Here is a 144,179-nt window from a genome sequence, read left to right on the forward strand (position 1 = left end):
CTGAGGTCGCTGTCGCTGGAGAGCAACTGTGTGACTGTCTCCAATATCTGCAGCCACCTTGATCTCACAATGTTTCATTGCCTACGACATTGTGATATCAGATCAAGTCAGAATCACATCAGACGAAAATCTAAACAGCACGCATGGTGGAGTGATCACCCGTGATCAAATTTGTGCAAGTTTGGCTCATTTTGAACAGTCATTGACAGTGGCCACACCTTTAATAATGCATAACATAAAGCCCTACTACTAATTAAAGAGGTGAGGTACTGTAAACACATTTGCTTACAGTTTGTAATTTTTTTCCGGGTCGATGGTGATTCACTCAGATAAGGAGCCAGACTTAAGTGGTCATTTAAGGAACTTCTGTTTTTGCACTTTGATGTTAGCTGCATTTTAAAGCCCCAGAGATTCCTGCTTAATGTTTGCCAGCTTCCATTCTTTTTCTTTCTTACTTCTACTGGCATATAATCACTTTTCATACTCTGTGTGTTACTGCAGCCAACTGACAAGCAACAGAACAGTGTAAATCATTGGTGGGACCATGCATGAAACAAACAAAACCTATAATTTCGCTAAGTTTGCAAGCCATTTTTTTTGTCCTGAAATGCACATTCAAATTTGGCTGTCATTCACAGTGGGTTTTGTTTGTGAGTAAAAAGTACAGGAGAAGACTGATTAAAATCTGATAAAGTGATGATGCCAGTGATAAGTGGATCATCCTACTTCTTCTTCAGCTGTGAAATTGTTATTTTTCTTTAGATACTTTATTCATGCATCTAAACAATAACACTGAGTTGAGTGTATTTCTGCTTGTATGGGATAAACTGAGCTAGGCAAAGACATAGACAGGAAATAGACTTGATTAAGAGGGCAAATGTTTTAATTAACTGCAGTAAAAAAAATTAAAAAAAAAAAAAAACGAAGCAGTGAAAGTTAACAAGTCATACTGTAATGTTCCACAGTCTCATTTCTGTTTTATGTTTATGTTTCATAACTGATCATGTGCATTGATCCAGATGAGGAGTTGGTATCGGGTAGAGTTGAAAGGTCAGCTGGGGACAGGTGTTAACGCAGGAGTCAATCCAGGGCTACTAGATACAGATATCATCACGGTTGGAGGGGACCTTCATGTGACCCCATCCTGCCATTAGGGACTACACAGATAGATGTCCTTATCTTTCCCTGCAGCTCCCCCGCAGCTAACTGACAGAACTGGGAACTGTCAATCACCGCTGACATGTGATGTCTTACTCAGCCAGGAGATGGGACAGCACCAGACGAATCACTTCTAAATGACAAATCACTGTCATGGCGGTGGTTTATCACCGTTTTGTCTTGGTTCTGAGATATGTCTATCACTGATTGAGGATAAATATGTTTGGTTAAGAGCGATACGTGTGATTCTTGGTTGGGGTTCAAATTTCTCCACAGGAGGAGAATTAAAAAGTTGGCTGACAGGAAGCAAAGAAAAGGTATTAGGCTACTGTATGATGTGCTAAAATACTGATTTCACAAACAGGTGGCATAATAGGAAGGAAGATTCGCGTCTGCTAAGTGGTGATAATTTAGTGCTGATCGCTGGTCGCCTCCCCTCTGAAAGTGACAGCCACGGTGACCTCCTCTTTCTTTGCCTTTCTCATCCTGGCGGCTTCCTTATAAGGCAGGCTATAATGATACACGTTGTAAAGTCTGTGTAAGCACTGCCTTCACACACTAAAAGTGACCCTCAAGAGTGTAATGGGGCTATATTCCTTCTGGCATTGTGAAAAGGTGAGAAAAAAACAATTTATAACTCTTTGTACTGCCACTTAAGGACCTCCATCGCCAGTTTATTTGCGGTGAATGAGGAAGCGTGTAATTTTCAGTGTTTCTTTAGGAAAATAGGTATGTTTAGGGAAGGTGAATAACAGGTTAAGCTGCAAGTTCAGTGTCAGTGCCTTTATGGCTCTTTAGTATGTGTTTGTGTGGTTGTTTAGAGCAGGGATTAAAGCTGAGCCCGATAAAAACATGTAGTGACAACATAGATACATGTGACCTACAATTGTCCACATGGCTACATTGCCATTTTCAATTAAGAACTAAATCCTGAGGCATTTTATATTTTTCTTAATGTCAAGAAGTCTGATGAAAAGACTGAAACCAACAGCTGACGGATGGTGATACAGGATATCTGCACAATGTCTGAATTTAGGATCTTTTAGAATTAAAAATAAGACTTTCTAAGGTGTTTTATGACCTTAATAGTTTTATAATATCTCCATTGTCATCCACAGTCATTAAACACGTCGTGAGGAACTTTGGTCTCTGCCTTCCTGCAGTCACAGTAATTACACAAACACTATCCATGCGTACCCATGACGTTGTGTTGGTCCTCGGCATTGATCGCTTTCTTTATTTAGACAGTAATCCTTCCTACTTTGTCTGCGTCTCTATAGGTGCATCCCCCTTGAGCTCTGGCAAACCAATCCTTGCTGGTTGATATAAAATGCATCAGTACTGGTGCACCAGAGTGGGAACATCACCACAGACAGCAGATTTTAAAAATTCTAGAGTAGAAAAGGCGTAATTCACAGTCTTTCTCTGGATTGTCATCTTTGATAGATGTGTGTTCTGGTACTTCTATCAATGGAGATTGGTTGACACTGAATATATCTGTTCTGCCTCAGTGACTGTGATTCAGACACAGACACAATAGTGTTTAAAAGTTAGTCTATTTCCACTTTATAACACTGTGAATCAAGCAATGTGCTCCAGCCACCTTCGGTACTCTGGAAATGTGTTGTCTTCGAGCTGAAAAGTACTAGTTTTAGCTGCATTATTGTATATTTTCCTGCCACTGATAGGCTTTACTAGCATTGTGCAAACTCATTTGGGAAAGGTTTAAACATAATGTTCAATTTAATGTTAAAGTCCAGATTTAAATGCACATTTCTTCATTCAAGAGACACGGCCAGTGTAGTTATTTTTGGGTCAATCATACACCATCCTGCTATCAAATGTGCACTATTAAGATTAAAAGAGTTCCCAACAAATGAATAATTTACTCCCGTTTGAGTAACATTTTCTCTAACCTACAGTGCCCAGCTGTTTTGGCAAGTTATTTACTCCCTTTTTAAAAGACAATGTATTGTTGTGACACATTTTAACAGTTTACATCTTCAGTAGGAACCGATGGAGGGAAATTGAAAGTTGAAATATCACATTGCTACAGTCAAGAAACCTTATGAAAAAACAAAACTAACAAATATTTACAATATTATCAGTTTAGAAAATATGTTTGCTCCCTAACCAAAGGAGCAAATGCAACAATTCCAAGTCCAAAACAAGTTCAGTCAGTCAGTTGCTTCTGCTCAGCTTCTCTACAGAGCTCAATATGGGCACGAGTCAACTGCTGTAACTTTTTAGTTTGCCTACTCACTTTTTAAACTTATAGTGGTGTTTTACTCATGGCCATTTTTTTATACCCAAAAGGCTTTTTCATCTCCAAAGCAGGTTTAATTCTCGATAAAGCCATCATATTTCCCTCCTGTGCCCATAAAGATTACATTGGAAGTAAGAAACCCAGGAGCTGTTGGTATTAGCAAGGCTGGGAAATTACATCTTCTCTGTTCAATAAGTGCTTGGGACCGTTAATCGGCCTGAGTGTAAGACTATGGTCCACAAGTGAAGTGAAAGCCTCTGAAAAGCCGAGTCCACATGTTCGCCTGCGAGAGACTAAGAGAGGGGAAAAGAGAGACGAGAACACAAGCAAGTTGGAGAGAGAAAAGCTCCTCGCTATCAGCCGAGGTTCCCATGTATTTATATGAAAGATATTTATTCAATTTCTGAACTCGGGGGACGGCGGATGATAATCCGTTAAATGTCTGCACACACCTTCCCCGCTACTGGCACCTTATTAAAATATGTAGATTAATTTGCGACTGGTTCTGCATATGATTAGAGCAGGAGGACTGGGTGCTCGAGATTCAGCTCATATTTGTAATCTTCTAAATTTAACAGCGAGTGAGAGCTTGTCAATTAAATGGGATGAAATGATGGGGAAGAGTAAGATTCATCTTCATCTCCTTGTTTTATGCTTGAGTGGCCACAGAGTTATCATTTACAGGGCTTCAGATAATTGGCAGCAGTTTTGTTGAGCACCTCCGATTTCAGGATGAATTTGTATTCTTCACCCAGACAGCGACTCAATACTCTTTGGCAAAGTGTAGCCAGGCTTTGTCAATTATAGCATGTGTCACAGGGAGAGAAAAAAAAATCATGTCACTCCAGATGAGAGAAAGGCATTAAGAGCAGAGTGAGGTGAAATAAGATCTTATGGAATTTAATGGTATTTATGTCATTTTGTTTGAAGGTGATTGATTTGCACTTTTCATTCTTTGCGTGTCAGACTTCTTCCTATTAATTTGACTTGCATCAGAAACTTGATTTAAAATACAGGACAGTTTGCGAGAAGCCGGTTAAAACCACTTAACTGCTTCATATACTGTCCTGCAGCATCACTAGCAGTAGTGATGTGAGGCAAAAAGAGACAAATCTTATTTTAACTTTACACCAATTTTAATTTAGTCTTATTTGTCAGATAAATTCATCAAAAAGAGCTCTCTTAACTCCAGCCCACTTTTTCATATTGCTAAATGCACAGCTTCTCCATTCAGGTATAGCTCCCACCTTCCATTAACAATAATGTAAGACCTTTGTTTCCCCTCCGAGGTCCATATTGGCAGCTGCTTCTTTGTCAACCTTTTGACTGATCTGAATGAGACACCAGAACAATGATCTGACAATGAGGTTCCCACATAGAAATCTCTTTGTCATCAAACACAATAACATGATTTGGGTTAATTAAATCTAAGCTAATAGGCAGTGATTGAGCCCCACATTTGACTCAAATCAAATTAGCTGAGACTTCAGACAATACCGGAGCTCCATGGCTGTGGTATGGAGAGGTCGCGTCACTCGCTGGAACAGGTTTGAATTGATCTGCCCAGAGGAAATCATATGGGAAATCAATGTAGGAAACGGTACATCACAGGAGCAACTTGCACAACATTCTACTAGTAGTATTCCTGGCTAACTATATTCTTTGTAATTCTAGATTATCGCACTTTTTTTCTTTAACTTTATCCAGATAACGCTAAACTCGGCTGCACTGAGCCAACTTTTCAGGGGAAGTTAAAGCTGACCTGTTGTGCTCTGTGCTCAGGTATAGCCACGGGGCTCTCAGTGTCTTTGACCAGACCTCAGTAAAGACCCCAGGGCTCAGGAAAGACAGACGTGAAACACACACACTCACACACTCACACACACACACACACACACACACACACACACACACACACACACACACACACACACACACACACACACACACACACACACACACACACACGCATGCAGACTGAGCTGTCTTGACAGTGTTTAGTTTCACCTTCCCTCAGCACTTTTCCATCCCTCCGGCAGGATTTTGCTATGCCAGTTTTCACCCACTTGGATGGTCAAAAGTTTTAGCCAAGAACGAAAACTCTTCTGCTGCATCATTTTGTTTAAAAAAAAAAAAAAAAAAAAAAAAAAAAAACTCCAGTTGGTCGACTGAGTATTCAGGTGGAGTAAGTAGTAGCTGGTTTTCTCTCCCGGCACAGCAGAGTCGAGCTGAGGTTGGTATATAGGTAGATTGGTCTGGACAGGGAAGGTAGCCTGGTGCTGAGTGGCCGACCAGACAGATAGACAGGATTAGAGGCCTCTCCTGACATTTGGCACAACACCCAACTGGGGGCAGAATTAATTTAACTGTGAGGAGTCGGCAGGTCATGGTCTGACCCAACCACCACTGGCAGGGTGAGGGGAACATAAGACATGCGTAAGTGAAAAAATAAACAATTATAAAGAATAAAATCCAAAAACGGCAAAGACCGTATCAGGAATTTGCCACAGATGGCAACACAAAACTGTCAGATGTACAGTAGATGAGTAATTTTTAGGCTGCGTCTAGAGGGCAGAAAACTTGTGTGTACTGTGCTTGTGTGTCTGCATTAGTGTGTCTCACAGTTGGGTGTGTGATAGGTTCAGGGCAGAAGCGGCAGGGCCTCCTTGGTCCCTCAGTCCTTCAGTCAGTCACTTCCTCTTGCTTGACTGCTTTGCTCAGCCAGGCTGAAAGCTGCTCCGTTGTCAGGTTGGAGTGTGCTAATTAGGCTCCAGTTTAATTTTCCAGGATGCTCTACTGCCCTTTAAATGGCCATTTCAAATTCAAAGTGATGGTAATTGTACCGTGGCATGCTGATCTTGTAATCACCCTGGGATTTTTTTTTTTTTTTTGCTTTGTATTTTTTTTCTGGCACGTTCTTCCTCTGTTTGTTTCATATTGCTTGTATTTTCACCTGGTCCTTTGTTGCTTTCTGCAGAGATCTTAAGCATGGTGTACAAACAGTGCTCTTTTGTCTTGCGTGCCATGCAGGCTGCAGGTCACAGCTACCAGTGAGTTTTAATTAAATGTCAATTAAACATCCTCGAGTGAAAAGGAAGGACTTTGGTTAAAATCGTGGCTGCGTTCAGCAAACTAAAAGAGCAAAAAAAAAAAAAAGAAGTGACAGTTCTCCTTGTCTCTGTGTTATTGGCACAGTGGATGTAATTCCCAGAAGTCACTGGGTCACAAACTTCCCTCATCCATGACAAAGAAAGCAATGTCTAACTTTTAATGATGCATTCAGAAGGGTGGGAATATGTGCAAAAATAAGAGAAAAGGCAGAAAATGGACAAATTACATTACTTGGAGACTGTACTTGGGGTGATTAACCTCATGTTACATTTTTTCATTTGGCTTACATCCCAGTCTAACTCACCCAGATTAAACTGGTTGATGAAGGGACCAGCTGGAGTTATTAGAACACTGGAAAGAGAAGAGTAATTTTGATAGCCTCCTGCAAGAGTAATTGGGGTTAATGAGTGGTGCTGTATTAGAGGAAATTATTACATTTGGTCAAACTATGAAAAATCTAAGTGGCAGACATTGCTCCAAGAAACCCAAGGCGACTTTGCCTAATGTTATGAGATTTGAAAAATGCACCAACATGCATTAGTGCGTGTACAAAATGCCTTTCATTTCCATAATGAGGCTGTTTGCCATTGAAATCACCTCAACTTTCCAGTGTGAGCGCCTGCTTTCGGCTTTTCTTTGAACCCGAGCCGAATTCTTTTTGTCTTCATTTTTTGTCTATTTTTGTTTGTTAAAAGAAACACATGCACAGTAGACCACATGCAGCTTCATCAAGATTGCTTTAGCAAAACAGAACCTTTAAGAACATAATCAATTTCATTTCCTGAATCTTAATTGATTCCAGCGGGTGCATTTCCTTTTGTTAAAAGTGGAAATACCCTTGCTGTTTGATGCTATTTACTCTTGTCCTGGACTAGCTTTGCTTTGTCAGGTGAGGTTTTATTTCTTCTTGAAAGGGATTCCTTGAAGTGACTCGGGTGTCAGGTCTGTGACGCTTCCTCTTTTCAATTGTCTTTGCACTCTGAGGAGATGTGAGGACGGGTGGCTCCTCAGCCGTCACAATATTGATACTGTACGATGGCTGTCGAGGCACAAGCCCCTGCTTCTAATCTGCCCTGACAGACCATGCAGCACATGAATGATAGCAGGTGTGACATCACAAATAAGAGAGAAATCAAATGAAGTGAATAAAGAGAAAGCGGAATAAAAATGAGAAAAAGTTTTTGGAGGAGTTTTTTTTCTTCTTTCTTTTCCAGTTTAATTTATTCTTTCATAGCAAAGATGGGTTAGATGGAAAAGAGATGCTCCGTCCTCTGATCCAACATCTATTATCCTTTTTTTCTTTTTCTACTTCTTCTGTTTCCGAGCTGGGAGAGATGGTTGATGGGACGGTGGCCCGGACCATTCATTGTGGCAGTGTCAGCATGTGGATTTATTTTCTCTTTAGTGTGCAGAGGGAGACACAGGACAGGATGCTTAAGACTGTAGAACAAAGGCATACAATAGACTTCTTCAAAGACACCTTGAAGACACTGATTCATCAGTCAGACAAGAAGCCTGTGGGCAGGTGTCTGGCCACAATGGGTCACTCACAGATATACACCCGCACAGGCACATGCACACACAAGAACACAAACAAAAGGCATAGAGAGAAAACATACATGTCAGCTAAATCAACTCTTGGCTTTCACTGTGTGATGCTTTAAGATAGATGGGTCCTGATGGCACCTTTGTCCCAGAATGCAATAGGCCCAGCAGCTCTTTGTTAAGTTGTGGATCTTAGTTAGAACACAGCCGATACCGTCACTGTCTTTGGAGTCAGACAGAAGCGATTAAACACCATCCTGGCAAATGCTGATGGATTTCTTTACTCTATAATTAGTCATTTGCTCAGTTTCAGATCTCTTGCATAGTATAAAATGAATAATATAACTTTCCTGTGCCCAAGGTGTCATTAGTAAATTGGTTGTTTTGTCCAGTCGAGAGTCAAAATGGAAAAGATATGAATTTTTTAACAAGAGACAATCATAACTCGCTCAAAAGAAAATTAATTGGCAACTGTTCTAATAGTCTATTAAATGTCTGAATAATTTTTCAAACAAAAAATCTCTGGAATTTCAACACCTGAAATGTGAAGATTTAGTGCTTTTCTCCATTTCTGTCTCAATTAAAAATCTGAAGTCATATTGAGAAATTTGTTAGAAGCATTTTTGTCACATTTCAAAGTGATTAATCAAGAAATCACCCTCAGATTAATCAATAACAAAAAAGCTGTTAGTTGAAACCCTAATTTATAAAAATCATTGCTGCTTAATCGACTGTGGTTTAACAGAAAATCAGTTTGAGACTGAATTTCATGAACATTACGTTTGCGGTTGTTAGTTGCTATGTCTTTGTAAAAACAGATTATTCTCATAAAATGTTTTCACCTGATGAGACCAAACATCAGCACTAAATTGTATATTTCACTTTGATGCCATTTCTTTGCTGTTTGAAATGGTGAAGGCCTAAAAATGACATGTGGTGAGTAAAGGTGAGTAAATACAGAGCCGAAACGTATCCAAGTGCTGTCACAGTTTGATGTGACAATAAGAGGTTTGCTTGGTCATATTCTGTGTGTCCAAAGCTACTGTGGGGCTACGTAGAACCACATGCAATTGACAAGGTGAGAAGAGGGAACCAAATATCTGATCATTTCAATTTCAGTCCACCATGAATTGGATGACAGTTCTATTCTGACTGTGTTCACTCAGCAGCTATAGGTCAGTACAAACCAAAAATCAAATAAAAACAAGCTTATTGGTATTCATAGCTTCACAAGTAGTGAGAAAATGTGAAATTCTGTTCTGATGCAAAGGCTGAGGATACTTTTCATATATTTCTAGTTAAAGTTATTTTGAAAGTGTGCTATAATTACATATTAATCACTTACATTTGCACCTGAAGTGAAGACATAAATTAAAACCTATATGGCTTCAATCATAGCCAGACATTCTCCTGAGAAAATTGTTGTTTTTCCTCTTACTTTTTTGTCTCGTTGCCAGCTTGAGTCTTTTTCCCCCCTTGTCCCACAGGAAAGACTCTTGAAATTGTTCATTTACCGAGAGGAAGAAGTTGAAGGCCAGGACATTCTTTTTTTTTCTGTCAGATTTGTAAAGATTATTCCCATCATGATCCTATTAGCTGCAGGGAGAATGTGACTACTTAAGATGGATTTATGGAAAAATAGTTATCCCCAAAAAAACATTGGTCGGTGGATGAATCCAACCTCCCCTACGCCCGCCCTCTCCAGAACTTATTCCCTCTGCAAATTCAATTCAAGAGGCTACATTTGTGTTCTCAAGGCCAACAAGTCTGAAAGTCATAATCCCAGACCACAAGTACCACTTCACGTTCCCAGCAGGCTCTTTTCCTGGAACTTTGAGATTGCTGAGGCGGAGCTGATTTGGCAAGGGATTAATCTGCCCCAGCACCTGCAGTCTCAACCAGCCATTGCCTGGCCCATAGAGACCCCAAAACAGTGGGTTACCAGATGTAAAGAGATAGAAAGGACGACTTCTGAAATCTAGGGGAAATGCCATTTACTGCCGTCAGTTGTGTTTTCATAAAATTTGACTGTCTGATAAAAGCACACATGATTTATTGGTCAATAACACGACCTTTTATGTATCAAAGTCTAATCCCTTAAAGGTTCATACTTTGGTTTGTTAATGAATGGATTCATTCTCTTGCACTAATGAGTGAGGCGTACCTTCCCCTGCCCTTCCACAGTTTATTTTCCTCAGGTCAGAACCTCAGCTCAAGGACCCTTCGGCTGGCGCCATATGTGAGCGAGGCAGGGGGTGGTGCAGGGGAAGCCTGCTGGTCATGCCACTGAGCTCAGGTAGGTTCCCCAAGCCGGATCCCCCCCACCCGGGCACCCAGGGGAGAGGAGGTGTTAAAACCTGAAGGGCCTTTGCCTGGTCCCCCTGAGCATGCAACCATCTGCTCGCCACCCCCGCCCAGCTGGCCACCTTTGATCCCACCAAATTTGAGCTAAAATGAGGATGATGACTGAGGTCTTCCAGTTTGCTGTGGAGAAGGGGGGGACGAGAAAAAGGGAGGAGAGGAAGAGCAGAGGTTCAGGGACTCGAGATGGAGAGAAACTTGGCGATGACATGGCTACAAATCCCATTTTAGAGAGAATACATGCGGATGTGTTTCCGCCGAAAAACTACACATTGCTGTGAATATGCAAGCGCATGTGTCTGGCAGATCACATGCATGTCTCTTCAGCTTATCTGTAAAAGAGGCACGAAGCGAAAATATGAAAAAAAGTGGAGCTGTCAGTAACACCGCCTGCTGAACAATGACAAAATTGCAGGTAGATTGTCCGTTTATGTATGAAACTATATGGAATCCGACCATTTCTCTCCCTTAATGGCGAGGAACACACTGCGACCACGGCAATATAATTGCAACATCTCATATCTCTAATTAAAACATGTCTCTCAAACAGATGTAAAATGTGACCGGGGTCAATTAAAATTGATATCAAAATGATCAGAATTACTCTCTCACATGAAAACATGTGGATCTGAGCCAAATGGCTTATTCTCCCCATGATTAAAAGAGGATTTTGAACTGAATGACCAATTCAGTGATGAATCAGTGAGGGAGCACACAATCAGCATTTTGCTCCAGCGACCCAGGACAAAATTGATTCCACAGAAAATATCATGTGAATAATTAAACGCATTGATTAAACAGTGAGATAATATTTAATTAAGGTGGCTCATTAGAATTCCTCGTGCACCACCATTAATGGGTCATTAACGCAATTAATTAATTAAGCACCCTCTAACTACCAAAAGGAATTCAATGTATAATGAGTACACGTTTTTGAGGAAGTTAATTAGGTAATCCGGGCTCACGCAAAGTCTTGTGTACAGAATCTAATGTGAACTACAATTACTGCAAAAACTTACTTTAGTCTTTGTTATGGGTGCAGCTGCAGAAGTTGGGGAAATAATGTGTCTTTTACAGTAGTAGCTTATATAATTTTGGAGTTTTTCCTACTTGTGTTGAGCTGCTTCTGAACTTTGCAACCTGGATATTACTGGATTTCAATCTGGAACTGATAAATGTGATGATGAACCAAAAATGAAAGAAAGCTGGAAAGAGTCAATTGAATTGAGGATGTTCTCTGAAGGTCCTTTAGGGTAAAGTGCTTTTTTTGTTCACTAATCAGTTAGGTATTTGGTCAACTGCATAATAATCAGCTATTTTTGATCTAAAAAAAAAAAATCAATAAAATACCAATGTGTTTTCTTATTTAAGTTTCTCCAATGTGAAAATTTGCTGTTTTCCTTTTCCTTTCCTTTGGTAATGTTAATTTTTTTAGTGTTTTTTACCGTTGGTCAGACTAAAAAAAAGACACAATGGCATTATCATGAACTCAAAGAATTTTTATAGGCTATTTTCATTGTCTTCTGATGTTAAAATAACCAAATAATTAAGAATATAACCTACATATTATTAATAGAGAGAATAATTGTTAGTTGCTACCCTATGAATAAAAATTATTGTATTAACAACAAGAATTCCACTCTACAAAAAAATGCAAAGTTAATAATTGGAGCGATTCTTTGTGGCATAAATAATCTTTAACATGATTTCCTTGCAACAGAAAAATACAAATCAAATGGAAGTCTGTAACAGTGCACATTTCTGGCTGGAAATCCTTGACATGAAATATTTTGGGAATGCTTGATCTATATTCTACAGAGGGAAGGAGGCAAGGTGGAGAAGTGACAGCTAAAGCAGCCCTGTGTGTGATCAGGGGTGAGCTCCCCTGGTGAGATTCCTCACCCCTGTAGCGTGAACAATCCTCAGACGTGATCTGCCAGGCTAACCGGCTTGCATAAATAAAATCGGTTATCTCCCCATCCCTTTGCCTCCCTGTCCGCACGCGGGCTGTATTTAATCACGCGGGGGCCGATGGGATAGGGCCGTTTTTCTGCTGGAATAATCAGAGGGCCTCCACGTGTCCTGGTCATATGTATTAATCCTGCCTTCCTATGGCTGGCCTTATCAGCTCCCAAAGCCCACCTCTCATGGGATCTGGGCTGCTGTCTTAGCGTCCTCTAATCTGCCCTGAGAAATTGTTAACAGGATGTAAATGCGTCCAGGGATGATATATGGCTTCTTGTATAACATACATGTTATTGTTAAGCGTTTTGCATGCAGGCTCTGAGATTATGCACACAGAGAATGGGAGAGATGGTATTGATTGATGGAATAACAAATGTCGAATATCGTTTTAGATGCAAATGATCACACAGGGTTATGGGAAGAATCTTTTTTTGCTGCTTATGGATACAGACAAGGATGAAATAGTGGAGCGACTGGAGAACTTATCTTAGGTGACTATTTAAGTTTAATGGAATGTACTGCACATAGTGGAATGAAGAAAGCGTATTTTATTACAGATAGGTGTATATCACCATGGCCAAATGAAAATTCAGATTGCTTTGAACTGACCGCGCTTCAAAAATCTCACAGGTATCATGTGAATCATGTTTCGTTGTTAAAAACATCTTAAGATGTCTCCTGAAATTAGTGTTTGAGACACTGATGGGGTGCACGCTTTGTTTTTATGTCACCGATCCAGGAATGTATTCTCTGCTTCTTCACTGTATTTGAGATTTTTTTGACAAGAATCCCATCCTGTCAATTTCAGTCAGAACCTGGTTTGAGTCAAAGTCAACTTCAGCTCACATTCTGATGCATTTCTATTTTGATGTACACTGTTTCATCTTTATCCTGTCAGCAGGAGGAGCGTATCGCTGATGAGCATTGCAAATGCTCGCACAAACCTGTCAAGAATTACATTTTTAAAACATCAATAAAGTATATGTACAGTATATGCTGTCAGCTGTAAGCAGTATACTGTGTCTTATCAGCATCCATGGATATCTCTGTTTCTAAAGAAAATAAATGAGCCTCCACTCGGAACAGAAAAATATTCATTAATCTACATCCTGCAATCATGAATTTCTTCAGTTTTGTTGTCTTTTACTTTTCTTTGTTTTGCAGTGCTCAGAACAGAGAAAGTCTTTGTTGTCACTTCCTGTCAAGGTTGGTTAGGACTCAGCATCAGTTCCGATGGACAGAAAGCCATGTGATTTTTCTGTAGTACAGTAATTAGACCCCCCCCTCCTCTTTCTATCCTGCAAATGCGATGCAAAGCATCTCAAAGTACTGTCTCCCATGATTAAAGACAGCTCATTATCTGTGGCTAGTCTCCGTCTGATTCAAGCCCCCACAGAGGAATGCGTGCAACCCAAAGAAAAGGCACAATTGTCCTTGTCACCCAATAGAGAATCTGCCTTTTTCATATTTCAGGTCCCACGCACTGCAGAACTGAATGCTGAATTCCACTGCTTAGCTCAACTTTTCTGAACCTCAATCATTCACAGTGAAAGGTTTTGTTTCTAAACAAAAAACACAACAAATAAAATACTCAAATAATTACTTTTTACTCAGTTAGGTCTGCAATTTTCTGTCATTTTCAGTATTGATTAACCTGACGTTTTTTCATGTCTTTTTTAAATTAACTGATGATTATTTAGTCGTCACTGAAAACGTAGTTAAAAATAAATATGACAACTTTACAGTGCAAGGTGACATGTTAGGATGTCTTGTTTCTGCAGTTAATATCTTCATAACATCAAACCAAACATAATGCCTCAAAAAAATGAGATGACATTATTCCCAGCATGCTATGCTCCACTGGGAGACCCTGACAGCATTCAAGGACAACATATCTGAAGAAACAGACAGAAAGTGGCAGGACTCCGAAAAAAGATGTCACACCTAAAGGAGCTCCACAGAGAGGGCGAAAAAGCTGAATGATACATCTGTCCAGCAACTGTAATTATCAAAAATCAAATGTTGAGCTTGTCTGCATGGTGGCAACCTTTAATGGAAATGTTACAAATGAGGCCCTCAAATAATGAATAATTTCTGACCACTCTCAGCAGTGTCTCCCAGCACGAGGGTGCCAAAATGTGGACATTTTTCAAGCTGGGGACTGATTAAGCTGAGGATGGGACTCGGCTGGAGGACGGACATCGCAGCGCTTCCCCAGAGAATAAATTTGCACCTGCCCCATCCGGAACAATGGTCCTCTGCCTTCGCGCCATACACTGGGCTTAATTAAAAAACATGGCTAATTTGCACACTCTACTTTGCTTCAAAATTGGAATCTAGTTCACCACTGAGCCTGTTAATTTACACAGGAAGCTACCGGCTGAGAGGGGATGGCACGGTGATGGGTTTGACAGCAGACTGGACAAAGAGCGGACACAGTGAAAACATCCACACTAGCGTCTAGCTCATTCTCCCTATCTCTGTTAACACGCTGTGTTCAGGGAGGGAAAAACTAACTTTGATTCAGCATACCACAGGAATAATCCTAACTGCTTCATAGTGTGGGATAATCTCCATAAAGTGAAATCACAGAAGGGCGGACGGCAGAATGGGAATCCCAACACGTCTTTTCTGACAGGTGACCGGATTGATGATTCCACGAGAAAATGTATATTGCTGAAAAGGCGGATGAATTATGACAGTTTTCATATTAAGCAGACTTATCTGAAGCAAAGAGCATTAAGAGTGCCAAGTACATCGACCGATACTATCACAAATTGACCTGCCAATCACCTCACTCTGGCTTCAAAGGTGCAGATAAGGTATTTAAGGTCATTGAAAGCAGATTCCACTGTCTGTTGGCCTTCCTCTTTACTATTATCACAGCCATGTTTAGCTCCCAACGAGCAAGCGCCTTGTGTCTCTCATGCGACATGAAAAAGATCTAATAATAATTCACTCGGGCTCAAAAAATGGAGGCTATTTCACAGCTAGGATTTTGCACGCTAACTGAAATAGCCCTTTAATACTTCCTCCATGTCGGTAGTGAAGGGGTCGTGGGGTGGAACTTCCCAAAGGCTTACGAGGTAATCTCATTGATATTTATTCATCTAATGATGACGAAGAATGTAAACTAATGGCTACATTCATTCCACGATGACCCCAATGAGTCTCTCATATTAAAGTAATGAATTGTACATAAAAGGAGGCTCCAAATCTTCCGAGTCTGGCACAGAATAAGCTCTAATGCAGCGCAATCCCGGCAAGGTATTAAAGTAAGCAAATGGTAGATAATACCACAAGATTCAGAAATGTATGTCCAACAGTGATCCTGTGAGGGTGAATTAAAGCTTCTGGCAAATTGGATGTAAGTAAGACTTAAATAAAGACTCTGATTTTGTGGACTGAAATTTAAACTGATATCTCCCCATGTTCTGTATTTGAAAACTCTCACAAGGAATTTGGATACAGACTGAAAACAAATATCTTCAAATAGCTTAGTGTACATGCGGTAATTACACATCACTACGACATAGCGGAAGGAGAAGAAAGGAGAAAAAAGTGGGGTTTGAGTTGCTCTGGAGAGACAGAGGAGACGGAGGGAGGAGAGACGGAGGGCTGGAGACAGAAAGTCGAGGACAGGGAGAGTGTTACTTTTTGGGGAGAAGATCACTCCTCACGTTGAGCTGGAGCTGTCGTACCTGTCGCTGTGGTGCTGACAGGCTTTTTGTTTGAATGGGGGGTCAAGCAAGGAGCAGGGGAAGTGAAAGAATGCTAAGGACACTCAAAGTTACTGATAGCAAGAAGGGATCAGGCAGCAAAGGTGACACTGTGATTTATTGGCTCCTCAGGGGGTCATCTTGACCTAAGTTTGAGGTCACTGTAACAACCACAGGTAATGGGGATTTTCGTGCCCTTATCTCCACTTTACACAGACTGTGCTGCACACATTATGCAAAAAAAAACATACCAAAAAGACTCCTTCCGAATTTAGTTATTTTACAGCTGTTATAAAATACTAGTTTCGCATGAGAAAACAACAGGCTTAACTGGCAATCTTATGCGTAAAAGGCTCTATGTATAAAAGCACTCCCTCCCACTTGAACTAAAGTCTGCTCCCCGTCAGCTGTTGTTTTGGTCTTGTTTACTCAACATTCACCGGCGTCCACGTTGTCATCACCTGTGAAATGACTAATCTCAGAGTATAAAGCTCTAATGAGAAAGCACACAAAGGTGCTCATTTGGGTATTGCAGCATTACATAGAGATACAGTATGAAGCAAATCCCCCCAGCTATCCAAACACGTAGGTTTTCATATAGCCTGTTGTTGCCAGCCGTTTGGCTTGCGTGGCCATGGGGGCAGCTGTTGACACTGTTACCACTGCATTTCCTGTTAAGCCTACCAGCTGCCTCTCCTCTATTCTCCACAGCCCCCTGGAAGGGTGGGTGAAACAAGTGTTACCAGCCGTCTCGACGACAGACAGCTCCTTTCTGCCTCTGGCTGTTACTGTATCGCCGGGCTTCTATGGCACAAAGAAAAGCAGCGAGCGTGGAGACCACAATGGCCTCAGAGCGCACCTCACCAAGCCCTCTCTTACTAACATTATCGTGCCGCAGGTTCAACGCTACAACTGGAGAGGGGCGTACGGAGGGTGGACTGTATGCCACAAGCACAATGATGACATGGACGCAGACGAGTGTGTGTCAGCATTGGAGTCGAACACAACTGAGATGCAGCTGAACACACACAGGTTCATTTAAACTAAGATGTTAATCAAAAAGCAGGGAATCGGTTGATAATGAATCTATGGCTGCATGGTTGTAGCAGGGATTGACCAATATGGGTTTCCCAGGGCTGAGACCAAAGATGATTATTGGTAATCAAGATAGGCCAGTAACAGATATTTTGCACCAAGTTGCATTTGATGTTATGTTTTACCAGCATGTGATAGCAGAGAACCTGTCATTCATAACTAGGTTTCCTCATTAATGAGGGTGATTATAACTGAATATGTAAAATAGAAATAGAAGTGATTACATTATTACGTTCTACTCTGTATATGTGGGATTGGCTGGGATTGATTAGTTTGTCTTCTGCAGTTACATCTGCTGTTCTCTGTTTTCTTAATATTTCACTGTTCTATCATTTTTACTGCCAACGAAGGTCTTAAAGCATTATTAAATACTGTGTCAGGGTAATCTGTGGCTGCCTTTGAGTTAGCCGCTAGCCGTTAGCATAGCCTTAGCTACTGTGACAGTAGCAAATTTCCCAGCTTGTGTTTCTTGTTCAGTTTTTTTAGTCACTGGCCTATCTGCACTATCAGACCTCAAGTAGCACATTTAATTCATCAATAATTAGCCAATTAAAAAAAAATAACAATACCAATAATCGGGAAATTGTCAAATATCAGCCACAATAATTGGTCAGGCCAATAATCGGTCGATTCCTAGTTTGTAGGAACCTTAGCTTGACTACACAAAGAACATGCAATACCAGACTTCCAAAAATGGAAGAAAAAACATCTTATCAAGAAGCAATAAAGATTATTCTCCAACACTTGTAGTAGTACTGCAAAGTATCCACATATGCAAAGCGTAGCACAAAGAATATGTGTGTGTTTATAAATGTGTATAAGGGCCACTCCATCCCCCTTAAACTTCAAATATTGACTGTCAGAAAGAGTGAAGAGTATTCAAGTAATTAGTTTACATGCACAAGAAAGATAGTGGAGGACTTGAGATGTAAATGCACTATCGCCATGTTATGGATGTATGCATAGCTTCTCACGAGCAGCCAAAACAATGATTGCCTAACGTGTCTTTTTGCAGTGCGCCATCGATAATGAAATCTGACCATTTTGATGGGACGGGGGCTTTTAAGAGCAGACTCTGAAAAAGTTCTCACTGTTATTGATGGCGGCAGTTTTCTCTTGTGGATGCACGAAGCGGAGAGGAGGGGGGGAGGTTGTTGAGAAGGTGCCACATGATTAAAGCAGCGATTGGAGATAGTGAGATCGGTAGGGTATGGGAAGAGATAAGAGGAGAGTAACCATGTTTAAAGTGTGCTGTGATCAGCCATTGCATGAGGGAAAGCAATGACAGGTGTACTGTAGATAGGCTTGCTGCGAGGAAAACAGCAATGGGTGACTCCTCCAAAGCTGTGCTGCTAAAATTAGAATATTTTAGAAGATGTGAACAATGGACTGTTAGATCGGGGGAATAAGGATTAAAAAAAGTATTTTTATTCCAACTGATAATGACCCTCCCCTGCTTGTGCATATTTTTAATTCAACAACAGTGGAATATATAGCTTTACCAAGATGAAAGGCCTGTTCTGTCTTGCTTAGGAATGACAAAAGTAAGGCCGGGCAACACTGGAGGACAAGGCCAGCCGTGAGCTAGACAAAGTGTGGGAGAGGGTGTTTATTTCCTACTTTACAGACTTGCCTTGTCAGCAGATCACATTCCAAGCCAATGTCTCAAACATGAAGCCGCAGCACCAAGAGACACCTCAAGCCGCTACAACATTCAATAAATATAATAAACATCTCGGTGAAACAAATTGTTCATAAGCTACCCGTTTAATTTTTCAGATCTCCTTGAACCATATATTTCCTTATTAGTTTGGAGACATTCGCTTGGCTTGAGTGGATGGATGATGCTGTCAGGGGCCTGGGCATTATGGCGGCTCTGTGTGAGTGATTTCTACCAAGGAAAGCCTATTAGGCCTGACAGGGGGATGATGATATTAGGCCATCATCATTCAGGAGACACCGCCCCCACCAACCCCACTACACCCTCATCCATCAGACAGCCCAAAACACCCAGCCATGCTCACTCCTTTCCTTGCTCCCCCTTACTTCCTTTACCCGCTTCCTCTCTTCTTCACTCCTTCCCTTGCCTTTTCTTTCCTTGCCTCCCATTTCCTTCGACACTCTTTTTTGCCTTTATAGTATTCCCATCACATTCTGTTGTTTCTCATTTTACATCCTATTCCCTCTCTTCAATATTCCTCTTCCCTCTCTCTCTCTCTGATGGCAAACACAAAGACAAATTCTGCCCTTTTCTTAGCCCATGAAACATTTAACATTTCATTCCAGATCTTGGCAGACGCAAGTAAAAAATGACCTAATGAATCTTACTTATTGTCTACCCTGAGTGCAATCACGAGCTAAATATGAGATCCCTGTCCCCTGGCCTGTATCCATTGTCTTCTTGGCCTTCCCTGTTCTTACTCATCCTCTGAGGATTGAGATCTTTACCTTGAAGCTACAAAAATTGTGCAAGCCAGATTAGCAAATCAGTATATTCAAAACCTCTTGGGTGGCTCTGTTACTATGAAGAGAAAACGCTCGACTTTTTTCACTCCTAAAATATGTAACCTTTTCCTCCAGAAACACAGCCTGCAAAATCAGATGATGTAAACAGGGATTTATAATAGTGTGTTAAGGGGTTGGCTTGTAAAACTGTGCATATAAGGGTTATGGCAGCCTCAGAGATGCTATGTGTAAATCACAAAAACTAGCTCGGGGCTACTCAAGTTCTCTCCCATAAGTTTCTGATGTAGACTGTTGATTTTGAGGACATAATTAAGAGAGTTGAGGAAAGGTCTCCACTGAGAACATTCTGCTTGTTGCAATGGAAAGAACTTTACTGGCACAGCAGCATTGCATTCGGTTATGAGAAAAAACAAAGCATACTTGAATGCAGTAAAGTATGTGTGCAACCCAGTGTTTTCAATGCTTAAAATCCAACTATGAGCTTCAACTGATATTACTGCCTAACAACAAGCTGAAGTTTGACACCTATATAAATCATTTCTAACTCAGCTGCATGCATGTTTTACTTGTTTCTTCCCTGTATAGAGTTCAACACTGACCATTTTCTGTTCCCGGAGGATTAAACAACAAACAGCAAATGGAGGGAGCTCTCTTTCGTAATCCATCTGACCCCCAAGTCTCATTCTATGCACCCTCAACCTTTTGTTGGAGCATAAACCTGAAAGAGCCCCTGCTGACCTTAGCTTTGGTCCAGGGTGCCCACAGTTGTGACCCCTGAGACCCCGAGTCCCACAGCGACCGGAGGAGTTCCATTGATGAGAAAGTTTGGCTGGACTTCGGCTCTAAGCTTGTTTCACATGGTGATCAGTGCAGCCGATGGCCGTCTGTTGGCCTTGACAATGGACGGTTTATGTGGCAACAGTCAAACGGTGTCAACAAGCCATTGCTGTCACAATGTCTATTGTCAGCCTTTTCTCGTGGGGTTTTGTTAAAGGCCTTGATCAAACATGCCTTTGTCCTGGGCCTAAAAGTTAACTTCTAAATTCAGTAAACATGAGTATATGTGCCTGGTGGTATATGAGCTCAGTATACAAACACTTGAGTATAAAAATACTAACAAAATTACATAAAATTAAAAATATACGTGTATATATGTAGATATGTACATGTATGCATAGTGAGAAAAACAGCCACTTTCAGATTACCTAATTCATCCTACCATGATACAAGAGGAACAGCTTCTATACTAAGCAAAGAAAGATGCATTAATTGGAGCTCATTATGCACCAGATACGCATACATTTAAAAATCTGATTCCAAAACATTCAGACCAATTTAAGTCCCTCTGAATGATGTTAGTAAAGAAAGGTTCGTCACCAAGACAGCCTTACTCCCAGGAGAGCGCTACACATCTTCAAACAGCATTCGTGGTTTACTGCTTTCCATCATGTCTTCTTTGAATATTGTCAAAACTTTCATTATGACATGACAGGGTTTACTATGCAGATACGGGTCAGGTGCTTTTCAAGAAGCTCCGCCCACAGATTCTTTGTTTTTGTCAGTCATCCTGTGAAAAATGACTGCTCAGTAAACATACTACTCCAGGCATTAGTCAATTGGATTCCTGATGTCTTCATGTATCCTCATTGTCCCTCAGGCCATCACAAGGGGGCTGCAAATGACTGACAGCTTTCTATAGGCATTGTTTTAAAACCATATTGGAACATTGAGGATACAGATGGTTTTTTTTTCCCTGTTCTGTAACCCTTGACCATGTGTGCTGTGTAGTCACAAAAATCCCATCTATGTATTTACAACACTAGTTCTGACTTGATCTGTGACAAAAATGCTATATTGTTAAGCAGGACATAGAGTAAAACTTAAAAAAAAAAAAAAAAAACATTTCAACACAATTCTATCAAAATGTGTGTCGATTTACACTTGAACACACAGTTACGGGTTGTTTGTGAGGGACTTATTGTTCCTTGGTCGCCCCAATCCAACAAAAGTGGCACTTTTATAAACATGATGTAATTGTAATTGTACTTTTGTACCGCAACATGCACTAGACTTCTCAGAGAGGCTGATCATTTTCAGCCCTCGCCCCGAAATAGATGGGGGATTACCTCGGATGTGAATATGTCAGTGTGATCAAAATGACAGAGGCAGACCATGGTGTGAAGCAGTGGCTTTAAAGGTTTTATGCAAAACATGGTGTCTCCTCCTGCCTTTCCATTAACTGGCTGTATTGAATTACTTAATATGGTATAGACATTAATTAAAGGATTACTCTAATATGAATCGCACTGGCTGTTTGCTGTTGTGCACACAGATTCTGGTTCAGAGCTCCAGCTGAGATCGTCTGCAATGGCTGAGACACACAAGAAGAGAGAAAAAAAAAACTCTCATTCTGAGGGTGGTTAGTAAATGTAACAAAGAAATGTACATCCATCTATCAGTAAATGAATGTTGTACCGTTTCCAGACAAAGTGACGACAGAATTTGGCCACTGCAAACAACTTAATTTGATCAGCTTTATGTAAAACAGTCATTTGAGGACGGGGGGAGCCGGTGAGAAGATTAATTGCAAATGTTTACAGTGGAATTTGGACTGTGTGTTCAACATGATAATCCAGCCAGGAACCAAACAGAAGAGAAATAACAAATTAATAACAATGGAAGCCTTTGCTTATCACACACTGCTGTCTGTTTAGTGTGTGAGAAATCCAGACGTCTCCCAGTCCTCAACGCTGGCACGTACAGTGTAACATGTTTATTTAAGAGCCAACCACAGTTTCGAGCTCCATCCAAGGAAATGTTTGCTTTTTTAAAAGCAACATCTGCCACAAGTTATTGACTGCTGCATTTTTGTTATTCATCCACTCCTGTTTGTCCCACTGGCATTATTAATTTGCTAGGGATGCTGCTTCTGTGCCACAAGACACTATTATCCCTGGCAAAAGTCAGACAAAGGCAAGTGCATCCACATGTTTACAGCCATCACATTGATGCTAATGACAGCCCAGGCAATGTAAGCCTGGATGTCATGTGGTAATCAGCTCTGCCCCAACTCGGACAAAATAATTAGGTAATCTTGTATGGAAAGTAAACACAGCTCACCGAGCATTAAACCAGCCATCACCATCACCAGCCTCTGCCCTGACCTCTTCACTCATGATCCATCAGTACAAAGAGGAAAAAAGGGGTGTGCTCTTCAGCTGTTATTCAACTGTGAAGTGTTTTTTTTTTTTTTTTTTTTTTTACATGTTTAATTTTCTTTCTCACGTTTTAATTTTTTTTTCCGGTAAGTACAACAAAATGTGTGTGTAACCAGTGGCGAAAACAGCTTTGCGTTTTTAGTGTTGCAGATCTTTTCAGTTGCTGAAACAAGGAGTAAAAAGGGTTTCTTTTGCACATTACATGCATATGCACGCACGCACAGGCACACACACCACAGATGTATTCAAATTATTGTACCTTGACCCTTTATTGAATGTTTGAGTAAGTGTGTGGGTGTTTGTGTGCTTGTGTCACAAGCAGAAGATGGTGTCAGTCCTTGGCCAACCCCCACCTCTTTAGCTAGTCCTAATGCCCCTTTTACCTCCCCATTTTCTCTGGCCTATTCAAAACCTGTCACTCACTACTATGAATTCCATTAAACCTAAAGGGTGCCATGCATTCACCTGAAAGAAAGGAAAAATATACACCAGCGCTTTGTGCAGATCTGCGAAACACTTAACTTTAAATGTGGAGTTTGTCTTTTCATAAGAAGTGAACAATTTCTTTGAGCTTGTTTTCTATCGCAAATCTCAAACTAGTCCTCGCGCTGTTCTACTGTCAGCCATCTTCACTTTTCCTTCACCTGAACAGTGAAGCTAAAATCCTAGCATAAGGTCACATATTAAAAACGGGAGCAGAAATGAGGAGTCAGCAGAGCCGGCTGGGAGAGAAATGCGTGTCTGGGTCTGAATGTGCTGAATGAATGAATGCAGGTCATGATTTATCAGGCCCAGAGAGCCACTCTCCGCCTGTCCTGCTGAGTCCTGATGGCTGCAGCCTTTATGTAAAACAAACCCAGCCTTTTCATTCTGCTGCTCCCATCACACCACTTTGCTGTGGCTAGAAAGCCAGACTCTCAATTCCCCAAAGTAGCCCAACAGCCACAAAATGACCATGGGTTTCTGTTTTATTGAGGTATGAGCTAAAAATCCGCTCCGCATGAGAGACAGTTATTATGCAGTGAAGAACAGTTTGGATAATGGAGAAGGCAAGGAGTCATGATTAAAAACAAAGCGATGGTTCATTCGGAGCTCCGTATAACTGGAGGGGGTTGGCGGATTTGGCTGACTGCACTAATATTCAGCAGGTATCCGTCATTGATCATGATTCTGGCAACATATTAATACTTTCCCTACAGCTTTAACATTTGTAAAGTTGAGTTTATGTGCAATATAACTGGTAGCTGCTGAAATCTTAATGCGCCGATCACCATTTTTGCACCACTAATCAAAAGTTCTAATCTAAAGAGATAACCCGTCTTCTGTAGTGAGGATTATGTATTGTATTCTGCGCCGATCAATCTCTTCTTTCAGAAACTTGAGCAAGTGCTCCCACTCAGGCTGATCAAGCAGAGGCCAGCACCTTCCAACCTACCACTTAAACCTACAGGGATCCAGAGTTTGAACTGAAAATGACCCCTTTCAGTTTAATTACCGAGAATCTCATTGACCCGGCATGTCCTTTTTTTTTTTTTTTTGTTCTGCAAGGGTGAGGGAGGGGTGTCCATGACCACTTCAGCCTACAGTTTAACAGACTCTTGGAGCTGGAGGTGTCAGTGTTAGTAGTAGAGTGTGTCCCTCCACTGGCCAGCAGTGTTTAAGGGATTGACAAGTGACCAGGACAAAAGCACTCAGTCAACAAGCTGTTTAATATCCATTATTATGGAGTGAACATTGCACCCCCAGACAGGTAAACACATCTCCATTGATCCATTGATGGCAAGATAGAAATATTTTCTCTCGCCGCTCACCACCATAAAGTGCCCCCTTTCACAAAGACAGGGAGCAAACAATACAGAGGGGGGTAAGAAAAAAACCCCAAAGAGGTGTATAGGAGAGCTGACATTCTGCTCCATTGGTAAATAATAGCGTCAGCAAGCTGGTCTATCTATAACCTCTGAAACCGCTGTCTGCCAAGATAAAATGTTGGGCCTGTTTCTCCAGAGCCTTCGAAAAAGACGGCTGATGGAGTTTTATTTGTCTTTAATGTCACACTCAGTCTGGGTTCTCTAAAAAAAAAAAAAAAAAAAAAAAACAGTCTTGAGTAAACACTAATGACAAGAATGCTCTTAGACACTTCAAATTGGACGTAAAGCGCGGCGCTGAAAAGCCATCGCACCCCAGTGGATAGCTAATCTGTTGAACCTCTGAAGTGGATAAGACCGTGATGAAAAAAAAAAAAAAACCTCAGGAGCTCCTCACTCCTCACAATACAGATTGATAATGTGCAACCTCGTGCCTGCTCACAGTCAAAATAGAAACATATTTCTTTTTCTTTTTTACAATCTCATTTCATAACTGAATTAAAAATCTCACAAGCATGCCGTTTCCCAGTTGAAAAATATCAAATTGCATGTTTTTACCATTGTAATTGCGCATGTTTATGTACTGTTGACACCCTTTCCTCCTCTGCTATCTTTTTTAACAGCGCGCTATTATGACTTCTCCCTTGTAAGCCGTGAATTAGATGCCTGCTTTTAAGTTTAAATGGAGGCGTATCCTTTTCCGCGGGCTCTTCATATGAGCCCTCTTGTCAAAGAGAGGGAGACAGACACTTGGTATGTTGTTATTTTGTGAACTACTCCGCTTAGTGTGAAAGCAGAGGGCATCTCTTCCCAGCAGGAAGTGGACAGCTCTTCCCCCCCGTAATGATGCATAACTAGTACACTTCCATTCTCTCTTGCGAGCCTCAATGAGGATGGCCTCTCAAACCTAACTATTATAGTCTAGCTAATGTCAGAGAGTCAGCTGCATTCAATATTATATTTTGGTCTTTTCTGCCGTTTGATTACTCTCCTTTACAAACACTCACCCCCCCGTCAACCACACCCACAATCTCATCCATTTCCCTCTATCTGGCTGTCTGTCTGTCTCCAACCAGACCTCACCGTCTGCCTCTCTCACTTTAATGTTTAATTTCAACCAGATTTGATTTTCCGTCCTGTTCAGGTGGTATAAACAATCACAGTGGGTAAATCACACTATATTAAAAACTGTTGGTGCAACAAAGAACTCTACACTGTGGAGGCCTGCATAAGCAAATTATCACTGCTAAATTAAAACTCTAAGCACAGGCTGGATGGTAATAATACTGTAGATCTCTAGAGCAATCACAACCAGGGTGCTTTATTCATTTTTCACCAGGCGGCCTATCAGACTGTTTTAGGGGCTCTAACAGCCTCATGAAAATGTCTTTATTACAGTATACATCATAAAGGTAACGTAGATTAGTATCTGTTGAACCATATGGATGAGCACAAGTGTGTACTAGTGTTACGGCTTTTGATTTTTGTTGCAACACCCATATTATTTGGCAGAGAGCAAAACAACACGCGAATTTCCTGGATTATTATATGTAGAGGTTTCTGTGTCGAAGTCACTTCCTCAGTTGTTTGTCAGGAAAAGTCTCTGCTTTGCGGTGCAACATTAAAAGCCCATTACTAGGGGTCTCATTTTAGTGCATAATAGGGTTCATATTTCAAAACACTTTCTTTGTTCCCTTCAACTGTTGATTGTTATTCATGCAATGCAAAATATAATCTCCACATTCCTTGCCAACCCTACATTGATGCGTATCACGAACTCTTTTTTCCTCCCACCTTGCAAATCACAGCTTAATGTGATAGCATCAGGATTATTTCGTGTTTAAACTTAGAGTATCGCAAACGTGCAGAAATTTGCATAAGCATCAAAAAAACTCCATTTGAGAATCATCTCACGGGTCCATGGGATTTAAACGATATGAAATATTCTCTTTTCTATATTATACTTCATCCCGTTGCAAACTATGAAAACAACATTTACAAAATCTAACAGTGTTTTTGCGAATGCATGTTTTGAAGGGCTCAGTCAATAGGGGTGTTTAGTTCTGGTCACAGTGGACGAGGGTGGCGTTTTTTTTTTTTTTTTAATGGGAAGACACTCACATTTAAATGTGCCACAAGAACATGCTACCACTGTACCTCTTTTTCAGCCGCGGCCCTCCTGAATTCAAGCCGATTATGGATAACAACCACATTACAGCACGATACATCAAAGACCTAGCTTACTGCTCAGTAGGGAGCCACTCCGCCACATTTCAAAAATCTACCCATTCAAGAGCTCTCACTGGAAGCATGTTATGCATTAAATGTGTCACACAGGAAAGTGTCGTCTGATTCATCTGATTCTGGGCCTCACTGCTGGTGCTTGCTATGTAGCTGTAGTTGGTTTCATTAAAAAAACGAGGAAAAGAACAAACGGGAGCATAAACAAAGATGCACAATGGGGAAAAAATGATAACAAAGAATATGAAGAGAAAATCCAATGCATTAACTATTCACTGCTTTCTGTGTTAATTGCTGGGATGATTACAGCTTCAACTTACTTTGAAAATCTGTAACTGCAACAAATTACTCACCAAAACTGAAACAAATCCGGTGATGCTTCATTTTTAGTTTACATTTCACTTTCTTTGGAAGCAGAAATTTAGGTTCACTTCTAGTCTGAGTACAGCGATAATAATTTCTGCGTTTTTACTATTTATCCTATTTTTATTGCAATTTTGGCAACTTTATCCATTTTCCCCAATATCCTTCCATGTGCATGTGCATCTAGACATTTACACATAGGTTGTCAGTCCATTTTAATTGAATCCGATTCTTCTAAACTAATTGCAGGGTTGTTGTGTTAATAAGCAGCTGTTTTTCGCACGCAGGTGTGAGGACGGTGGGCTACCGGGGTGTGTTTATGTATTTGCATAGCTTCACACCTGTTAATGAGAAGCGCTTGTTTTTCCAATGAATTTCCATGCTCCTCTAATAAGACTCAGTGTCCTCCCACGGCTACCCTAATGACTGTTATCACACCACCTTCACAGAGCTGAGCGCAGGAGTTATAATAACCTGCGTACTATAGCACCTCTGTGTGTGTGTGTCTGTGTGTGTGTGTGTGTGTGTGTGTGTGTGTGTGTGCACTTACACAGCTGCACAGGTGATACATGATCCATGCAAGGAGGGAAAACCAGCAGATCTGGGTGCTGAAACAGAGAAAGAGCGATGAAAAATGCATGTCAGATTCAGATTGGTTAAACAGGTGTCTCAGACTATCCATACATCAAGAACACATATTATTGTTTCTCTACTTTAATTTTTCACATCAATCTACAACAGCTACAACAATTTCGCTTAGATAAATATACAATATTCTATAGTACATTATAGATCCATAACTTTGTTTTTCCCCTTTCCTTAGACCTTAGTTCTGCTCTATAAAAATCCAGCACTCAGCCTGACACTGATACATTTTGCAGGCGAGAACAGGTGAGAGCCTGCCAAACCTTTGCCTACACCCATCAACTTTCTTGAGAGCTGAAAACATGCCAAGGCTGCCTCCGATAACAAGCAGAAGATGTGGAGATCCTCCTCTGGGCAGTAACACAAGTCTGTGAATAGCTTAAGAATTTTCATCTTTCCCTCAAAAATGCCCCTCAGCCTCCTGCGACTTTCCATCCCTGGAACTGTAGATATTTCCTACGAGCGGGCTTCTCCATTACCGGGAGCTAAATTAACAGCATTTAAGTGTCTATTAAAACACCAATGCTTTGCTGCTTCTGGCTGACCTCGCCTTGCCCTTTTTCCATCCGCTGCTGCTCATTAAAATGGCATAATTGCAGGTAAGCATCGTGCAGTATCAACACGCTTAATTACCAAAGTGAGAGAGGTTCATGGTGCCACATTGGCCCAAATAAACCTGGGTGGCAGTGGAATAAATAACAGTTATCATTAACAGTCCAAGCCTGTTTCATTACTGAGGGCAGGCCCCGAGCTGATGCGTCCTTATTAGCAAAAGAGAAATTAAGTGATGATAGTATTTTTGACAACACTAATAACATTCTGTCTTTCATATTTGTTTTTTTAATTTAACAATTACCTAACCACGCAACCATTTCAAACCAGGGAACAATTTCTTCAATCATGGCATGACAAAAGATGTGAAACTGTGAAAAAAAGTTAATTAAAATAGAAGTCGGGCTGATAAGCTACGGTGTATTTACTCTGGAAAGCGTCAGCCTGTAAAGCATGTTTATTTGGGTTCGCTTTGTGTGTTGCACTTATCACCCTCGATTTATTTTCACACTTCTTTCTTTCCAGCACTGCACGCTGTTTGGTGGTTTAGCTAAGAATCTGGGACACACAAATCTTTGCTTTTCTCCCAGTCTTATTCCAATTTAAATCTGCAAAATGCTTTAATTTTTTAGAACTTTAATTCATAAATATGCCTCCATCTTTCCCTTGAAGGACTGAAAAGTACAAAGTGTGGTGCTGTATTTACCCCCTGCTCCTGTGAAGGTTTAACTATGGTGCTAATCGGCTCTTAGATTCCACTTTTGTCATCTGCCGTCCCCTAATATGCACTAACTGGATATATATTGTATGGGAATGTTCTTACTTTTTTAACCTGCCTCTGAACCGTCAAATTTCTGCTTGCTCTTGATCCGTCCATTTTATACATTTTAGGTCCTTTAAACCCCCTCAAAGCTTCTTAGTAACAGTCGGTCGATCAAAGCCACCACAGCCTTTCCATCCTCTCCTGAACTGAAGCACAAGTTTAAGACTGTCTGAAAGGGGACTTGGGGGCAAAATAAAATGGCATTGTTTGCTGCTGACCTGACTCAGTAAACCAAAATGTGCTATTCTTAAGCTGAAGCACACCGTGCTGGAACTTAGAAGTGTTGATTTCATTCATTAGACTAAAAGGTTTGGTTTTGGAAGTGTTGGACTTCATCCAAAAAGCCGGCAGTGTAATTGTGCTACAGTGAATAGTCAGAAATCAGTGCAGGGAGCTGAGCTGTGGTGTTACTGTGCCACCTTGGTGAGAGTATCAGAAAGGTGCATTATTTCCTATATTAAGCAGAGGGAAAAAATGATTTTTACTAGTCTTATAAAGTATACAAAGTTTGGCTGTGAGTGCCACTGTAAACAATACAGTCACATGTTGAACCTCGCTGCAGTCTGTCTGCATTTTTCAAAAGAGTGTTCTGCAGTTTGCTACTTCTCTGTGCATGTGCAAGCGTCAGTGTGACAGCACATGTGCAATGTGTATTTGAGAGAAAGCGAGAGACAGTGGAAGCCATGTGTGTGAATATGTGCTCTGTATATGCGATTTTCTATGTGTGTGTGTGTGTGTGTGTGCAGCATGGTATTATTTGGCGGTGTGGGTCAGAGGAGGGGCAAGGTATCAAAGATCACAAAAAGTGTATGACAGCTGACAATTTCAGGCTTTTGATTAAGATTTGTTGATATGACCAGTCCCTGGGTCTCTCCCAAACTCACTCCAGGGATTCTGGGCTGCCTGGCTTCGCCGCAGACAGTACAACCCATCAGTTGACAGAATCAGGCGGCACAGACGCCTTCTCCTCATCGCCTGCCTTACCTCCCCGCTGAAACCCCAGTAATTAGAGTCTGGGCAACATGCAGAAAAAACACCTACAGAGAGCACAGTGTCATGGACATCGCCAATTATGCAGCCATTTTGCTCATGGATGCAACCAGCTCTTGTTGTAATGACACCCACACACACACAGACACACAAACACACACATCCACAGGCATGCAAGTCCGCGTACACACACACTTACATAAACAGAATGCACAAGTGGACACAGGGAGATCATTACAGGACTAAATCAGGTTTAATCCTGACATATGCTAATTATTTATCAGTGTCATGTCAGCAGTAACTGCAGAAACACATGACGTTGCTTATTATTGCTATTTCCTTATCAAGGTCCTCACCTATACACCTTGCGCACACCTCCAATACATTTCACCATACACACTAATTCATTATTGCTAACTCTATATTGTAAGTGCATAAGTAATAGTGCATGCTAAAGCAGGAAATTATTTCAGATAGAAACTTGTTGAAAACTGCATATGATGACAGTAATAAGGTCTAATGACTATCTTACTTTAGATTTTTCCATTAAATCAACCTCGAATAATACAACATAAATGGGCCATTATCTTCAACTGTAATATTCAGTAACAACAAGGGGAAAGTGAAGAAAAAAAAAGAAAAAAGACGACGACGTCTGCTTAAATTTAGCAGTAGCCAGAAGATGCGGTTGACTGTGGGCTAATATCTTTAAAACACCTTCTCTCCCCAGAAAAGAGGAGGAAAAGTTAATTGCAGCATTTGCTCATCGGAGAGACAGAGGGCCACTCAAAACGTCCCCTCATTTGTGAATTAGAGACACGCATTTAGCCACAGGAAATGTAAAGTGGGATTGCTCTCCATGAAGAGGAGGTTAAGTGCACTAATGGAAAGCAGTTAAGTGTTTGTTATTGTTGCTCTGTTGTTTCTTTTCTCTTCTGTATTTATAGTTTGTAATTGTAGATGTAAATTTTTTCAAATGTTTTAATGGCGATTCTTTAATTCGACCCGTTATAAATGGTGCCGTGGAGCAATGCTAAGTGCATTTCATTGTCTCGTCAGCCGCGTCGTCCTTGGTTCTGTGTGATTATACCATGAACAATAAATTTGGAAAGTGTTAGGATGGCACATATCTCATCTGTGAGATGTTTATCAGTTTAGCTATTTCACTTTTACATGAGAGAAAAGGACGAGAGCACTTTAAAACTCTGGGTTCAATAGCTGAAATTCTGAATGTTAATGTGTTTCTTGTATTAGCCGTGCAAGACGACAGACTTAGTAAAAAGCTTGTCAGCGGTCTGTATTTTGCACATGACACCTTCATATTGCCTCTACTGTAACTCGGAACCGTCACTATAATGGCTCAGTAATGAATCAGCCCTCCTGTGCATGTTTGGCCTTTTGAGGAATTTGAGAAACAGATTTTTAGTAATTATTTGTGCGACTCCTTCCAGTATAACTTGACACGTATTGTGAATGTAATCCTGCTGATGATATGCGGCGGAATTAGTATTTCACCATTTTATTTAACATGGTTAATGGTATTTCCCTTAGGAGAGATTTCTGCGAGGAGGGTATTAATGGGTGCATTGTGGCCGGTATCGTTAGTGTGGTGAAGCTGCACGGCCACAGTAAAACGCTCGAAATTGTATTTGTCATGTTTAAACTAAGTCAGTGGCACGTTAAAAAAAAAAAAAGAAAAAAGTTGGTGTCAGAGGAGAGAAAATCCTCAGAATTGCTGTGAGCTGCCTTTGACACAGATCTTCAGCCTAACATGCTGCCTCTTCCCGAATGAAACAACCTAGAGTGAAAAGCTAGCAGCAGACTTTCGGAAGCAAGCCCTTCTAATGAGAATTTTGTGTAATTGATGTCACGCTATGGCAAGATTGGGATCATTCCTCACTTTCTTCTCTTTGTTTGCTGCCATTTCAGAAAATACGCCCTCTGAACTTTAACAGTCATTTATTCTTTCATTTCCTTCTCTAAACAAAAGCGGGGCCCTCTTTCTGCTCATCACGGTGCCAATACGGGAGAAACACCATCTTGTCACGCAATGTAACAAAACCATTAAATGTGCAGCATTAAAGGGAGACGAGATGCAATTAGCCAAGAAATTACTCTGATCTTGGTGACATTTGGGAGAAATTGTAACACAATATACGCGGCCGACGCTTGATTGACAGCCTAATCCAAGTTTGATGGGCGCGGGTCCACGTTCAGCGAGCAGAGCGGGTCGTCGCGAGATAACGAGTACAGCTGCACAACCCTGATAGCTGTGTCCGCCATGATTCGTCACCGGGCAAATTCCTCTGGTTTAAACGATGATGAAAGTATCGACCATTAATGACAGGATCATCTCCCTGCCTGAAATAAACGCTCTAATCCCTTTTGCCAGGTCCATGAATTCCTAATATGAGTTATATAAACTGGAGCAATAAATCAGTGTTAGCTCAGTTGTGTTTGGAGAATTGTACCAAGGCTCTTTTGCCCTCCTGTTTAAAATGCAAGACAGGCAATTGAGGACATCTGCGCTTAAGCTGTAACATCCAATGAGTTATTGCTGGGGATAGATTAACTTTCCACAAAGCAAATAAGAATTGCAAATAGGTGAAGAATAAGGTGGAATTCCCCCCTTTGCTGTTGTGAAGTGAGAAGTGCGTTTGACTGCAGTCGGGGAATGTTGATGAATATTACAACCTTTCGGTGGCCGGGTCTTCGATTGGTTGAACATGAGTGATGAGAACATCAAACTCATTGTACTATAATGACATTAATCACAGTCAGAGGTAAGTGAGCCAAAGAGAGACAGAAAAAAAGAGGTTAACATAGAATATTGACATGAGTTTGTTAGAGAGTCAGAAAAATCTAAGTAGATATTTCAATTAGTTTCCTTCATGTGCACCTTTTTGGGCAATACTTTGTGATAGCAGTAAAAAGCTACATGGTCATACACACACTGCAACCTGTGTAAACTCCACACTGCATGAATTCAAATTCTATCACTTTTATTCATGAAATTTCAGCCAAGCAAAAGTTACATTTTCACAGTAGATTGAAACTAATTCAAGCACGCACATTTGTTGATTAATTAAAGGACATATAAAACTGAACCTACATAAGGAGACATCACAGGATAAAGGGGAAGACCACTGACTGACACTTTTATACCAGAAAGAAAATGTCCACCCATGGGATGCCTGAAATAAAAGCAGTCACACATTCCCTAATTCACCTCCCCTCAGCAAGATGATTGTAGCCTTCTTTCTCTCTCTCTTTTTTTTTTTTTTTTTTTTTAAGAGAGGTGACACAGTGCTGCCGAAACATAATGATTAGGGTGAGTGGAAAGCAAAAGTGAATGGCTGATGAATATTTCATAAATGTGAGCAGCACTTACTGGACACAAGGCCTGATTGATGGCAGAGTGGCTGTAAAGGTTTGGACGCTGAAGGGCCGCAACCCACTTTCACACCAGTGCTCACTTCAAGCACCGTCGTTAATCGCAGAATAAAGATGTATTTAGCTGAAGAGCTCTTCATTAATGGGCTGCCTTCAAACAAAAGCAGCTGCATAGAATTTGTTGCATTGGAGTGAAATGCACTGGACTCCGTGATGGGAGGCAACAGACATGGAGAGAATGGAGAAAGAATGTTTTTTAGTATTATTCCTGAGCCATTTTAACCACGCGTTATCACAGCGTCAAACTACAGGCTCAGTGTTCTTTACCTGTATTAAAACATAGTAGATAATTATTAAATAGTAATACATTTTATGCAAATCAAAGCTATTTGTGTGGCTTTGTGTTTCTCACAAAAACACACCTTTAAAAGATGATGATTGCATGTCTTTCTTTATCAAACATTCACCAAAGAGGTTTTTTGATAATATTTTAAGCCCCCGTAGTTTTCATTCTTATTTACACCTTTTAGAAGTCTTCTTCTCTGCCTTTGCTGACACTTAGCTGTATTTTTGCCGCCATTGCGTATCATTGGAAGATCGTAAAAACCAGAGCTGAACCGATAAATCAACCGAGCCATTATATTATCAGAATCAGCTTCCAAAATCCAGTACTGGCCAAGAATTACATTCTTTTAGTATGCATGTGGGCTTGTGCATGAACACAAATGTCCTTGTCTGAATGCATAAGAAACAAATAAAAGAAGAACTTGCTCACTGAAACATTACTTCCTGGTGCTACTAATTGTCAAAAATACGACCTTAGGTCCTGAAAGTAGAAATTAGTTGTACAATTAGAACATAGCAGAATGCAAAATGTGCAAAAAAAAAGGAGTAAATTGTAGACAAGGATTGTATTTTTGATTAATTTGTGCAATACTTAGGTATAGTATGTCATTTCTGTTGCTAGAGGGCTCTCAGTCAAAACAGAAATCCCCTGACATTTCATCACATATATTTGTGTTCTGTCATTTCCTTCTAACAAACTATCTGCAAGTAAAAAGCATAATGATAACTGCTAACTCACGATCTGATGAGCCGACTGCCCGTACAGCTAGTGTAGCTAACATTATATGACAAATTCAATCATGGGTAGCCCGGCGCTGTTATGTTCAAAACAATGACGCTAAAGTAACCAGAATCCTTCATAAATGAGCAATACAAACAATAGAATGAAAGAACTCAACAAATTGGCAAGGTAAGTAGTTCAATTTCTCCTTCTTCCTACCATAATCTCTGACATATTATCTGGTGTTTACAGATTTTCTACAGATACAGGGAGTACAGGAGATATTATACTAGTGACAGATAACTGAAACACTGAATTTATAAAATGACACTGAAATGAACTGTGGATTTCTGCTGCTTTGGACATTGTTGGAAATGTTTGGAATTATGCAAGTGAACAAGTTAGCAAAATTTACAACAATGACATAATAATATTTACAAAGTTTATAGTGGATGTATTCGCTTAACTTTTGCATCTACACAGTTCTATGAGACCCAAATTATTGGAGTTTTGGAGTTTTCTAAAGATCCAAATAAAAATAAGCAAAATCAGAATTTTACTGAACAGAACTGCAGCAATTGGGGCAACAGAAACATAAATTTGCTTCTAAAAACTCTGGTATATGACCAACATCTCAGAATGCTACTCCAGACAGAATCCTTTGACATCTCAGTGAGGTTTTTGACTTCTGTTACATGAACATGGTATCAGTAGAGTCTATGCTCATCACTACACTTCTGTTCTGCTGTTGGCACAATTAAAGGAAATGCATCCTATAGTCAGTCTATCATTCACGCCTTCTTACACTGCATCAGTCTGGTTTACATTCTTGTCTTTGTGATACCTTGCCTTGTACAGACATGGTGCGACACCCAAATCCACTCTGGATCCACTTGTCCAGCTCTCTTTAATTAAAGCATGTGCATTTTTCTATTACCGACAAGTCCATTTGCAGACAACCATCCATCACACATCTGCCCCCTCTTGCAGGCATGTAATGAATCGAGCCAAAGTGATGTGTGGCGGTAATCCTTCAGAGAAACTGAATGAAGTGTAAGCATTGCATGAATTTTTTTTTTTTAGACATCTCCTTTTATTTCTGTGTGAATGAATAGTGCCCTACAGGCATTGGTATCATACAGATGGCTGTGAACATTATGTTGACTAAGATTTTGGTGCTATTACCATGTATTTCTAATAAAACCAAAGCCCTAAGAATGAACCTCCATCTCATTTTTCATTAGCTTTAGTGCCCTTTACCTGGAGTCCTCTGCCAATTCTTCAGCTTTGCTATGAGCCTGCTAATAACTTAAACCTCAGTCAGAACATTATGTGAACATAAGGATTTGAGTAGTTATAAATGAGGTATTAGTGCAGAGAAGGTGGATGGATATTGCTACTCGCCATAAAAACTGTCACAGGGATGTCATTAACAATATATGACTGCATTTTATGATATTCTACTGTATATTTCTTTAGAACCTATTTGTTTACATGCTGACTGTAAACTACCTCAGTATGTCTGTAGCTGTAGCCCATTGGTTGAAATATTTAAAAAGGCAAATATTTTCCTAAAATGGTTGGGCAATGTAGTTTTTTGTCATGAAGGTCATTTAAACAGGTGTACATGGTGTGTATGTTGGGTGTAACTGCAGATTTGGTGAACATTTTGCAGCAGTAAGACCGTGTAAAATATGCAGAACTGATTCAAAATCAACAAAGATGTGCCCAAGTTCATCATAACGAAGGAACAATGATGTTTTTGAACAACAGTGGAGGCCTATGGCATAGAATAATACGTTCTATCTGGGGTTAACTGTTTTTACATGATGGCTTTTTGTGATTTGTCAAATAAATCTGAATTGGCTGCAGCTGTGCAATGAAAAACACACTGTTCTTTCATATACTATATGAAATCATCACAAACTTATTGTAAAATTGGTCTTTCTACATCGTTCCCCTTCATTCTTCCTGTATAGGACACCTGTGGCTCAGGAGTTAGGGGTCGTGACTGCCTCCCTTAGTGGGCCAGTCCTAGACATGCCCAGCCCTGCTACGTCCCAGAGGCCCTCCTGTCAGCTGTGTGCCTCCACCACTGTCACCGAGTCGATGTGTGTGTGTGTCTGTGTGTGTGTGTGTGTTGCCACAGAACAAGACCCAATTTGATTTGCTCCACTGGCCTGTGAAGCTCGGCTGTGAGGCAGCACCTCTCTTTATTCCCCTAATGGCTTCCCTTCCCCGCTGCTCCTTACCCTTCCCCAGACACCAGTTATGTGCACTCTTGTAAATATACACATACACGATGGACGGAGAACGAGAGGAAACCACCGTGATGCCTGGATGCAAAGACAGACACCGAAGAGAGAGAGAGAGGGAAAGAGGAAACGAGTGAAAGAGCGCGGAATAAATGTTAGACAAAGGGCACGGTGAGAAACTGTGTTCGCTCTCCAGAGGAGGCAGCCATTCCCTCAGAGGCTGACCTTGGGGCTGAGGTCCCTTTAATCTGGGGATATTAGGAGCCTTAGATGGGCCAGGAAGATGCAGGAGTGGTGGGACCTGCCTATCAAAATCACAGAAGCAGTCCATTTCCACAGATGGGGTGCGAGTCAGCCTTGTCATTTTGTTTGTATGTTACCGAGGATGGTGCTCAGGGGCAATAGAGGTTAAGCTTTCTGCTGCTATAGCCACCCACTCTGTACCACTGCAGTACATACATATGGTATTATGTTCCAGTGCTGCTCTCCCTCTCCCCTCCCCCATAAGTGATCTAAATGGTAGCTCTTGTGAGTTGAACCATATAAGTGAGTGTGATGGAGAGACATGTAAATTGCATTGCATAGGACATGCAATTGGCTCAGTCTATAGCTAGCTAACAGCATGGTTCTGCTCAAATAGCTTCTCAAAGCGTCCATGTGTGACTTTGAGTCTAAATGGGTCATGCCATACAGGTACAATTCAATCACATATGAAATGAGTTTGCTGCAAGTAAACTTTGGAAATGATTTTCTTTGTCAAGTCTAATGTGCCGAGTTCTGCGGGTGTTTTGTGTGGTTGTGGGTCTTGGAAAATTGCAAGGGCTGTGTGAGAGGGGGCGCTAATTTAAGAGGCTTAATAATGACCCCCAACTATTCTCTGCAGGAACTGCCGTCATTCGCCCATCACATCACATGCATGGCATGACATGGAAACAGGAGATGCATGTCATTTTTGACACAGCTTGGCACTTATTGGCTGCAGGGGAAACTTCATTCTCTTGCTGCTATACCTGCCTGTTTCTCGGTGGAAGGAAAAGAATAAGTCGAGAATCACTGATTTTTTTTTTTTATCCTACTCTTGTCTTCCAAGATTGAAATAAATAACAGTCTTACCATGTTTCTTGTCTACATAAGAAAACAGCACTTAATATTCAAAGCAGTCAGCAATGCACAATGTAACTTGCTTGTTGCCGATATGAAAAAATGGGACTAATTCTGCAATGTATGCCTGGTTAAATGAGTTTCTTTGTAAGATTAAAGTCCATTTCTGTTTTTGTACTGCCTTGTACAAAAGAGCTACTGTCAGATTCTAAATAAATGGTACACATTTCTTCAAAAAGGCAACTGGGGAGTTTATTTTTAATTGACAGGATTCTGTCTATGGCAATCGCAGCACAACCCGACAAGGGCTATGAATAGACAGAATGGGCACATGTGTGTATGTGTGTGTGTGTGTGTGTGTGTGTGTGTGCGTGTGTGTCTGTGTGTGTGTGGACACTTATATCTTCCATGTTGTTGAGCCTCAAAAGAATAATTGATCCTATATATGGTTGACAAAATCAGCATGAGAGCAGTTAGAGAAAATGAAAGGTGAGCTGAGAGGGCGAGATGCACACCGCATTTGAGGTGAATATCTGGGGATTTCCAGAGCTCGGAAATCCAATTGCATGACCTTTTTTTTTCCTGGCTAACAAGAAGGCATCATTGCTATTAAAAGGCTGCTTTGAGGCTTCCAGGGAACATCGAGTATTCACCAGACAGGCACGTCAGACACCATGAATGAATTGCACATGGAGATATAACAACACTGACAGGCAGTAAAATGGTGAGGTGCATGACATAAACATGAGCTTCAGGCATGAATCAGATACTTTGTGCGACACCAAACATACTAATCCTTAATATACTAGTTTATTGTCACATTTTTTATGGTTACATCGGTTTTCGAGCAGTTCTAAAACACAAAATTCATCATGTTTTCAGATTCCATTTATTCAGCTTAGTTTAACTTGGCAACTTTGATATCTGATTCTATAACATGAGTAAGCAGCTCAATCTTAAATCTGGTTGGTTTAAGAAAAGACCAAAGACCCTGGGGTTCGCTGCTAAAAAAAAAAAAAAAAAAAAAAGAAAAAATGGGGCCCCTTTGCGTTGCCCCTTGATGCAACAGTCACTATAATGCAAGTGGCATGGTGTGTCCGCTGTTAAACGATTCGCATGAGAATCTCTCCCTCCTTCTTCCCTCCGTTTATCTCACTTCTATAGTCTTCCTGTCTTTGACCCATGTAGAATCTAGCTTCCCATTTGGGCTTCCATGCGTCCAGTCATTTACATTTCAGCACATTCAAACCCTTCCAAATAGGATCTGAAAGCGTGTCATCACACTGACTGTCGGGAGAGGCAGGTCCCATAATTTCATTTAAATTTTCATGTTTTTTCTTTCTTTTTTTTGCCGTTTCAGTTCAGTGGGAGGCTCTCTCAGAGGTGACTGTTTGGAATGATTGTAGGCTCAGTGTGTAAACTTGAATCATAGTCGTCTGATCACAGCTTACAGTCTGAGTAAAAACCCAAAGGAATTTCCCAGATCGTTTTTTTAAGATGCGTTCCCTGTAAATCAATTCCTTCATCATAAATTTACACCTGCTGAATTGTTACCGATAGCTTTCATAGTCGGCCACCTAAAAAGGACCCAGCGCGACGATTCCAGGTGAATTTTTGATATTCCATTATGAAACGAGCCAACTGTCTCATTTATATCTACGAATATTCGCTCTGCCAGAATCACTGCAGCCCTCCCTCGTCCCTTCATCTCCTCTCGGTGGAATGTGACTTTTGTCTGATCTGCTTGGAACCAATTCAGGCTCATCTGGTTATCATTTGATATTTTTCTGTCTTTTTTTTTTTAAACAGTTACAGCCAATGAAGACTTGCAACTCTGACAATTAGACAACATTATTAAACACATGCATGGATCTTAGATAGCAAAAATCAAATGAAGAAAACTTGAAATTGCATTTTCTTGGCACATCTCTAGAGGATGAAGAGATGCTGCTCAGGCATCAAGAGATTTTAGTGTCAAGAGGTGCATTTTTTGACCAGTAATGGACCTAATGTTGCACTGTATTGTCACTATTTTTGCTCAATTAGGATCATCTTGAACAATTTGGTCCCGAAATCCAACTTGTAATGTGTAAAACCAACATGAGAGTACAGTACATCCTTAAAACTGGCATTCCCAGACTTCTTGGTCACTTTTTATGCATCTAATTTAAGGTTGCATGACAGGACTCCTGAATTTATATCTTGGAAAACCTGCCACTTTGCAATTACGCAATCCCTTACAAACATGCACATGGAAACGTATGCACAGTCGCTCTTTCCCCTTTGATGATATTCTGAAATTAGCCCTCTTTAATCAAATGCACCATGGTGTTCAGGTGTCGAAAAGTTCTTTTTCTCATCTTCCGGAGGTTGTTGTTGTTGGAAACGAATTCTGTGGATTACACTGGCAAAACCCCCCCTGAACCTTTCTAACTCTGTAATCCAAAGGGGGAAGCATGGCTCGTTTTTTCCTTTAAATCAGGAAGCTCAATAGATAAACAATAATAATACATTTCAGCTAATGAAACAGACCACGATGTATGGAGAGCTTACCCGTAAGCCAAGCGCCTCGGTCTCGTTGCCATTTGTTTGGAGCTGTTTGTTTTTAACTGCCTGCTATTGTTACTGCTTTTAATCCTGGAGAAATAAATTTATTTGAATGCTCCATGGATTAAAGAAACTGTGATTTTCCACTTCAAACAACATGCAGTGTGTTGTGTGATAAAAGGACTGCAGCTCAGAGTTTCATTGTCCTCTCTCCTTCATGCGCCAAATGCTGTTTATTTAAACTGTACCCTTTTCTTTTTTGGCTTCCAAGTGTCTGGGTGTCTCTGGAAAAAGATGGCTTTTTTTTTTTTTTATTTGGGGGGTATTGTTTACCTCCTCTAAACCTGGTTTGAATAATCCCAGAGCCCACCTGCTCAACTCAAACTGCTCCAAAGAAAAAGGCCCAGATAGGTGTGTGTGTGTGTGTGTGTGTGTGTGTGTGTGTGTGTGTGTGTGTGTGTGTGTGCTTTTGTGAACTACCAAACAGCAAAAGTGTACAGTAATTCTATTCCTATCAATAATTGCAAGAAAACAATGGACAGGTTACATTTGCATCGCAGTGATTCCTTATCTTTTTATGGCCAGTCTTCTATCTGCTGTAACTCCAACTGGCACTCTAGTATTTTTGTGTGTTTTTAGGAAATTAAGACCAACTTTGCTCCATGGAGGAAAGCAAAGCCAAGGCCTTAGTTAAAGATAGAAATGGAGGAAGTATATGTGCAAGTGTGAGACAGAAAGAGGGAGATATAAAGTTAAAGAACCAGAGACAGAGATACGAGTAGAGATGGGGGAAGGTGAAGGTGAGAAAGTGACTCATTTAGACAATCAAAGGAAGGAGTCTGATACTAAACTGAGCTTGAAAAAAAAAACACCTTTGCAATGATGTTGACAACTTGCATACATTAAAGTGGCAAAAAACTTTTCCTTTGCTGTACCTTTCTTTATGAAATAAATGATGATTGTGCAGTGTAATGGCTGTAAAATTAAGCTTTCACTATACAACATGCATATAGCTTATGCAACAAACACCAATGTGTAACATACATAATACAGAAGTAGATGCTTGGGGTAATTTGGAAACTGTGCCATGACACAGTTTGTCCAGCAGAGGAACTTTAAAGCCACTGTCTACAATACTGCAGCACATGTAGCAGAGCATGCATCACAGCTGAGAGAACAGTGGTGCAGAGTCAAATTTCTTGGTAAGTTGTGTGAAAGTTAATGAACAAGGACCACATCTTTTTCTCTTTTCAATTCAAAGCTAAATATTCGAACTTTGTAATCTCTCAAATTGGTATCCGCCCCAAACATTTCACATTACGTCAGTCTGCCAACTTATTATTACTACTCCATGTTTTACTCTGCTGTTACCATAGCACTGAGTTTCAGTTTCAAATTAAGATTCCCATGGTTGTTTCTCACACTTTTTCCACGAAATGTTTTCTTCTGCTACCCCCTCCTCCTCAATCCTCGATGCAAACCCCTGCTGGAGTTAATTATTTGTGCAAGCCAATACTCCAATGTTCATACCCCATATAAAACTGTGACGATTTCAATTCACTTGTTCAACGAGCGTGCTTTTTTCTTCTCTCTTATTTCCCAAGTGGTCATTCTGTGAGGTGTCCTGTGTTGCTGGTAGTTTTGAGGAAAAGAGTAAGCAATATGGTCTTTGTGGCAGCAGACACCACTTGGGAACACAGAAGGGGGAGAAAGCTGAAAAGTTGTCTTTAACTCAATCAATGAATCATTTCATAATAGCCGAAGGAACTAAAACAGACGAGTGGAAACTAAACTTAGATCAAAATGCTTTGGAAAATCATTTATTATATTTAGATACTTATAAAAGTTTCAATCTTTTTTTTTGACCAGTCCAAAACCAGAGTATATATTAATGTAGGTATGAATGGGCTTGAAATTTCTGTTTACCTGCATAAGTATTCATGCGTGTTAATTTGCACACTTTCGTCTTTAAAGAAAACTGCAACATTCTGACAGTCGAGTCTGTCCCTCCATTCCCACCAACACCACTGCCACCCTCCAGGGCAGGGGGCGTTTTAATTGGCCCACTTCCGAAGTGTAATTTTTTTAATTGCTTGGAGACACTCTGCTCTCTTTAAAAGAATCAATGCAGATGTAATAATATCTGTAATTGTCTGCCACGCTCCAGGGACACCACAAAAGCCTCGGATCAATGGAGGAAAGCAGGGAAGCTGGTAGGGGTTAATTTTTCCCTTTCTGGAGGTAATGACAGGGAGGCAACGCTTGGCTCCTGGCATAGAGGCACAACTTGTGCTGTTCCTATTGTCTCTACAGCGCCTAATTGGACCAAATGCAGTTAGTTCCCCTTGGCAGAGGCTGTCGAGGTGGTGATTAATGAAGCCTCCAGTCACGTAACCTGATAAAAAGAAAAGAAAGGGATAGGAGAGGGGGAAAAATATCAACCTGCTTTGTGTTCTTCATCCTTTTTCCATTTCTTGTGCTTTTTCACTGCCTTTGTCAATTCTCCACAACTTCTTTCTCAAAGTAAACAGGTGAAGTAGTTTAAGTTTGCTAAGGTGTATTTTTTTCCTTCAGGGAATGAAAGGGGTAGCGCCTTTATTATATTGTGGCTGTAATTAAACTAAAAAGGAGTGAGACAGCTCAGCTTGAGTCTCCTTTCAAGAAGTGCAATATCACACACTCTTTGTAAAGAAAAAAAAAACTGATTGTCTGGCCGAGGAGACAGTGTTTGGATTTCGCAGCCATCTTTCCTGTACAGTCTCCAGAGACATGTGTCAGGAATCCAGGATCAAGAGGTCACAGGTATTAGCCTCCCAGGATCGTCATGGCCTTTGACTAATTACCTCATTAAGCTGCACTCCAATACTTTCCACGGTCTCTGCGGCTCAGCCTTGTTGCTCAGTGTAAAGAGGACGGAGTGGACGCAGAGCCAATCCACAGTGACCTGGGTGAACTGACCGCAGCTTGTTGCTGCCTGGTGGGTGGGTCGTGGGAGGGAAATCAATCCTCTGTAAATATATTAGATGCAATTACATCCTGCTGGACTTTGCCTAACACATTTATGGAGGCATTAGGCAAAGTCTTCCTTTATCAACCCCCTCCAGGCCATTAGGACAATGACATGTAATTTTCACATGTAGAAACTATTGGGAAGGTATTGGAAAAAGAGCACAGCGGAGCAGTTTCAGGTCTTAAGTTTAGATTGCATTCAGAACAAAGTGTTTTTCATTTGTTTTATTAGGTTGATGGCATTGTGCGGTTTGTTCTTGTCCTAATAACAAGGCTTGAAGCAACACGGCAACCAGGCTTATGAAGAAATCTTGAATAAACAGTTAGTTTTAAAGGGATACCTACAATAAAAGATACAATAAATTAGCTTCACTCATCATATTACCACTTTACAAACATTTAAATGATGCTGTATAAACCTATTCCTTTAATCACTGATTAATTTAGGCACAAATATATTCCAACTACAAATATCATCATTCTTATAAATTAATTATGAACATGGCATTTCAGTTTCTTTCAAACAGGGGTCTGATATCCTCATTTTTCATGTTTCATATCAGGACTTTGTTATGTGATTATCAGCAGCAGTTGTTGCATTATTTCTGGGATTTGATTAATGTTTGTGTTTGCGTATGTTCATTTTGTCTGGAATTACGTAGGCACCTTAATTCCTCTGTGAAAAAATGCCCAATTACCATAAAACGTATGAATGATAATTGTGGAACAATGCAATGTCAATAGCCTTCTGATTAATCCCCCTGAACGCAGCCAAACGGCTGGCACAGTAACTCGGTAAGTGATAAGCAATTTCATTTGTTCCTAATTACTAAGAGGCCCATTTTGCCACTGTCATGATGAGATTTCTAAACCTCCTTAACCAGCCAAGCCTTATACATTTATAAAAGCATCTCTTTTTTTCACCCCCTCTCTGCTTTTGGAAGGTATTCAAGTCTAATTACTCACAAGAGGGCATGTGTGCTTACAGTAACACAAGAGGTGCTTGACAACAAAGTTTATCCCAAACAGCCGAGAGTGAAAGTACGTTCAAGCAGTTTAAGGAAGAACCGTTGTCCTAATGAGAAACCATGCGTAAGCTTAAACCTGCCTGTGTTTGTGTGCACATTATAGAACCTATTTTCATGGGGGTTTTTGATACTGTAGAGCCAGATTGTTTGTCTAAGAAATAGCCTTGAGCCAATACATGCCACAGGTTCTTCAATCCTGACTTTTCCCCAACTTTCTTCCAGCAACAAACCAGGGAGGAGGCCTGGTCCTGGCTCAAATACAGCATCACAGAGTTTTACCTCAGGGCTTCCTCGCTGTCACCCAACAGCACCCTCAAGACCACTATTCTCCTTCTTATCCCAGACCTGAATTCTTCATTTGGTCACACTGCCTGCTCCTGAATAGTCACCTCTGAGGAGATTAACCCTTTCATTAAAAATGCCTGACTAGGGTCAACCTTCTGCCTGGCTCTGCAGTCCCAGCGCCTTCCTTTGATCTATCAGCTATGGTGAAATTATTAGCAAACTCTAAGCCATGCCATGTGATTTGTTTTTGTAAATTTGCAGAAATTATTCATAATCCTATTATGTGGCAAAGGGGCAAACTTGCCTAAAACATATAAAGCCTTTGTTATCATGGGGGAAGTAAGAAATGTTGAATGTGGGCACACTGGAGTTATGGGAAAGCAGAAGGGTTTGTGGCTCCGTCCTAATCTGCTGGGCCTTATACCTTTTATAAACACCACAGATTTCCTTCACATAAAATGGAAGAGCTAGTAACCATATTTACCCATTTCCAACTCTATCCCAATCTTAAGTACGCCTCTTTTGCTGCAGACAAGGAATAATTGTGACGTTACAAACCTCAGTCCCAGCAGCATGCATTATCAGGATGGTAATGTATTGCACATAACCAGGGGAAGAGGAGAAATCACAATTTTTACACCGCCCATCTCCCTTTCAGGGGCCAATACTTTGCAGAACAAAAGTCAATGTCTCAGCCCAAATCTTGTCTGACAACGCGTAGCAGCCCGTGCTATTTTGGGTTCTTTGTGGTGCCAATCTCCTATCTCTCCCGTGACATTTTTTCAAAGAAAGAGTAGATTTCCTAGAGACTCTGCCCTTTGCAACTTCCACAGTGTATTCTTGCACATAGAGTACGGACCCTCCTCCTCACTCTTATGCCATTGCTCTCTGCAGTGACCTGAGAAAGGGAAAATTAAGACAGCGTATCAGGCTAAGAGCCCTATCTTTAGCTGGTGGAGTGAAAAGACATTGTACAAATGCTTAATTCTCAGTTACACATTTGGAATAAAAGGTGCAGAACCTGGGAAAATTCTGTCCACCAACTACGCTGTAAACAAGAACAAAAAATATTCAAATTGTGGAATAACATTTGATAGGAATCTGTTGCCCAAATCAAATCTGGCAAGACCGCTTCCAGCTTGTAATATGTCCGATTTATAATAGTCTCAGAAGTTATTCACCAACGCCACCTTTTAATCATCCTGTGTTCTGCTGAGCATTAATTTACAGCTTGTACAAAAACTTGCCTTCATGCTTTTAATGTCCCCATTTTAGATGGACTGGCTAACTGGCAGGCCACCAACTTCACATTAATTTGCTGCAGTGTCTGAGTGTTATCTGGGCCTGCTTTTATTCAGGGTGAAAAGCTGAGTCGTTCTAAATAACGCAGGTCTAATTGGCGATGTTTTGCAGTTAATTTCCATAAAGAGCCTAGGAGACTGTCACCTCAGCTTGGGTGCACAAGGTGCCGGAGCTGCAGCCACGTACCTCAGCCAGCCGTTAATCAGGAAACACACTTTCGGCTGCTGCGCAAAGGCCAGAGGTCAAGGAGGAGGGGCCAACACCATATCTGCACCAGAGCGTTATAATTGCAGGAGTGTAAATTGCTGCAGAAAAATGCCCTGTCTCTGAAATTCAGTGAAAATGCATGGGGTGGCTCTGTCCAAAGGGTATAATGAAGGACCAAGTGTCTCTTTGTGTAAGCAGAAAAGTAAGACTTGAGAAACTTATTTGGCACGCTTTGGATATAAACCAAAGAGTGGAATTTCATGACTTGCTTTCCTTTCTGCACTCAAATAATTCACATAAGATGTCCAAAAGCAGCAAATCTTGTCAGAATTTCAATAAAGCATTGCAACATTTGGATGCAACATCTTCAATAAATCACGACTGTGAACCCAGTCCTCTGGTTTCAACCTGTGAAAGTAGCGCTGGAGCTTCGATTAGAGTCTTAATGCTCAGCATCACTGAGAAGATGCACTTTCCTTTGGTATTCCATTTGTGCTGTACTATACCCTTGTTTGAGGGCGGATTCTTTATCCTAATGTGGCGTGCTTGATCCCACAGCTGTGATTTTTCGGCTGCCACTTAGCATCCAGTGGCTCCAGGGCCATGAATAGAGGTGGTCTCAACAGAGTCGGGCCCCTTCATTTTATGGCTGCCTGCCTGTGGTCAACAGTCCTCTAGATCACAACAGGACCACAAAAGGAGGAGGGGGCACCTGAACTCGAGATCCCCTACTCCTATATTACATAAATTTATGGAGATATATCATTATTCCTGTGATGTATACAGATTCCCTCTCTGCTATGCTTAAAAATAAGCTCTGTAGTGCTTATTATGTGTTTACCAGACTATGGATAAGTGCTGAATCAAGTTCAAATGCAAAAAATGCAAGATTAAAGAAGTCAAAACCTGACTTTTCAGTATGCAATCAGTATTTTAAGGATGCAAGTAGACCGGTAGCTGCTACAACAAAACATAACCAAGTCCTAGAGGTATGCTTCACAACTTCCCAGCACCACCAACAACATGAAAATCCGCAAAATCTAAGAGCCATTTTCTTATCGCTGCTTCCCCCCCCCCAAAAAAGCAGCACCACCTAACTAAACTGGCCTTATTTATTCAGTTTAAAGCGGCCATAATGGGTCCATGGAACACACTAACCCCCAGAGGTATACTTAAGTGGCTCACAAAGAGATGCAGAGGATGGTGCTGCCAAGAGTGGCTTTATAGGGACAATTTAACATAATGGTCAAATAAATACTGGTGTAAAAAAACACCTGTGAACAGCGGTGGCAGGTTGACGCCCTTTACTGTATTTTTTGTGTGACAGTTCGGCATCGTACAACAGATTTCATTCCATTTTGCTAAAGTAGACGGCAGCTTTCCGGTTTTATATGCTGAATCAGAAATGCAGTGCAGCTCACTGAACCTGGCAAGGTGAACACGCAACAGAACAATGTGGGAAAATAATGAGAACTTCTGTTCTTAGTTCCTCATTATGCTGTAATCATTGTCATTGTCATTGTTCTCTTGGTAATTCCCCAGCAAAAGTCTCAATTTGAAACATCAATTTGATAACATGAGATCATGTTGCATTGTTCTCTGCTGGTTCAAAAGTTTACGTCACACCCAGCTCTGCGATGTCAGAGCAATCACATAAATACCAAAGTCCTATTTAGAACACAAGGTGAGTGCTGTGTAATAGTGGGAACGTCGTAATTATGGTAACCATCAGAGGACATCGACTTGGCCCTGGGCTCTATATGATTCAGTATGAATTTAACCCCTATGTACTTCATTTACAGAAGAAACTACCCATTCATTCAAATCAAGTGCTTCAGAAGATAATTATAATATGTATATATGTGCCAAAACAATTTAGTTTGGTTTTTCTTACAAAGGTTCATATATATTGTTTTTAATAATCTTTTAGTGGATGACAAATGGAAAAACGACACTCTCACACTGTAAGGATGCAGGTTAAAACAGATAAACAACAGTTAGTGACACAGGCTCTGATTGCTCTGTTTTTGTCAGGATTTTGGCACTCAGCTCAGTCTCAGGAGGTTCAGAGTGATGACTGAGTATCTACAAGCCGTCAGAGTGGGCCAGAATTATCAAGTAAAAACTGAAATCAATGCAAACCCAAATGGTAATAACAGCTGTCATTAAAATTGAGACTTTGCATTACTACCATATTTTTATTTTTACTCTCCTTAACAATTGTGTCTGTTTATGAGCAAAGCTACAGGCTACATTGTAAGAAGCAAAGACAAGCTTTCAAAAAAAAAAATGGTTTTCCTGTTAGCAAGTACCTTTAAATAATCAGTTATTAACCCTTTGATGCACAACATGGGTCAAAAGTGACTCAAATCCAATGGAAAATGGGTATCTGATGACCCACGCTGAGGGTCAAAGGGTTAAAATATCACCTATGAATGTTCATAACAGTAATGAGCCATTTTATGTATTACAATAAAATTTTCCAAATTCTTGCCAAATTTTTCAACCTAGCAATAGTCCAACAGGGTCTAAAATTGGTTTAGTTAATTAATTTAGTTGATTAAGGTTATTTGTGATTTAAATTCACCATTTGCAGTTTCCTAAACGTAAATATTTGCAATTCTTTAGAGCTATTTTGGTATTTTCCCCCATATATTTGGAGTTTTAACTGCTGATTGGATTAAATAAGACATTTAAAGATGTTTGTTTGGACTCCTAAAACTACTTCCAGTAATTTCTGGTATTTCATGGCCCACAAACGATTAACTGATGAATCAAGAAAATAACTGTCAGTTTGAGTCATCATGAAAAAGTTCTTAATTGCAGACCTAATGTGTCTTTATAATAGATTAAGGAACAACAGAGGAAGCTAAAATTGTATCTGGCACGATACACAGCAAATTAACATGTTGTTCACGGCCATAATTTGACTTCAATGATAGGTTGCTACTCGTATATAAAGTGTGAACTTACTAGAAAACATATTAAAGGTATACACCCTGTGCCTATTGTTCCAAAAGACGTTCTCTGATTTCAGTTTGTACTATGTTGCATAGTGGTGACTTTAAACAACAGCTCTTGTCAGAATTCTGCTATACGAAGATGCCACGTAAGCAAACCCCGCCTCCACTGCTTGTCATACTTCTCCCAGTTTGCATAAGAGCAATGACCTCCGCTTCACCTCTGTAGCAGGGTGTGATCTGAGTGTCCCAGTCGGACCTGTCCTGCTGAATGCCTTATGGCAGGTTGTTTGTGAAACTCTTGTGTTCCGTTTGTTCCCTCTCCCCACCCTGTCCTTGTTGACAGTGTCCCCATTGTGAATCTGAAGGGCCCTGCTTTGCTTTGCTTTGCCTGCCTCATTGGAGACAGTGTTGGTCTGGAGAGAGCTCGCACACACCTCTGCTCATTCTGTGAGAGCATCTGTTGACTTACCTGCCTTCTATTTTTGCCTTTTACCTGCCCGTTAATTAACTTTTCTTGGTGGTTAAACATGCAACACATATGATGTCATCTTTTAAACATTTGTGCCGGTGATATCAGCGCTTGAAGAAAGTTACAGGAAGGTAAGATTTAATATGCAACTCACATTTAAAGCTAAATATTTTTGGGTGGAATGATGGCGCTACAGTAAAATATGACCACTAATTCAGGAAACAACGTTTTATGGAAAGTGATATCTTACCTTTTGCATGTTTCATTATCTTTTCGGTAACAGCATTTTCTTCATCACAAGGCATGAATGCACATAATTGATTGAAATTTATAGGCTGCACACAAAACAAGACCTCAGTGCACGTTCCCTTATGGTTCCCTTTTACATGCACATAAATCGGTGATTTGGGGGGAAAAGGCGTTGAATAAAAATTCAATACAATCAAATCCAGCTTCATGTCTACATCTATCTAATCCCCCGACCAAACTCTCCTCCCCAAAAAAATCTCCTGTTCCTAACATCAGCAGGGAGCGTGGCTAATTTACGAGCGTGGGCAATGCCAACATACTCTCTGAGGAGGGCCCGTTTTAACACCTCCAAATGCTGTAATGCATCCCAGCTGACCTTAATTATAAAAGCATGTGCCTCCCCTGGTGCTTCACCCCCTACCCAACCACTCTCTCCCCCCTCCTCGCTATATACAATCCACAAGGCCGGGGGTGTGAACCAATGTTCTTACCTGCAGAGAACAACACAGCAGCAGCTACCGTAGCAGCTCAATGTTAATAGTTGCATCCTGAGAGGAAATCAATAAAGCTATAAAGGGTGATATCACAGTGTCTGGGCCCCCACGCACACTTTCTTCCCATCTCCCTCCCTCGCTCCCTCCCTCCCTCGGTGGGACCTGTTTATGAGGGGTTCTGGTGGTTGGTGGGAGCAACTGAAAGGTCAGTAGTATGAGGTTTTGATCCAGGGATGAGACACCCTCCTTGGGAGTGTGGGCTAAATGGTGGAGTGGGACCCCTGACTCATCTGGAGAAAAGTGGATCTTTTAGAGGGCTTATAGCGGCTGTGTGTTGTCAAGGTAGCGAAGCATTAGTGCCTGTGAAGGCCCATCAATGCCGCCTGGTTACGATCAGTGAAGAATCCCAGGAGGTAAAACGAGGCCTTGCTAAACTGCTGATGAACCGAGGGAGATATTAAAAGGCCGACTCTCCCTCTTCTTCTGTCTGTATTGCAGATTTTTGCCCATAATATTGATATACGCACAGCACGGGGCCCTAGCATCATTGGGCTGATAAACTGCTCATACAATAGATAATCTTTTATGTACCTCCTGTGCACAGCACAAATATTATGACTATTAGTACATTAATTAACTCGCTGGCCTGGGGGTCCTCTGCCCAGCCAAGGTTAAGAGCTTCTTTAATTAAAGATCAATACGGTTTTGCAGTATATTTCTACAGCACCAAAAGAGGCGTGGAGCTCTTAACTGTCTGCATGTCAGAATGATATAGAAGTTCACAAGGTATAGACAGAGATTCAAAGTGCAAAACGAGACCATTTGCAAGTACAGAACAGTGAGCTGATATATGTCAAAGTCCTGAAGTGATAGTGTGACAGACGTATCAATGCCTTCTTTATGGAGTGAGTTATGTTTGGAGCAATAATGTGAGTTCCTTTTCCAGCAAATCTAAACTCAATCTCAGACATTCAAACTCTTTTAGGTCAGAGCTAATGGTAAAAGCAACAATGTCCAGCCAATCTTTCAGCCTTTGTTGATATTTTCCTGTCTAATACCACTTACTAATACACCTGTGTATTCAGCAAAGCAGGTGAGCAGCCAAAGCGAAGGTGGAGATCAAAGCCCAGACCGCTTTCTCTACTGCCATCCAAACATGTACACCTTAGGATTTAGTCGTTGTTTGTAGAAGGAAAGATGGCAGGGCCCAAAGAGCACACCTTCACGCTCAAGGCTCCAAAGTTCCCCTTAGATCACTGTAATCCGCCTGGATTATGTTTGACAGGACAGGGATCCTCCTGCTGGTCTGCACCCCTGTCCGTTCCGGAGTACAGCCCACAAAGGGTGGCTGCAGCCAAAACCCTGACCCTCGACCCAAACCAAGCACCACCCTGGCTCTATCCCTAAGCAGCTTTGAAAATATGGACTTTTTTACTTTTAGCACCCTCACAATGTAACTCTAGGAAATTGTATATACAGATTTTCTAATGTCAATTATGACGGGTTGTTTGCATTGTGAATTTGTCTGAGATTTACTGATATGCTTGCCTTGACAAACCTAATTTCCAATTACCTAAGGGGAAAATGCATGCATCTTCAACTTGCCATGTTAATTTAAATGTAGCATAAGCTTAATATGACTTAATATATTTTATATTATATACCAGTGTGTCTATACCATACCCAATAACATGGAATGCAACAACTCAGCCTGCAGTAAGAAAGTATTTTATGTTAATTTTATGTACTAATATTAGGGTCAGACTTGATCCAAAGATCAGTCTGAGGTCCTCATAATTGGCACCTCACTGGCCCATCTGCAAAACACACCAGAGTGACATATTTTCACATGTTGTGTATTACAGGCAAGAAATGAGGGTTGTGACCGAAGGAGGGCCAACACGATTCAGATTTATTAGCCTGTGATACTCAGGGGAAGCCACACACACACAACCTCTTATACATCCTGAGCCTCTCATTTACACTACACTGTTGCACTAACAACTCCACTGGAGATGCGATGGCCTCACTCATCAACGACTGACTCGGGCTTAACCCACCTGGGTCTCTCCGGGCCTGTTGACCAGTCTCTCTTCAAACACTGCTTCCTCTCCCTCCCACCACCGCCCACAGCCCTCTTTGCCACACAAGACTAAGACAGGTTAAACAGTTAAACACCAGCAAATCCAGCACTGCCCTGTGGGAAATTTGCTTCTAATCCCTAACTTATAGGCACAGAATCAAAGCCAAAAAGCCTGAGCAACAAATCTGATCCTCCCCCTAACAATCTTGGGCCTCTTGGGAGGGCAGGGAGAAGCTCCACAGACAAGGCTGAGATGGATAAATACCTAAATGATGAGACAGTCTGGGGACAGGGGAGTAGCGTCTGGCTATGGCCGTTCACCTCCAATTTGGCATCCGCGCAATGAAAGGCAATTGGGCGGCAGCCCCCACACAGCAGCCAGTCCTTATTATTATATGTTGACGTGTGGCTTGGGCAATGATTAATGACAGTGTCAGGGCGAAAACAAAGCACAGCGCAAGTTATCTCCAATCCACCTGCTCCTGTGGCCCGATTGGAAGAGAATGGAAAAGAGTGTGAGCAGAGGCTTGATAATGGGAAAGAAAAGGGGAAGAGAATGGAAAGGAGAAAGGAGGAGAAGAGGAGGAGGATAGAGGGGAGAGTGTGGGTTGGAGGGTATAGCAAAGACACCACAGCAAGGTGAGATTAACTTCAAGAGACAAACTAAAGGTATATAAATATGAACACAGGAATTTACAAAGAAAAGAGCAAAGGATTGTACACTTTGTATTACAAATTTCATTTTACTTTCAAGATCAAAATCATTCCAAACAACCCCACGAGGATGTATTCTTTGTGTCTTTAAACTAACCAAAATGCCAACTTGCAGGTAGTTTCCATGTGAGGTGTGAACATGTAGCTTGTGGCTTGCCTGGGTGATTGATTTGACAGACAGAGTGGACTTTCATGGCGTCTGTGTTTGTTACATCTAGGCCCACTGTCCCCTGCTGTATTGGTGTTGACATTTATGAGACATGTCGGAGGGGGCCTGCTAGACCTCACTAATGAGAGAGCTGTGGCTGACAGCGGGTAGCACAGCCTGACACTGCCATCCAGAGGACACTGGAGATAAAGCAGCCATGGTACAGCGGTCAATTACCGTGTTTACACTTGTTCCACCTCTGTGATTCCTTGACTAAATTGTGACGTCTTACAGATAATTCAAGAAACTGCATTTAAACCGAGCTTAAAAAGAAAACATACAATAAACAAACAATTAGCTGCTGTTCTCTTCTGCGCAACCAGCCAATTACACACCAGTTATAGAGTGTGTATGCAAGTATGTTCTGCCTTAAATGCGAGTTTCTGTGCCTGACTGCCAACCTCACTGTCCTCCAAATCAGGTCATCGTGTGGCAGCAAGTTGGAGGCATCACTGTGAGTGGAACTGCACATTGGCTGGAAAGTGAAGCCACCCTAGATAATGTCACGGTAGTACAGTATTTTATTTATGCATGCAACTCAGCCCTGCAAACCCTTGCTCGCTCACTTACCCGGGCAGAGGGGAAAACGGTGATTAGTAACCTGCTCACATACAGAAAGCCCGCACTATAACCAAAGGGATTAGGACACTGTCTGGCATCAGTCCCTTTCAACAAAGAATCAATGCAAGAAACAGTCATTTTTCCATGTTTTAAGCCCCATCAGATGACAACGTCTGATCCTCACTGACAGTAAAAAAATGACAACAAAGTCCTTGAAACTACCAATTACACAGATACACAATTGCACAACTGCTATCAACTCCAATTAAGAATATGTGAAAAATAGGGATTTCAGACCCACCTCCAGGGACTGTCCTTAAAAGCTACAGAAAAAAAAAAGATTAAATGAAGACTCATTTTGACCCATGTGTGGACCCTGAGAGTCTCTCCAAACCAGGAAATGAAAATGCACCACCCCTGGCTCCACTAATAAATGTCTCTGCACTTTCAAAAGAATGCTTTGCCATCCTGAGTCTGTTGCGCCCCCTAAAGTGCTGCAACAAAAACATTTCAAAGTAAAGCATGGAGGGCTAAGCTATAAAATTCATCACCATAAAATACTTCATTTCAATTGATATTGATCACTATTAGTCATTTTTATTGACCTATTTTTAATAAAGATCAGCAGAAAAAAAGCTTTGTTTTGGATTTAACCACTTTGTTGTGAATTAACCTACTTCATTAATCATGAAATACAGGTAAAAATAATTTTCACATAGTAAAAAATAAAAATATATAAGGATGAAGGAATGATCTTGGTGCTGCACAGTGGCTTGGTGAGTACCCCCCTACAGCTAGAAGATCCCTGGTTCGTGTCATGGCCTGGGCCTGGGATCTTTTCATGTGGAGTTTGCATGTTCTCGCTGTGCACGTGTGGGTTCTCTCCAGGTACTCCGGTTTCCTCCCAAAGTCCAAAAACACGCTCAGATAAACTGATGATTCTAAATTGTCTGTAGGTGTCAATGTGAGTGTGCTTGTTGTCGACCTGCGATAGACTGGCGACCTGTCCAGGTGTGTGTGTGTGTGTGTGTGTGTGTGTGTGTGTGTGTGCGTGTGCGTGTGCGTGTGCGTGTGTGTGTGTGTCCTACCCCCACTCCCACCCCCCAGACAATTGGGATAGGCTCCAGCGCCCCCGCAAACCTAATGAAAACAAAGCGATGTGTAGATAATGGATGGATGGAATGATCTCACCTTGATATACATAAAGAATGCAAGTAAAATCCACTTCGAGGTAAACTGACCTCATTTAGAATAGCACCAAGAAGCAATAAAACAAACACCATTAACAAAACTCTTGAATTTAGTAAAAAAAAAAAAAAAAGGTTACAAAATATGTGCAGCATAAGTGTTTGGAAATATCATGTCTGAGGTGATCGAAGTGCGACCAGAGTGAAGCTGCCGCACTGCCAAGTGCACCCCCACCTAAAGTCCAGCAGAATTGCATTGCTTAAATGGAGTTGGTGAGAGACACAAGGTCAGAGGTGTTTAGTAACCACAAAGTCCATCTCGCAAGGGCAGGAGAGGCACAGCAATGCCGCAGACCAACACACCTTGGTAGACCTGCACAAAAGCCACGGGTGACGCAACAGAGGGCGAATAGGCTCCATGAACAAGAGATATGACAGACTGCTATGAACCAGGAAGGGAGCACGCTTTGGATTTGTTCATGCAGCCTAACTTTTTGTTATGTTTTTCAACTGCGGTTTTCAACTAATGCATTTAAGTGAAACTATAGAACATTCAACGGAACAATTTTCCAATTGCTATTCATGAAGTGTCTGCCGCTGGTATACATCGCCACCACTTTATCGCCCAGGCCTAAAAGAACGCCCATAAATGTGACAAGGAATTTATGTACAATGTGCAAGGTACTTCATCACTGCTACAGCTACATCAAAACTTGCAACATTTCAATTGCATCTTCAAGACTGGACGTTATAGGTCTTAAAACACTAGACTGTGCACAGTGGTGCACAGAACCTGCTGATTTTAAGGTCCTGCACTTCAGTAAATATATCAGTAGCATCCAAATACAAGTATAAAATGTACATGAAAGGCCCCAGATTCGCAAATGGCTCCCTCAATATGCATTTGTTTTTATTATACAGACGAGGCTAAAAACTTTTGTGGTATTTAATCATTACAATCTGTTCATACCTTGACCAGGTGTAAAGCACAACAATAGGCTGACAGTAAGCAGCCCTCACAAAAAGTCTAGACATTTCTAAACATCAGGAAAACCCAGATTTCTCTGTAAACAACCTGTCAATCATTTCCATTAAAAATGTTTTGTCCTTTTATTTTTGTGAACAGTATTTTTTTTTTGTTGAGATTCCTCCAACTGTATGCTTTATTTGACAGTTCCAATCATGTAACACTGCATCTTTCAGCTGTGGATGTGGCAAGGGTGTCTTCCCTGTGTAGTTTTCCCAAAGCACTGTAATCTGCGGAGGAAACAGTAGTGTTTTAATGAGAAGCCATGGTCTCCTCTTCTCCATAACAGCTCTTGTCTGTCTGTAGCACGGTGCAGCACAGCACAGCATGCTCCACTGAAATGTGGTCTGTCTATGTGGGATTGCAGGGGCCCCTTTGAAGTACTGAGCTGCGGCTGTTTCCTTTGTGTGTAACAACACTAAAAATCAAACCTAAAACCAAAACACCCATAAGAATACCTGAAAGGGGTACAATATAAAGAGCCATATGTATATGATGCTTTACACATCTCTCCTTTGTTTCATCCCCTCCCCTCTGCCATGATTATGCATGTCTTCTGTGAAGAGCTGCACTGCGTCTGGAGAGCCCCTTGAATGGAAACTGTGAGGTACAGAGAGGCACATTAAAATCCTCTAACGTTCTCAAACGAACAACCTAGGGACAAAACATGAATTCCATGCGGTTTCTCTCCTTGTAGTGGTGCAGCGCAGACAAGCTCACATTTAGCACTGGCTGCCATCTCAGACAGTGGGTCCAGTGGGATATGTAGCTATGTGTTTATCAGAGGATGAACTTCCTCTTTTAATGTGGCGCGCCCCCTCTACCCCCGACCCACCCCATTATCTCCTCCCTCCTTTCCTTGTTCCTTCCTCTCCCTCCGTCTCCTCTTAGACTGTAGTTGAAGGTGAAAGCGCCAGAGTTCAGAGAGCAAAGAAGAGCAGCTATCGCCTGAGTAAAGCGAAGCTCAGCTGTTTGGGAGCTCAGGGTTTTGTCCCTGTGTTCATGCTGTGGCACACTTACAAGAGAAAGAATGTAGGATGCTTAAATATAGAGATTATATGATTGTGGCCTACATAATGTCTGTGTTTGGCAACTCAGGCTGCTAACTTCATAAAGACATTGCTTTTTTTATTTAGTTTTTTCTTGGGCAGTGATGAAAAACTTTAAATTAATTACCATCACAACATGAGATTACAACTGGAAAATATGAAGGGAAAGAAGAGGAACATGGAAGGAAGAAAAAAATCCCCAAAAGAATATATATCTACCTATATGCACCTCTAAAGTCTTTGCAGAGTGATGCTGCAAAGTGATGCAAGCATTTGAAATCTGAATTTTCTATAGGGCTGCCCCCTGCAAGTCAATGAGTCAAATCACCTGTCTGACACTACCCTTCAGTCTAATGAGACTCTTCACGTCAAGCAATCATTTATATAGTCAGTCAGAATGCATTACAATAACTAGATAAAATAGATAGAAGCTGGCAAAAATGCAATGGGATATCAAATTTCAAGATGTTTTTCTGCACAAAAGAAGATTAGGGAGTTCCCCATGAGGTTTCATCCAGAACCAAAACGATAAAAATTGAGAGGAAAAATTGCAATTACATTTTTCTGACCAGTCTTGCTAATTGGGATTTTATTTATTCATAATGGACGTCAAATAAAGAAATAACGGGAAAACGTATGCATTTCTTGTCAAAAAAGGGAATACAGACTTTGACTGAACATTGCATGTGGCCCATTCTAAGTCAGGAAAACCCCTGTTTTCAATGAGGAATTATAAGTAAGGAAAATTTTAAATGCATTGTTATATTCTAGCCAAGCTAGCTGGCACACTCGCTTTTGGAGGACATTACTAACAAACGTAAATGCAAACTCTTTATGTGAGAATTTGCTGCTTATTCAGCAACGATGGAAAAATCACTTGAAACAGGTAAATTCATGTCAGTTATTTCATAGCAGGCAACACTGTGAATTTATTTGTAGATTCATTTACATGTTTTTAATGTTTAAAGTGAATTTAAAAATAGGCTAGAAAAGCGTGAAAAGCTCAAAAAGATATGTACTGGCTGTGTAATTTTTCTGACAAATACATATACCACTCTGACAAGATGTGTCAGCAGTCTTATAACATATGAATCTGTCTTTTATCATGGTTCTACAGCTCTGTTGCATTTATTTACTGTATGTTAATGTAGCTCAAATCATAACTGAAACTCATGCCAATGGATTTTCTGATTGCCAGTTTTAGAAAGAAATGGAACACATACTCAAATCTTCTGATTAAACAACCGAATTTGATTCAACTAAAAACATTTCTGAGGATTAATTTACTCAGTAGTCAGCAGTAAAATTACTGCTGACTACTGAGTAAATTAATGAGTGCATTCCTTCAGACTGAAGGAATCCATTTAGTTGCATCCATTTTGTTGCTATTAATAAAAAGCACCTTACATTCACTGTTAGTCATATTACCGGATGTTACTGGTTCTTGAAGGCAACAAATTTAGAAACTCAACTTAGCAAAGAAGCAGCTAGAAAACAGTCACGCAGACATTTGCTAAATGGTAAGCTACGTTACTGCTACAGAAACATCTTATGTGGATGTAACACAACTTGGGCAATGAAATGACAGTGGTATGTATCGAATATTGAATAGTTTCACTGAAATGCATTAGATGCAAATCGCCATGAAAAACACATAATGTAAGTTCAGCTGCATGAACAAATCATCTTAGGCACGGTAGTGAACGACCACCTGCCTCTGGTCGGTTACCAACATCCAAACCCACCAACCTCCTGGTTTAGGCTGCAGCTGGCGGGAACTGCAAGACGGGCTTTGCAGTCTAAAAACACCCCTGACCTTGTGTTCCCCACGACCTCCACCTAAGTGATGCACTCCCCATACAACTTTGCCCCGAGGGCTGATGGACTTAACCCCTCTGGTGATACCCGGTCCAGGCCAGACAGTCGGAACCTGAACCTCAGCGTGGTTCAGCAGCTTCACTCTGGTTATCCCCATTCGCCTTTAAGTTTCATTTTCTTTCATTTTTAATGTGTATTAGCTTGAGATGATCTTTTTATCCCTACTTCTATTTACGTGCGCATTTATTTGCCTTAATTGTTGTTTAATTGGATACATTCAAAGTAAAGTAGTTAAATTCTAATTTAACCTTCCTTGTTCTAGTCTTTATTAAACATTGGTCATTAAAAATGACCAATATTTACTGATACACTTGAATGAAACATTTTATCATGATATACTTTTCTACCTGTGTCGTCCAGTCCTTATGAAACAATGCTTTCAGTCGGATATCTTTCATATTGCTATCAGAACAAATAAGGTTCCATCTATATCATTCTCTGGATAGTCAATAAAGACATACCACTGTATTACCACTATATACTGTATTAATGTCCTCTAACAATTCAACTTCTCTTCTCAAGAAAATTCCGGACAGATCCCAACAGGATTTTTAGTGAAGAAGTGAGGGAATCATCTTCTAACAAGCTGCTGCTCTGGAGAGAACAGATAGCTGCTGTAATGCTGATGTAGGTGAGAAGGACGGACAGAGCAAGAACAGTTCAGTTCAAACAGTCAGAGTTTAGAAACGATAACATGATTTAGTGAGGATCTGCTGTATCACAGCACAGCAGAGGAACATGGACTGTCAATACATGCAGCTTATATCTTACTAACTTATTATTTTTTGTAAAACACAACATTACTTTGTCTTCAAATTGTATCTATTACCAAAGTCCCTATCAGTTCTACAGTCAAAGTGGAAATAATCAGAGTATGGCGCTTTATTTGCCAATTTAAGAGGTGCTACTAAATTTTGTTCTGGTGCTTCTAACATTTACAGCAGGTAGCACCGGTGTTATGAGTGTGAAACGTTATTCTGGAGCCCTGGAGTGTCAATTATATAGGTACAGGGGGTAAACATGAAGGTGATTTAGTAATTGATATTTACATCGTAATACACAAATAAACAAACTAGATATTTAATTGACAGAATATCTGTATCTTGTATAATAAAATGGTGGATTTGCTCAAATATCATGAGAGTATAAAAACTATGATGAGTGCAATTCAATTTCAATGGCGCTCTCTAGTGGACATTTTGCATCACTGCTGTTAATGGTATTAAGTGAGAAATTCAGACATTACAGGAAGATCTGGTGGCATAAAGTCCAGACACTATGAAAGCACAACTGAATATTCAGCTGAATTTCAAGAGCCATCTTTGGGTATTTTCATCATTATGTACTAATGAATGTGTAGCAGAAAAATAGCCAAGTTAGAACTTGTTATTACAAAGTGTAATGATTACCTGCTAATGTAAAACTGGTCTCGCATAAGGCCCAGTGATATGCAAAAAAAAAAAAAAAAAGACTGAAAAGATTGTTAATAATGCGTGATTTTTAAAAAATAGCATTCATTAGTCAAAGCAGTCAGACATGCTCATCTATTTTGCTGGAAAACCAAAGTGTGAAGCCTTGTACATAAGGGTATCTTTGCTGTTTTCCTACAAACTATAGGCTGTACATGATGATGAACAAAGTGTCTACTATAAGCTTCCAGAAGAGTGATTCTGAAGCTGGGCATGTAGACCGACTCCAGGTTAATCCAGATACGAGCAAAGATGTGCACCATGAGTGAAGCTGAGGAGGCCCACTAAAAGATCTCTGGACCGAACACTGTCAAGCAGCACCCAGGTGTCTCTCAAAGCAGCCACACTCTTAACTGCACATAGCCTGAAGTCTTAAAACCATATGAACAGGTAAGTTATATAAAGACTCATGTTTAGTTGTCATGAATGACAAAATTGGCTACAAAGACTGAAATCATTTTTTGGAGCAACTGAACAATGAATCAATTTAAATCAAAATCGCAATATGAAACAACGCAGTTAACGAATCACAAAGGTTTCATGATGCACATTATACAGCTGATGCAGGGTAAAACTGTCATGCCAATGGTTTAACAAATTCATGTTGTCTTTGTGTGACAATCGTGTTTTTGATAGTATATCACTGCATGTTTTATATCTACCACACAGTGAATATTAAACTGAGGCTTCACTTTAAAAAAAACAACTTACATTGCAAATCAAATCATAAATGCAGTAACTGCCAAAAAAAAAAAAAAAACACAAATATATGCATTTCCCCAAATCATGCAACTCTAGTGTAAACAAGTTTCAACTGGCTTCATTGTTCAGTCCCAGAAGTTGCCGCCTGCTACCATACCAGCACGTATATTTCAATACTCAACTTGTTACAAGTAAGTTACATCAAGAATCAAGAACCATGGAGCATCAGCATCTCTGTGGCTGCCCAGTCAAATTCAGGGGATGAATTAATCCATAGCAATCAAAATACGTTTTTGTTTTACCAAGAATTCTAATTTAACAAGCACAAACAAAATCAGATGGACTGCAAGATCCAAGTCTCAGATTTATGGAGAAGCACAATATTTCAAACTAAAGTTTTAAATTAAGGCAAAATATTTCAAAAACCATCATCAACCTAATTTTAAAAACTTTTGAAAACAGAAATAATGCCTCAGACCTCACAGCATATGTCAGCTTTAAAGTCTCGATGCCCCAGGGGTAAACAAAACAATATTTAAGCCTCATATGCATCCAAATCTCTCTTTTGGTAAACAAATACGCACCCATTCAAACAAGCTCTCATAGTGAAGCCAAACTGCTGCCACCTTTGTGCTTCATATTTGCATATTTTTTTGGCAAACAAATTTCCTCCTTAATTGAAATCCCAACAATTCCCACTGCAGAAGCTAAAAGATGTCACATTTAATTCCTCACACACAGAATTATTTTTTCACAGTTTTTTCATGTCAATCATAAACCGTGTTGTTGAGTCACGGGCATTCCTTAATGCCATTGGCATATCAAAGTAAGTTAAGAGGTAAAGTAGGAATAAGTAAGCCTTTGCAGACTAATGCATTACAGTCCACTGGCGATTTTACTTGCGAGATCAATATTTGTACTAAATCAGCCGATAGTTTAGTCAGGCTGCAAGTGAGCCAGTGTCCCAATTTTGCTTCACTTTAAAGGCCCTGCAGACAGATGTAGGTGGCTGATTAGATTTCTTCTCAGGTTAAAGTTACACTGATCCATGCACAGAAGATGCATGACAACAACAGTCACTATACTGGTAACAATAAAAATCAGTTGTCCCACGTAAAAAAAACAAACAAACAACTCAAAAGAAAGATAAATGCCAATCAGGCACACAATTCTGAGCAGAATAAGTGAAAGTACCTGTGTGGCTGTACTCTGGGTGTGTAGGATCTTAAATCATCTCTTTCACAGGGGCATTTTACAGTGGTAATTGTGTAAATACTATTATTGTGAAGTGGTGATGGGCAATCGTCAGTATGTTCATACTGTCATTACCAGAGGCTGCCTAGATGGCCTCTAGGCAGACGGAGGGCAGCCAGGGGCAAACCTCCTCAGTAATCTCTAATTTTACATGTATAGCTGAAGCACAGTCATTGTCATTAACCTGTATTTTGGTTTTATTATATCAGAGTCACAACAAATAGGCACGACCACATTGTGAATTTGTCTGCATTGACCCTCTTAACATCAAAATCTGCCAGTGGGTTTTAAAGGCATGTAATCTTTTTAAATTGTACTATTTATCAGAACCACAAACTGTGAAAACCAAAAGGATCTTTGTACTTTCCGATGGTTTGTGGACTAATCATGTGGGATCAATAGTCCCATTGGGGAAAATAATCTAATTTAAGTTTGAATTTGTGATATTTCATCACCTGTATTCTTATTTAACAATTCACCAAAAATTAACCATTTGCAATAAGCAGATTTTGTTAAAAAAGAAAACTATCACTAATAGTCACAGCTGAGGAGCTAACAGCTGCCGCCAATAGTCGCATAACAAGCATTCTATAGGATTTCTCGGCTGAACTGCAAGCTGTGTCCACATGGAGCATGTAGGGATACAGAAACAAAGGCCATTTTTTTCAAGTACCGGTAGTACTTGTGGGAAAAATGTTGGGGATTTTTTTCAATTTTTGTAAAACAATTTTTTTAAAACAAAAATTGTGTGCCTCCCGGTGAACATTTTAGAATTCTTTCAGATAAAAAATCTCCCTCCATACTAACAAGCCTCAAAATGCATGTTACATGACCATCCACGCACTCTGGAAAAATTTACATATAAGATGATGGATGTTTGTTTACAGATAAAAAGCTTTTTATAAAGTGAGCTTCCCAGATTCAGATGGAGAGCTACTTTAAATTAAGGATCACTTGTGCTGATTAAGAGTGATTATTACCTAATATCCATCCATCCATCCATCCATCATCTATACACCGTTTAATCCTCATTAGGGTCACGGGGAGCTGGAGTCTATCCCAGCTGACTTAGGGCGAAGGCAGGGGACACCCTGGACAGGTCACCAGTTTATCACAGGGCCACAAAGAGACAAAAAGTCACACTTGCATTCACACCTATGGACAATTTAGAATCACCAACTGACCTGAGCATGTCTTTGAACTGTGGGAGGAAGCCGGATAAAACCCATGCATGCAAGGAGAACATGCAAACTCCATGCAGAAAGATCTTGGGAAAGCTGGGAACCAGGGATCTTCTAGCTGCACGGCAAAAGTGCTAATCACCATGTCACTGTGCAGTCCATTATTTAATACCAACAACGAAAACAAACACATGAGCCTTGCATTTAAACCAAGGATGCAAATACTACACCTTAGTATCAGTCACAACAAGCACTGTATAGTCAAGAATTAAAACTAGAACTAAATATCTAACAGAAAAAGAAACAATTTCCACATAATACTGGCTAATGGAAGTTTTTTAGAAAAGAACATAAAATATAACAAGTAGTCTTGATGTGGGTCCTTAGATTTGTTTTAGAAATAAATTAACAGGACGACATTTACAGCCAAAAACACTGATAATTTCTTTCTGGAGGAAAAACAATGTAATGAAGACAATATTTCTGAGTTACCAAACATAGCCCCCAACATACACACTAGATGTCTTGATCTACTACTTTCTACTTTCTCCTATGATTATCATGATGATAAAAGTGTTTTGAGTAGAGCTGCAACAATTAATCAATTAATCAGTCAATTTTAAAAATGGATAAAACTTGAATTATCCTTTAATAATTGTTTTTCAATTATGAAATTAATTTCCAACTATTTTGGTAATTAATTGATTGGTTTGAGCATTTTTTTAAAGAAAAAAATTTCAACTTCTAAATTTTTTAAATATTTTCTGTTTCCTTAGCCTTTCTATGACAAAACACTGGATATCTTCAGGTGGTAGACAAAACAAGGCATTTGAAAAGGTCCATCTTAGGCTTCAGGAAACTGATCCACAATTTTTACCATTTTCTGACATTTTATCAACCAAGCACCCAATCAATAAATAATCAACAGATTATTCACATCGACAATTAAATTAAGGTGCAGTCTTAGTTGTGAGTCTACAGTTACTTCAGCTTTTGTATGGAGAATTACTAAACAGTTACAATTTGACACATCTTAACATGCAACGTAAATGTCCTATTGCACATCTGGCTCACTGCTTACTGAGGGAGCAGTGTTGATTTCTTTCAAAGCAAAGACAAAGACAATCAAGCAAATGAAGAAAACGCATCACAACAAACAAGTTATTAGTCAGCAAACTCTAAGAGGCAAACGGCTCTCTTTTCTTCACCAACATCTAAAAACAATATTTCTATTTGTGGCATATACAGTCAGCCAGGTTGGGAACATAACAGTACTATTAAAATGCTCAGCATTCCGCACAGTGACAACCTTCCTAACCTTAAACTCATAAAACAGAATGACGTCGATGTGGGATGAGTCACGCATCAAAGCAGACTCACACATAACAGTCCTGTCTGCAACTTCTCTAGAAATACCTCACCTGGTTACATTTTCTCTACATCTTTCCTGAATCCAACTGATCGATTATTCGGAATCTGGTTCACTGATCCTCACCCTCCTCAGCACCAAAGTTCAAAGAAACTTGCAGAGGCTCGCTCATCAGGCTATCAAAGTTCACTTGGAACAAACATACATAAAACTACAGGAGAAGTTGAAATTTTCTTTGGCATAATAATCAGCATTTTGATGCCAGATATTGATGCAATGGACAAATGTTTTGCCAAGAAGGTGCCACAAACTATCTGAGTTGATGGTGGAATCACGGTTCCGGAGCGTGCACATGTGGTTGAACAAATACATATATCTGGGATACACACAGTTGTATTTCTTTGCAGCTTGGTGTGTTAAATGACAATGACACTCATCCCTTCATGGCGACAGGATGAACGCATCACAGTGATCAAAGCACTGGTGACACGCCTTGAGGAGACATACATGTGTTAGGGTGTGGGCTCCGTATCTGCAAGTTTTTCTCACCATCTATAAACATGTGTTTGCCTCTGATAAAGTCATCTGTCTGTCTCTCAAACACTCTTTCTTATTTGTATCTGTGTATTGCTACTGTATGTAGAAAACTCTTCACTGGGCCCACAGTCACCATTAAGACAGTGACTGGATATGAAATTATTCAGTTTGCCTTGAAAAGGTAACTGGTAAATGACTCCAAAAGTAATACTCCATCAAAAAGCTACCTTTCACTGGGGTGACTAAATACATGCTCTTAGTGATACACAGATTTATCACCAGCTACTGGAGCCTGAGTAGCTCCTGCAGCTAATAGGTTGTTTGCTACAGTGTCAAGCTGCACCTCCAGTTCAGTAAATCTCTCTTCCAAGTGGTACAATATGCTTAGATACACAGTAGACACCAGTCTGTTTTGCCAGATCAGTAGTAGGATGCTTCTAATTGCTGGTAATTGTTGTTAAGGTCACAGAAATCATAATTTTTATTTTTAAAAATAACATTTTTTGTGTACCTTTGAGCATTTATGAGTTATGTTTTTTTTAATTAAAATAAGTGCACTGCAGACAGACTGCAGACTTAATTAAACACACAAAGACAATAAAGACATAAACAGTGTTAAATAAATGTTTGTTATAATTAAGCTGTTCTACTTTATCAGTTGCAAAATAATAACATGTCATTGGCCTTATATAGGCCGATTGGCCATCCTGTTCTCCAAATATCAGTACGGACCACTAAAAAAAATATATATCAGTCAACAACTACTCATGTCCGGTAAGCTTGTAAAGAGTCTTTGAAATAGCTGTGTCTCTGTGAAATGTAATGTTTTGAGTTGAATTTAAAATTTTGCATTTTTGTTGTTATTGGTTAAAGTGCAGACCCATGACTTAGTCTTAGATTTACATGAAAACAACTACAATTACAGTCTGAAAACAGCATAACAGGCATGAAAGTACTTTATAATTTGTTGCTGGTGGATGCCACGCTATCTTCTAACATAGCTTTATGGATAATATTAAAGTTGGAATTGGGTAATTCCAGTGTTACTGCAAATGCATTTTAGACCACGACTTGTCATGTGACGATTGGCATTGGTTTGTCTGTCTGTCTGTTAGCAACATTACTCAAAAATGGAATGATGGATTTGGATGAAACCAACCAGCAGGCGTTATCAAATTGACGCAAACACTGCTGAAATAAGTATGTTAAATAAGTAAATATCATTTGTATTTGTCAGCCAATCCTAAACATGAGTTGTTCTTATTAGCTGTCAATCAGAATATGTGATTTGATATGTCTAGCAGAAAGGGGAAAAGATTTGAACTGAAATAAAGTCAACCTTATACACTTTGAAGAAACCAAATGCTAGACATGTTAAAAATGTTTCTAAAATTTAGCAACAAATTAGATTAAGACTAGACAATGTCTCTCTTATGCATTGTTTTGGGAAATCTGCATTTGTGTGATCTAGCTTATGTTCGGCCTGCCACAATGATTACATTATTAAATCATCTAGAACAGAGTCAGAGTCCAGATCATTTTATTTATTGTCTTAGATTTGTGGTTTTATTTTTTGATGCTCTTTATTTGAGACATTTCTTACAATAGTTCTATAATTCCAATATTGGATATTCTTAAGAATTAAGGATCTACTTATCATCTTAAAATTAAAAGACTAACTACATCAGATTTTGTCCAAAAAGGTAATTATTGCAACAGGTGTACCTCTTACTCAGATATATTGTACTAAAGCAATATTCATACCATGTTGACCAGTTGGACCAGAGATAGTCTCTGATTTACCTTTTGCTGTCTGAGCTCTGCATGCCTTCATTTCTTTCTCTCTCTCAACTGTTCCTCCTCTCTTCTTTTAGGCTGGGAAAAGCTGCTGGTGGTTCCCTTCCTCTTCATTGTTTACTGTCTCCTACAAGAATCACACTGACTGAACTATGTTTTTTCCTTTGATAATTTTCATTATTAACTCTTTGATACAATCTTATGTGTACAATTTAAACCTTTAAAGAGATACTTAACATGTAAACGTTTTTTCAGCTGTAAACTAAATGATATGACTGTACTATGATGAAACACATCAATGTTGGTGTTATTATGACCTTGACACCAAAATTATAAAAAATAAATAAATAAACAGCATTAAACAAGCAGAATGTAGTTTTCAAACAGTGCATGAAAATCTGGCGTCACTGGGGGTCTGGTTACACTTTAATGTCATGTAAAGTCTTAGTGAATGTGTGATTTCTTCTGACTTACAGTCTGTTGTCAGAACCACAGGTTGTAATTATCCACAAAAAAAAGAGAAAAACTTCCACAGATGATCCCCCACCATCCTTCTGTGGCTGTTCTCTAACATTAGCTAGCTACAGAAGTAAAAATTAGCAAGGCCCAGACTCACTGGAAACCGTGGCTCGTCTCGCAAGCAAACACTTTATGTGAATTTAGACACTATTAGCATTTAATACATTGTGAACAGTTATATTAGCATGTAGTCTAACCCAGTCTAACTAGTGTCTTACCGTCACACCGAAGTCCAGCTGTCATCCACATGAGTGAGGTCTAAGATCAGCCCCCTCAGGGGGGTCGTGTCACCTCGTATCTGTAGCAGCATAGACTGTACAGGACGTTACGTCTACATGGTCCATTCGAAAGCACTCAGACATCGGAGTTTCACTCGTTATTCGTCTTTCCTGGACTTTCGCTCTTTACGGCCGGCCACAACCTTTCATATACATATTTTTAAATTAGATCGTTCAGAACTGGGGTGGCAGCCAGGGTGGCAAGGCATCTTCTAGGGGTGGCAGTTGCCACCCTATGCCACCCCAGTAGATCCGCCCCTGTGTATCAGAAAAAAAGGCTGTAAATCTGGAAGAGAAGCTGTCAACTTTTGTTTTTTCCACGCAAGGCAAAGTTTAATCAACTAATTGATTGAGCACTGCATCACATATCAGCAGTGACAGCTACCCAGACTGATTAATCAGTTCCTTCATGCCTGTCAGAAATCATAGTTACACATTTTGGACCACACTATGAAGAAAATTAAGAATACAGCATTGTGCTGCCAAGACACCACTTTATCAAGACTAACTAGGTGCTTTATATTAGTAGCTTTGTTTGATTTACGAAAAGCACCTAATTTTTTTTGTAGCATCAAAATCTGATACACGTTTACCACAAGGCATGTACTTTGTGCAACTTTTGTATTAATGTGAGCCAGTTAAGGGCGTAATTTTCAGTCAGACACAGGGTGAGCCTCAGGTTTATTTGAGCTGCTTTGACGTTCACCTCACTAACTCCAGTTTCAGAACGCAATTAAATCACTGCAATATACCCCAAATATACCATCCATTACGCATTATTGTACGTAATGTCTGGTTTATCCTAAAACGAATATCCTGACAGGGCTGGTGGAGCTCCGTTTCATCCAGACAAGCTTTAATATAACAATTATGAACCTGGATTCTATGTGTAACTACTGACCTGTCACGTGCGCAGAGGAAACTGAACATAATTTAACCGTCAGAACCTGTGTCCCTGAAGTTACCGCAGCTGTGCCACGTTATCGTTTCTGCTGCAGCAATGAGCAACAAACAGAACTTCAACACTCAAACACATGACGATGCTCAAACAATCCGGCTTTACTGAGAAATGCCCGACTTCAGTTAGTCTAATAAAATGGACCAGGAATTATGAACACCACGGCGGGTGCAAGCAAACCACACAACGACAGGAAATTTCCAAGGCAGGCTGGCAAAAAAACAAACAAACAAACAAACAAAAAAAAACAATAAACACAACACAAAGGATGTTGCATATTAACTTAGACCGATGCTAGATGTGAACTTACCGCTAACAGGACCAACAGAAGTCCTCTTGCTGAAGATGATTCAGGGATACAAGTCCGCTTCTTCAGTTCAGTAAACTCCCTTCTCCAAAATATTTGCATGTAATTCGTATTAGAGTCCACTTTAGTCCGATAAGGATTTTCGTGCTTTGCAAGTATTCTCCATCTTTTCAAGGCAGTATCACCGTCTGGAGGCGTTGGTTCCCTCATTTGGTTTAACTAAAGTCAGTAATGTTGAACGAAGGGAAGACAGGTGCCACTTCAGTGACTTTAAACATGATCTCTGTGTTCTTTCTTTGTACGTCCTTCAGGGAGGCCTACAGTCTCAACAGCAGGTTACCTGTCCACAGACAGGAAGACGCAGCCATGACACACGCCCACCTGGTGGCCCAAACTAAATTAAGAGCTCTGCACGTGACCCGGAATTGGGCGGCTGTTTTTAAAAGACTACTCAAAATAGAAGAAACTACAATACAATCATCTGGACATTTTTTAAACATTTGTAGAGGCACAAACTAAAGGAATTAAATTGCATCTATGCAGATTTGGCACAAGGGAGAATATGAGTGACTGTCTAGTGCTGTGCAGGTTGGAGAGGCCTTTTGAAAGTGGACAAACAAGTGTAGTAAGTAGATGTTAAGTAAATTCATGTCCGCTGAGCATGTAACTTTAAAAGGAATAAAGCTATCAGTAATGTTGTCAGTCACATATGTGGATTTACTACCAGGACAAAACGAATATAAAAAAGCTTTGAGCACACATGAATAGTGTGTTCAAAAAGTTATTCATCTTGAAGTGTGTAATTGGTAGCTATAATAATAACTTGCCAAATGCTCTAAATGGTGAGGAAATGTCTTCATATGCTTCCATTTCTGTGCACTTTTTTTTCACAGCAGACATTTTGACACATCAAAGCAGGATATGTACAGGTGTATTAGTGATGCCTGCATTTCCTTTGTGGATGGCTGCATTTCCTGCTATGTTTCACGCTGATTTGCAATCATGACTTACTGGGATTCCTAGTTTACTGTATGAACCATGATAGTGTTATCAATTCTTTCTGTGCTTTTCCTGCTGCGATAAGTCAATATATAATATCTGCTTTGAATAGGGTCTGTCTGCCTTAGCTTTGCAAGCACAGGGCCAATTTTTTAAGATAAGATAATATAAGATACACCTTTATTAATCCCACAGACAGGAAATCTGCAGTGTTACAACAACAAAAGGGATTGTCCAAAGCATCATAGAAAAATTAAAAATAAACTATTGGTATTTAACTTCATCATATCTACAAATGCAGATATTGCACAGATGTCTTTGACTGTGCAAAATTACAATATTGCACAGAGTTATTCTATATATAGAAAAATGTTGGAATTGCACAGATTCTTCTTCCATTAGTAGAAAAATACTTTTACTATTAAAATTACTGATATTGGACAGATTCCTCTATATGTATAGAAAGCTTATATTGTACAGAGAATTTTGCTTGTAAAAAGTTTTCATATTGCACAGGTAGAATGTGCTACTACATGTTAGATTAAACGTGACCAGAAGGGAAGAAGAAAGGCTTAGATTAGGGAAAGTCAGACCTGTGAAGATAAGTGAGAGTGATGAAAAGGCCCGGTGTGGACAAATTTACTGGGATGCTAGCACCAACAAGTAATTGTCACTCCTAAGTAGTCAAGTTAAGAAAAGTTCCTGCAATGTGCTATAGAACTAGTAGTCACAACAGCTTGTAAAATTTTCTAGACTGTACAGTATGTTTTGAACATTTTGTTACAGCCATTGAGATATGTTTGTGCCCTGGCTTATACAGTATAACCACTGTGAAGTCTCACTGCAGCAAAAAAGTATATTCAGAATTCCGAACAGTCATGAACACATGATGAAATGTACTTTGCACCATAGAACATGTATTTAAACTCAAAAAATAAGCACTACAGTACATTGTCCATATTAGGATACTGACTATTGCTTGATCAGAAAACACATTCACGAGGTCAGGCGAAATAATCTACTGAACATATATTGAGATGTATTTATTTATTAAATCAGTCTATAAAAAGAGAGAAATCAAAAAATGACTATCACACTTTCATGGATTTTAAGATGATATAGCTGACCATCACAGTGACAAAGAAAAGCAAAAAACCTTGAAAACTGAACAAGTTCAACAAAAAAATATTTAGCTTTGGAATTAAGAATTATTTTGAGATCAAAAAGGCTGACAATGATATGGGAATTATGAATTAAATATTCAGTGAAGCAACTAATTGCTGCTTGTTTAAATCACATAAGTTTCCAGGATTAGTTTCAGACAGGAAACAGATTTAAAGTATGTTTTATTTATCTAGCAAACTACTATCTTGTGCTGCTTAATATCAGTGAACTACACAAAGATGTCACTCTAATTTTTAATATAGTTGTTGTAAAGACATCATCAACCACAGGGGGGTGCTAATAACTATTATTTTGCAATGCTTTCAGTGGAGATAAATAAGACTTTTTTGGTAAACTTGGGCTGGTTCCTTTTCACTGTCATTTTGCTGTGGGATCATATTTCAAGCACATCTTAACCTTTGTTTTACATGCATGTTTGGTGTCAAATAAGCAACTTGAAGAAGTTATAATAATTGTAGTTACAATGCAGTCTTACAGTATATAGCAGGACCTTGTCTTAACCTGACCAGCTCTCTCTGGAGTCTTTACTTGACCTCCTTTTAGGTGGGAAATGAAGTGAAACAGTCTGTATCACAGATTTGGCTTCAGCATTGCATTTTGTTACACATTACATTTGCAACAACATCTGCAGCCACTTGGTGGCAGCACAGGCCAAAATAAAGCACTGACTATGAAGCGATTCAGATTTCACCTAGCAACAGGGTTGCTGCTTGTTCATTCACACACCTACATAGTTACACGTGACCCCCTTCCTCTTTCACATGTACAAACAATCCATTACAAGAGCATCTCAAGCTGCTCAGGTACAAGTACATGTAAATATATGTATATATATTTTTACACAGGCTGACAATTACTACAAAAAGCCTTATTCATCTGCAAAACTATGGTATGGTATATGCAAAATAACATTGGACCTACACACACATAGAAAACAAAGAAAATCATTTTAATACGTGAAAATCATAATATACAAGTAAAGCAGGCAGCAGTGTTAAGAAGAAGCTGTGTCCATGTGACACCAGGGCCCTGTCATACAGCTCAGTGCTACTGTCAGCCCACATAAAGCCACTTTCATTGTGAATGGAAACGCTTTGATTTGGCTTTCAGGCCACGGTCAGAGTCAATACAACTGTCTCTAATTGCAGAATTACTCTAGCCACTTCCACCCCTTCATCTCCCACTTTCCTCCATTCATCCTCACACATGTCCTATTTTTTCCTCACACAGACACTGTTTATTTGTCCCATTTGAAAAAAGCAGTCCACAGATCCCAGTGCTGTGGAAGAAATCAAAAAAGCAATGTAAGAAATCAGTTGGCTCTGCAAGTCTCAAGACTGCCATGCATTAAACAGTCTCTGAATAACAACACTACATCGCCTGTCTTTTTTATAGCTCCTCTTTATAAATATAAAAAGTAAACAACCTTAATAAATTTGAATAGCACAACTGTTTTCTTTTCCCTAAAATTCTGCCAAGAGACTTTTAACCAAAAGCATGTGATTGGTTTTGTGGTATCATCATTCCCTAAAGTGGCTGAATTTACAAAAAGCAAAGCTTCTGTGGTTTTTCGTGATGTTTATGGGAATAAGTAATAGTTGTGTTAACTTTAAATCATGTTTGGGATGATCCCACTCAAACATTTTTTTCATTAATATGGCTTTTTAGTGGGCTGAACTTTGCCATGGTAGTTCAATTTGTGAGACAGGAGGAAAAAGACTAATTAGTCCAGATCAATTAAGAGACCTAGTTTTGCAGTCTGCATGTGTGCTGGTGGGTGACAGACGTATAAACCATAAAAGCCAACTTCCCCATGCTTCCTACACTCTTTAATTAACTCTTTGATCTGAGTGTGTGTCGTGAGGTCAGGCCAAAGGCAGCTTTGAGGGCCAAGAAGAGAATGGGCATGTATGCATTCAAAATGAAAGTTTAGGTCCTTGTTTGCTTTCATTCTAGTGTATTTTAAGCCATCTACTATATCTATACAGCATGTAAGATCAGCACTAAGCATGTGGATACAATATTCAGTTGTTCTGCAGTGTGGCTGCATCGCACATCTACGTTTCTATGCCATGTTATAAAACTACATGACACTGACTGGGTCGCTCTGGTGCCGTGTGTTAAGGACTCGACCTTCAGTGGGGTGTACTGAGATTTGAAAGGGGGTTGAAGTGAAGGGGCTGCAGATCTGGCAAGTTGTAAAAGGAGCAGCAAGCTCGCTTTGTTGGTTGGAATTTGCAGCACCATGGAACGACTTAATAACAATGCGTGAAGCAATGAAAATTACACAGCTCCTGCTCGAAAGGAAAAATTAATTGCTCTCAGGTTGCACTCTGGAGAAGTTTGTTCATTCAAGCACTTGTGCGCACGCACAAGAATACACACTCCTGGGCAGGCAGAAAAGCACATTTTCACCCTCCCCAACACACACTGATAGGACACATAGGTGCACGTGGAACTGTGGCTGTGAGCAAAACCAGGCCTTAGGAGTCTCTCTCTCTCTGTGTGTGTGTGTGTGTGTGTGTGTGTGTGTGTGTGTGTGTGTGTGTGTGTGTGTGTGTGTGTGTGTGTGTGTGTGTGTGTGTGTGTCTGTGTGTGTGAACCTGCAGCTCTCCTGTGCTGTGCAGTGAAGAGAAGAATTAGGGCCTGGGCCACATTCCAGCCCTGCCTCCCTGGGCGAGAGACAGTATTCAGCATTCCTCTGCCTGCCTATCAGTCCAGGTGCATTCCAGAACACACACATTCACAATTCACATTCACATTTAGACCAACGCTACACAGTTTGACAAACACATTTATGCTCAGTCACAAATGCAACATGTGTGGGCACATACATGTGTGCATACAAGCACTTACAGGTGATAATAGAGGACAGCTATGTGTATATTTTGACATTTTTTACAAAGCTTCATGACAACATGACATGTCATGCTACTTTCTCTGTATACACACACATGTGCTACCTTGCTGGCGTGACTAAATGTAGACTTTAGACTAGCATGTCCATTGCAGTCCTGTGCGCTACATTATGTAAAAACCTGATCTCTGCTTCTTTAATTCTTGTGTGATTCAATCATTTTTAAATGCATGGATTTTTTTTTTTTCTGTTCGGAGGAGGCTGATCTATTTAAAGAGCAGGGGTTGAATACAGTGTGAATGTACAGCCAGCCTCTTTTTGAAGTTCATACGGTGCTTCGATGCACTGTGAGTCACTCATGACAGTGCAGACGGGGGTGGAGTGTGTTAGTGTGTGTGTGATGCATGTGTGTGTGTGTGTGTGTGTGTGTGTGTGTGTGTGTGTGTGTGTGTGTGTGTGTGTGTGTGTGTCCCCATCCGGGTCTTTCCTTTCATTTATCAGAGATTTGCTTCGACTCTGTTCTCTCTAGACTTGACAAGAATAAAATAGAAAATGCCAGGTTGTCTTTAAGCGAACAAACCCAGCACGAATAGAAAGAATGTGACAAGAATCACCTTTTCTCAAGGGTGAGGAGGTAAAAATGGATACTGGGAGAGAAATGGTGAAGCTGATGAGAGGAAATATGTTGACACTTTCGCAAAGTCAGTTTAATCGATGGGTTTGGTCAAATGTAAAGACACAACAACCCCCAGAACAAAAGCTCCATTCAGTGTTAACGGGCTGCTTCCCTTCTACAATATTCCTCCATCCGACAGAGAGGACGGCTGCCGGTTACGTGCTATTTGACAGGACTCCAATGCTTGACAAGTCCTGAATCACACCATTACTCTTTGTCATTCCTCCCTCACCGTTACGCTCACTTCCCCTATTCTTGCATTCCCTGTCGCTATCCTTACCCTTTTTCTCCGTCCTCCTCTCTCATCCTTCACCTCCCTCCCTTTCTTCCCCTCTTTTTTACATCCCAGTTCATGTCTGCTGGTTGCAAGCCAATTCCCGCCCTTCTCCCACTCACTCAGCCCCCTCTTTTACCCCCCGCTCAGCCCACTTCTCATCCATTTCCATGTGGCGACTTTTCATCAGTGAAGTGCCTTCCTGGCCCGACTACCCCCACCCCACCTACTCCCACTGCCATTCACTGAATGGATGCAGCATGAAGGAGAAAGAGAGAGGCTGAAACCGTCCTTCCTTGTTCCTTTAAGCGCCACCCCCTTGGCTGTCGCAGAAGTGGTATGTTCCACAGCCGAGGACTGCAGAAGTTGAGAGAGCACATTGTTTGTAATCTGGCATTGCAGGGGTCACTTCCTGACTCGTGTGTCCGCTCCCTGAGCCCCGCACCGATCCCTTCTCCCCCCCACCTCCTCCTCCCTGTGTGTCCATCCATTGGCCAAGTAGCCTAGGGCTTTTGGACAAACCCTGTTCTTCCTCTTTTGTGTAGGAATGCTCCAACATCTGAAAACAATCAAATAATCTGGGCACAATACGTCTCTTTATGGAGGGGTGCTGGTGGTTCCCAGATGAGCGGGAGGATTAAGTGGAGGAGGCCATAGGGGAGAGAAAGAAAGGGAGATGGGGATGGGGGCTACACAGCTGAGGAGGGATGGGAGGTTAAAGGGGGGAGGCGTTATTGTTTCATAGCTACATGTATGTGTATGTGTAGATATTGTGAGCAAATGGATGTTTTGGGAGAAAAGAATATGCATGAACACTCTTACTAAGAGTAATACGAGGAGTCTTGCCTGACTCAGAGTTTGTCAGTCACTCATTTCTTCTCATCTGATGTGGAAAGGAAACAGAATGAAAATGAATCATTGTTGTGTCATCAATTTTTTGCATATTTAAGGTATAGGCACATGAATTTGGAATTTAAGGGAAATAAGCTTTTTAAGTGAGAGTTAGATGATATAAGGAGCTAGTTAGCGTTGCTTTGCAAAATGGCTAGAAAACCAAGTCCCCAGAAATGACACTGGGTTGAGAGGCCTATGTGTTGCACTGGGCATACTGGGATACTACAAGTTCCATGTGTAATCGCATGAAGCCTGGCGGCCTCAAGAGCATTTCTTTCCATATACAATCATTGGAAAAGGTTTGGATGAACATTTTTGTCCTTTGGGGTGGCACAGTACGCAGTGGTTAGCATTGCAGCCTCACAGTTTGGAGATCCTGGGTTTGAATCTCAGGCTTCTCCATGTAAAGTTTGGATGTTTTCCCCAACATGCTGATAGTTGAACAGGTGGTTCTAAATTGACCTTGTGCATGTGAGTGTGCATGATTGTCTGTTTCTCTGTGTTGCTAACCTGTGCAGGGTGTACGCTGCCTCTCAGCCCATGTCAGCTGTGATAGGCTCCAGGCCACCTGCAACCCTCCACAGGATAAAGCAGGTATAGCATATGGATGGAGTTTTTGGGTTTTTTTTGCATTACAAACCCCCAAAATTTCTTTTTCATTGTCAGAACTGAATCCATTTGCTCCAATAATTATTCATTTTATTCTACTCAGTTGGGTTAGCCAGTGGGACTCTCCATTGCACATGCTCCCTACTAGCTCAACTGAAGGGGAACCTAACAAACATGTTCTGTGTGCCCAAAACTGCACAATTGTCTGTTTTCGATCTTTATGCTGCTGGTGGTAGCTTTGTATTTAACATAAAGTCTGAAGAGTGGTATCAATCTTTTTAACTGTTAGCTATAAAATAATGAATGTTTCTCAACTATTTTTAATCTTTTTTGTAACAATAAGAAATTGTAGTAGAGAAAATTCTGCTTGTCTAGCCCTCTTTCCTCTGTCTTTTTTCTTAGATACATACATGCACACAGGCACCCACATGAATGCACGTGCCCAAACTTCTTCTTCTGTCTCTCGTGCTGTTCCTTCTCATCCCCATGAGAATGGTAAATAGTCATCTGTAACTTCCCCTCCAACATATTCATTAATCCCTTCTATCCTGTGGGGCTGGATGATGATTACAGGGAAGCCAAGTGAAGCCGCCCAAATAAACACCCCTCAGGCAGTAACAAAGGCCTGTCCACCTCACCCTAAACACAGCTTCCCCAGCAAGATCAGGTTTCAATCAAGCCCACGCACAACATACAAACAATAGGAAGTAACAGAGTCTTGAGCACCGAAAAAGCCAACTGTGGCTGAAACCAATTTAGTTTCCCGTTTTTGTAGTCGAGACATTAGCGACTGCCACAAGTTTACTGTACAGCAGATCTTGAGTGTTAACTGTAATCAGGCATGATTTTGAACAGTCGATCTAAAGCGGAGTGATTCACTGCCTCAGCCTTAAAGTTTGTAATCTACAACATGTAAATAAATGCTCAACATACAAACACACTCTACGAAACACACAGTGTGGTTTTTTAATGTTTACATGGTTTAATTCTGTCCATTTACAGGGAATTTTGGAGGATGTTTCTGTCAAAGGCTTTGTAGCCATCATGACCTTCCATCTGAACCAACATCCTTGTGTATGGTCACCAGACTGACTCAAAGCTTGACACTCATCTACATTCAGCTCTTTGATAGATGTGCCTCAGTGCAGCTTAAATAACACTAAAGTATTTGGAAGACAGTAAAGCAACATAAATGTTTGCATCTTTAGTTCCATGCACTCGCACAGTCAGAAAGAGAGAAAGAAAGAGAGACAGCTAGTTCACAGCAGATCAAACATGCCTGAAGGCCCTCACACTTCCTTCCCCTCTAGCCACTACACCTTTTCTACTCACCACCCTGCAATTAGCTTGCCTAAAAGTTGCAGGCTTCCGAGGCCAGGCCCACACTAATCATAGGTATGCATTGTTGTGTTCAGCTGCCAGGCCTTTAAAAATCAGCACCTCTTGTTTAAGCCACACCTCTTGGCCCGGATTGCTAAGAGTCCGCTGTCGTCTTCCGATAGGTCTCACAGATAAAGAGAGGATCCTTTCTTGAAACTCTACTGCTGTCTTTTTTTGAAGAAGAAGAAGAATGGGGGAGAAAACACACTTTGCCACCCACCAATAAAAGTTACAGTCAGCTGAACGTAGGCGAAAAATAACTAACTGATTGAAAAAAAGATGTATGTACAACAAACAGAGTGTACAGAGCGTCAGAGTAGGTTATTTACATTCATCATTTACAGTCATTCTTTCTAGATACCCCCGGGGGTCTCTGCAGACTGTCTGGTGGCAACTACATAGGCCTTCCCATAGTAACTGTACAAAGAGAGGTCTTCACTTCTCCTCTCTTGTGACCAGAGGTTGCCTATGCTGCTGAGAGCTGGTGATCACATCACCTGTGTTTTGAAATCATCATCTGATTCTAGTCATTATGGCCCTAAAGTAGAAATTAATCGTCTGTGCTACAATACCATAAAAGTATGAAAAAAAATGTATTTGGACAGCGTCAGATCCATGCAAGTTGAATTTGGACCCAACCAAAGATAAGCCACATCTCAAAAGGCTAATGTTTCTCTGTGCATGTTCTTTGGAAAATTTAATGCTGTCTTAGTCTTGGAGCTTATGACTGGTTTCCACTGTATCACTCTCCTTTCGTACCCATATTTGTTGATCCTGTTTCAATGGTCTGTGATCTGAGTTCTATCTGCAGAGATCAGCGCTGCAGTTTCTTTCCTGTTTTTCTAGATTTTTTTCTCACAATAATGTAGCTGAATCTGTCTCTGGTCTTTCTGGGTCTGCATGTGCGGCATTTATTCTCAGACACAATCTCTGGTATTTTTAAACATACTCACAATATACCCAATGTAGGAGGAGGGATGGTTGAGTTATTCGATGATCTGACAGGACATTAGTGCAAACAGATGATGCTTGGCCTTTTCTCTTAGCTTCTTACAGTGTAGTTCATCACATTTTGAATGGAAAATTACAAACAGAACATGTCCAGATACTCTGCTTGTGCTTAACTGATTTATTTTTCTAACAATCGAACATCAGTTTATCTGACATTTAATGAACTATAGTATGAACATTATGAAAGTTACCTGATAGGTTCATGATCTCAATACTTTTTGAATCTGCTGTATTGTGTAGGTGTAATGACTGACTTTGTTTTTGTATCTCGTCACTTTACATGGTGATTTTTCAATGTCATATCTCATTGTGTCATGTAAACATAATTTTACATTTAGTTCAATAATCTCATTCTGTTCATAGCACCTTGCAAACCTACACACTTGCACAGATCTATACAAATGAACTAGGCTTCATGCTGCAAAGTCACTAGTATGCTTTAATTTGTACATTTTAGGTCTCAACTCAAGTCCCAAGTCAGAAATCAAAGGCTTCACGTATTTAAGTTTAACAAGAGGTCAGAATAAACAACAAGAACAAAATGAAATATGTTTTCTAAATTTGCATCAGTGCAACAGTCATATAAAATTGAAGAAACACGACATAAAACAAATCATGTCAGGCTATTGTGATCTGCAAATTGATTCAGCCAAGTTCAGTGAATGAGGTTTGTGTTGAGCTTGTGCTGACAGTCCTGGAATGTAAGAGAATTGTGATGACTCTAATTGCACATAGTGAGTAAAGTCAAGGGATGCCTCTGTTAGCTAAACATCCTGTTGCCTTGTACGCCACACTGTTTGGCGTCCAGTGTGTGAAAAACACAGGAAATGCACTAAGGTCATCCCCATTTGTGAGATGAGAAAGAAGGCTGACTTCCTGAACTCCAAATACTCTAAAGGATAAAGGCATGCTAGTGGGAAAAAAATTCATGGACCGTAAAAGATGGAAACAGTCTTCTATAAGTTGATTAGCCAATGTGAGGCTTTATGCAGACTGTTTGCTTAAGTAAGTGCACATAACATGCTTCCCAGGCTAACATCGGTAGTTTAGATGAGAAAGCAACTCTAAGGGACGTTTTACCTTTGCTGTAAAGTGGTCACCAGCATTGCAGCGCACACCTCAGACAGAAAATCTCATCAAATACTAAATGAGGTCTGCAATATGTGTCAAGGCTGCACATGTGAGCGTCGTGCACGCATGGGTTATCTACATACAGTGACACAGAGGAGTGTTTTATATGGCTGCAACATAAGGCTGTGGCACAAGCTGTATGAAAGCCAGAGAAATACAAAGAAACTTCTCACACAACATGCTGTCACTATGACAACCAGGCAGAATCATTTAGCCTGATCTCTTGCCTTTCCACACAGCACAGAAATCCAATAGCATTTAAGTCTTACGCAACCAGGCCACCGATTCACACTGCACACTGCAAGGCTTTCTAACACATTTGCAAATAAGATCCCCCCCCCCCTTTCTGGCAACTTCTTAGATTGTTTCATTTTGACAGCTGCCTGGAAAGAGTTTGGGGGTGCAAGGTGGGCAGCTGTAAAGTAGAGATACTTGCATGTATTTAAGTCCTCTACTCAATCAAATCTGCAAGTGTAGCTGTAACCCCCGTTTTTGTTGCTTGAACAGTAATCTCATGCCTGTTTTATTTACTGTCACTAATACCACACTGCCACCCCCAACTAGCAGTGGAAAATGCCCTCATTTTCCAAATTGCATTTTCTCAGCATTTTCAGTGTATGCTTGAGTGTTAAATCAATAAATATTAATAATGAAAAAAGCAACACTGAGATTGAAATACTACATTGGCTTCAGAAGTGAAGGGGGTCTGATGTAATTCCACGTGCTGCATGCAGCAGTATTGCCTGTGTATATCTACAGCACTTCCCCTCAATTTCGCATCAGGATTTTTTTTTTAAAAGTGGCTCGATAGCATTAAATCTGCTTAGTGAAAGACATAATAAGAAATTGTTAATGGCTGAGTGTGTGTGTGTGTGTGTGTGTCAGCCCAAGTCCTTCCTCCAGATTATTTTCTACTTTGCGTGCTATCACACAGACGCTTCCCTCTTGTATCAATGCGTGATTGAAGGGAAACTTCTTTTGGGAAGTGCGGGGACTACTTTAGGTCAACTTTGGAGAGAACCCGTCCAAATTCACAGAATTCGGCGGCAAAGGAGCACAGTTTAGCACCACATGCGCTATTAGTTTTCTGAACATAACAAACTACGCGCTGGGTGAGCTTATTTCACCGCAGGAGGGTTGTGTTTTTACTACGTCGCGGAAGGATCTAATTTTCTCTAGCGAGGGTCGACACATCCGCCCAGTTTTCCGATGTTTCATTCCCCCCGAGTTGAAAATGGAGTTCGATTAAAGCAGATGTCCACCAACTTCTCAAGGAAATTTCAAGTCCGTAAGCTTTTACTTCACTCGTCGGTATTAATATTGAAAACAGCTGAAGCCTTTTTTTGGCTTTTGGATGCCTTTGCTGCAAATTACTCGGACACGTTGACGGAGCAACGCTGCACAGCGCTTTTTCAAGTGTTGTCCTGGACCTGAAGTTGGCGAATGGATGCTCGACAGCCAGCCATAAATAACCTGCCAAACGATACAGTCTACGGCAATTTCTACAATTTTTGAGGATCTATACTCATTTTTTTTTCTTTGCAAAAGCGGGGATCTGTGTTTGTCGACGAGGATGATGCCGATGGCCCATTTGTTGTGGTCGGATTTTACTTCCAGGGAGGATAAAATGAATCAACGGTTGTCATTCCTCCTCGCGATTTAACATTAGTCCCAGGCAGCAGAGCTAACGTTAAGCTAGCTTCACTTTGTTTTTTTTCCCCCCACAGGGACGCTTTAGTCAGGCATGCCCCCTTGTACAACGTTTACTTACTATCCAAAATAGGGGGGTAATTTCTGCATGTGAGGGAAAATGGTGATATTCGTGGTATTTTGTCCCGCCGTCACTGCGTCGTCGATGCTATTGCTAGGATTTGGATCCCCGTGAGGAAAAAAATGAGTGAAGATTCAACAAATCCAAACAACGAGTGAGTGCTGTTTACCATTATATATTTCCACCTTTTGAGCAGACATTTCAGCAATAACTATCCGTGTATCTGTTTATTAGCATACGCTTTACACGCTGAGCAACCACAGCTCCCAATGACATTTCTAACCGTGCAACGCTGATATTTCATCATCTCGCTTTAATATCAACAATAAGGCTAGTTTTGGTTTGGATGCGTTTGTAGGCAAATTAATATGCTTCTGTTATAAGATTAGAAAGAGCACTGTTTGAGAGGCGTGAACATATAGTAGAAAATAACCTCCCTCTTTGTATATTTGCTCTTAGAATACAGCTATCTAACATATAAGCTGCGAGAATTTATTTTAGACTACGGTGTGCTAATGTTTGCCTGTGTATGATTCAGTTGGGTGGGAAATTACATGCCCTGGATGTTTATTAATCTGTAGATTGGCAGTTATATGTGACTCGGACTGGACACTTAGACAGTCTAAATATAATTTTATATGCATGCCTGTTCGGTACATCATGATCAGATAGCGCATTATATTGACAACCCAGTTCTGTGTGTAACTGCTGTCCGCCATGATTTCGGAACATAATCATCGATTAAAATCTACACATTCATGTTTGTATTCCAGTCTGGGCCCGTCTTTAATGAAAGCTCTTCGTGCTTATTGCGGCATTGAAAAGCCGAAGATGCCATTTTTTTTCTCAATCACGCTCATTTACATATCACAATCTCCATTCATAAAAAAAAAACCGCTTAAAAACGGCGTCGCATTCACGCCCGGATCCCCACAACGTGCGGGCACCGATTATATTGTGTGCAAGTTGTGCTTTTGTGTACGTCGCGTCCGTTTCCAGTCGCGTTTTGGTATTGTTTTAATGGGCTGATCCCTTGTGTGCGCTTGTTGACAGTCAGTGAGAAATATCTGCTTCGGGAGGTGCTGCGGTCACATGATCCCCTCCATTCATAAAGTACCTGCCTGCCCATTCACAGCACTGTACACTGTTTCGCATTGCACCGACGATCACACAATGATTTTCTGTATTTGCCGCACAATACATCGCATGTAGGCGCATGTGCTCGACTATTGACTGTTTGTTTTACATAAGCGTGCAGTTTAACCGCCGTTTCCGCGCCATCTCGGAGGATTTTCTTTGATAATGTATTTGTCACAGAGGAAGTCATATGCCTCCTTTCAGCCATTTACAGTGTCATGCTTTAATGTTCGAAACACACCCATATTTTTCCCCATTCCATCTATGTCTCCTTTGTGAGGTTGATTGATTGAATGCATGAAGGTTTTGTCCTTGAACTACACATTTGTTTTTTATGTAACATATGCTATGGAGTTCTTTTAAATTACAATTAAAACCAATCACACACATACTGTTCATCTTTGGCTGTAGGTCTTGATTGAGCTTAAATTGTGTACTAACATGCTTAACGATAAAACCTCTCATTTGTCAGTTTTTTGTCATGTTAACCTACAGAGAAAGAAATTACTCTTAAAATCAAAGCGTTCCTCAATTTGATGTGGATCCCTGCAATAACCTCAGGGACTCCTCAAGGCCCCCAAAGCCCCACTTTGGGAGCTACTGCCAAAGGCTACATATCATCACTGGTGTGTAAGCTACAGTATATGCTGGGTTTGTTCCACACTGGCAGCAGCTAAGATGGCGAAGTGATCCAAACATTGTTGCTATGATTCCACCACCTTTCTGGCTGTTGTATGATTCATAGTAATGGAGCAAACAGAATACTGAGCATAGCCGAAGCCATTTATTTTTTGCTGAAGAGAGTCTCTTTATTATGCTTTTTATAATCACACATATATTCATATATTTTTTTAAGCATTAGGGATAATAATCTGCTTTTACAGCAGTGTGTCCTCTTTTACACCATGACACTCTCCTCTCCTCCATTGATAAGATAAATTTGTGTCTTTGATTAGTAACTTGCTAGAGCCTAAAAAAAAATCTGCCTTTTCTATAGTACATAGAAAGTGTGTGTGTAAATCCTGGTTTCCTAACCATGTACAACCATAATTAAGGAGAAAAAACATGTTTGTCCTCTTGTAGCTTACATTTAAACGTTTAATTTGAAAATCTCCCAAAAAATTTGTAACGAGACAGCCCTGAAGTGGTTTTGTCTGAATGATAGGTGGTAAGCCAAGCTGGTGTACACACAGCACACCCTTTGCTGAGAACATGTTACTTGGCCTTGGTGCAACGATGTTCACAAGGCTGAAATGACAAGAACGCACAGAAAGCCTTGTGAGATTTTGGTTTTCCGTCTTGTCTGGGTTGTGTGCTGGTGTGGCGTGATGTAAGGCTAATGTGAATCCTGTAGACGAGAACCATGGTCATGCTGGGAGAAGTGGAAGATTTGCAGAAGATTTATGAAAGAATGTGCAAGCAGTGTCTGTTTGAATGCCACATTTATCTAAGATATTTAACTCAATCAAGCAAACAGCAAGTTGAGATGTACTGCGTGTATATCCTTTATTTGTGTACTGTACTTTTAACATAGGTAGCATGAAAATAGTGTGTTCTTATTTACACCTTAAATCTCCTGTTTTGTTGATTTGTGTGACAACTCACAACTCAAATGGCTTTTGTTTGGTTTCAGAAAAATGACTGCCATTAGATAACTAGAGGTTCCTCTTTGTCCTCTCTCAATTTTTAAATATCAAACAGGTGTTCATGTAGATTTTAGTCATTCAAGGCCCACAGTTTGATTTTGCTAAAATTATTCAGGCCCTCATCCATTTTTATCAGCAAAGGTCAGTTGCCTCATTGTTTTAGATTCCCGTAGCACTGTGGTATTGTCTGTTGCCAGTCAGGTGATCCTCTGTGATTCCTCTCTCTGTGTCCTCTTCCTATCTGTGTGATTGATTTGACAGCTCAGCGTTTTATCTGCCAATGTGGGTGTCGTGATCTTATCACCTGTGGGCTGTTTTGCACACCCATTCCTGTTGCGGAGCTTTCCAAACACATTCCTCCTAAACAGCCCCCATCATGTCCTGAAACGACAAAGGGAGACAGCTACTTCAGCTGTTAGGGCTAGTGCTTTATGGCCTGGGTAACTGCCTATATCCTGTGGCCCTTATGTTAAGCTAAATAATTTCCTGGACCTTTTTATAGATAGTATTATTTGGGGTTACTGCCAGTTGTTGGATATGACCTCCATGAACCTTAAGCTTTACTAGCTGGCCTAGTCTGAGCTAAAGGAACATCTTACCTTTGAAAAAGTCTGCTGAGCTGAACATATGTTTGGTTTTGCTTCTGTATTATTTTGGGGAAGTGTTAGTTGTTACTTGAGTGGTTTACAGAGACGACTGTATGAATTTCTCAAAACGTGTGAGGGCACTTGCAACTGCATTTTACATTATTGGTTGCTACACGTCTTCTAATTTTTTATTTAGATTTTGGTGTACGTCTAAGATATGTGCATATTATCCGAATTACAATCTCTTTGTATTAAATTTCATTCAGTTTTTCTCTATTTCAACTTATTTACTGAGGTTGAAATGTTAGGTAGTCCTGTAAGTTATATTTCATTGCAGGTTATTTGTATCCCATTGTCTGCTTATTTTATTTTAGGCTGTTTTAATGTTTGTGTCATTAATGACAATGATCCTCTGTATAATCAGAGGGCTTGGACTGTCTGTAAATGAGACAAGCCAACAAGCCTCACATAGTGGTGGACTGTTCCATTCCCATGGCCAGATTTGGGCCCGGATTCTGTGTATTTTAAACCTGAGCCACTTCCCTCTTATGATTTTCATTTCCTCTTCAAGTATTTTAGGAGCATGCATAAACTGGCGAAAATGTCAGCAATGTATTTAGAGCATATTTCAAACCAATTGTCATGTTTTTAAGACAAAGACCTAATGTGGATCCATACTGCGTACGTAGACTCTTAAGCCAACAGTAAACTTACAGTTTTTTTTTCTTCTGCTTCCATCACAACATCCATATAAGAGGCTTTGTCTTCATTTCTTTGTCAAGGAGGGCCTCTGATGTTCACAGACCATATCTTAATGCTTGTAAGAAGTGCTTTTCGCACCAAGTGTCCGAATTGGGGATTTTGTTTTCACTTGTGCTGCATGTGGGAGCATGAAGGCTGGGCCTTGTTGTGAGCTCTATGCTGCAGCTGGGCTAAGATGGTTCTTTCCTGTGAGGCCACAGACATAAAAGGGCACAGATGTAAATCCTAAACCTTGTGTCTTTGATTGAGTTTCCAAACGCTTTGAAAACAGGAAGGGGTTTCTGCATGTGCGTCTGTGCACACACTCAAGTGTTTATTTCTCTGGAAACATTTGGCATGTGTATGTGTTTCAGGGAAAGATAGGGCTGGATCCTAGATGAGGAAATTTAAGCAAACGTAACATGTTATCAAATAATTTACTTTATGAGTCAAGTTTTCAAATACAATTAAAATCGGACGCCTGTAAGAACATGCATTTAGATCTGGTCTGTAAAATTTTTATCACATTTTGTCCTCTCTAAAATGGCTATATTCAGAACTTGCAACAGACTTTTATTGGTTGGGAAAAATGATTCTTGATTTCTCAATTTCCAAAAGAGGGATTCAGTGGAAAGCTACCTACAGGAGAATGTAATTGATTTTCAAGGTGGCCTAATAGTTTGGTTTCCGACATTTATGGTGATGATAGTGTTATGGTATCCCCAACAACCGACCATGTTGTGATGGTTTACTACTTGTCATAGCAGTTTCTCTTAACATCCATGGACCATCCTGGTTTGGTGGTTTATCCTTCCCGAGTTGCTCCTGAGATGCATTGATGGTTTCTCCCACAGTTAGACGGCTGCCTTGTCCCCTCAGCTTCCTGTTTCCCCCTCAGTTTCAGAGTAGCTATGAGGAGTAGATGCTGGGTCCCTGGGGACTACTCTTACATCAAAGCAGACCAGAGACGCCGCAGCAGTCGAAATTTGTGGTTCCTCTGTTTTTTTCTTTTTTTTTTTTTTTAATGGCAAGCGCAAGGTTTTAATTTTCCAAATGCTTGTGGTTCAAATTAAGATCATCTCAATATGTGGCTTTGATTGATGTTTGAGAATAGTTTTTTGGCATTTGATACGCATATGGAATTCTTTTGATTTATAGTACCACAGCACAGCGGCACCTAGAACATTGCTGTTGGGGTTGCAGGCCCAATCCAATAATGGAGGGGTTGGTTTTAAAATCAGTGTTAGAAATGCTGTCTAAGTGAGCAGTCGTGACATTCGTGTACTGCGTAGGTCTATGTATGATTTTGGCTATAGCCTAATATGACCCACTAACTGCTGTCTGTGACAGATACCACCAGACATGACTATGATCAGTTAATTTGTTGTCATAATAGGTAGCATTTCTGTAAAAAGATGGTGGTACATTTGAAGTCAAGATTCGCTGTGTGGTGCAGCAGCAGAGTAGGCTTGTTCTGTTTTTTTTTTTTCCTGAGTCAGTTGGTAGCTAAGCTGAATGTTCTTGTGAGGGAGATGACTCACCAGCAGCCTGAGGTGTTGAGAGGAGATAGGGCAAATTTCTCTTTCGCTTCTCTTTCTATAGACAGTGTATTAGTTTTCACTGCAGCTAATGTAAGCAGGCTTGTGATGCTGGCTTGATGTTGCTCAAGGCATTGTCCCATTATTATTTCAGTTTTATTAATGGCTAACGGATAGCCCCTTTCAAAGTATTTTGCTCTGACCTTATGTCATAATTTGCTCTGCATCCATGTTAGGCCATGTTGGTGTTTGTTTTGGGTATGTCTGTGCCCTTGAGTTTGCCTTGGGTTATTTAGGGGATTTGAACCGTGGCTAATTGACTAGCTAGTTTGCAGCGTTCAGATTAGATGCACTGCTGGAATCGACGGCCGAGTCCCAGATTGCATGTTATTTATTTCTTCAATGAGGCATGATCACAGTGAAAGAACGTGCACTACTTTATCCTCTTATAACTTTAGCTCAGAGTTACAATTAATTAATTTCTTTTTTTATTGTTTGGTTTAGACTGAAATATTTTTGGTTGATGAAAATCATTTTTTCATCACTGACTGCATTTAAGTATAGCATACTTTTATGCTTTATTATATGTACTCATGTATATCTTTGGCTAGATTCAGCTGTATTAAATACATAAAGGCATATTATATTTTAGATCAGGCTGAATCTGCTCAGGATATGTAAAAATATCACATTTTATCTATGGTAACAATTGTTGAAGACAGCCATACACTTTAATAAGTAAAGCGAATAAGTCACACCCAGAGTTGCTTTTCACGCCGTCTTCTGTGGCCCACCCTCCTTCCTTGTGATTGCTTTCCTTTCTGAGGATAATCTATCGAATCGGATTGGGATAAGTAGCTTGTGTTTATTTTCCCAGTGATACTTTAATGATTTTCCCCCTCTCAAAAGTCCTACTAGCCAAAGTGGTCTAGTGGAGCTTGACCGAGCTTGACAGCCTTCCTCCGGTTTTGATATAGGAGAGAGATGGTGAGGAAAAGGGACGATGGAAAAAAGAGGTGGTGGTGGTGGGGGGGTTTTCTCCCCTTTTCTGATGCTAATGAAAGGAGGAATGGTTTTCCAGCTTTTAGCTTGCAGAGTGTGTCTCCCCTGCAGCATGCTCCGCTGCCTGGACATTGTGGGAGGACAAAACTCCAGGCCCGGGATCCAATAACGTGAAATTTCAGCAGAGAAGCGGCCATTGTGTAGAGAGAGGCAGCCAGGGAGGGGTTGGGTGGAAGGGGGAGACAGAGTGGAGGAAAGGGAGGGTGACTTGGCGAGCACCCAGGGCTCAGGCCACATCCTTTCTCTCTCCCCTCTCCTCCTGCTCTCCCTCTCTTCCTTCTCCTTTCCCTTCCTCTCCCCCTCCTATCTTTTTCTCAGTGCCCCCCTCATTCCTCTCCACCACTCCCCATTGGGGTGGGAAGCTCAGGCCTAAGACAGGAGCAAAGCATGATGGCATGCTGGAACCCAGTGAGCCATAGGCCAGAGCAGCAGACAAACGGCCACTTTGTCCACTCTGGAAATGGTTGTCCCAGGATCCCCCTTCTCCACCACACACTGGAGCAGCCGGCCTCAAGGCCCAGGCCTGCCTGGTCTGCACGTGCTCCCCGATCACGCCTCTTCTCTTCTCTTCTCTTCTCTTCTCTTCTCTTCTCTTCTCTTCTCTTCTCTTCTCTTCTCTTCTCTTCTCTTCTCTTCTCTTCTCTTCTCTTCTCTTCTCTTCTCTTCTCTTCTCTTCTCTTCTCGGGGTATTGTAGTAAAATTGTTTACAAATATGTGTACTGCATTTCAGTTTACACATGCTTTCACATATTTGAGAGCAAAATCTAAATGTGTAGTGTGATACGAAAATGTGAAAATGAATCTACAAATGGGTTTTCAGATTTGTACTCGGATCTGTAAATCTGTACACAAGTCTTTAAATGGGAATTAGATTTATAGTAGATGGTCTTTTTTGATAGGATTCTATTCTATTGATCATGAGTGACAGCTTCAAGTCAGGCATATCTGAGGTGGATATAAGGAATTATTTGTTTGTTGTAGTCGTAACCACTACTCTCAGTCATTATTTTTTATGTGCAAACACATGTAAAAGTCTTAATGTTCCCACTCACATTTGCAGTTTCTTTTACACATTCACAAATCTGAATACATTTTCAAAATTGCATTATACATCTACAGATTTATTTACACATTGACAAAATTCATGCCCACACAGACAAATTACACGTGCTACACACATACAGGTTTAAATGCAGTTTCACAACTCTCCATGTGTATTTTCATATAATATTGCTACAATACTCTTCTATTTGTACAATTAGTTTCAAGTGGAAGCTGAATTCTAATTTTAGTAATGGTGTTTTGTTTCCGCTTTGCTCTACATGATACTAAATCTCTGATTCTGTATTTTCTACATTCTAGAAAAGATTATAAACGTCGTTTATGTGGACAGAAAAAGCATGGCTTCTTCCTCAGATATCGGTGGTGGGAGTTGTTGATTGTCACCTTAGTCTCCACCCTGTTCCTATCCACAGCCGCCACCCTCTCCCCCACAGTCCTCTGTTACACTCTCACCCCCTCCCTCTGTTTTTCTCTCCTGCTTCAGTCGGAAATGAAGTCAGTCATCCAGCAGAATAACTTGGAATATTTGGAATTGGGGGCTCCTTTCTTTCTGCTCCCCCGCCCTCTTCCCCTGCAGGCCCAGGCCAGCTGATCTGCTTCCGCTCTCAATTGTGTGTCCAGTCGACTGTGTGCTCCCAGCAAGGGGCTTGGAGGCCAGCCTTTGTCTCCACCATCCCACTCTGAACTTTGTGTGTGTGTGTGTGTGTGTGTGTGTGTGTGTGTGTGTGTGTGTGTGTGTGTGTGTGTGTGTGTGTGTGTGTGTGTGTGTGTGTGTGTGTGTGTGTGTGTGTGTGTGTGTGTGTGTGTGTGTGTGTGTGTGTTTACATATGTGTTTGTGTGTGTGTGCATGCGCACATGCGCAGTGGGATATCTTTTGGACCCCTGGTTGTCCTTAAAAAAGTAACCATTTTAATTATGAGGGAAAAAGAAGGAAGAGGAACGAATGGAACTATTTAATTTCTCTGTTGTGAAGGTTTTGTCAGATGGCTCTAATACTTGATGGTTGAGTTGAGATTAGTTCTTGATCTGCAAGTTTTTGATATGTACTGTAGAGATTTGAATTGAGTTACTGCATAAATAAGTATCATTTGTTGTTTTAGGTGTGTCTGTGGTTTTTAAAACAACATTGTCAATAGTGTTTTAGGCCGGATGCAAACATGCACATATGCATACTCCATTTAACTTCCTCTCTGGGCCTAGCCCCCCTCCCTGTGAGTGTCATGGTTGCTGGCATGTGTGTGATGGTAGGTCTGAAGGGTCAGGCCCTGGTCATTGTGCCCTGGTCATGGCTGAGCGACACCACCGCCTGCCTTCTGTTCACCCCAGGGACCCCTGTCTGACTGACAGCCCCTTCTGCACCCATCACCCGCATCCTTTATTGGGGGCCATAGAGGGGTATAACAGCAACAACATTTTCCTCCTTTACTGCCTGCTATACTGCTCAAAAACAATTTTTTTTCCTGGTGCGGCAGAGGTTCTCATGCACTACTTCTGCGGCCCTGCTGTTACAAGATGTAACCAGAAAGGGTGTTTCTGTGAGGTTGCAAGGGGGAAGTTAGCTGTGGTTGTGTCAGTCTCCTGCGACCAGTTACTGTTCGAATAACCTGAGGCTGCACATTAGAAAGAAAACTGACAATTGTGCTATGAGGACATTTAGGTTCACAAAAGAGTCACATTGTTGGTAATTAGACAAAAATATGTGGCTGTTCTTGTCCAGCCTTGTACTTTTATTTTTTTTGCTTACCCGTATTTGTTTGATTGGCAGAATGTTTGCTTATTTTTGGAACGGCTGAATCAGTAAGTGGCTGTAAAATCACAGCATAATCTTTGAAGTGTCCTTGGAATTGTGATGATTATAATAGGAAAGTAAAAGTCTTCCAATGTTGTCCATTTTTATGCACCCTGATTGGCAAAGCTTGCTGAGAATATAGACAGACTGGCACAGCATCAATTTCCAACAGGCAGAAGTGTGCACAGCTCTACCAAATTAAATACCACCAAAGGATTTGATAGCCATTCAGTCAGACTAAAGGATTGTTTGGTTGTATTGATTTGTGAATAATTATGGGAATGTCAAAAAGAGAACAGATAATAAGGACATAAAGTGTATTTAATAAATTATGGGAAGATATATAGTTCTTAACTTGCCATTAGGTAAACCCATAATAGTACAGATGTGTCTAATAGGAGAAGGATGCCAAACTGTATTGCTTGGATTTAATGCAGTAGCAGCAGCAAAACTAACTCTGCGTTGTGATATACAACTTTCTAAAAAAGGATGTAAACAGTCATTGAATGCAGATTTCAAATCAGCTCATGTCGTTGTAATTGTACTATAACAATAAAAATGTACTAGAAAACCAGCTAGGCTTGAGTAGCTAACTAAAATGTAATTTTCCTAGTTACATTTCAAAAAGATTTATTTGGTTAAAAATGTTTGGATTTGTTAGCTTATTTTAGCAGTTCTTCTACATCCAGCAGGTATAGAGCCAACATCATCCTTAATTAGCAATTTTTCTGGTTACCGGCAAAATACAAGTCCAATATTCACTTTTCTTTTACCTCATTCGGAGGGAAATGCCTGGCTTTTTAGCTGCTAAGCACTACCTTATAATCACTAGTAAGTCACTAACTGTATCTGTCCACGATATTGTATTTGTCACGATTCGTCACTTCGTATAACTCCTTTTACATTGCCATATTGTTTTTTTATAATGTTTTTGACACAGCATTACAAAAATGTTGTTTATTAGCGCCAAAAGGCCTTCTGTTAATCATTCTGAGTTAGCTGCAAGCAAGAGGGGAAGGTAGCATATGTTAGTTGTTACGAATAAAAAAAACCCCAGTATTTTCATGTTTTGATGAAAATGCGCATACGTTTGAATTTAGTTAAGTATTCAATCTTGTATTTTTGAGCATGTCTGAAGAGCCTAGTATTGAGTGTGTGGTTTTCAAAAAGCCAATCTGGTTTGTAGGTCAGTTTATTTTTGACTGACTCATTTATATCTATTTATCAACCCTTTGAGGAAGCTTTGGTCAACTATTACCAGGTGCCAGGATTTGAATGGCTTCCCAAAAAGACAAAGATATCCTCAGATTTAATGCTCACTGGCTCTGAGATTAATTACTAACCAATAACCTAGACACTGAGATTTGCCAAGGGTGTGGAAGGCAGCAGACCAAAGGTTACCCTTATGTAGCTGGCCAAGAGGAGAGGCAGTAAGGGGGAGGAAGCAGCTATTCTCCTTTTGGATCAAGAGCCTCAGGTTACTATTTTGTATAGTACATGTTATTGTTAGTGACATTTCTTTCCCCCAGTCACTGCTTCAGATTTGGCCACAGGTTGAGAAGACATTCTTTAGAAACATTTCAGACTCTGTGACATCACCTTCATTGGTCAATGCAGACGACGGCCACAGAGCAATGTGTCACAGGGAGACATCCGGCAGTCACATTCTTAAGTTCTTCTGCCCATTTCTGTCAGCTCTCTGATCTTTCCAAGTCTTTAATATGTTACCAGCAGTTTGTGCAAAACGCTGCCCTCAGCAAGCCCTGACCTTTGTCATTTCCGGTGGCCCAGTGCAGTGTTATCTAATCAGGGAAACATCTGACTCCAAGTAGAGAGAAAAGGAGAGGATTAAATGAGAGACAGATTTAGAATTACGGTGTGTCATAAATAGTTATTGGAATTATAATTTGTAATAAATAGTAAGTATAGTGATCTTTGTTATGTGATATTTTATTGATACCCTTACATAGTGTAATGAGTTTAAGTTCTGATTTGTGTCAAATGTGTGTATATAATTTTTTTGTCCTTACACTCTGAGACCGTTTGATATTTCAATGATGGCACATGCGTTTGTTGTCATTTTATGTAAAAAAAAAAAAAACAACAACAAAAGAACACTTAAAAATCTGAAGCTCTGTGCAGTTTTGTACAAACTACGTCATGTTAGCTGTCCATAAACTCACTAAAACCGAATAATCCACTGAAAGAGAAAGCAAATAATTTACCCTATGCTTCAAAAAAAAAAAATAAAAACACACTTCACCTTTTTTTCCCTTTCAGTTACATAGATAATGTTAGGTATTACAAATGACTGACTTATAGTGTTTACCCTATGATTCAAAGGACAGTCCACGATGTGAGCTGGAGCCTCCGTCATGTGCTGTGTAGTTTAAAACCACCTGCTTTAGGGGAAAGGTTGGAAATCTGCGGTGATCAGAGACTGAACTTGGCCCCATGGTCAGTCACCCTCTGGCTGGGTTTATACATGCACTGACAGTTTCAGGCAGCTAATAGTCTGTTATAGCATGTCCCTAAAACCAAAATATGCAATCTCCGACCTTACTTTTTCAGTCTTTCTGTTGTTATAGCTGCTTGTAGGCTAGCTTGTTTCTGTAGTCTTTGCCTCCACAAAGATTTCCCTCTAGTTTAAAAGTAGTTCTAGTTTGATGTGCTATGTTTTGAACTCTGTTTACACATGCAAATTGTTGAACAAATGTGATATTGTAGTAATTGTGAACCTATCTCCTCCCTTTACCTTGTTTGTATAGTTTGATCTTCACTACACTTTTACTAACCATTTTGTGTATTCTGTATGTACTGTATTACAACTCGTTTATCCTGAAGTTCAACTGTGTTATGTGGGCTCACATTTCATGTAGGCTGAGGCTACATAGTTCTCATTATGCTTTTGTAGTCCAGGTTATGTACTCAGATCCTGAAAGACAAAAATGTAAATATGATGGTTACTGCGGATTCTGTTCACTAACAACATTATTTCTCTTTTATCCTTCTCTCCTTATTCCTTCCTTCCTCTTTGTTTTCCTCCGTTTTTCCTCCACAGTGACAGTTATGCGCGTGTGAGAGCAGTGGTCATGACTCGGGATGACTCCAGTGGTGGGTGGCTTGCCCTGGGGGGTGGAGGCCTTAGCTGTGTCACCGTTTATAAGGTCAGCCGGGCGGAGGACAGCAGCAGCACCCACAGTGGAGGCAGCGGAGGAAGCAGCGGCAACCTCAGCCCCTGTAGCCCCACCCCCAGTCCCAGTCCCACCCCCAGTCCCAGTCCTACTGCTGTGGAGTTCCACATCAAGGGCGAAAGGCTCAAAGACAAACTGGTAAGGGAACCTCGAGCCCATATATGGGAGTCCTGTTATGTGCTACTCTGCATAAATTAATAATAATACTGGATGTATTACCAGCTGCTTGTTGCACTGACTATCTCTATTGAGCTGTTCCTTTTTATGCCCATATACAAACCAGAAATGCTGCGTTCTCTTGAATGAGATCACCATGAGCCCTGCTTTCGTGGTCTCACTCACACACACTCACACTCACACAGGAAGTGGTTGTTTGGCTTTCCTCCATAGCGCAGGTATCTGAAAATAGGAGCAAACTGCGTGATGCTGTGATGCATGATGACATCATCAGGGAGAAGGGCACATTACTCAAGAGAAGAGAATGTGGGATGAGGGATGTGGGAAACAGACAAAGAGCATGGAAGGGACTTGCAGGATGGACTAGGGGCAGGAAATTCACACTCACTCTGGTTTTCCATGAGTACACAAGTATTTGACTACCTATTCATAAGCATTTCCTCTTCTTCTTTAAAGTGTGCTATAAAGACTGTATGTGTCAGTAAACAACATTAGGAAAATGTATTCCTGGTTAACCTGGTATGAAAGTAAAAAATCCTAAGCATGTTTGTGTGTGCAGCACGCTATAGTTAATATGATAAAACTGAAAATAGGTAGTGTCCTGTGTCTATTGGTATTTAGACATACCAATAGACACAGGACACTGAGTATACGTAGTTGTTTCTGATAAACGGTTAAACAAATAAGAACATTTAAAATAACATGTATGCAGTAAAATTAGGATCTAGCTACAAAAACATTGTATAGTATGGCTTGCTCTGTCAGTTACTTTCATGATATATTTATATGCAGATTACTTCTTAAGTTTTAATCAGAATATGTCAATACCCAACAAAAAGTTCCAGAGCCAAGGTGACATATTCCTATTTCTGTTTTTTTCTTGCTTAAAATCTATACTTAATTATTACTTTAAAAAATGACTAATTAGGTTTTTGTCAATCAGTTGATCAATGAAGCCACTAAAGCCCTGAGCGCAATGTCTTTTAGATCATTATCATACTCAAACTGTATTGCAACCTTTTTTCCCCACCTCTTTACACACAGTGCATATCGGTTTTGGATGCAGTCGTGGCTGTAGCTACAAAATATAGTAATATGATGCTTTCAATGATTAATGGTTATTAAACTTGTTGGCTGATTTAATTCAACAAAATAAAGATTGGTATAAAATCTCATTTATAAGCAGCAGCAATGGCTTGTAAATAATTGGAAATTGTTATTTTTGTAAATGTAACAGTGGAACATGTTTAGTTCAGGCATTACTAATTTCTAACCATTGACATGTTAAATAGGTTCTTGCTCTATACACCTGCACCCTGCCTAGTATCCACATGAAAACACAGAACCTACAAATGTATGTCTTTGTCAATTTCTTCACAAAGAAAGTACCAATGAGGCTCCACAAGATCCAGTCATACATTATGGCTCTAATCTGTAGGGCTTTCGGTATAGTTGCTGGAAAGCTCATGACCCTCTTGTCCCACTTCATTCTGTGGTCTAGATGTGAAACAGATCCAGTAGATGCACTGGGATAATCCTGTGTCTGTGGTAATGAGAGTGTAAATCTATTTGTGTGAGAATGAGAAGTGTCTGTCACATGCGAGAAGACAGAGGAGGCCACCATGATGCACAGAATTTGGTGGTTCCTGACGATACAACATTAGAGGCTTGTTACAGCAAGGCGTCTAAATCACCCTTTTTTTTTAAAAATCTTCTTTGACGGAACACATTTTATGTGTGTTTTGTGTTTACGGCGTGTTTGTGTTTTGTGCGTTGCTATCCAAGCATGTGTGTGGCACAGGAAAGGGTGTGACGGGAATGCTGTTGTTCAGACAGGGTATAGACATGGTTCAGAGACCCCAGCAACTGTTCTGGGATGTGGTAAAACACCCCTATCACTGCCAGAGTCCCCAGCCACCACAACAAACACCCAGCCATATGTAGGTCTGTCGAGATGCCACCCAGTGCCAGGGTGTCGGCATCAACCGCAGGGCTACCGACAGTCTGAGGGCATCAGAAGAAGAAACAGAGTGATGAGTCCAAGAAAACAACAGCAACAAACAAAACCGCATAAGAATATTTTAGCCATAGTCAGGAAAGACCCATGGCAATGTCAGCACTTGTTACCACTGTATTTTTCTTAACAACAACATCAGTGTTTTGATTTCAGAAGTAAATGAAAGACTGTAATTATACTGTATGAATGGAAAGAGGCCTCGGGAAGAGCTCGTTGAGTGTTTGATTTATTTTGGTATGTCTAAAATGCAGAAAAGATAAATGGTCTACCACGTTTTGTTATATAAATGTATACATATATTTGTCTTGTCAAAGGATACAAGTCCAGTGCTTTTATTCATCTGGATACAGACATAATTGAAAAAAACAAAACAAAACTGTGACATCTTACATTCTTGACAGGAACCTGCGCTATACAGAGGAAAAGAGATCAGAGATGCAGTTATTTTGAAATCAAAAAAGGCACAGTTTTGGCTGTTCCAAATTAGTTGATTGGGATGCATGAGATATGAGAGGAATGAGGGGAGAGTAATGTGTAGTCAAAGCGCAGGAAATGGAGGTGGAGCCAGAAAGATGGGAGACGGAAGAAGAGAGGTGGAGGGGATCTGTCTATAAGCGCAGTGATGCGGCACAGAGTGTACTGGTGATGACTCAGCTGGCTCTCCATATAGCTACCAATCACTTTCCTTCTTTCCCCCTCCCTCCTCTCACACTCTCTCTCTCCCTCTCATTCTCTGACTCTCTTAAAACTACAGATCTAATTGGTTGCTGATTACTTACCATACTGTCTCTCGGATTATGACAAATCTCCAGCTAAGCTCCCTGCCACTCCACCTCTCTTCCTGTTGTTCGTAGTCTGCCACTCCCTCTGATTGATACAGCTGTGAAAGTGGTGTAGTCCAGGCTCACTAGAAATAGCTCTGCCTTCGGGCTAGGGCCTGTTTGATACAATTTGCCTCTACTGTTGGCGTTATCATTTGATTGTTTTGGCTTTGTTTTGGCTAGCAAATATGCTTAACTACTTTTGTTTTTTGGATGAGGTGGAAAAGCTGTTTATCAATTTCAATACATCCTACTAAATCTTCAAATCTCAGTATTTATGTATCAATGCTTACCCTTCTTCGTGTTGCATTTTTTCATGCAGTGGCTTCTCTTATATCCTCAAAACAAACATGCATTCCAAGGCAATTAAGAGGATAACATATTCTTTTATTTCACGCATTTTTGTTGAAAAATCCTGAAATGACTCAGGTTGTCATTACAATTTTTAAAGCCAAAGCATTGTTGTATGCTATGTGGCCTGATGTCTTTCACCTGGTTTCTTGCGCGTGTTCCTCCATTCTTCCTCTCATACTATGTCTTCACTGCTCTTTGCATGTCTCACCTCCATCTGTCTTTGTCCCTCTCCTCCTTTATCTCCTGCCTATGCTCCTTTTCTGTCTCTCTTTCTGTCAGAGTGGCTCCTCCTCCTCCTCCTCTCTTTTCTCTGAGCACATTGTGGAATGCGGTGTTAAGTATCATCCTTCCATGCAACGGTGATACTTCCTCCTCTGTTGGCCTTGCTGCGTGCTCACCTTACCTGCTCCGGCTCCATTCAGTCTCGCCTCCACAGTCACCCCCAGAGGCACAGTGGACCCCTCCTCCTCCTTCTCCTCCTCCCTTCCTTGCCACCCCATCCTCTCACATCCATCCCTCTCTTCTTCCCTCCCTTCATCCACTGGCTCTGGGTAAACACACAGGCTTAACCCTTGCCCTTCCTTTTCTTGTTGGAGGCATGTATGCAACAGTGACATGAGGACAGATACTGTGGGCTACGTTACGGCACACTTGCATTGAACGTACGAAGCAACTCACACAGACAGAATGAAATGTAGACCTGTGTACTCCCCCTCCGACACACGCGTATCACATATCATCAACCTCTTGTACAGCTGCCACATATCAGCCTCCTAAAGTGAGCATGTTGACTGTTGTCCAGATCCAGGGGGAACTGTGCCATCTGCTTTCAGCCATCGAGAATTGTTTGTGTGACTGTTATCTTCCGACAAGGCATTTGCACCGCGAAGATGCACGGTGTAGCACTTGGGTCATTGAGCTTTTCATCACACCAGCTCCTGTGCTCGCGCGTTCTCTCACGCAGACCACCATGCACACGCTCACGCATTCACACCCCATTAAGCCACCTCTCGTGCACGTCAATAAAAACCTCAAAGACTGTAATGGCTGTCTCTCATTTCATTTAATCTGCCTAGAGGAAGGCCGGGAGGCGGCCCAGTAGCCCTGATTAATAATAGGCTTTGGAAACACAGGCTCTCTCTGCCATACACTTGGGCTTCCTGGCTCCAAAACACCTCCACACACCCACACCCTCCTGCCACCGCTGCTCTTCAAGTTTAACATCATCTGTAATGAAAACCCCACCATTTAGAATGTGTTTTACAAATTATCCCTAAAAGTACGTGAAATTATTGGGTTTAGGGTGACATTTTTTTTCAGTTTCTATTTTAGAAACTCTGGAGTTACCGTATGTGTAGTTCGAGATGCAGAAATCTTCTCTCATACTCTCCTTTTTTTTGCCTTGTGTTGGATTGATTGAATGTGACGCATTAAAACGGCTTAGAGAGTTAGATGAAGGATTTATATGTGTGTTCCCCAGCGAGTTTCATCCTCAAACCCATTTAAACCACACCGTTTAAAGTCTGCATCCAGTTTGTATACTGATATGGAGTGCAAATATGCTTCGTTTTACTCAGACTGTATGTGTGTGTGCGTGTGTGTGTGCGTGTATGTTTTTAGGTGGTACTGGAATGTGTTCTGCAGAAAGACCTAGTCTACAACAAAGTCAACCCCATCTTCCACCACTGGAGGATCAATGACAAGAAGTTTGGACTGACCTTCCAGAGTCCTGCTGACGCCCGCGCCTTTGACCGGGGCATACGCCGGGCCATTGAGGACATCCACCAAGGTGGGTGTGTTGCCATGGTGTCTGCCTGTGTGTGTTTTGGGTGTTTAAAGCAGGTCAAACCAGATAACAGTAGCAACGAAGCAGAACATGCGTTAACTTACAAATCAATCAGCCAGCACTGACTATTGTTTCCTTATCCGAAAAATCAGTGCAACCCTGAGTATTTTTGTTGACTACCCTCACCGCCTTCTACCCTCTCAAACTAATCAGCAAAACATCAGGTTTGTTTGGAACTGCCTCCAACAGTTTGCACTATAGTATGTGTATTGGCAGCCATTCAACACAGGTAAAATAATATGGGTGTGTGTATGAATGCTTTCTACTGGTGGGCTTCTACAGCCTTTCTTCCTGCTTGTTTATCTTTGGCTCGTAATGGCTGACCTGGCATCTGTTCTAGGAGAGATGTGTAGCGTTGATTAGCGTTGATGACTCCCCTACCACTGCTACCTGCTCACTCACCCAAGCATGACCCCTCCTGTGTTATCTTATCAGTCCCAGCTGCCCAGATAAGCTTGCCACTTCCTGTAGAGACTGGCAGTGCAACGCTGTGCCCAGACAACGGGTGATATAGGACATGAGACGTTGGTAGGAGCATGAGGAGAAACACATAGAATGGATGGCAACCTGAGATAGGGGCTGAGCTTTAGTCCGAAGAAACTTGACCACCAGGTTTTGTACTTTTTGTACTTTCCACAGTCTTGGTAGGTAGGTTTGAGGACTGGCTAGACTAGTCTAAAAAAAAGGCTGGCTTTGGTGTGGCTGTGTACGGTGTGGCATTTCTAATTTTTTTTAAGAGCTAAGCTAGATATTAGTCTGGTGTGAAGTTGAGTCTCTTACTTGAGTTGGCAGCTTTGGGTCCTGATAAGCATTATTTTTCTGTACAGTGCCAGAGGTTGCAAAGTCATCCAATTAGTAGGAGAATCGCCAACTCAGCAATCTGCCACCCAGCCCCGTGTTACACAAGAGGCTGGCTGGCTGGGGAGCTATAATCTCCTTAACTCTCTAGACCTGGGAACCCTGGGGAGCATAGAGGAGGTACAGCAGAACATATCATAAAAGCTTATCACTGCTGGGCATCAGTCGCTTCTTGCCCACAACCATTTATCTGAGATTTGAACTTCCTGGGCAGAAGTCCACATAGTGTCTGGGTAAAAGGTAATCATGGGAAATTGCAGGGCAGGATTTGCAAAATGCTTTTCCTCTGAATGTTGAAGAAGCAAGAGAACAAAGACAAATGAAAACTATAAACTTAACACTAATTTATAACAATGTTATATTGAAGGTAATTTCAATCAACGTGTTTGCCTATGTCTTTTTAATATATTAATACATGAATCGACAGTTTCCTGTTGTGGGGATTTTCCACCATGGATATGCCACCTTTCACAATTTTTTGACATTTTACAGACCCATCAAGAAAAACATTGTCAGTATAATTGAAAAGAAAGCTAATAGGTAGTGCTAGCTCACATAACAGGGTGTTTTGGAAAGAAGTTTGAACATCTCTAGTAGCACGGCATTGTGATTATACACCTTCACCTCAGACTGTACGGTTTTGGTCTCCAGGTAAAGAATTCTACTCTTTGTGTGAATGTCAGTTACAGCAGGTGATAGTGGATTTCAACTCCCTAGAGCCAGCCCTTCTCTCTCTCTCTTTCTCTATCTTCTCTCTCTCTCTGTCTCTTTCCACTCATGTCTTCTCCTCCCTCTGTTGTCTTCTTTCTTCTGGTATCTTCTGTGTTCTGCCAGTGTTGTGTAATACTCATCTCTTCTCTCATCTCACCCTGACCAGTCGAGGCAGACAGTCGCCCACCCTGAGTCTGGTAGCGTCTGAGGTTTCTTCCTGTTAAAAGGCACTTTTTCCTCCCCACTGTCACCAAGTGCTTGCTCAAGGGGGGAATTGTTGGGTTTCTCTCTATAATATTGTACGGTCTTGACCTTACTATATAAAGTGCCCTGAGATGACTTGTGCTATGATTTGGCGCTATATAAATAAAATTGAACTGAATTGAATTGAATTAATGCCTCTCCTCGGCACAGGCAGGCGAGTTCTTTTGTATTCCTGTTGCATCGTTCTGCTGCTGGACTGGTGCGTGAATGTGTGTGGGGAGAGAAGAGGCAGCAAGAGAGAATATGTTTTGCCTGTGTGTATGTGTGCGCACGTGTGTGTATCAGTCTTGCAGTCCTCTGTTGCCATGGCAACGCCGGGCACATGGCTCAGGCAGCTTCGTGGCCCAGCACTGCCAGAGTCGTGCTGCAGGAGGCCTCTTTCTCTCAGTTGTGGAGAAATGCATACACACACATATACACAAACACCTTTCTCCGTGTGATTCAGAGACAGACAGACAGACTGATGGACAGACTGTGTCTAACACAAGCCCAGTGAATTCTTCTGTCCTCTCTGACAGAGACAGCGTTACCATGTATCGCTGTATTCTCTCTCTGAATGCAGAGAGGAAGACTGACGCCTCAGTGCTTCAAATGAAGCCTCAGTGATCCTAATTAGAAGAACCAAAGTATAAAAAGAACCTCTTGATGCCCCAGGTACAAACAGTTTCCCCCTCATCCCAGTGGAAATAGTTCTATCCCTGTTTTCTGCAGCATTGCCTCAAGAATTTTTTCTTCCATCAATTTTCTTTAACATTGTTTTGAATATAATGGCCGCTGCTACTTTCGTCAGAGATGCTGTAGTGTTGTGTGTTACCTGAAGCTGGCTAAAACTACAGTATTAGTTTAGGTTTAGTTTAGTAAGTAGTATTTTATTTAAAGTTTGACCTTGTGTGCAAATGTAATTAGACGTGCTATAGTATAACATGTATCATTCTGCCCTGAGCCAGTATCCTTTATGTAATTAAACATGTCGAAATCCAATTTATTCTCAAACCATTCACCTAAACTGTCACTTAGTAGCAGCCAGCATTGCTGTTAAACTTGAAGCACATGCTAGTATATGTCTGCTGTTTCTAGAGGAAAAAAGCTGATAGCTAACTGGTGGTTTATTATCTTAAATTTTGATGATTTTATTTGCTTTTGTTCTTGGACTTCATTACATCTCCAACCACATGTAACAAAATTACATAAATAGTGAGACCAACAATACAAGAAAACAAAAAGAATTACTATGTCACAAGTTACATTGGTATTGCTTACTGTTTCAGAATAGTTTGACTGTCATTACCATCCGGCTTGGTAAAATTTGTTTCAAAGACTACACTGAGACCACAGAGTTCTGACATCTGCACTAGTTTTTACTCAGTCTTTTGAAAATCAGATATAAATATCAATAGTTATTGTGCGGTACAATCTCACCCTGCAGAGAGGTCTTTTTTTTTAACCAACAAATTCATTCTAACCAGATATTGACTGAATTCAAATTGCTGACATATTTGAACACTATAAAGTAACAGTACATACATTACATATAAAAACTAAATCTGATACATTAGTACTACTTCTGGGTAGGTTTTTCATTGAGGTAACCATCTCATAAACGTTAGTGTTGTGAATATGAACATTTTCACCTTGCTTTATGAAAACTTCATTTCATATAAAAATATTAGTAAAATTAGTGTCTGTCTTCAGGTAATGACATCAACAGAGCTCACTTTAGTCTGTGTAGTAAGAAAAAGCCTTACCATGGTCAGCCTGATACCTGAAACATAAGCTCTGGCTACAGCATCAGTACGCTAGGTGTTTTGGATGCAGAAATGGCACATGGCATGTTAGCCGAGGTCGGGGTTACATTATTCTAGGCATGCATATTTCATTAACTTCTGTGTGCCCCACTAACACAAAGCAGCTTTCATTTCCCCATTAGGCGACCGGCAGAGGGAAGCAGAAGTCTTGACCTATTCTGGCCTGACAAGAATCAGCCTTGTAAATCTCAGACATGCTTAGCAGTGGAGATGGCATCCGTTGATAGTGAAGTAGTTTTGAAAAATAGAAGCTGAGGTTTAAAATCAGAATTTTTTTTGTTGGTTACATGCATTTGTGCAAGGAAGTTGACTAATGTACTGGTTACTGGGGTTCTATGCGTTTTTTGCCCTCTAGTGGTTAAGTTAAGTAAACAAGTCTTTCCAATCTTTGGGCAATCAAATTTATTTGTCCAAGACCCTAAGATACTGCAATGTGTATGTGCTATTATACCGGTTTCATAATGTATAAAACCAAGTATGCCTGTCTTGGTCTGGGTGCATAAACAATAAAGACAGTCCTAAAATCTTTTCTCATTTATGTCCCCCCTCTCTTTCAGGTTGTCGGCCTTTTGGAGAAGGGGATGCTCCTGACGATGGACTACCGGTGAGTGAGAGCAGAGCATTTCTGGATAGCAAATGTAGTATGAACAAAATGTGTGTGTGTATACCGGCGGGACATGTTTGTCTTGCTGACTTCGTGGAGTGAGGTTTCCTCTGTTTTCTTCCTCACTTTTAAAGAGCAGGCACGTCATAGCTAGAACTTAAACCATGTGCTTGAGGCTTGATGCGTCTCTGCCAGGTGCTGACAACTGCCTTTGTTTTCTAACGGTTGTTCTTAGAGATTTACAGGTGTTTAACCAGTGCCAGCCAGACCCTGAGGTGAAGCTGGGTGCTGGCCAGCAAATGTGATAGAGCAAGCATAGCTATCTATATGAACCTAACCTAGTAGCTGTCAGTCTTCTTAGGATTGATGTTGATATAATACCGCCTCAGGAGCTGATTGGTAACGGGTGGATTCGTGTACATTGTGATTTTGATGTTCTCTAACCTGAGGAAACATACTTCATGAGAGAGGCCTTGTGACCATCTTTCTCTTTCAAAACAGCACAGATTCTCCTAGGTATAATTGTGTGCATTTTTGAAGGTACTTAGCAAGTTGTTCTAAATAACTGTACATGTAGGCTGTCTCAGTTTCTTCTGTTTGACAACTTTCCATCTCTTGTAGGACTCCTTGTTTCTCTTACCTCTGAAGATAGATCTTTATTCCTTTAGCTACATGTTTGGGGTTGTTGTCTTATGCTGCAGAATAAATTCTGGACAAGCTGACACCTCCCTGCTAATAGGGTTAGGAGCCGGGCATTTGGCAGGGTTTTGACTGTCAATGTGCTGTTAAGAATGTTGTGTTCTCTTTAAGAGAGAAAGGCAGCAGTTATATAGTTCAAACCAACACACCCATGTTAATTTGTTTTAGATATGAGGACTTTTACAGGAAAGCCAGTCACCTGTTCTACTTATGATGGCAAAGTAGGTGAAAAGGCACCTCAGTGAAAGGAGGGGCTGCAATGCACACTTAGTGACATGAAATATATAAAGCAAATCCAACCTAACAGACTTGCATTAAAGGCTACCTTGATGAAACACGTGTGCTGCTTCAACTGGTGTTTCTAGTTTTTGCTGACTCTGTTAATCGAAAATGCCCCACCAGTACAACACGCTGTCCATATGAGCTTATTTTTGACATCATAAAGCACCCCATGTGACAATAGTTTCTAGCTCCAAGTTCATTGCACTTCCCAGAGGCTTGTCATTATGTCTGACCTGCCTGGTTTCTGACACCCTGGATGATCTGGACTAGAAGAGCAGCCGAAGAAGGCTGTTCCTGTGGCGAAGTTCCTCTTTAAGGAATCAGCCCGAACATACAGGAAATCCAATGGCACCACTGTTGCTAGGCAGCAGGGGGGTGGGGGGGTGCAGTCAGAGAGGCGTAGAAGGGGGTGTTCACAAGGTTCAGTGAGCCACCGAGGGTGTCACCATGGTGATTTGGCATCCGAATGTTGCGGTCGGAGACCTGGGCTACAGAGAAAGAGAATTGAACCAGAGGCAAGTGCTGCAGCTCGACAACCAGCAAATACCACCACACAACAAGGTGTAACATTAGCTGAGCTGCTCGATGGTTCATCATGAAGCCACACCACGGTGTGTACAGACGAATAGTGCTTACAAAAAAACAAATTGTTCAGATCAGGCCTTTGGTGTTTGCTATTGGTTGGGTCTTTGGAAGCAGCATATCTACCTGTAATAGTTGTGACCTGACATACCAGAGTCGCATCAGTGTGGGAGGTCATCATCAAGCCTTGTTCAGGTCCTTGATTAGACTCAGACATCTCTAAAATCTTTTGGTATTAAAATGTACTGGAATTCCTGCTAGCTTTGCATTGTTGTGTGTGTGACGAGATTTGTTCATGCATGTGAGTGAGTGAGTGAGTGAGTGAGTGAGTGAGTGAGTGAGTGAGTGAGTGAGTGAGTGAGTGAGTGAGTGAGTGAGTGAGTGAGTGAGTGAGTGAGTGAGTGAGTGAGTGAGTGAGTGAGTGAGTGAGTGAGTGAGTGTGTGTGTGTGTGTGTGTGTGTGTGTGTGTGTGTGTGTGTGTGTGTGTGTGTGTGTGTGTGTGTGTGTGTGTGTGTGTGTGTGTGTGTGTGTGTCACTGTACATGCATTGCACTGAAGATGGTCTTCTCCACCCACATCCTGCCCACTGAGGCTGAGCACCCACATGTATGCCCTTCACAAGCTTACCACATTCTTCCTCACTCAAAAATACACTCACAACACAAACACACACGCATGCACGATATACACATGCAACATATTTTACCCATAAAGAAAAGTGGTTGCGCAACACCCTACTCAGCTGTGATGACCCACTGCCAGGAATTATGCTGTATGCCACAGTCCTTCCGCTAGTACAAAGTAAAGTGTGTGTGTGTGTGCGCGCGTGCGCATGTGTGTGTTTTCCGAATGCCACAGGAAAACATCCGCAACTAATTTAGCACTGGCAGGAAGTTTTCTCTTATCAGTTTTGTACACATTGGTTTTGTTGGCCAGTTGACTCTTGCAACCTCACTCACTCTCTGTGACTGGTTTGGTGTGGCTTGATGTTTCTCTATAAAGAATCTTGAAAACTAGGACGAAAGATGGCCATACATTTGGTATTTTGGCAAATGTGCTTATTGGCTTTCTTTGCTGAGAGGATTGATAACACTTTCATCACAACATCCAGCAGTTAGTTAGCTAAGCTAAACATAAAGCCAGCTAACCTGGCTCTGTCCAGATTTTAATAAGACTGAATTAGATTTTTAGATCATTTTTAAAATCTGTTGCTAAAATTAGCCTCAAGAGCTTTTTATTTTTATCGTTCCTTGGCAACAGTGTACACTGCTAGTGTGATAATCGTAACCAGCTTGATTTTTACTCCTGAACATCAAACGTGTTTGATATAATCAGGGGCATTCTGTGAACAGATCAGGAAGTTAAGACTTAATCTGTACACTTCTCTCATTAACAGATAATCTAAACATCAGCTCAGACCAGATTTCTCCTTCAGTTGTCAGGAGGATTGAAATAAATCAGCCTGAAACACTAGTAGTATGATTCTGGCCTATAGTGTTGGACAAGGGCAAGCTAGCTCTTTTCCTCTGTTGCCAGTAGTCATTATGTTAAAGAAAGCTCAAGGCCCAGGAGTTGTGGCTTAGTCTTTGGCATCCCAATATGAAAGTAGTATTAATCTTCTTCATCTCACTCTTGGGAAGAAAGCAAGTTATCTCATTTCCCTAAATGTCAAACTGTGCTTTTAAACGATGCATGACTTGGCTGTACTTCTTTTTTTTTTTTTAAGTTGGCAAGATCCAGAGATAAGCACTACTCATGATTTCTGGAGTATGAGGAACATTTATACAGATGCAGACCATTTTATGTTGGTATTCAAATGTCCAAATGTGCACATCATATTTAGTTCTCCAGTCTTTTCTTTAATGCAGAGCTGGTGTCTTGAGTAAGGTTTTTAGTATGTGGGCCAACCCCAGCCTTCCCTGTCCTGAACCCCTGTGCCTTTGAGGGCGGAAGTGCACGGATCCCTGATGTTGGTATGGAGCCAGGTTGCCCCTGGCTCCCACCACCTCCATTCCCCCTCTGTCCCTCCCCTCCTCCCCTCTCCCCTCCTCCCTCACCCCGCCACATCTCTAGGGTCAGATCAGCTCCAGATTGGCCCCCACGCATGCCTTTGAATGGTGGGGCTTAGGCAAGCGCTTTAAAAGGAAGCCCAAGTCTGTTTCCCATTTCGCCCCCCACCTCTCCACCCCTCGTCTCCTTTCTCTCTTTCTCTCACATACACACACAGCTGTCATCTGGCTTTTTAAGTTCTGTGCTGCATTTCTCCAGCTGGAGCTGGTTTATGACATTCCCTCGGCAGACTCTTTGGCCTCTCGCGCTCTCTCTGTTTCTCCCTTTCTCTCTCACACGCAGACGCACACATGAATACAACACAATCTCATTTTTTCCTGTTCTGTTCTTTCTCTTCCCTCTCCCTCCACTGTCTTCTATTCCTCATATTCCTCTGCAGACGCCATGGATGTGTGTTACACACTTGGTATGCTTGGAGGCAAAGAAGGAGCAAAGTCGCACACACACACACGCACCATGTGTTAGCAGTCTGGGGTGGGGGGGGTCAGAGGAAGCATCTCTTAGCAACCACAGGACAGTAATTACTGTAGCAGCAGCTGGGAGCAAACCAGATTTCCGCTGTGCGTTAAAGCACTGGCGTGGGCTACTTTACACACGGCACTGACTAACCAGAGCCAGCAGCCTCCTCCACACGCAGAGAAGAGAGAGGGTGGGAGAAGGAGAAGAGAGGAGGACTAACCCTGCCTTGATGAGGTCGGGATGTGTGTGGGAAAAGAGGGACAGCTAGCCAGTGTGTACAAGGCTGGAATATGGTTGGATCGAACTTGTGTGAAGATACCTCGGCATGTGCTCGTCCATGTTTGTGTGTTTTTGAGTGGGCCTTGAAGAGAGAAATAACCAGCTTATTTGGATCATTTTGAGACATCAATTTTTAGATTAATATTAAAAATGCTAATATTTAATTGTTTAAGAAGCATGTACAAAAAGACACATTTTTGAATTGGGGTTTCAGATGTGCTTAGTTATACTTTCAATTTAATCAACACCAATTCTCATTATTTCCATGTAATTTTCATGCTCAGCACACTAGCTTGAACTTGTGAAGATGGTTGCACTGAAAAAATACTGCACAAAATATCACAAGGCTCTTAATGTAATAAACGACTATCCTCCCCCTTCTCTCATCACCTCTGCATGCATGAATCATGAAATCGCCATTGCTTTCCATTTTGTTGCTGAGTGCTGAAGTATCAGGCCTTTTCTCTTGGATTTTCTGTTTCATTTCTGTAGATGTGTAGAAATATTTTCTCTTTATTTAATGCCATCTGTGGCATTCACAAGATGTTATTTATAGACATCTCATCCTGATTGATGTCAACAGTGAGCTCTCCTCTTGTAATTGAGATTATTTGGTGCGAGGTGGAAGGAATGTTTGCGTATATTCACTTTTCCTTGCATGGTCTCCAACACTTTTCTCGTTTTTTTTTCTTTTCCTTTTCAAGAGCCTTTTTTTAGGTCCATGTTTGTAGATTTTGCATCAGTTATAATGTTTGTGGGAACACATGCAAGGCTGATGGGAACTCAGAGTTCTTAACAGAAGGGCCTTGAGTCATCACCACACAGCACACTCATTTGGCCAAGCGTGGGTGCAGGATGCCCCCTGGTGGTTAAAGTGGAACACACACAGCCTACACACCCTGAGTCAAAGCTGTTGTGGTCATGAAAACTGAATTGATCGACCATTAGTGGTTTTGACATTGAAATAGTAATGCAGAATGTGAGAATGACAAGTATTGTGGGCTGGAACTCTGTGTATTTACGCTGTTTATCTGTTTTTGTATATAAATTCTTTGAAACATTTGATACCATCTCGAGACTAAACTGGCATCTTTAAATTTTTTCTAGATGATGTGACTGTTCAGCAAAAACCCTCAAAGTATTGTTGCATCTTCAGGGTTTAAATCTTTCATTTTTGTCAATTAAGTGATGAATTAATCAGCTGTTATGCCAAATAGGTGTTTTATGTTCTTTGGTGTGTCCAGAGCATTTCTTGATTTTTTTTTTTTTTTTTTATGTTTCTAAGTTTCATATTTACCTGATTCTGTATCTCCAGGTGTGTGATGAGCCTCCCTCCATCTGTACCCCAATGAAAGAGCCCTTCTCTCCGCTGAACAATGTTGTCTCCACCGAGCCATTCAGGGGCTGCTACGTACGTGCCCAGCCCTTCGACGAGTTCCCCTCCAGCAACCGCCGCTACCTGCCTCCACAGGTCTGTCTCTCCTTCACACAACATATATAGCTTGTGAGATACAGTTCCTGGAATAAAATAATTTTTTTGCATGTAGATACTACCACAAAGTATTGTTCTGTTGTTGAGCAATCCGGCTAATTCTTAATTTTTCTTCTTTCTCCTCTAAGTCGACTCGCCGTGTCAGTTTTCGTATGGACGAAGAGGAGATTGTTCGCATCAACCCACGCAAAGACGTGCTCATCCGTGGCTACGAGGACTACCGCCACCCTGTCATGTGGAAACAAGAGGCCGACCGTGAGGACCTGGACTTCCCCACCGCCTTTCACAAACTGGACAGTAAGAAGTGCGAGTACCTCTTCCCCGACGGCCCTGGTGGGGACTCCCACTCTGGCCCTGGTATGGGCATTGGAACAGGTATGGGGCTCGGTCTGGGCAAGGACACAGCCATCAAGACTCAGCCGTCGCCCCTGCTGAAATCCAAGAAGGGCCGTCGGCGACGAGAGGACGGCGAACGTTCGCGCTGCATCTACTGTCGGGAGATGTTCAACCACGAAGACAACTGGCGGGGGCAGTGCCAGGATGCCCCCGACCCCATTAAGCAGTGCATCTACAAAGTCAGCTGCATGCTGTGTGCCGAGAGCATGCTGTATCACTGCATGTCTGACTCGGAGGGTGACTTCTCAGACCCCTGCTCTTGTGACACATCTGACGAGCAGTTCTGTCTGCGCTGGCTGGCCCTGGTGGCGCTCTCCTTCATTGCGCCCTGCATGTGCTGCTACCTGCCTCTGCGCGCCTGCCATCACTGTGGCGAGGCCTGCCGCTGCTGTGGGGGCAAGCACAAGGCTGCGGGGTGACCCAACGCCGGACACTGGGACACCCTCAAAGCTAGCTAACAAAGGAAGTGAATAAAAGCGGAAAATTAAAAGCCGACATCCTTTTTTCATTCCCCTCTCAGACGGGGTGATATGTTGTTGATCCCCAGCTCTGAGGGCTTTTGGAGATTTCAGTTTGTGTTTGTCGCCGACAAGCAGCAGTGGAGGACAAACCATATGCTTTGTGGGGGCTCTGAGCATCTAGCTAAGTTCAGGAGCTTAATCTGAGGAGAAGAGAAGGAGGAGACGTCATGATTAATAGACTTGGAGATGTTACTACACACACCTGAACACGCACACACACACACACACACCTCTCTCACGTTCACACTCATGCATCGACAAAGCCAGGCCATAAATATCAGAACTCTAGTACAAGTAATGTGTAACTTTATGAAGGAAAATTGTCTTTTGTACAGAGAGTGACAGCTTAATGACAAAAAAGAAAACAAAACTATTCTGCGTTGAGAAAAAAGTTCTTGCTGTTTGAGTATGCTAAAAGGGATATGTTCTTGCTTTTTTTTGTGAATTTGCAGTTGGGTAACAGTGGCCTTTCCTTCATGGCTTAAGCATTTGCTGACAGTGTAATTACTAGACAGAGAAAAGTGCACTAGAAATGGTATTCACCCTGAGTAAAGGTAACCCTCTCAAATTCTTGTGGTAAATGTTTAGTGTAATCTTAACATTTGAGAGATGTTGCTGTGGAGGATGTAAGGCCAATTGATTTCCTTTCCATCAAATGTTTAAAACAAATTAAATAGTAACAGCTTGTTTTTAGAGGTACAGCTTGACATAGCTTTTAAATTTGATTTGAAAACGTGTTAAAAGTATTATCTTGCCTTCTTGAGGTGATTTTAGACCATTTGTTTGCATTCCAAAATAAAGGGATCGATTCCACGATTAGAAGGGAAAATGGTAATGGCTTTACCATGTTGAATTCCCCCAAAACAATTTTACCACCTCAAGAAAATAGCATTATTATAACCTCTTGAACCTTTTAAATTGAAACCAATACAGGACAATTTCATTTACTTCAGTGAATCTCAGTTTTAGTCCAGTTATTTACTGCTGTAGTGAAATTGATGTTTTTGTTTCTTCATTGTTATTTTTCCTGCTCATTTTTCTGATTAGTTTTGAATCAAAGGTTGAAATGTTGCTCAACCAGCAAGTTTTGCTTTGGTGAGGTAAGGGGGTTACAGTGCTCCTTGGTGAAATGATGAGGCACTTAAATTAGGCTATTATTTTAAATGAGAACCCCTCAGATTTTGGGATTTGTCTGTACATAAATTTAACTAATTTAACATCTAGTTTGGCATGGGGAAACCCCTCCTTAAAGCACTGCTCTCCAAGCTTTGGTTGCAGCACCCTCTCCAAATTTCTATGTTTGTCCCATGAACCTTTTTGTTTCTTTTTGTTTTCTTCACATTTCCTGCATATGCTGTGTAAATGTAGTTTTACATTGTTCCTCAGAAATTAGTCCACTCCTTCCATGTGTCTTCATTTAACAGGCCCTGAATGAATGAATGCATTGTTTTAGAAATGCTGAGTATCTTAGCTATAAAAAAAAAAAAAAAACATACAGATGTTATGTGTGGGTGAGTGGGTGTGTGTGTGTGTGCGTGTGCGTGTGTGCATAGGTCTTCATATGCACCAGTGGTTTCATGTCATGTAACGTCAGCACTGACTATGTAATTAAGGCTCTGACTCATAACAGTACTTCCAGTGTCTTGTTTCTCAAAGCATCTTGACTGTTGACTTCAAAGTGAATACAAACAAAATGCACTTGTTCGCTTTCTTGCAGGTAGATGGAGAAGATTGATTCCATTCTCAACGCCTGTATGCTAAATATTAAGACTGCTAGCTTGGCTCTGTCCAAACATAACCGGGTCCCACTGCCAGTACCTCTAAAGCTAATTATTTAACATGTTGTATCACCTTTGTTGAATTCATTAGGAGAGGGTGAAAAAAACCAACAGTTTGTGTAATTACAAGGAGTTATGTGTTGAGCGATTTCTTGGACACTTATTGTGAGTTCCTAGAGTCCCTTTGTCGCCATGAGATTGCCAGGCAATTGGAAGCGACTCCAGGAAGTCGTGGTGCCTGGCCAAAAAGTAGTCCCACACATCACCCCCTCTATAACTTGTCATTTTTACACTTTGTTAAACAGTCAAGCTATATGTGCTATAATGTGATAAATAAGCTCTAGAGATGCTGCCAGGTGGAATTTTTTTACAGAGCCAAGCTAGCTGTTTCTGTCTGTTTCCAGTCTTTATGCTAAGCTAAGCTAGCCAGCTTCTGTCTGCAGCTTCATATTTAGCAAACAGACATGAGAGTCTGACCAATTTGCTCATTTAGCTTCTGGTATGAACACAAATAAGGGCATTTCTCCAAATGTCAAACTACTCCATTAGCATCCTTTGGGAAACAGGGTCTAGGTAGACTGTTTTTTGAGTCTTACTGTGTTGGAACCACAATGCCCTCCCAGAAGAGCAGGAAATTCTCAAGTGAACCATTACTGACTCAAACTATTCTGAACAACACTTAATTAGAACAGAGTCCCGACAGTAATAACAGTTCAATTTGGACGTCTGGCTGCAATAACTGAAACGCTCCCTAACTACGGCATTGACTTGTTTCGAATTTGTGCTAACTGTAAAACACCTCAGTTTTCAATAGCAGATTTGGTACATTATCCAAATGCTGTCACTAAAAGATATGCAGCTTTTCTCACCTCCTGTCACTCCAAGTTAAAAAATATTGTAGTGGCACCTCAGTCTGAGTACAGGAGAAACATTCATTTTCCTAATTCCACCCTGACCAATGCTCCCTTTACTTTCTATGCAAACTTTGTAATGTGGGAAACACATTGACCTCTCTGCAGACTGAGTCAGTGACGGGACAGGACACTTTAACTTCTATATAGGTAGACGACCAAGCCCTGGTACCAAACTCCAAACACCTGTAAATACGTAACACTATATTTAAGTACTGATAATAATCCCAGCTTTTTTTTTCTTTTTTTTTTTTTTTGTCTTTGAAATTTTAAAGATAGAGCTGTATTTATCGTTGCTGTCAGCATATACTGTAGCTTCAAATGACAGCATTTTGTACATAGGTCACCTTTTAGTATTATTTCACATTGAAAAGTAGAGGGCGTTTGTGATGGAAATGACTATTGAGCTTCTAATAGAGTTTCTCTCTAGTTTTGTACGGTAGAAGGAAGGATAGCGCTAACACGGTACAGTAGTGGCAGTCCACTTGTTTCTAAAGTTTGATATATAAATATATATATATACGTACATACATATAAAGCTGCTAGATACAATCACTAATTTTATTGTGTTGACAGAGAAAATCAGCTATGAACGACTGTTAAATCCTAACTCTCCAACAGCATATAACAGCGACAGTCAGTTTTTAAACGTTTGATTGCTCTGCGTGATGAAGTGGACACTTGTGCATGTGTGTGGGTGCGCGAGTGTTTCTATATATGTGCGTTCTTGTGTGCCCACGAGTGTGTCAGCGTACTGTATGTATGTCGGTTTCCAGGTTAGCTGGCGGTGTGCGTGCGGGGGTGGTGTGTAACCAAAAGTTTGGTTGGTTGTCATATTCTCCCATTGTAATCGGATGGCCCTGCATTTATTGCAAGCTGAACCAAGGTTTGATGAACCTGATTAAAACTTGCTGGCTGAGAAGCAAAATGTAGGACGTGCATTTATACAAAGTGTAGAGAATGCTGAAATAACACTTCTCATTCTGCATTAACCAGCACAGTGCAACTTCCTGTCATGTACTGTATTATATATGCAACATGTGTCTGTCCGCTTTAATATATATATTTTTTTGACCTGCATTATATAAGACTTCAGTTTTAACCACTTTGCTGCTAGTCTTTTATCCTCTTTCAATCTTGGAAATTGTGCATATCTTTGGGAATGCATACAAGTGTACATTCTTGACATTGTGTAGATTAAAAAAAGAAAAAAGCTATATAAACCTGTTTCTCTTCAGTGTATTGTTTTAAAAAGGTTACTTTTCACAGCAGTTGAGTGGTTATGTTTCAATTCTCCAATGCTTTGGTGCACTGATACTATATGTAAGCTTTTTTTCATCTTTCAGCGCTTGATGTAACATTTATGTGATTAGTTCTAAATAGTGGAAGACATTTGTGTTTTGAAACTTGCAGTATAAATGGTACTACTCTTAACTATTCTGTAAACACTGCCTGTTTTTTTTCTTTCACTCTCTCTCTCTTTGTGCATATTTCTTTTCCTGTGCATCTTCCCCCCCCCCTTAAGTTTCTTAGTGCCATCGGCTTTCACATCCTGACAACCTCAAAAAAGTGCCTCACGTCCATCCTAGTTTCCATCTTACAATTTAACATCTCTCATTCTGGTTTTATTGGTTTCTACACGTCTAGGTATTTCTTCAAGAATACCAAGTATCTGATGTAAAATTTATAGTACCAATAACTCATGTCATAGTTGTATTTTCTTTATACAGATGTAGCTTGTTACTTTTCATAAATATGTAATGTAAATATGCATACATATGTTTGTAACTGTTTTTATGTTACATCATACACTTGTAATTTGACATATCAAATAACATTATCATAATAAAATGGTGAGTTTTAATCTTTTGTTGTGTAGACTCGATCGTGTTTCTTTTGGTAGATCGGCATCTGCAGGTAGCTCAAAGGTGTTCAGACCTACCCGAGTGCTGTGCAGTGAGGCTTAAAAAACAAGTGCATATGCTCAGATGTGCTGTAATTACGAAATTCCTCATTTGTAGACATGTTTAAAGTTTAAATAGAAAAGTTCCAATACCACAATGTAAAGTAACGTCAAACAGAAATTTCAATTAATTCTTATCCTGTTCAAAACGTTACTTAAAAGCACAGAAGATTTATTAGCAAAAACACTTTAAGTATCAAACATAAAAATAGTCATTATTATCCGGGAATACTTGACCCTTGTCTGCATCTTATTATATTTTATATAAGAGGATCATTATCACTGATGCATTAAAAGGTAGGCAGCATTTTTGTATTGCATAGCTTCAGGAATGTTCTTATTTTTTACCATGGGGGGGCGGTCCGTGTACGGATCTGGTAATTGGATTTTCCGTTCTGAAACGGGTATTGAAAAACAAAAAAAACGAGTGGTTATTTGATTTTTGTTTTAAAATACAAACATTCAAATTGAAATACAAGGTGTTTTTCCTTTTCATGATCAAAAAGGGATATACGATTTTTTTTTTTTAAATGCTTTGATTTTCGTTTTATATTTAGAATAACAAGAAAGTAAAATCAGTAAGAGACAGAAACGAAAAAGTTCCGTTTTTTCATTTTCTGAGACCGGAAGTGGTCATCAGCAAGTGTGGAGCCAAACAACAACAAGTTTCTCAGAGGGCGGAGCCAGAGAGCAGTGATTGGTCAGACCATAGAAGACAGCGAGCTAGCGTATCTAGTCTATTAATATCTATGGTCGGCACGTCTGGTAGCATCTCTGGCTGCTGTTGATCTTGTTTTTGGAGTAAAACACGGTAAGAAGATAAATACTTCTAACCTGTAGCGTTATTTTATTGTAGGTTAAGTCAGCGACTTTTGAAGAGTTGTGTTTTGTCGTGTTTGAGCAGTTGGTCCGGACGCGTTAGCTAGCTAAGCGGCTAAGTTAGCTAGCGGGCTAATTAACACAGGTGGCTAACTTACCCCTGAACACCTGTGTTAGTTGCTGCAGCAGCTGTCCGTCATTATTAGAATGACCTTCTCAACGTGTATTTCTCTGCTGTGTATTTTAGCTTTTTAAAAAGTTATTTTACTTTAAGGTTAACTGAAACCCGTTCACCTGCACTGAAGTTTAACATTCAGCTGGTTTGAATTAAACCGAGCTTAACTTAACATTGCGCAACATTACCTCTCTGAATCTCCATAATTTATTAAATTCCTTCTCTCTTCCACTACTCAGGTTCAATCCAGTATATAAAACGACATTAATAGTGAATAAACTAACAACTAGCCATTGTATTTATTTATTATTGCATGTATTTGTAGTAAAACATGAGTTGAAACATCCCACTTTTGGATCTAGAACTGCACAAGCCGTTCATTTTCAGTCACCTGATGAGTTAAACTCCCCTTTTTATGTGAGGTTGAAGCAGAAAGTCTGAGTTAAAGAAAGTTGTTTATAATTTGCAATACCTGTTATCTCTGACTGAGGCTTTAGTTTTTGTTGAGCCAATTTACACGTAGAAACTTTGTTCAGGAAGATTTCTCAGTAGCTCAGAGGACAGGCTGCTTTTTACACAACCTTGTAAGAGAATGTCTGTCAATGCTTTCAGCAGAATTTAGAAACACAACACTTCCTAAACAGATATTTTGAGGCTGTGAGGTTGAACGTTTGAGAGTATATCAGTGTGTTTGTTTGTGGTCTTTCTGTTTCTAGGTGGAAGCTGAATTAGTGAGGATGACTCCTGCTCCTGTCATCTCTAAGCTCCTCACACATCTTTACCTGCACATGAGGAAAATCACTCCTGTAGAATGCAGGTATGTTTGTCATTATTATAAAAAGATGTTGCCTGGTGACCTGTCAGAAACCCATTATACAGAGTCAGCCAAAATAATGTTTACACACATCAGGAAAAGAAAAACTTGCATAAATATTTCAATACCAAATTTATTCAGACATCATGAGATTAATAAAAGTTATCTTTGGCCTCTACAATTACAAGAGGTGCTCAAAGTGGTGGCCACTGGCTTCCAGACATTTCTGTTCTGTTGTAGACGTCACTTGTTGATGCTCCATTCATGAGGGTAGCGCCATCTGTTGGGAAAACATCGTACAACAGGACACAGAGTTATCGTGATTTGATCAAACTTAGAAAGAGGTATCTATATGCATAGAAGTACTTATACAAATGAAATATTGATAAAAGTTTTTCTTTTCCTGATGTGTGTACATTATTTTGGCTGACTCTGACTCTGAACTGAATGAGAACAAAACTGTTATTTAATTGTTGCTCTGAAGGCTTCTTTAGTGAAAACCGGCTGGTGTTCTGCTTTGAAACAAACTGCTGTTGAGGTCTGTGTTTTTAGGTTTAACCCCACAGTTTCTGAATGAACAGAGTTTTTTGGGGGGTTTTTTCCTCATCAATGTGGACGTTATAATTGATGGTAACATTTACTGATCATATAATCAGCATGACAATATAACAGTATAACATTCTGACCACCTGACTAATACTGTGTTGGTCCCTTTATGCTGCTAAAACTCCTCTGACCCAGTGGTTCATCAGAACCTCTGGGGATGTCCTGTGGATTCTGTGGGTCCTGTGGGTTGCAGGGTGGGTCCTACCTAGACCAGGCTGATCCTGGACCATCCCACAGATGCTCAATGAGATCTAGATGTGGGGAGTGTGGAACCCAGGTGAACAGCTTAGCTCTGTCGTGTTCCTCAGACCACTCCTGAGCAGTTTTAATTTGTCCTGCTGAGGGTGGCAGCTGGCATCAAGGACTGCTGTTGCCATGGAGACTAGGGGGTTGTTTGTCCTGCAGTGTTTAGATGGTGGTACATGTCAAACATCCACATGAACGTCAAGGTTTCCCAGCAGAACGTTACATTAGAACAAGATGATGGATGTTGTTCTCTTCAGCTGTCAGTGGTCAGAATGTTGTGGCTGATCAGTGGATCTGTCTGCCTTTACTCTGACATCCAGAGTTATACAAAAGTGTAGTATGTGTGCCGTGCAGAAGAGATTTACTTTATTGTATGCAGTTTTAGTGGTCCCATCAGAGAAAATCATATGCATATACAGATTTTTATTAATTCCAGGGCTGGTTCAGTAAAGATTATAATAATAAGTACATCAGATAATTCTTGGCCACAGTTGGAATTTTGCAGCCTGAGAGATGGTTGAGAAGGTTTGCAGTTCTTGTTTTAGCAAAATATGTTATAATAGAAGATCTTTATTGTCATTGTACATGAAATTATCTGCAAACCAGCAAAGTGTATCAGTCTGAGGTATCTAAAAATAATTAAGTAAAGAAAAAAGCCAATAATAAACAGAATATTTTGAGGCAATATTCTGAAAAGGAAAGAAAAGCTCCATTCTCACTCCTCTCAGGATAAACTCATTAAAATTGACTTTAAATTTAGCTTCAACATGAGATAAAAACATTTACTTTCATTACTGATGCCAAGTTTTAATAAAGTTGATGCTACTTTTATAAAATGATGAAAGTGAATAAATTGTATTTCTGTGATCTGTGTTTGATTTCTGTCTTTTCTCCTGTCATCCAGATGTTCAGAGGGAGATGATGCCACATCTGGTCCAGCTGATGGAAGGTCTTGAAGTTCTCTGACTGGCCTCGACTGAAGATGGTCGTCTCTCTGGATTTAAGGTTCAGATGCTCAGTAACAAACTCCACCAATGTGCCAACAGGGAAGCTTTAGGTTTATTAAATGTTGCTATGAAGGTATCACTGTTTTTCTTTGTGAATGCAATGTGCTCCAACTGAAACTTGAATTAGAACTTAGAAGTAAATCCTTCCATCTGAAAGGATTTAGTTGCATTAATAACCTCATAACATTCTAATTTTTATTCCAGTCTTGGTTGGAAATAGAATCTCTGTATTGATTCAGGTAAAAACTGAACTTCACAGCATGTTGGAGCAAAACAACCAGATGAAAACTGTGATGGTGTTGGATTGTCAGACTGTAATGTTGCAGCTCAAAGCAGCTTTTCTAGCTCAGTTCATTCTGACATTCAGCTATGAATCAACACAGCAGATGGTGATCCATGCTGTGGAAGTCTCACATCTCCTGATTTAATGGAGCTGCTTTGCACTTTTTACACTGTTTATTCACCAACACTTTAATAAAAGTCCCATCTAGTTTTTATGAGGAATGCGATGTTTTAATTTCTCTGTGAATAACTGCAGTCTAATGCAACAGCTGGAATTGTAACATCTGTCCTGATACTGATCATGAAGTATTGATCAGAATACTTATGGTCAGCAGTCATCCCTGAAGTTTTATATTAAAATCTTTACTTGTGTGTGAACTTTGGTAAGAAAACCTTACAGTATTGAGATTAAGAAATCAAATATTCTATAAAATGTAAATACACTGAACTCATTTGGATATATTTGAGACTCTACAATATTTGACACAAATCTATCTAAATCAAAATTTTAATAATTTTCACGCCAAACATTTACTGGACTGATTGAAATATTAAAATCACTCCTTTCTAATCTTCTGCTGTATGTTCAAACCTGAGGCCTTAAATAGAAACACACAAGTATCTGATTGAAGGAACTTCTGCAGAGTCCTGGTTCCAGAACATGATGATAGAATTATAGACAAACTTTAACAAAAGCTGCCTGAGAGTTTACAGGTTTTTATGTTAGATTTCTTCAGTAATTTAATGAGTTATCAGCAAAAATCAAGTGTTCATTTGATGAACTTCATTTCCTAAAACATCCAGAATTGGAGCTCATATCTTTGGCAGCTGTAAAGTTTCTGCTCCTTCAAAGTTCACAACACAATGAATGAATTCCTAAAACACTCTCAATGCTGGAGAGCGTTTGTGATGCTGAAGCAGTGATCAGTTTTTCTGTTTCTTCTCTGGAGATGCACAATGAGGGACGTCTGCAGCGACTGAGAAAGAGTCTCACCACATCCTGACATGAGGAAAAAGACTTTACTGAAAACTACAATGAGAAAAACTATCAGACAGCAGACGGCTGCATTCAAGGTGAGCTCTGAACATCTAATCTGGAACAGGAATTCAATAACGGCAGCATGAGCTTCATTTCAGTCTGTAGCTGCTGAATTCATGGATGAATCATCTGGCACTAGAGAAGAAGACCATCAAACATCCACGTCAGCTGATGGAGGTCCAAGAGTCTCACCAAACAAACAACCTACAGAGTGAAGACCTCAAATCTGATTGGACGGCCTCCTATTCAGCCACGTGTGAACAAATGCCTCTAAGTTGATTTGTCTTCTTCTAAAACTAAATCTAGTTTGAGTCCCTAATCTATGCCCTGAGTGTTTGCTTCTTTACACCGCTGTTAACAGTTTAGGCTGTTAGATTGTTCCAGATAAGACAAGTACAACGAATTCTTCAGAGCTGTTCTACCACGAGCCTGACAGGAAGAACTCCAACAGCTACTGAATTGTTCCTGTGGTCCCCTCAAGGCTACAGGAGGAGCCCTACGCAGGACGAGCCGGTCCACCTGATGGTGGCCAGTCTGCTGTGGTTCAAAGCCAACACCGACTAAGTGGACTTCTACTGGACCACACGGAGGCCTTCAAACCGGACCAACAAGTTCACCGACTCCCCCGACTCGTGGTCTGAGGACGCGCCGAGCCTCGGCCCAGCCGGCCCTCTGTCTGTGGATTATTTGAGTGCTGAGAGGTTTGTCGGATGCATGTGAACGTGTCTGTGGTTGAAACAGCAGCTTTGGACTCACTAATGCGGGAAAAAACCAAGAGCTCCTTTATTTGTGACTTCCACTAAAAAACTGATGAAAATAAGTTTGCCAGGGTTCTGACTGATAACAGATTATTAAATAATGAAAATAATTGTTTAAATATTCCTTTAAACAATCCTTTTAGGTCTACATTTCCTTTACACTGACTCCTTGGTATATGTACAAGTACTTTGGGTGGAATATACCATTAAGCCCGATGTTCAAGGGTTCTTCTGGGAATATACCATTAAACCAACCTTTTAGGTAAATGTTCCAGGATGTTGAGTAGAATATACCATCAGATCAACCTTTTAGGTCTACATTGGAAGATTTTAAAGTAAAATATTACTCCAAACCATCCTTTAGGTCTACATTTAAGGTGGAATACTTCTTTACACCAAGATTTTTTGGTCTACATTGAAAGATTTTAGGTGGAATATTCCTTTGAATGAACTTTTTAAGTTTATGTTCAAGGATGTTGGGTGGAATATACCATCAGACCAACCTCTAAGGTCTACAGTAGTGAATTTTAGGTGGAATATACCATTAAACTCACCTTTTAGGTCTACATTGGAGGATTTTAGGTGGAATTTTCTTCCAAACCATCTTTTAGTCTACATTTAAGGATGTTTAGGATGGTATATTCTTCTGAACCAACTTCTCAGGTCTACATTTCAGGTGGAATATTCCTCCATACTAACTTTTTTGGTCTACATTGAAGGATTTTTTTTCTAAACCACCCTTTTGGGTCTATATTTGGGGTTTTAGGTGGGGTTTTAACCAGCCCTTCAGGTCTCTTTGAGAATTTTGGATGGAATACTCAGTTAAACCAACATTTTAGGTGCATGTCCAAGGATTTTTGGTGGAATGTTCCTTTAAGGGGGATGTTTGAGGACCTTGTAGGTGGAATACTTCCTGAAACCAACCTTTTAGGTCAACATTCAAAGATTTAAGGTGGACTATTCCTTTAAATCGACCTAAATTTCATGTTTTGATCATTATCAAGTGAGAAACCTCAATCCAGACTCCTCATAATGACGTTTGAGATTTATGCTGCTGTTATTTGTTTAGTCCAGACTAAATGACAGAAATCCACAACTGTAATTTTATTTCAGGACTCGGTTATTAAATGTCAAAACAATCCATGTGACTCTAAAAACTCAACAGCTTTACAAACTCTAAGATTAAACTCTCCACAAGGATCCAAAATAAGTTGGACTTCTACATGAGAGCTTTAATTATTCTTCATCTACTTCCTGAAAAGTTTGGTCAATAAAAAAGACAAAAACTAATATTTTCAGCTGAACTAAAGACAGACTGTGATTTTTCTGCTCACATGTTGTGTTGTTGTAAACTTACTCTTTCAAATAAATACCCGCCTAACCCCCTGGAAACCAGCGTTTGTCCTGTTTTTGTGTTGCTCCTCGGCGACCCTCGACAGTCGGGTCCTAATGTTTTTTGAGCAACACACCATACTATGATGTTTTTACAGTGATGGTTCTACTATGAAACCAGTTTGACATGTTCAGGTGTTCTTTGTGTGAAAACTCAGAGATTTCAGGGATCAGAAGGTGGTTTTCAACTTTCTTTGTTAACTTTCTGCTTCAACTTTAAACTAAATTTACTTCACTAACCCAGCCCTCTGGACTTCCAGTAAGCTGTGTTCCTATTGGCTGTCCAGGTGGCTGCTTGGTGTTATCAGGAACACCTGAGCAGTGTCTTCCTGCTTTATTTCGCTGCATCAAACATTTCCTCTGTTTCTCTTCACCACCGAACCGGGTTTGGTTCCATTGCTTTAGTTTGTTCTTTAGGCGTTGGCTTGCAGCTTCCAGCAGTAAAATCGTCTTTAATGTGTTTCTTGGTGTGTTTTAGGGCTTTCTACTGGATAGTTGTCTTGGTAAATGTGGTTCTTTAGCCACAGTTAGCACATGGTGCTAATGTGTGCAGTGATTAGTGGATTTGGTGCAGCTGAGTTGTGTCTTTATCTTGGCTGTAGTGAGTCTTTAGAGGTTTTTGGTCAGACACATTCTGTATTCTTGTTTGTGAAGCAACGTTGGTTGTCCAGAAGGTAAGAGCTCCTGTCCTGATTCTCTGTTTAAAGAGGTTCTCTGGTAGGCTGCAGGAGACTTCAGCGTTTGGGTTGTACTAGTTTGGTTTTTGTACAGTTTCATTTGGACGACTATCTTGAGGCCCCTCCATGTGGTTTAGTGAGGTTTTCTGGAACAGTTCTACAAAGCAACCTGCAGCAGAAGAGACTCAGAGTTTATAGGAAGTGCTGGAGACCAGACTTTAGAGCAGCAGAAACATTTATCAGCAGTTTGAGCTGGAGAAGGTGAGCTTCAGAGTAGAAATGAGACGGAAACCTTCTTGACCCGTGTGGTGAGGTCCTGTACCAAGAGTTTGAGCAGGTTGTGAAGAGTCTGTAGTTCTTTGGTCTGAAAGCACAAGAAGAGTCGACTCATTAAAGGAGAAAATAGGAGATGATGTTGGTTCTTCTGTCGCTCTGCAGTTTCCCTAGACTGAATATCAAGTTTATATTTTAAATGATTTTCCATGTGAGCCCAAGAAGACTTCAATAAACTCCCTCCATCCCCTGGACACATTTTATTACGATGTTAAATCTTTTTTTTTTTTAATGTTTTTGAGTTTTAATCATAGTTTTAGCATAGTTTTTTCTCTTTCCTTGTTTTGTCATCTGTGTGAAAGGTGCTAAACAAATAAAGCTGAATTGATAAACTGAATAACTGACTTACTCATGATTGTGACAACAGAAGTATTTTCATTGTGATTTAAGGGTTTGTTTCATTTCTAAGGTTGAGGTTAAACTATTGACAGAAAAGAAAGATTAAAGAAATAAACTACATTTTAAAAAAGCAACTAAATCAAAGGAAAAAACATTTAATACAACAAAACTTTTAAAAAGAAAATTAAACATTAAATACAATTAAATTATATTAAACAGACAAAATATTTAATTAAATAATTAAACAAGATACAAAACATGTAATTATGAAAAACAAAAATTTCTAAACAAAAATATGAAACATTAAAGATGAAATATTTTAGATAACTAAACATTTAAAAAATAAAATTAAACAAGAATATTAAACATTTTTTAAAAAATACAAAACATTAAATTAGCTTATTTAACCTTTAAAAAGACAAAACATTGAATTAAAAATTAAATGTTTAATTAGAAAATTAAATCTTAAAGACAATAAAACTTTAAATATGAATTAAACAGAAAATACAATGAAGCATTTAAAAAGAAAATTAAACATTAAAAGGTGTTAAAACATATAAAAAGAAAAACAAAGATTTAATCAAAAAATTAAACACAGGGAAAGAAAAGGAAATTTTTCAAACAAGCCGATAAAACATTTGAAAAAACAACAATTAAACATTAAAAAGACAAAACACTTCGAAATCAAATCAGATATTAGAAAAGAATACAAGGTGAGAAAAGAGCAAAATTAAATGTTTAAGAAGACTCAAACTAAAGACAAAACATTTGAAAAGACACCAGTTAGACTTTAGAAGATCAAATTTAACAGAATGGACAATAAAACAAGCAAAACAGCAAAAACAGATAAAGGTCTGAAAGCGTTTTCTAGTCTGAAATGAAAACATCAAGTTGTTTCTTCAAACGTTTCCTCTTTTCTATGTTCTTGGTTTGATTGTGGATAGATTTACTAAGAACTCATTTCAGAAAACTGCTTTCCAGATAAAGTCTACTAGTAGTTGAAGGCATCGATCAAACTAATGTTACCTTCTGATCTCCACAAACTTTACTGTTCAGTGAAGAGAATCAAAGTTTGTTCAGGATTTCTAAAAAACCCACAGGTGAAGGTCTGAGAAGAACTCGGATGGTCTAAATGTGAAATCAAGACTCATGGTCACAAGTTTTAAGGCTTCTGTTAACCAGAAAGTTCAAACTAACAGAGAAGTACTGAGAAACTTTTAAAATTTCAGTCCTCAGACTGTCGAAAGGTTCAAACTAACAGAGAACTACTCAAGAACTTTTAGGATTTCAGTCCTTGGACTGTGGAAAGGTTCCAACTAACAGAGAACTACTCAAGAACTTAGAAGATATCAGTCCTTGGACTGTCTGAAAGATAAATCTAACAGAGAACTACTGTGGGACATAAAATTTCAGCCCTCAGACTGTCTGAAAGCTCAGATCCTGAGGACTCGGGAGGTCTCGAGGCTTTCAAAGTCTTTGAACTGAGGGTTCAACCCTCCAGCACAAAGGCTGAAGTCCAACCTCCTGAGAAAAACGGTCAAGATGAGACTCAAGTTAAAAAAAAAACTCGAAAACGACAAAAAATAGATGATAAATGCGCAAAAAAAAGAAGAATTAGTATCTGAGCGAGTAGCTCAGGGGGATAAGAGGATGGACTACCAAGCGGAAGATCGCAGGTTCAAGACCCACCACCGGCCTTTTCTTTCTTTGTCTTTGTCAGAATTTTGAGAAAATTTAAGAAGGGTCTGGTCTTGAACCGGCGACCTGCAGCTCCATAGGCAAATCCTTAACTCACTGAGCTACAGATCAGATAAAAAGAAATAATTTCGTCGTCCCTTTGGCATGGTAGTTAATCAAGTGACCACATGGGTGGAGCCAAGGCGGAGTCTAGGTGGAGTCAGGGCGGAGAGTAGGCGGGGAGGTGGGTGGCGGCCGCCCCCCCTCTACTCCCCCACCTCCCCCCACCACCCACCACACCTTCCTCCGCCCAACGAGTTCTTCGAGTCTCCACTAGTTCTTCGAGTCACCATGGGTTTTCCCGAGTTTCTTGAGTTTCCACGAGGTCGGAGGCAGAACAAGTTGTCATGAAGAGATGTTGAAGTCGGCGAGGATGGAGTGACTTTTTACAGCAACTAGAAGGAAGACCACTAGAAGAGCAGGTCTTTAACCACCATCCATAAAATCCATGGAATCGACTCCAGAGAAATGAAAGATGGTCAACTTTTATCAACCTCCATCCAGATGTTCAACTTGATATCTTTGACATTTTTAGCACCACAAACCTTTAGTATCACACTTTTTTTTCCATCATTTATTAGGACTTTAATGGAATCCACCAGCAGATTTAGTTTTTGTTGACAAACTTTATTCTTGTCATTGTGGGACTGCAGTATTTACAACTGTTCCTTCTATTTGACCTCATGTTTATTAGTTTTAGTGGAGAAAGTTATTTTATTTGTCGATTAGTCTCTTAAAAACCAAATAATAAATTGGATTAGTCAAGAGGTTTAAATTTCTTACTTTGTCATATTTTAAATATGACAAAAAATATAAAAATAAAGTGTCGAGACAATTTGACCTGTAATTGGCGTTATATAAATAAAATTGAATTCAAATTGTATGTATCTTGTAATATTGGAGTAATTCAGCCATATATGTTGGAAAACACATTTTCTTTGACCATTAATCTGATGATTGTTTTCTCCAATAATTCATTTCTTGTTTTGGTTTATAAAATGTCAAACCCAAATATATTCAGTTTACTGTCATAAAAACCAAAAAGATTTACATTCATGATGCAGGAATCAGGCAGTTTTTCACTTTTTATCTTAGTTTAGTCAGAAAGATAGTTGATAATGTGTGAATTGTTGCAGCTTGTGAGCCCTAGAAGGTTTTAATCTTTGGGGCCGAGTGTCAAAAAACATATAGAAACAAACATCAACAAAACACAACAAAGATTTGAACATCATTGAAGGGAAATCCAACTTTTGCATGACAATGTCTAATTAAAGGACATTTATTTCCAACGTAAATGTCTGATATTCATCCTCTGGAGCTTTCTCTTCACATCGTCTTCCACCTGGACTGGTTTGGTCGGGAGCATGTGCAACAAACATTTGAAAAACTGTACTTTAACATCAATGAATGACACTGAAGTTTAATCTCAACATAAATGAGACTGAGTCTGGATGTGTTGCTCTGTCATTAACTCTTAAGTTTAGGGAAAGTTCAAACAAAAGAGGACAGTTCAGGTAAGACCTGAGAATGAGCTTATTTTGAACAAACATCTCAGACTTTCTGAGCTTCAGCACCTCTAGCAAGATATTTTAACAACAAGCAACTCAAGAGATCCAGAAGGTGGAGAGAGTTAGCTTTAGCTGAGCCAAAGAACATGTGGGACGCTAACCTAGCAAACATTTCAGACTTTTCTCTGTGAATTCTGAGAAATAATTTCCTATTTAATGACAGAGCTACACATCTTAACTCAGTCTCATTAAAACAGACTCTAATTCAGTGTCATCCATCCATATTAAAGTGCATTTACCCAAAATGTTTGTTGCATGAGCTCCAACAAAACCTGTCCAGGTAGAAGGTCACTTTGACAAACAGGAAGTGGAAGATTCCAAGCAGATTTATAGAAGGGGGAACCGGACTGTACTAAGTGTAGTCGAGTCGTGTTTTGTGAGTTTTTAAGGCTGATGATTATTAGTGAGACATTTGGAGTCGATATTCATTTGCAGTAAATGAAAGTATTTAAAATCTTGGAGTTAAACTTAGAAGAACACAAACTCTAACAGGAAACTTTGTTGATACATTTTTGTTTTGTTTACAGATGTTAAGTTAAAGGAGTTTTATTTGTGACGTATAACCAATCAAATCACTCCAGAAGACAGAGTGACCACAGGTAGATTAATGTTCAGAGCCAAAGTAGCGCCATTTTTAAATTTATTTATTACCGTAAATCAGTAAAAAATAAAATACTGATAATCAGTAAATCAGTCAGTCCACAATTACTGCAATTCTACAATGTATGTCTCTTTCCTTTGACTTGTTATTTGTACAATATACGATGTATATGATGCCGTTTTTTCATACCAAAGGTTATACTATGATGTTTTCTAAGAGACATACCATGCTACTCTGTTTGTTTTGCCACTAGGCCGCTGCACTCCTCCTCTGTTGTTTTCTGGATTGTACTCAGCTGCATGCCTTCGTCCACCCGGCCTTCGTTGACTCGTCCCGCCTGCCGTCTCTGGAGCTGAAGCTGGATTGGAACAGACCAAAGTACAGTCCAATCACGATGCCAGCTGCCTCTCAAAAGGCTCCTTCATCTGTCAGGTGGCGGCACTTCTTCTGAGGGGAAGCTGAGCTGGCCCGGCAGAACTTTGGAGATATGTTCCAGTGGTTGGTGGATGTGTGGGGAGATAGAGAGGGACCTTTGAATTGTTCAGAAAGGAAAACAGGGAATCCATTGGCAGTTTTAGTTTAGGGTGCTACTGCGGTGTGTTTTTGGGCTTGAAGAGGTGAACAGGAAGAGGTTTTTTTTCGTATTGATTATCTGTTCCTGGTTGGAATGCCCATCAATGTCAACATGAAGCTCACTTTTAGTTCTGTTTATTTATTTTTATTTTACTAACACCCATTTGCTTTTAACCCCCTCACATGTTGTATTGTTGTAAACTTCCTCTTTCAAATAAATACTCGTCTAACCCTCTGGAAACCAGCGTTTGGACTGTTTTGATGTTGCTCCTCACCTACTTCAGACAGCCAGGACAAAACAACGTTTTGTGGACCAAAGGCTATACTATGACGTTTTTTGAGCCACATGCTATACTATGGCGTTTTTAGAGTGACATGTTATACTTTGAAATTTTTAGAGTGACATGCTATACAATGATGTTTTTAGAGCGGCATGCTATACTATGACGTTTTTAGAGCGACATGCTATACTATGACGTTTTTTGGACGACATGCTATACTATGACGTTTCAAGAGCGACATGCTATACTATGACGTTTTTTGAGCCACATGCTATACTATGACGTTTTTTGGACCAAAGGCTATACTATGACGTTTTTAGAGCGACATGCTACACTACGATGTTTTTTGGGCGACATGCTATACTATGACGTTTTTTGGGCGACATGCTATACTCTGACGTTTTTAGAGCGACATGCTAAACTATGATGTTTGTTGGACCAAAGGCTATACTATGACGTCTTCTGAGCGACATGCTATACTGTGACAATTTTAAAGAGACATGCTATACTATGATTTTTCTGGACGACATGCTATACTGTGATGTTTTTTTGGACAACATGCTATGCTGTGACGTTTTTTGGACCAAAGGCTATACAATGACATTTTTAGAGCGACATGCTATACAATGACATTTTTTTGAGCGACATGCTATACTATGACGTTTTTAGACCAAAGGCTATACTATGACATTTTTACAGTGACATGCTATACAATGACGTTTTTTGAGCGACATGCTATACTATGACGTTTTTACAGTGACATGCTATACCATAATATTTTGTTGAACGACATGCTATACTATGACGTTTGTTGGACCAAAAGTTATACTATGACATTTTTTGAGCGACATGGTATACTATGACGTTTTTAAAGAGACATGCTACAGACCTCATCAAAATCTTAAGACCAGTTGAAAAATAGCTACAATTTACCTTTTGCACATTTGGATTTTAATGAGGTTTTAAGTAGAGCTACAATATGCAAACGCAAGAAGGGGGAGTGAGACAAAAAGCACTTTGAAAAAGTAATTTATTGAAAACAACAAGTAAACTGAAGTAGGCTGTTTATCAGCTGATCAAAGTTTAAGACCACAGGCTATAAAAGCCCAAATCTGCTCAAAATTCTCATTTTCTGTCAGGCATTCACACGGTCATGCCCTCCTGATGGCTAAAGCTAAGAAGCTTTCTCTTCTTGAACGTGGTCGGATCGTCGAGCTGCATAAGCAAGGCCTCTCGCAGCGTGTTATTGCTGCTGAGGTTGGACGCAGTAAGACAGTCATTCTAAATTTTTTGAAAGATCCTGAGCATTATGGAACAAAAAAGTCAAGTGGTAGACCCAAAAAAATTACACCTGTGCTGAGCCGGAGGATCCGATTGGCTGTCCGTCAAGACACAGGGTGGTCCTCGACCCAAATTAAGGCCCTTACTGGTGCCGACTGCAGCGCAATAACCATCAGACGGCATCTGCGGGAAAAGGGTTTCAAAAACAAAAATCGAATTCAAAGACCTCGTCTCCTACAACGCCACAAAACTGCCTGTTTAGACTTTGCCAGGGAGCATCAAACATGGGACACTGAAAGGTGGAAAAAAGTTTTATTCTCTGATGAGAAAAAATTTAACCTTGACCGTCCAGATGGCTTCCAACGTTACTGGCATGACAAGGAGATCTCACCTGAGATGTTTTCTACCCGGCACAGTGGAGGGGGGTCCATCATGATCTGGGGTGCTTTTTCATTCAGTGGAACACTGGAGCTTCAGGTGGTGCAGGTCGTCAAACGGCGGCTGGTTACGTGCAGATGTTGCAGCAGGCATCCCTCATGACTGAGGGCCCTCGTCTGTGTGGTAACAGCTGGGTTTTTCAACAGGACAATGCTACAGTTCACAATGCTCGCTTGACAAAGGACTTCTTCAGGGAGAATAACATCACTCTTTTGGACCATCCCGCATGTTCCCCTGATTTAAATCCCATAGAGAACATTTGGGGATGGATGGCAAGGGAAGTTTATAAAAATGGCCATCAGTTCCAGACAGTTGATGCCCTTCGTGAAGCCATCTTCACCACTTGGAGCAATGTTCCCACCAGCCTCCTGGAAACACTCGCATCAAGCATGCCCAAACGAATTTTTGAAGTGATTAACAAGAACGGTGGAGCTACTCATTACTGAGTCCTACTGAGAACATTTTTTGTTCTGGTTTGGAGAGTTTTTTGTAATTTTTTTGAGCGATGGTCTTAAACTTTTGCTCAGCTGACAAACAGCCTATTTCAATTTACTTGTTTTCAATAAATTACTTTTTCAAAGTGCTTTTTGTCTCACTCCCTCTTCTTGCTTTTGCATATTGTAGCTCTACTTAAAACCTCATTAAGATCCAAATGTGCAAAAGGTAAATTCCCAGCTATTTTTCAACTGGTCTTAAGATTTTGATCAGGTCTGTATACTATGACGTTTTTAGACCAAAGGCTATACTATGACGTTTTTAGAGTGACATGTTATACTATAACGTTTTTGGGTGACATGCTATACCATGACGTTTTTAGAGTCACACGCAATACTATAATGTTTTTAGAGTGACATGCTATACCATGATGTTTTTTGGACGACATACTATGCTATGACGTTTTTTGGACCAAAGGATATACTATGTTTTTAGAGTGACATGCTATACCATGATGTTTTTTGGATGACTTGCTATACTATGACATTTTTAGAGCGACATGCTATACTATGACATTTTTAGTGACATGCTATACTATGACATTTTTAGAGCGACATGCTATACTATGACGTTTTTACAGTGACACGCTATACTATGACGTTTGTTGGGTGACACTATACTATAGGCTTTTTAAATTGACATAATACTATGACATTTTTTTTTTTGTTTTTTAACAACATAAGAATTAGAACAGTTTTTAAAATTACTATACTTTTAGTTGTGCAATGAAATATTATTCTATGGATTTTTAGATGACATATACTCTGATGTTTTCTTGAAAAACATACTATTTTGATACTATTTTGACAATATACTGCACTATGACATTTTTTGAACCACATATCATACATGACAATTTCAGGCAACATCCTATCATTTTGCACTTTTTGAACCGCATAATAATCAGTTGGGTTTTCTTGCTGACATGCTATACTATGAACTACAGGCCATACTATGTTATTCTTGAAAAGTATACTATACTTTGACATTTTCTGAACCACATCCTATACTATGGCGTTATACATAGAGTGTTTTGGTTACATGTTGATTTATAATCTAGATTTTTTTTCTGTTTTGTTTTTTGATGGGATTACCACAGACCTGACCGTGAACACCGTTGACACCCACCTGAGGGAGACGCTGCCTAAGATCTCAAGGCTGCTTGGTCGTGGTCTTTCTGGTCCTGCTCCAGAACGCCTTCATCAACTACATCTTCTTTTGAAGAGGCCCTCAGATGCTGCAATCTCTGACCTTAAGGAGGAACTGCTACTTTCACTCTGTAACGAGACAGTAGTTATTTTAAAGACTCAGCTCCTGTCGGCTTTGAGTGAAAGTTTAACACCCATCAAAACGGAACTACAGACAGTTAAATCTGAGCTGTCGGTCAGTATTTCAAACATCAAGTCCGACTCGGCTGCCCTAAAGCACACTGTGGGTGAAACGGAAACTTCACTCTCCACATCACCGACGACATCGTGACGATGTCATTCTTCAAGTACATAGAGAAGTCGATCACCCCGACCTGAGTGTCCAGGTCCTCGCCTTTCACACACAGATTAGCATCAAAGCAGAGCACCTGTCTGCTGAACTTTTAAAAGTGGACTATAAATGTGAAGAATGTGAGCAGCAGCAGACTGTGAACAGCGGAACAGATGTGATCAGAAAGAAGTCATTTTCTTCTTTCTTTTCTTTCTGGTTGACTTGATGCTGTCAGATGCAGATGTTGGAGCTGATTCTGATCTTTCAGGATAAAAAAGCTGCTTTTCCTTCACAGACTTTTCAGGAAATTATTCTCTCAGGTTTTCTCTGCTATTTATATTTTAATTATTTGTGATTATTTCATTATTTCTTTATTGTAAAAATAAAGTTTGAGGTATAAAGACTCATTTAGTTATTTTAATCCTGAAATCTTTGATGTAGCAGAACTAAACTTCCATTTTCCTTCTTGTACTTCTGATACTAGAACTAAACGTATCTTCAACATGGATCATCTGCTTTTAATGAATCAGCAGCAACATCACAACAACAAATGAGACAATTTTCAACAAATTAATGAAACTGATGTCATTTAAAACTATCAGAGTCTGTTTTAGTGTCAAATCAAAGCTGATTACTGACAACTAGAACATTAACGTTACTGTTTTAATCACATTTAAGTTTCCTGAACGTTACATTAATGTCAACCAGCCACAGTTTTATGAACTAAATGAACCACATTACAGGAACACAACACACTTCAGCTGTTTACATGAAACTCAACACATTAGCTTGATGCTACGTTAGCTTTAATCAGGCTACGACTGAGCAGCTAGCTCGGTTAGCATCGCTAACATTAGAGCTAATATTTACTATGCTAACTTTCTTCTCTGGTCAACACACACTGAAACAAACTCCACCAACATCTGGAGTGCATGGCACACATTACATCTGACACTAAAGCTGCATATAAAGTGCATTAAAAGCGGCACCGATACGAAAATAAACATTTACTTACCGAACTATTAGAGTCCTATCAGTGTCTGCGGGTAGAATCAGCCGAAGATAGAAAACTGGTTAAAACAAGCCAACGGGCAGGAAAACTCTGTGGAAAATGTTCTGCTGCTCCACCGATAAATAAGCCAACAGTTATTATATCAGAATTAATCCAAACGAGGAGAACAGAGTCTCTGCTGCCTCCTCCATAGGACCTGTCAATCATTCCAGACCGGACTGTCAATCAAGTAGTCCCGCCCCTTGGCTCCGCAAAACTTTAACGCTCTATAAAAAAAAAAAAAAAAATCAATATTGATTTATTTTAAGATCGGCCACCTGATCTCTCATTCTGACCATGAAAACTCACGAAAAAAAAATGTATGTACAGTCTATGCACCGTACTCTATTTGGCTCCACACTTTCTGATGACTACTTCCGGTCTCAGAAAATGAAAAAACAGACCTTTTTATGTTTCTGTCTCTTACTGATTTTACTTTCTTGTTATTCTAAATATAAAACGAAAATCAAAGTATTTTTTTAAAAAATCGTATATCCCTTTTTGATCATGAAAAGGAAAAATGCCTTGTATTTCAATTTTAATTTTTGTATTTTAAAATGAATATCAAATAACCACTCGTTTTTTGTTTTTCAGTACCCGTTTCAGAACGGAAAATCCAATTACCAGATCCTTACACGGACCAGGGACCAACTTATTCCATTTACATTTATATTTTATATTATGTACTCAATAATGCCAACTTTATCTGTATGAGGTAGCCTTTCACAGTCACTGGTTCATGGAGTGTTTGTGTCCTTTATTCCTCCTGTTATGTTGTGGTTCAAACTGAGCCATTTTAAAGTTTAAAAAAATCTAAGAAGAAGTAGTTTTTCTGTATGAAACTTCTGCTTGCGGACAAATCCTCATGACTCACTTGTCTTGATTTTAAGTCAGCAGGTCAATTTGACGTTAAACAGAAGAGGTGTCTCGTTAATTTATCAACATCACTCCATAAAAAGAAAAAAATTAAAAATGTAAAATAAAATTTTTTAAAAATCAATGTCACATAAAACTATTGTGTTTTATATGTATGTCATTCCATTGTACATTAAAAAAAGTTTTAAAATGCATTTTTAAAATGAAAAACAAGTGAATTATCCTCATTGAACCATGATCTGCGAGAGGCATACCATTGCGCAAATATTGATTGAAATGATTAGTGATGGAGTTAACAATGAGATATAAGCAATGTTTATTGGGATTTTTTTGGTTTTAATTAAAAATGCCCAGGATCAAACTGACCAAGGAACATCATTGCTGTTCCTGAGAAACGAACATTACTGGAGGGTTAAAGCCACATCTGACTTAGAGTGTAAATTAATTCAGTGGTCAAGAAAATGTCACCAGATGTACACAACTGGATAAATTTAACTGTTTTCTAACTTGAACGGTAGCTATTAGACATTTAACTGTTTACATGCTGCATTTATATTTTATTCCAGTGTATTTTCCTTATTAATGCAACAGTTATTTAACATCAGTCAACACCAGCCATTGCCATAGTTCAATGATTCATAGCACATACACACGTATGCGTTTTTTAATACATGAACACTCTGTACATGAACTTCTGGAAGTAAAACTTGATTTTAACTCGAGCTGATTCACTTCTGTAGTTTGGCGCGGAACCAAAGTCCCAGAACCTTCGTTTAGAAAGCCACGTTTCCCTCCGGCTTAAATAGTTTACCGGAACACAACGAAAGCATGACAGCGGTGGAGAAATGAATGGGTGCTAAAGCTGTTTGTGTTGTTGTGTCCGTCATGTTTTGAATAGATAAACAGAAACAGTCAAGGGCTGAGTGATGGAGTGCGACATTTTGGACTCTTTAGAGCAGCTCGGGTAAGCTAACTCACTGTTAGCATGTTGAGCTAACGGCGTAGCTTTGCATTTATCGTTAGCGTCCACATCCACCGTGATGTTTTTAGCCTTTGTGCTCTTAAAGAATAAAGTCGCTTCTTATTATAATACCTCAGTCTAACACCTGGGGGTGCGTGTTGCTTATTTTTCTCTCTCCGTCGTTATTCTCAGCTATGACGGTCCTCTGCTGGAGGAGAAGGCGCTGCTCAGAGCCGCAGAGGGAGGCCTGTCCTCCCCGGAGTATGTGGACCTTTGCCGGTGGCTGTCATCCAAGTTACAGCCGCTGTCTGACCTGGAGGAGAGCATCACTTCCGGTCCAGGTGAGCCACATACTCTCGCATCTGAATCTCAACCTCAAAAGTGTGTTTGATCTTCCCGCAATAATCAACCGTTTCTCTCTGTGTGTGTGTGTCCCGTAGAGGACATGGACAGCCTCCAGGCAGAGATGAGCGGTTTGCTGAAGGAGCTGCACTGTCCTTATGTAGAAGTCGTTTCAGGGATTCTCAAGGGCACTGAGCGAAATACAAAAGAGCATCTCAAGTTTGTCTGTGTGTAGTCAGTCCCTTCAATCATATCATTGTGCTACGAACCCTCAGTGTGGGACTTTAAAGTTTGATTTTTCTGTTTTGGTTATTTTTTTCTGCTTTGAAGTGTTTTTAGCTTCTGAGCTCCAGGCGGCTCAGATTGTGAGGAGCAGGCGAGTCTGTGAGAAACAACAAGGCAAGAGTCCAGCGTTCGAGGAGCTTCAAGTGATCTGTGAAACGCTAAAACTGTCAGAACCCAGAGGACAGGACACAGCACGAGTTTTCTCTCAAGTGCAAAACAAGGTGAGGCTGTTCAAGTGTTGTCTGTAATTTGAGCAATGTAAGTTTAAATACAAGGTCCCTTTTACAAGATAAAAATAAGTAACAGACTCACCATGATGGCCTTATTTTGGAGGTGATATTGTGCTTCAAGTCAACATTCCCAAATAAAAGCAAGATTTACTCAAAAAAAATCGCACAAACCAGCTGACACATAATGAACCTTGTGTCTTTGGGGACTAGAAGGGGAAATTGTCAGCTTTTAAATAATATAAATCAGACATTCACCAACATATTAATTATATTTTTTATATATATTATATAATTAATCCAGACTGATAATGAAATATTGAAACAAATTAAACAAATTCTGATACACAGATAGGATGTATCACTTTATAGAGTAAGAAAACCTACACACACGTTTTTGCAAGGTCATGGTAATATGTATAGACAATCATGTTTGTATGTGCAGGGAGGCTTGTCTTTGTGACTGTACATAACTAAAATAAACCTCAATTAGATCTGGTGGGTGATTAGTAAAGGATGACTTTTCTGTCATATGCCAGTAACATAAAGCCAACATAAACCCCACATTTTGATTTGAACATATTATGGCAAAAATATATGAACATGACACTGTAAACTGACATTAATGAAGGATATTTATGGTCATTTAATGCCTTGAAATTTATTACTAAAGGTTTACGTCAAGGATCCCATATGCAACATGAAAAGCACTTAGAGTGTCACGAGGGCCAGGCAGATGAGAACCCAGAGGGTAGGCACACAGACCAGACAGTCAGGTTAACTTAACCAATAAAAGTTCTTTAATAAAGCAAATGTATCAACATAAAGTGAAACCCAACCAAACTCACTTCACACAAGCCAAGATTAAACTACAAACTAATAATTCGAGTAATAAAACCAACGAATCGGGCCAAAGTAGGAACTAAGGGTGATCAGCAATAAAGGGAACAAAACGGCTGACTTACGAACACCTAAATCAAACGTCGGGGTGGGCAGGCACCGGTTCCGGCGGTCTATGAGACACACGCCGGTACTGCCAATCGGGCAGCGTCCAAATCACCTGGCAGGTCGGCCAGGTGAAACAGCGTCGCGGGGGGGAGTCTCTCCCAGGGACGGAGGAGGCGACCGAGTTCCTACTAACGGCTGGGTCGGCAGGACAGAGGCTGTCAGGCAGCACAGCCAACAGAAACTGCAAGCCGAGTAGACAAGGCTCAAACACGACTCACTCAGAGAGCGTACAAAGAAGTGTACTAAAAGAGCAGAGCAACCTGTCCCCGTAGCAGATGCTAGAATCTGGCAGGGAGGTGAAGGGCGAGCCTGGCTTTATCCCTGGCTGATGGCAGATCTTGATCCAGCTGTGCTCTCTCTGCAGCTGGAGCCCATGAGCCCTGATGACTGATGCAGTCAGAGGTGCAGCACAGAAGGGGGCGGGGCCAAGAGTGAAAGCAGGAGACAGGAGAGGGAAAGCAAGAGAGAGATGTCAGGAGGAAAGAGAGGAGAGAAGATGAGGAGGCAAGAAGTGAGGAGAAAAGGAGGGGGAGAGAGAGGAGAAGAAAGACAGGGAACCAGGGCGAGACTGTGACATAGAGAGCGCAGTACTCCACCGAGGCTGCTCAGTCGTATCATTTCCGACAGCTGAAATGTTGTAAAAAAAAATTGTGGCAGAAACCATGGCACTATAGAATGTGGCCATTTAATATAGAAGTACTCACAAACAAAATGACCTTGCGCTGAGCAGAGGTGTGTGTTATACATGTGTACGTTATGTACGGATACCGAATTGCATGACCTAAATATGCATCGGGAATTGATGGGACTCTGAAACACCCCCACGATTTAATCAATTGTTCCTTGTATTATTTGTGATGGATAAGTCCCGATCAGTCCACAGCGGTCGATTTTTAGTAGGATTGCAATCATGTGATCATCAGCAGGCAGCTGACATAGTGTTAACTTGTTGTCATAGTTACAGTGACAGCATGCCGTTATCTAGCAATAATACAGAAATCTTTAACAAATCCGTTGATCCAGACTATAAGCCGCATCACTGCCAAAATCTAATCACTTGGTCCTTGTGTCATTTCTGGCCTTCCCTGAAACTCCGTCCAAATCTGTTAGTCCAGTTTTGAGTACCTAATGCTGCTAACAGACAGACAACCAACGCCGATCATCACATAACTCCGCTGAGGCTCCGCCTTCTCGGTGGAGTAAAAATTTGTGACATTCAAAGAATTTCGTATTATTCCCCTTATTTGCGCTATTTAAACATATTTTGCAATTGAATATCCAATACATCTGACCCTTAGTCATATGGATAGTGTGTCGTAGTGCACTAGTCTAGATGTAAAATGTCTGTAAATAAGACATAATTGTAAATTTAGAGAATCCATTCATTAATTTAGTTTATATATATATATATATATATATATATATATATATATATATATATATATATATATATATATATAAAAAAAATAAAAACTCCCACTAAAGGATTCTAAATAATATAAGACAGCACAAAGCAGTATTTCAAAGCATGTATGCTGTGTCAAATGAATATAATCTGTCATTGTAGGTTGAAAAGCTACTTGCTGATCTTCCTAATGCCTCTGTTGGAAACCCAGTGTTGAAGAAACCTCTCGACAGTGAACATTGGGTACGTAGATAAGCATCAGTGTTTATGTTTGCTGCTTTGAGTCATGGCTGGTTTAGTTTTCTAATAGTGTGTGTTTGCAGGAGAAGCTACACAACATAAACGCAGCTCTGTCGTCAGAGTACGAGTGTCGCCGCAGGATGCTGATCAAACGTCTGGACGTCACAGTTCAGTCGTTCGGATGGTCAGACAGAGCAAAGGTACGATCATATGATTAAAAAAACTATTGTCTCTGTCCTGTTCCTAAACTGAAGAGCATGTAACATGTGGTAGAGGTTCTTTGGTGAGTGATAGTTGTGAAGCAGCCTGAAATTAACCACGAAATGTAAAAATTTGCACTTTTTCTCTATGTAACGTATTAAGTGTGTGTGTTTTTATTTGAAGGTGAGGGTGGACAGTATGGCCAGAGCCTACCAGCCTAAGCGACACTCTCTGAAGCCCCAGTCCACAGTAGACATGGCTGAGCTGCTGGCTGCCAGAGAAGACATCTGCAACGTGGTGAAGACCAGCAGCGGCTCCAGCAGAGAAAAGACTGCTTGTGCTGTCAACAAGGTGCAGCAAACAAATAAAATTCAAAATAAAAGGCCTTTAATTTGATAGTTTTCTTCATAAATGGCATGTTCCTTTTCTGTTTACGTCCACAGATCCTGATGGGAAGAGTGCCGGACCGTGGAGGACGTCCATCAGAGATACAAGCGCCACCTCCGGAGATGCCGCCCTGGCAGAAAAGACAAGATGGTGGAGGAGGAGGTGGGTGGGGAGGACGAGGCGGTGGTGGCGGAGGATGGGGACAAGGAGGACGAGGTGGTGGAGGAGGTTGGAAAGGAGGAGGAGGAGGACGATGGAACCAAGGAGGACACAGTAGACATGGAGATTATGGAGGACATGGTGGATATGGAGGACACGGAGGCAAGAGAGGACGGTACCAGCACTAGCTTCTTCACATTTTTCTCGTGTGTTGGTGTTATTTTTTAAAGCTGATCCAGATGTAGTTTTCCCTATGAACTCAATTTTTTTTTTTTGGAGGGAGAAAACCTTTCTTATCTGGTGAAAAACTGGCAGCATGAGGTGGTAAATCATCCTCTTTGGGATGATTGTAAAGCTCTACTTTGATTTTATCAGTGTTTCATTTAGTTCTTTTCAATATTCTTATTAGTGAACGTCGCAGTCATAATATGTATTTTGTGTCAAATAACTTAACATGCACATCGAGCCATAATGTCCCAAATTTAAAGCACATACTAATTTCAAGGAGGTTTTAAGTGTGTAAATGCAGAAAAAGTGGCAAAATGAGGAATACTTTGATCCAAATCCACAGGAAAAGAGGGAGAGACTTATTGTGGATGTTAGTCTGACATCTCAGAAAACCCAAAATGACCTTGAATCTTTTAGAAAAACAAATAGTAAAGCTTGTGTCATAAACAAAATACTAGAAATATTAGATTTACTGTTAGTCTGTATTATGGTACTGGGACACATGCTTGCATCTTCAGTATATTTAAACATATACTTTTGTACACTGAAATACACAAAGACACTACATACTGGATGCTTGCGGAAAAAAATACGAGTTCTTCCCACTAAAAGTTTTGCTTGTGCACCGACGGATGTAGCGATAAACTGAAGAATGCCGGTGATGATGCCTAAAAATCACCGGTCAGCTCCAACATTCAAACCAGCTGCCTAATGTGTAGTTTTGTGTAGTTTACTCTTAGGTGTCTAAAACAGCTTTGACATGTTGAGACTCTACAAGACCTCTGAGCACCTAAATGTTAGCAGCACATCTGACTTGTTTTTCCAGCACATCCCACAAATGCTCAGTTAGATTGAGATCATATCACATCTTGAACTTTGTCATGTTCCTCAGATCATTCTGGATCAATTTTTGCATTGTGGCAGTGCACTTTAACCAGCAGAAAGAGGCCACTGCTATCGGGGAACACCATGAAGAGGTGTGTGTGGTCTGCGACAATGTTAAGGCAGTCTAACATCTTTCTGTCATAGCCAGGACTAAAGTTTTCAGTAGTTTGTGCTAGAGTAGCTCTTCACATCACACAGGGCATTGAGCCTTAGATGTCTATGACCCTGTCGCTGGTTCCCCGTTGTCCTTCCTTAGACCGCTTCTGGTAACCACAACACCCCACAAGACCTGCCACTCAATTTGGCCCTTGTCAAAGTTGTTAAGATTTTTATGTTGCCCATTTTTCCAACCTCAAACCTGTTCCAAATCACATACTGTTTCATGCAGTGTAATGGAGCCCTACACCGATCAGCCTCAACATTATGACCACTGACAGGTGAAGTGAATAACACTGATCATCTTGTTGTAATGCAACGTTCTGCTGGGAAACCTTGAGTCCTCACATTCACGTGGATGTCTGACATGTACCACCCACCTAAACGCTGCAGGACAGAGTGACTGAAACTGCTGCTAACATCGAGGACAATGTAAGGATTGTACTAAAACATGGACCCTCAGCTACTAAATCATACTGTAGCTCTAATGTTTGATCCTTCAGTGTGTCCTCTACATCAAAACATAGGAAAGAAATATCACATTTTACATTTCATACTGAAAAATATCAGATTTCCTGTAAGATTGTGTAACATCTTCATAGGGACTCTTTCAATAAATATCTATTCCAATAATGTAAATTCCCTCATTATGTTGATGTAATTCACAGCTACACAAAGTGGAATAAAGAACACAGGCTTAATTCCACCACAAGGTGGCAGAATGGACTGATAGAAACTCAAACAAGACAAGTTATTTCCAAATACTTACTCTTGGCTGAAAATAGTTTCTGCACACATTTTTTTCCAATAGCATACCATGTTTTGTTCAATAGATACAGTTTATACATAGTTTGTACAATAACCAATAGTCATTAAAGCAAAATTTTACATTGTGTACATTATGAACATACCTGTACATGGACAAAACGTTTACACCTGGGCACAAAAGCCGTTTTCAGTCGCCAAAGACTTGAGTATTACACGATAAAACAACGCACAATCTAAAGCAAATTCAAATTATGGGTCTTAAAGAGACCCCAAAATAAACCACAGCATCAGGTAAGATGTATTTTTCTCCAGTTAAGATCACAGCCCACGTCTTTGATGAAAAAAACCCCCAGCTTTTTAACACAAACATGAGAAGAAGTAAAATTAGGGTCACTTCACTTTGGCCACATTGTAAGTTGGCACCGTCAATTAAAATCGGCAAATTAACATTGTTCAAAAAGAGCTTCTAAACGTAGTGCCTGTAAACATTGTTTCTGTGCAGATTCACTTCATTCTGATCTCTACAGACTACTTACAGCAGCAGTAGGAAGCAGACTCGACCAGACTCCAATCAGACACGGTTATGCAAGTGTTCATTAAGTCACATTTCATTTGTTTAAGTAGGAAGCGTCTGAGCAGAAAGACATTTCTCACTGGAGGAAAACCAGGCGAGGCAGCCAGAATACTGAAACTGGAGATGTTCTGTCCATCAGAGTTTCTGCTTCACATGATGTAGAACACTGGACACATACTTCTGGTTACATCTGAATGCATGTCCTCCTATTTCTCATCCAGGTGTAACGTCTTTGTTTTAAGCACTTAGACTGAAACAAAGGCACAGCTTTCATGACATTAAGGATCTGAGCTGAATTCATTAATATCATTGTCTGTTTTTATCCTTGTGTTTTTGCGCCACTGCAATAAATGACACTGAATGAGAAACATTTCTTGCATATTTTGACAAAAGTCGAAAATACATCAAATACAGCACTCAGAGTTCAACAATTTAAGATAAAAATATTAAGAACAGATGTATAAAATAATTTCTCCAGTTTTAATCGAACCACCCTCCCCAAAACAAACTTGGTGATATTTTTCTTTATTTAGCTTCTAAAACCTGTGCAACGTATTTCCACTTCCCATCAATCCAGTGTTTCACAAAGACCGAGCCATTATCGCACACCTCTCTTGCAGCGTCTTGTTTCAGTTAAATAGACTTTTGTTGGATAAGGATTTTTAAAACAAGAGAAGTGCACTTTGACTATTTTAGATGCTAAACTCATTTGCACCAGTCGTACCAGTGTCCATGGTCTAAATTAGCATAATTCCAAACAAGGCCCTATGTGCAGCCCCAGAGGTCACATGATCCAAGTTAAAAATGATCTGAATTATCAGCTCTATATTCACACCTTCATATGAACCTGTTCTTCATTTTACAACCTGTTCTTCATTTCATAACTGTAGAAAATTCCTTCATAATCATAACCAATAAAGCAACAGCAACCCACAATAATCTCTTAAAAAGTAAAAATAAATCAGCTGTTTTTCATACACATCTATGATAGGTTGTTTTTTTTAATGAAGCTTAATATTGGTTCATTATGTACGGCAAGGTACTGTGAAAGTGCTGGATTTTATTAAGCAATAATGTATGTAAAAAATAATACATAGATAATACTGTTTAGAGGCAGGTCTCAAGTCTTTATAATCTTTCATGTGGCATTGTCTTGTATATGCCAAACCCTCAGCCTTTGCCTGATTTAATACTTCGCTTAAACAGGGTCCAAATTTTGCCCACAA

General features: G+C 40.3%; 3 protein-coding genes and 3 long non-coding RNA genes across 7 annotated transcripts in view; 3 read left to right on the forward strand and 3 right to left on the reverse strand.

Moving 5' to 3' along the window:
• Nucleotides 1–793: 793 nt before the first annotated feature.
• LOC111573302 (uncharacterized) lies at nt 794–70,170 on the reverse strand. The gene is made up of 3 exons (XR_008599986.1): nt 69,833–70,170; nt 27,924–27,981; nt 794–4,983 (listed from the first exon to the last, which is right to left on the reverse strand). It is a non-coding gene; the product is annotated as an uncharacterized LOC111573302 (long non-coding RNA).
• Nucleotides 70,171–81,842: 11,672 nt separating this feature from the next.
• On the forward strand, nt 81,843–116,166 carry spred1 (sprouty related EVH1 domain containing 1). The gene is made up of 6 exons (XM_023277348.3): nt 81,843–82,770; nt 95,240–95,510; nt 100,362–100,530; nt 104,783–104,829; nt 110,515–110,670; nt 110,820–116,166. The coding sequence occupies exons 1-6, from the start codon at nt 82,739–82,741 to the stop codon at nt 111,504–111,506; spliced, it is 1,362 nt and encodes a 453-aa protein (XP_023133116.1). The 5' UTR covers nt 81,843–82,738; the 3' UTR covers nt 111,507–116,166.
• Nucleotides 116,167–117,007: 841 nt separating this feature from the next.
• On the forward strand, nt 117,008–121,522 carry LOC129347702 (uncharacterized). Its single transcript, XR_008599929.1, has 3 exons — nt 117,008–117,071; nt 117,971–118,071; nt 119,825–121,522. It is a non-coding gene; the product is annotated as an uncharacterized LOC129347702 (long non-coding RNA).
• Nucleotides 121,523–122,083: 561 nt separating this feature from the next.
• Nucleotides 122,084–136,555, reverse strand: LOC129347760 (uncharacterized). Its single transcript, XR_008600012.1, has 4 exons — nt 136,221–136,555; nt 132,850–132,998; nt 128,879–129,183; nt 122,084–124,439 (listed from the first exon to the last, which is right to left on the reverse strand). It is a non-coding gene; the product is annotated as an uncharacterized LOC129347760 (long non-coding RNA).
• On the forward strand, nt 135,930–142,244 carry fam98b (family with sequence similarity 98 member B). Its single transcript, XM_023277335.3, has 8 exons — nt 135,930–136,091; nt 136,281–136,429; nt 136,529–136,657; nt 136,761–136,936; nt 139,518–139,598; nt 139,679–139,795; nt 139,980–140,147; nt 140,240–142,244. The coding sequence occupies exons 1-8, from the start codon at nt 136,054–136,056 to the stop codon at nt 140,528–140,530; spliced, it is 1,149 nt and encodes a 382-aa protein (XP_023133103.1). The 5' UTR covers nt 135,930–136,053; the 3' UTR covers nt 140,531–142,244.
• Nucleotides 142,245–143,231: 987 nt separating this feature from the next.
• ptpn21 (protein tyrosine phosphatase non-receptor type 21) overlaps nt 143,232–144,179 on the reverse strand; it is a 15,501-nt gene continuing 14,553 nt past the window's right edge. For both annotated transcript variants that reach the window (XM_023277333.3, XM_023277334.3), the window contains one exon: nt 143,232–144,179. This exon is cut by the window's right edge and continues 228 nt beyond it. The gene's annotated coding sequence lies outside the window, so the exon portion shown is untranslated.

The sequence above is a fragment of the Amphiprion ocellaris genome, chromosome 20 (assembly GCF_022539595.1).
Source record: "Amphiprion ocellaris isolate individual 3 ecotype Okinawa chromosome 20, ASM2253959v1, whole genome shotgun sequence".
Lineage (NCBI taxonomy): Eukaryota > Metazoa > Chordata > Actinopteri > Pomacentridae > Amphiprion > Amphiprion ocellaris.

What these genes read in the sequence shown, in the direction of transcription:
- fam98b (XM_023277335.3), top strand. Translation starts at nt 136,054, where the DNA reads ATGGAGTGCGACATTTTGGACTCTTTAGAGCAGCTCGG. An exon ending in GAGCATCACTTCCGGTCCAG is followed by an intron (nt 136,430 to 136,528) that starts GTGAGCCACATA and finishes TGTGTCCCGTAG; the next exon opens with AGGACATGGACAGCCTCCAG. An exon ending in CTGCTTGTGCTGTCAACAAG is followed by an intron (nt 140,148 to 140,239) that starts GTGCAGCAAACA and finishes TTACGTCCACAG; the next exon opens with ATCCTGATGGGAAGAGTGCC.
- spred1 (XM_023277348.3), top strand. Translation starts at nt 82,739, where the DNA reads ATGAGTGAAGATTCAACAAATCCAAACAACGA. An exon ending in TCAACAAATCCAAACAACGA is followed by an intron (nt 82,771 to 95,239) that starts GTGAGTGCTGTT and finishes TTTCCTCCACAG; the next exon opens with TGACAGTTATGCGCGTGTGA. An exon ending in AAAGGCTCAAAGACAAACTG is followed by an intron (nt 95,511 to 100,361) that starts GTAAGGGAACCT and finishes GTATGTTTTTAG; the next exon opens with GTGGTACTGGAATGTGTTCT.